This window comes from Macrosteles quadrilineatus, unplaced genomic scaffold (genome assembly GCF_028750875.1).
Source record: "Macrosteles quadrilineatus isolate MER2022 unplaced genomic scaffold, UCM_ALF_1.0 Scaffold_2__2_contigs__length_208266976, whole genome shotgun sequence".
NCBI lineage: Eukaryota > Metazoa > Arthropoda > Insecta > Hemiptera > Cicadellidae > Macrosteles > Macrosteles quadrilineatus.
Window position 1 is genome coordinate 76,783,795 of NW_026542595.1, and position 144,179 is coordinate 76,927,973.

Genomic DNA, 144,179 nt, shown 5'->3' on the forward strand with positions numbered 1-144,179 from the left:
TAATTCCGTTTTGCAGTCTTGGAACTAGACTGTACTCTACCCTTCTTGATGACATGGAGTCTAAGGACTAATTTAACCCAAGATGGGCATCGTCTTAAGTTTGACTTAGTTCAAGTTATCTTTAGTGTCCCACCCCCAACCCCCTCAACCAAGACTACTTACAGTAGTTGCCTTGGTTGGGTCGTAGTGTGTTTCTTTATGTCCTTGCTGGTTGATTTCTTGGAACGCATACGTCAAACTTACGTGTCAATACCCTTTGTGTTGGTATAGTAAATTGTTGGCATGTTGTAAAATTGTTGTATTGAAAACTTAGCCTTAGCATTACACTAACTTATGACGATATCTTAAGTTAACTGTGAGTTATGCAATTCCTATTTAGCCTAAGTCAAATTTATGTATTGATACCTTTAACCTCATAATACCTTTCTAGGGTTAAGTTACTAGTTACAATTAGTTCAAATGGTCATCCAACTCCCTTGCACCTCCCTGCTTGCTGACAAGACTTAGGCCTATATATGAACTAAAGCTATATGGCTAAAGCTTTGGAATTATTTTATATGTTTTTTTTATGAGTCCTTAGTTACAGAATGGCAATAAGTCTTAGAACGGCTTTACAACTTTAAAACTAAAAAAGATCTCTCAACCAAATTCGGAATATCATTACTGGTAATAGTAAGCTTCTTTCTTGTGTACATTGTGATTGGATGCCACCTATGGGGGACGGCCTATAGGGAGTAAGATGAAAACCTTTAAAGGTATCTAAGCATAGCTTGATATGCATGTCAAATTAAGGGTCTTTAATTTTAGGATACAATGCCCCAAATTTGAGCCCAAAAGAACAGCTGAGTAAAACTGGCAGCTGTTTAAAGATTCAAAATGGCAGATTCAAGAAATCTTTAAATGGCTGCCGTTATTTGACTCAATTATCTATTTGAGGTTTGGTTTCAGGTATTGCTTTTGGTTCAAAAATACCTTTAATTTGATGCATATATCATCATTTGCTTACCTTTGAGGTTTTCAACATACTCCCTATGGGCCGTTCCCTATACGTGACATTCGACCACCATATACACAGAAAAGTAGCTTAATATTACCAGTAATGACGTGCCACATTTGGTTGTGTTATCTCTTTTCATTTTAAATTATTAAGTAGTCCTAAAACTTAATTGTCACACTGTATAAAACTTGTAGAGGAGTGTGACACCTGGTAGTGAATATTAGGAAATTTACATTATCACGTAAATGCTTGTGTACTTTGCTGTAAGATTGACACAAGTAAAAACAGTTAATATTTTTATGTCGACCCATTGAGAAAAATTGTGTAATGTTTGAACTATTTATGTCATCAAATACATCAACTGACTGTGATTTTACATCATTTGGTGTGATTTCACAGTCAATAAACGTGTGTAATTTCACTTCGTCACACAAACTAACTATTTCAATTATTTTTTTTATATTTTTCTTGTTCTAAAGATTTGGATATTAAATATAAGTTTGTAAATTTTAATCCTTCCTTTCTTACAATTAAATTGAAAATTACAACCGTCTTCCCACTTCCACTTGGACCACAAATAACACATCGAATATTGGTAGGAAATAGACCCAACTTCTTTGGTATATTTTCCTTAGTATGTACTATTTTAAATTTATGTGACTTTTTTATTTTTATCAGAGTATAAGAAATGGTCTTTACTATATCCAGAGGTATCAAAATAGTGCAAGTCACATTCTATTTCCTTATAAAAGTCCTCTGTAACTATAGAATACATTAAAAAATCTGTATCTGTCATTAGAAATCTTTTGTCCTTAGATTTTTACTTATAATTATAGTGAAAATCATACATTATTACTTTACTGATATCCAAAATGGTCATGTCTAAATATATTGGTTTATTAAAGTTTACAACTAATTTATTTAAATGTATAGCATGTAAATTGTTCTCGAACTTTTTGCTACAGTCAAACCTTGGATTAGTGACATATTTTGTTAATAGTGACTCATCTTTGAGATATATGTCACGAAACTTGCGTTGATTCATAATTGTTCGACCAAAGAGACTATTATTTAACAATTTGTAAAAGTCTTTTTCGAAATCATTTTTAGCCCATTTTCGTTTTTCAATATTAAAATCAATATAGGGCGCAAGCCATTTAGATTGTCTAAATTTTAAAATTCTGTGGTATTTTGTGGCAACCAAACCCAATTCCTCATATTTTTGTAATGCTTTATAATTTAAAATATATTTAGTTTTGTCATTTCAATTTGGTATTCATTTTCCATTCATTTTCTCTGGTGCTAATGGATAGTCATTATGTAAATCATGAAACTTTTATCATATTTTAAATCGACTTCTAAAATGTATCCAAACTCATCATTTTGATTATTTTTGTATATTTTGTAGTCTATCTCATTCGTCCAACGAAATTCATCCACAGGTAGTGGCTCGCACATTGCTGTGGAGTATAGTGAATTACAGTCTAAATATATTAAATACATACTCTCTTGATTGGGGTCATAGTGTTCGCCCGTATATCTATTGTTAGCTTTAGCATAACGTGTGGAAATCATACTGACTCCTCCTCTGATTGCACTTTCTATGAACAAATGCATGTCAATATCTTGAAATAATTATAATTTTATACCAGTCATTCTAAGACAGGCCTCTCATGTTAGTCCAGGGAGTGAATACATATGTATGGGGTCAAGTTTGTAATCCTTTAAACACAGGTCTCTAAATGCCTCAAAGACGTCAGCCAGTAGCAATACATCTGTTTTAAGATATAAATCATGATATTCTTGTAAATTCTTTATATTAAAATGGGTCCAGACATTTTTAGCATGTTCATATTCATTTGGAGAGATATGTTCTTTAGTTAGAGTACTGTAAAATGTTTCTTTTAGGGGTAGAGACTCTGCAAACTTATCTGGTCCCGTCATATATTCATAGGGAAATACACCTTTACGTTGTAGTAGTGGATTGTCTATGAATCTAAATGTGTTTAAATTAGAAGCTAATTTGTATAAGGAAGGAACAGAAAGTTGTAGGAATCTAAAAATACTAAATCATCAACAGAAAATGAAATGACCTTTTCCATATCCTTGGCTATGCAATTTAATTTACGATTAAACTTTCCCAAGTGTTGCATTATTAAATGACCATCGTAATTTTTTAAGTTATGGAAGAATAGTGGGATTTTCTTTGTTACTTTATATATTAAATTACAATCATTGTGGGCAGCTTTACGGTAGTGGCCATTTGAATGACAATGATCTCTCACCCTATCAGAATATAGGGGCTTTTCACAAATGTGACAATTCGTTGAGTTTTGGAAAGATGCCTCTTGCTCTGCAGTCATTACAAGAGGAATATATATCGACATTTGACGTTTAATGAAGTCATAAGTCTCAAATAACCTTTTGAAAAACACATCTGTGACATTTGCACCACTGTATAACTCTTCAGAAATAATTGTAGAATCTTTTACTACAACGAATGCAAATCCAGATGGAGTATGGTTGTTAGAGTTTATGAAACATTTCAAATCTGCATAAATTACAAATGGAGCTTTTAGTTGATATTTATGATTTTTAAATTGTAGTGTATCTTGTTTAGACATTTCCACTCGTTGGGCATCAAAGTTTTTACAATATGTTTTATGACCTTCTAATTTATCATTAGTGTAAAAATGTTGTAAACACAACTTGCAAAAATGCTTCTTATGGTCGTGTTTTGTAGAGTGGAACATAAACATTTTAAAATCACGAATTAAACAGTAATGTGATTTACGACCTTCTTGTAATAATAATAAATCTATGTGAGTATTTCTATTTAGTTTGGTTGTTCTTAATGGATATATACATTTCTGATCTTCAACTCCAAATACATTAACACTTATATTATTTTGTTTTTCAAATTTATCTATATCAGATATTTTCACAGGATACTTTATATTTGTCATACTCAATTGACTTTCATGTAGTAAACAATTAGAGACTCTATAAGCATGTTCTTTAGAGTTCCTTGGATATAAAGCTGCTAATACCGACCAAAGGAAACATTTATTGTCTAAATTTTTTATATTTAGAACTGCCTTTGTCAATTTAATACTTTCTGGTGTGGGAATATATGACTTTGGAGTTAAGGGCTTATACTTGTAAACATGCAGCTGCCAATATTTAGTATGGTCATATATCCATCCACTGCCTTGGGCTTGATATTTGTGTATAGATGCGTCAATCTTTAAAAGAGCATTGTCAATTTGAGGCTTTAAATCTCTCTTCTCAATAGTTAAGGTAGTAAGGCTTCTAAAATCTGCAATACATTCTTTTCCATTGACTAATTGTCCATTTTGATCCATTGAATATTTTATAAATTTAATTCTCCTTACTTAAGTCCATTTTATTGGCAGAGGACAAGACTGAAGACTATTTTTAAGTTCAGTTCTAATCGATTCGCTAACAAATACAATCATGGTATATGGACAATTATTACAAGAATTGACGTGTCTTTTAAAATGACCAACAACATTTTTCTTACAAAAATTACAATTCTTATGACTTTGTAATATATGCGATTTTAGAGCCACATTATTATCACAGATTAAATCACAAGCCTTGCACAGTTTCACCTTCATTTGATGTATTAACTGTTAATGGCGGATCAAGTGGCTCCTCTTAGAGAGCGACGCAGAGCAGTGTTGACAGGTGGGCCTCATGCTCCAGAATGAAATATCACCCGAATGTCACTTCTATATACAGGGTGATTGATATAAGTGCGCCAGCCGTTTTATTCAAATTCATAAGAGAAATCAAAAAAAGTTAAATGGTAAGTGCCTTGGATTTTTTATTTAAAAAATTGTAGTAAAGTGAAAAAAATATTTTAGCCGCCATTTTTCCAATATGGCCGCCAACTTTGATTTTTCTTATGGAACACCCTGTATTTAATGATGTGTTCTGGTATAAAACGTAATTTTAAGACGATTTTATTCTTGTGATTTTTTTCATAAACCTTCAAAGATAATAATGGTTAAAGTTTTGAAATTTTCTGCATGAGAAAAAGTTTCGATAAAGCCCTAAGCAAGCATGCCAGCTGTTTTATTCGAAAACCATTCAAAATTTCACAAATTAAACCATTATTATCTTTGAAACAGTTAGATTTATGAAAAAGATCACAAGAATAAAATCGTCTTAAAATTACATTTTCTACCAGAATACATCATAAAATACAGAGTGTTCCATAAGAAAAATAAAAGTTTGGGGCCATATTGGAAAAATGGCGGCTAAAATAATTTTTTCGGCTTTACTACAATTTTTTAAATAAAAAGTCCAAGGCACTTACAATTTAACTTTTTTTGATATCTCTTATGGATTTCGAATAAAACGGCTGGCACACTTATATCAATCACCCTGTATATACTCGTACCCGGTGACGTCACCACCTGGGGATTCCCCAGTCTCGTGACCGCGAACTTGGCTCTTGGGGCAGTGTCCGCGGCCAGGAGCGCGCCCGAGTTCACGTGCAAACCTCGCTCGATTTTGAGAAAATACATGTGAATAGATGTGGATTTTAAATGTTAATGGTGTTGTACAATGTTATTGAACATATATACAGGGTGATCAACTCAAGGAGGCCACCATTGGGATATCGGAAACGGTAAGAATTAGAGAAAACTTTAAATGGGGACATTAATATTGAACTTTTCCATTTATGTTTGCTGCTTTAAAAAAAAAAGGTGCTCAAAGCTTCCAAGACATTCGCACTTTCAATGGAACTGTTTATGAAACATATCGGGAAGCAACAATTGCAAGAGGTATAGCTGAAAGCTCACAACTGAGTAGAGACAATCTTCAAGAAGCTGTTCTCCATGCAACTCCAAATGAAACACGAAATCTGTTTGGATGGCTACTCGGAATAAATGTACCAATTGAGAGTGCTAATCTTTGGAATGAGTTCATGATAGACGACTTCCAACATCAAGGTCTGACGGAAGAAGAGGCATATAATCGAACGCTCATTCAAGATGAAGACATTCTACTCACTCACAACACATGTTGCCGAGACCTTGGTTTACCCGTTCCAAATCGCATGAATAGAGTAATAAACCCAGAAGATGGCCATAATAAACGTATCGAGTTCGAAGAATTATACGCTAAGGCAAACGGGGATAAAAAAGTGATTATCGATTTAATCATCAAAAATTCAGGAGATTTTCGGCAATCGTTACCTGTTTATCCACATGCAGGACGCAAAGGTATGATAGACAATTGTCTATAATACAACACATTGTGGCCTAAAATAAGAAAACTGAGATTGGAAAAGAATATGCGTTTGAAAGAAGGAGAGGGAGAGTTCGCACGGTTTCTGTGTCAGGTTGGAAATGGCTCATCACATGATGATATGCCAATTTTGCCTAATAAACTGCTTGGAGTTGGTTCACCAATATATTTTGATACAGAATGAAGATATAGGAAAAGGGATATTAGCCATCAAAAATAGTGACTGCGACCTCATCTATAACGAGGTATTATCCAAACTGCCCGGAGATCTGAAGACATATGACAGTATCGATACTATACTGAGTGATAACACCAACGATGACCTAGAATATCATACAGAGTTCCTAAACATTGATGAAGTAAGTGGGCTACCTAAACACAAGATCATTGTAAAATCCGGAGCAGTAGTTTTATTAATGAAAAATTAAAATACTGAAAAGGATTAATAAATGGCACAAGGCTACAAGCAACAAATAAATAAATGTATTTATGATCATGTCAAAATTAACTGTGTGTTTATAACTGCCCTATGCGCTTCTCATCATCATTCAAAAGCTCCCTAAAAACTTCTTACTTATAATTCATTTTCATCTCAAGGGTAATAGGCACAAGTAACCAGTATCCAACCAGGCATAGTAGCGATATTGTATGTACTATAAATCTTGTCTTTCTGGCAGATGAATTGTTTTGTGGTTCTGGAATAGAGTCTCTTAAATGGGGCAAATAGCTGCACAATGCAGTGCTTTCCATCGAGAATGACTTGTCTGCACAACACAAGCAATGACGGATTTCTAAAGGATACGGTTTTTTTCATTTGAGAGTTTTACGAGCAGTCTCATCAGGTATATTACACAGATCTTGACAAATAAAGGGCGGTGTAATAATCCATGCCTGCCTTCTTTCTTATTTAATTGAACTAACATAAAAAATGTATTATTATGATTTTGTAAACATTATCCAATTTAAATACACATCTTTTTTGTCAAGTCTACTAATTTTTGTCTTTTTAAAGTCTTGTCTGTCTTAATATTTTTAACAACTGACTCTTTTAATATTCAGCCTGTTAAACCTATACTTAGTAAAAAAACAAACAATAAAACGTCATTTTCAGCTTAGAAATGCACGGGTTTATACAAAATGCAAAGGACAAATTTTGTTTAGGGTTTCCAGCATTAAAATACTCTGATAAAAAATGTAGTATTATTTTGAATATAAATAATCGAATTTCATTGGGTTAAATCACTTGACAGGATAAACGTTATCACAAGGCTGTTTATCAACGAATCATATAACAAATGAAGACAAAGGTTGGGGTTGCGGGAATGGATCTGATGGTTGTTAAATCCTGAAGTACTCTTGAAACAAAATAGCTTTATTTGAATCTACAGCATGATATTTTGTAACTAAACATAGGCTTGTATGTACAAGTTAAAGTACCCCTCTGCTTAGGAAACTGGTCGACATTTTTTACAAGAAATACACACAACACTTGTTGGATCGTCCTAAGACTGAAAACATCTCAATGCTAAAAAAATAAGATAATTGGTAAATAAATGAGACTTGTTAAAAAATTATGAACATTGATGTAAGCGTGTATTTTCAAATGATTTACAGAGGGGTTGTAGCCAGCGCCGTACACTACTCTGCCTACACTCGCTCTGCATGGAGATGCTTGTTACTGTCGTAGTCTTCGGAGAAGTCTTCGTTGGACTCTCGGCCGAGCCTTGGTGTGAAGGCAGACGGCGAGTCTGGAAAGATATATAACTTTACTATGAACTATAATGTCAACGTATTTAGTCTTTTTATCAGCCTCGTGGACTCTCAAGCTGTAACTGTAAGCAAATATTTCAATGCAATGCAATGCAGTGCAATAATTTTTTGGTCGTGAATTACTCGTTTCAAATTATCAAAACAGCACAATTGTGTCTGTGGATGGTCAGTTAACAAACAATACTATTATATAGGCATCACTGTTGCAGCTTATTTGTTAACAGGTAAGGTTCGGTTTCCCAGACTAGGACTTAACTTTGGATAATAAACAATTTGAGTTTTTTTTTACAGGATTCAGTACCTCTAAAAGTAAATTGGGAAACTTGGACATTAAAATATAGTTAATATAACAATAAATGGAGTGTAAATGTTATTGTTGACTTACACTTACTTTCTAAACCATTGTGCGAATCTTTGAAGTGCTTCAAGTGTGAGTCAAGGAGTATTGAAATAAGATATTGAAAAAATGAATATATAGTCCAGTGCAATTAGGTTTTGACCCGGACAAAATTGATAACACGCTGAAAATTTGTGGAAATGTTCAAAACAATGTCCTGAGTGGCCCACTCAAAGTCCCAAGAAATCCGAGTTGGGGAACGGCCGCCATCTTGGAAATTTAGATTTGTTACTGTATCTTTTGAATTAATTGTCCGAAATGCCTTATTTATGTCTCAAATTAAATGTTTTGGACTCATGGATAAGGGTAATATATAATTAAAGAGTTTAATATGTTCTAAGCATACATTTTATTTATATTTTAAAAATCTATAATAATGATATAAGTAATTTACAAAATATTTACAAAAACTAAGCTTTATCTCTTTTTAGCAAATTTCCCATGTAGGGAAGCTATTATAAGCTATAACCGTAGTACTCATGGTAAGACCTTGACCCGGGACCGATTTACTTTTTCGTTTTGACGTCCCTATAGGCCAAAAGCACCACCCGTTCAAATTCATTATATTTATGTATGTGTCTGTTAGCACGATAACTCGAGCAAAAATGATCGGATTTTGATGGAATTTGGTATAAACGTGTAAACCTAAATTTATTTGAACGAGTTCGCGAATCAGCATATGATCGGACAACGGGAACGGGTGTTTTCTCATTTTTGACCCTAACACCATCAATTAGCAATTTCTTTCCAAAATATTTTGTAGAGCTTAATTATTTAGTACTTTGAAGTGGTACTATGTGCCTAATGTTTACGGAGAAAATTCAAAAAATTTTAAATTCCTATGCTATTCTTATGGAGAATAAGTTAACTGTTGCATTTTGATTTTTTATGAGCATATTTTGATGAAATTTATAAAATCCGTTTATTTCATACTGAACTATTAATTTGAACAAAAAACCCCTTTTTACCCTCCCTGTTGCAGCAAACCTAGGTACTCGTTAAACTTACGCTATTTAAATAATGTATAAATATGATATTTTCAACGATACATTTAAATGTAAATCCAATCATGCAAATGGAAATACGCTTAGTATGCAGGTTTGCTGTGGCGGGGGTATTTTAATGGTCTTGTTAAAGCCATTAACCCTATTGAATTTTTTTGCAACCCACAATGCTTAGTCTTTGGATTTGGTTAAATATAAAAAATATAATATCCATTTAAAGATGATAACGCTTTAAAGAGGAAGGCAACTAATATCGCTCAAGCAATTATTGCTGGAGCTCTACCACGATCTTTCATATCGCCCCTGCTGCTCGACCTCCTTTACAGACGGTATGGCTCGAAGTTGCTGTTAGACATTCCATCGCAGCCACGAGTTTATTTGACATACAAGAAGGAAGAAGGTCGTCAATTTTGAGACTTCGATAGCTGATGACATCTCACCTTCAATAGATGACGGCGCTTACGTTCAGTTTGCCTTCGACAACGTGGATTACAACATTAAAACATGGATTACAAGATGGGAATGGAACTTTTCACGCCATGGGAAACATTCAGTGCATAACACCAGCAAAATGTGTCAATGCAAGTGCTCCTGTGCCACGATCTACAATCCCAAAAGCAGAATGTGTACTTCTTTTTAGCCAGTGACACCTTACCAACGTCCACCTAAGCCTGGGACATCTTTAATAGTGTGAGAAGATGTCAGTACAGCCCTTCCTGAACCAAAAATAGTTGTAGATGCTTGTCTTACTGACACCATATGGCTCGTTAACTACCAACTAAATGACAAACTAAGTCCAGGTTGGAATGGATTCATGGATGCTACTTGTGTACAACGACCATCATCGTCTTAATTGCACCACGATGCATGAATACTGCACTGGTCACGGATGTGCCAACCGTGCTAGTTGCAACGAAGCGGACATCACAAACAATAACATTTAACAGCAGGTAGTTGCATTATAATTTTCAATGCAATATTAAAATATAATGGTAAAAAATTAGAGCAACAATTTATAGATTATTCTATTTTTCAGATCGGAACGAACAAATTACAGCATTATATTTAACCAATTCCGAAACTAAGAATACTGGGTTGCAAGAAATGTCCAAATGGTTCATAGCTTTACCAAGTCCATTAAGAACAAAAGAGAAAAAGCTTCATTTTGTAAATAGCCTATTTTATAAATTTATATCATTATTATAGATATTATTTTTTAGATAATATAAATAAAATGTATGCTTAGAATGTATTAAACTCTTTAATCATATATCACACTCATACATTCCCTACATGAGAAATTCGCCAAAAAGAGATAAAGCTTAGTTTTTGTAAATATTTTGTAAATTACTTATATCATTATTATAGATTTTTTAAATATAAATAAAATGTATGCTTAGAACATATTAAACTCTTTAATCATATATTACCCTTATCCATGAGTCTAAAACATTTAATTTGAGACATAAATAAGGCCTTTCAGACAATTACGTCAAAAGATACAGCAAATAATCTAAATTTCCAAGATGGCGGCAGTTTTTTCAAGATGGCGGCCGTTCCCCAACTGGGATTTCTTGGGACTTTGTGTGGGCCACTCAGGACATTGTTGTGAACGTTTCCACCAATTTTCAGCCTGTTATCAATTTTGTCCGGGTCAAGGCCATGTTTTGTCTAACTGCACTGGACTAATAATTGTCCCAGGAAAAGTGAAATAAACATGAAAACTGTCAATAACTATTAAATGTTTATACATTTAACCTACAATCATCGAAAAGGTGGATAAAACGGCAAGTATAAAACAAACAAGGAAGGGGCATTCATAGTCCCCTTAAGTACCAAATGAAACAAGCAACACAATATATATGCGAGAACCAACTAAACACTTAGATCTTTGATGGCACCCATTAAATAGATAAAGAGAAACTGAATGTAATCTTTTTCTTAAAATTAACTTCACAAACATCAACGATTCTAAAACATCATTCGTACATGTACAATAATGTAAAATATCACATCGTACATGATTCGTAAATGCATCTGAATCCGGTCTTGATGAATGATGACATCTTGATGATGTTGATGAATAAATATTTATTTGCGTAAAATATTACTTTTCCCCACTGTTATTATGCTAAATAACGTATAAATTTAAAAATGATTGTCATTGTCCCCGGTAAAGTGAAATAAATAAACAAAAAGTGAACAAGTGAAAGTGAAAGTGAAGTGAAGTGGTTAGTGAAGTGATAAAGTGAACAAAAAAGTCGGAAAACTATGAAAAATGTTCATAAATTTAACGCAATATCATCGAAATAGTGGATAAAACGGCTGTTATAATAAACGTCAAAATTACGTCACTAGCTCAAAAATAAACAAAGTTTATTATTACTAAAATAAAAATATCATTTGAGAATAAAAATATTAACAGCAGCATCATGATCATATGTTTAGATTGTCTATTTTTATTAAGGGTAATTACGTCATTTTTGCAGCACCTGTAGTTAAGATTGTTTATTTATATTCGAGCCAATTACGTAATATTGTTTTCATTCATGATCCATACTCATTCTGTTTTAATGTCAGCGGAATACCCACATGATATTAATTGTTGGCCAATATTTTGGCGGATTGTTTATTCAAATACAACAATACGTTCACATATTGTTTTATAGTAAGAAAGCTGTTTTCAGTTTACATTTGAACTTGCTAATTTATTTGGTGATGTTAGTGATGTAATGGAAATAATTTAGCTTGCGTTATATGTGAGAAAACACTTTTGGGACGTTGCCGCGTTTAGCAGAGATAATGTTAAGGACTTTCTTTTTCAAATCACAAAGTCTTACAAGGAGAGACAGAGTGCGGGGGGTGAGAAGAAATAATAAACTGACACCAAACAAAACTAAGGAGTTTCGGTTCAGAAACAGAAAAATACTCAGTGCAAAAGTCGGCAAATCTTTGACTGGATCAAAGCTCGATTTGGTAATGTTGCGGCGGATGGACCTTTTACATCACAACCCACCTCGTTAAAGATTTTGGCAAAACTGTTTAAAACTGGGAAAAAATGAAGAGGTAGATTGGTGTAGTTTTTACAGGGTGGTATGGGTTTATCCTGTCATTTGTTTGTTATTCTTTATTATTGCTTTTGTAATTATTAAGATAGTCTGGAGATTGTTGTCGTTTTGTATTTACAATTAATTCAGTTTGTAACATTTATTCCTAAAATAAAAGTTGTAAATACGTTATAATACTTAATTATTTGACATGGTGGCAGCGGTTTAGTTTTTTAGCGAATTTCCCATATATGGAATAAGCTATTACCGTAGTACTCATGGTAAGACCTGGACGCGAGACCGATTTTTTTTTCGTTTTGAGGTCCCTAGAGACCAAAAACACCATCCGTTCAAATTCATATATATATGTGTGTGTGTCCGTAAGCGCGATAACTCGAGCAAAAATGATCCGATTTTGATGAAATTTGGCACAAACATGTAAACCTACATTTATTCGAACGAGTTCGCGATCCAGCATAATCGGACCATGGGAACAGGGGTTTATGGGGGGTTTTATGGGGTAAAAATGGGGTTTTCCCATTTTTGACCCTAAAAACATAAAATTTTAGAATTTCTTTCCCAACCATTTTGTAGAGCTTAAAAAAATAAATAATTTAGTATATTGAAGCATTGTTGTATGCCAAACGGTCACGGAGAAAATTCCAAAAATGCAAATTTAAAATTCCCATGTTATTCTTATGGAAAAAATGAAAACTGTTGTAGTTTACTTGTTTATGGATATATGTTGATCAAATTTGGCAAACTTATTTATTTCATCCTATACTATTGTTGTTTGGTTAAAAACACTGTTTACCTTCCCCGCAGCAGCAAACCTAAGCACTCGTTATATCTAATGTTATTTAAATTGGGAATAAATATGTCTTATTTATGAAAGTATTTTAGTAAATATGTAATCAGACAAGTTGAAATTCGCTTAGTCTGCAGGTTTGCTGCGGCGGGGGTATTTTTTATATGCCAAGAAACAATAGATTATCCAACAGAGGAAACAGTAAAATCAATCATCAGAAACACTAAATGTTCTAGAACCAAGACTGCAGCAAAATAGAAATACATCAGTCATGTTTTAACCTCCTGAACCTTTTGATTATAAATATCCAGAGTTATGGGAAAAGTGGTTTAAGCGGTTTGAAAGGTAAAGAATTGCATCAGGACTGGACAATGAACCTAAAGTAAAACAAGTAAGCTGCTTGATTTACTGTATGGGGCCTGATTCTGAGGATATCTTATCAACAGCACACCTCTCAGAAGGTGACAAAGCCTCATATGAATCTATAACAGAAGCCTTTGATTTACTGACAGAAAAATGTCATATACGAACGATCAAAGTTTAATTCAAGATCACATTTTCTTCGGGCATGTCTCCTCCAGGCACCAACTTAGCGATATTGTTGCAATTGAGATATATCTGGTCAAGCTTGGTATTGCGCCTTCCGTCAGGCGTGACTTCATATTCTGCTACATTTTCTATGTTGACAAAGTCGTCAAACCCAAAAATACATATTTACTAAAAATTTCATTGTGCCAAAAATCTCTTTGTCGATGTTATATGTTTGTTATTCTTTATAATTGATTTGGTAATTATTGAGATCGTCTGGAGATTATTGTTGTTTTGTATTTACAAATAATTCAGTTTGTAACATTTATTCCTAAAATAAAAGTTGTTAATACGTTATAAAACTTCATTTCTTGACAGTTCCATCACAATAAAAAAAGAGCAAAGATCGGTGGCCCAGATTGAGTAGTCGAGATCGGCCAGGCCAAGTTCGGCAATCGTTAAGTATAACCGTGGCAGGATCGTGAAAGCACAGTGGGATGCTCGGTGGAGTTACGAGAGGTATCAAAGTTGGATACTGTATCCCTGTACCTGACTGTACCAGGGCAATTTTAGTAAGACTAGTGTTGGTCCAACCAGGTTCAATTATCGGTGACCCCGATTATGTAGTCGAGATCGGCCAGGCCAAGTTCGGCAATCGTAAGTATAACCGTGGCAGGATCGTGAAAGGACAGTGGGATGCTCGGTGGAGTTACGAGAGGTATCAAGGTTTGATACTGTATCCCAGTACCTGACCGTACCAGGACAATTTTAGTAAGACTAGTGTTGGTCCAACCCGGTTCAATTGTAATCACACATTGCTGGCGCACATATCATTAGCTTAAAAGCCGGTTTAAGTACTTAACAGTCAACCATAGCAAAACTTTTTTGACCCGAATACCTGTTGCATTCAACCAACATTGAGCGTCGTTGGCGTAACATCCTGGGAACAGTTCCAAAATACTCCGGATAATCCAAGCAATTTCGGGGATATTTGGCTGAATACATTTTCAAGAACCTGAATTCTCCGGCCTACCACACTTAGTTTTTTGCCACTGCCAGTGACTTTTACAACCCGTTTAAATAATGCAAGTAACGGCATACATTACCGCTATCTGTTAAGGGCTAGTGAAATGTATATAAGGGCTAATTTACTAATATATCTATACTATTATATAAAAATCTAATGGTATCTGTATGTGTATTACTAATAGGTGCAAAAACTCCTAAACCAACTGGGCTTAAATTTTACAAAAATATACCTACCATACCAAGGACCATTATAGGATCATTCACATTTCGATACTGACCGTAGGCTTTGCCCCTTTGGCTTTAAAAGCTCTGAGGTGAACATTTTAAAAGTAAATATTGATAGGTCTCCATGGCTGCGATGAGAACACTTACAATGTTTGTTTACATTTGCTTTGACATTTAAATGTAAACAAGAAGAACTGCTTAACTGCATATTTCACAATTTCAGACAGCTGATACAAAGAAATGAAATGTAATATTTTCCATAACTATGAGGTAGGTTTATTTTAATCTAACCTTTTATCATGGATTATTTATTCTAAAACTATGTCAATGATTATAGAAAAAAAGATTCTATAACCGTTGCTGTATCAACTCCAGCTCTGCTTTGGATTTTTTAAAGCGTCTAAGTTATGAAAATAATGTTATTGATATGTTTTCATGGAAATAGTATGAAAAAAACAATACAGTATATAGATGTTTTGTATGAATTTGGAGGCTACTTTAAATAAATTCTAACTGCTTAACATGTGTTAGATTAACTTACCATAACTTGCACATCACATTGTTTTTTATATGCATATTTAGGTAAATTAAGTTATTGTGTTTTGCTAAACCTATGCTTAAATTAAACTAAAGAATATCATGAATAACTAATTGTACGTCGTTGATTTTTGTTTTCTAAAATCTGTTGTATATGTGTAACTATATTAAATTATCAAATGGTAATACAAAATACTCTTATTTTATCTTAACATAGCTTTCAGTTCACATTAATTTAATTGATAAATTTATTATTTGTGATTTGCCACGTCACTGATAAAATTAAACCAAGGAAAATAAAAAAACTAAGCAGTACACAGTGTTCTTTTGTTTCTAAAATCAATGCAATATCTGTTACTATGTTTGCTTAATGGTAAGTGTGAAAATGTAAAGACAATGGACATGGAACTGATTAAAAGAACTGGTTTGTATATTAAGTTGTTTGTTGATATTTTTGTAGAGTGAATCAGAGATGCAATGAAACATATACTGTACTTGCTACTACATTTTTTAGTCCTTGATGCTTTTATAATCATATTAGTTTTATCTGCTGTCTTTAATGCTAAATTATTTGTTTGACATTTTTTATAGTACCTATAGATATAGTTTCTTTAATATTTCATAAGACTGTATTGATAAGGCACAGCAATATTTCTAATGTTTATAACAGCTGACTTAATTTTGCTAATGATTTATTGTGAGTGAAGAAACTGAAGATGGAAGGATTTGTGATTTAATAACTATAAAGAAGAGTGAAATTAAAAAAATGTTCATTTAAATTTAATAAATAGTATTTTCGCAACTTCAAATTGGAATTTAAGATGTCAATAATAAATTAAAAGATATGTAATTGAGGGAGATGAAGGTAAATCATGTATGTCATTTATTCGAAGATTTGGTCAGTTTTTTCTCATATTTTTTTATTTATTTTCAGTTTTTTCTACACAAGATTTAAAATTAATCAAAACCAAAATGGTGGTATCCACTACTTACCAGATTTAAAAGTCATAACTTAAACGTTTCTATTAAGGCTATAAAAGTTGAATTTTGTTTCTGAAAGCGTTGGCGAATGTGTAACTATTATATGCAACAGATGTAAAAATTGAAATGTTTCTATTTTGTGTCCTCTTCCCGTTGCAAAGCACGGGTACAACAGCTAGTATAAAATATAGGTAGGCGTAATAGAAGTCAAGGGAGACAACAATATCAACAGCAATACCTAAAAAAGCTTATATTTTAGTTCAATCATCGTTCTATCACTAAAATGTAAAGTTTCGTACAGTTAAAATTCACGAGTAAAAATTTAAATGTTGGGGGCAGATAGCGGATTGTGGCCCTGGCCTTATTCAGGGATGTGGGGAAGACAGGACGGACTTTATGCAGGTTCGCGCCTGCCTTAAGAGTTTTGAAGTTAGGTTGGATAAGGAAGGCAAAGTGTAGGTTGTAGTGAAGCTAGTAATTGTCACTAGAATCCAGAAAATGAATGTCCTATTTCAACAGTAGGTTAAACAATGAAATAACGATTTAAAACATGCTTGTACAGTATTTTTAAAATCGTTCTTAAAGGAGGAACACATCAGCGATCCTCTCCCAAAACGTTAACAAGTCTACGGTTAAATAACAATTACAAGATAACTTCAATTGATTTTCAACAGGTCCTAGGAATGCGGAAACCACACACAGTGTTGTGTAAATGTTTGGAAAAAATCTTACAAGAGCACCGATTTTATGCAAGTGCAGTTCTGCTTTGAATATGTAGAAGTTAGGCCACGTTTCAAAGAATTGTACAGCACGACATAATACATATGTAGCCATTTTTCCTGTAATAGCCACAACTATACAAAAGTATCATTTATTTAGAGTTGTGGAATTCTAACTAGGAGCTTGATGGCTGTAATACGTTAAAAACTTACCAAAGTAAGAGAGAAGTCTAAAGGTAAATTCCATGTGAGATCATAGTAAAATTAAACTGTTAATGACGATAATAAATTAATATAAAATTATAACACTTAGTATTTGAAATTAAAGGTCGCATCCAACCCAAAAATTGCGGATATATAAAATCCCACGTTACATGTTGAATTTTATTAAAGAAGTTTTATCTGAATACAAAAATTACAATGACGTAAGTAGGATTTTGAAGCGGGGAAAACTAAGACGTTATTTATGAAACCCAATTACGTTTCTAATGTTCCGTTCAGTCTGTTTAAGTACAGTTTGAATAAGCAAATGTTTTTCAAAGACTAATTTCACTTTACTTGTATCGCAAAAGTTTTAAAAACTGTGTAACAAATTCTAAAATTGTTATTTAAAGGTTTATTGCGGACATTTTCCATCACAATGGTAAAATACCATACACAACGTTTCGGGATCTGACAATTTATCCCGTCCTCAAGTGAAACAACTTAACTTGAAAATATATCAATTAATTGTTAATGTTTCCTTTGATTTAAGTAATCCAACAGTGGTCCAGCCTTCACAAAATCACGTAACATATTTTCCCAATAGTAACCAGAACACTAATAACAAACGATGGATAGACACTGTTGTCCCTGTTGGTTAGTCTGAATGGAATTGTCCTTAATAATGTCTGACTGTAGAGTGGACTAAACACATCATCAGAGTAGCAAATTGCTTACATTCGACCACAGATTTTGAACAAATCATGCTTACCAAACGACACTGTTGAGTTACGCATACAGGGTAAATGATATAAGTGTGCCAGCTGTTTTTCTTTTCGAAAACTATTCAAAATGTCACAACTTTAACCATTATTATCTTTGAAACGGTTATGTTTATGAAGAAAAATACAAGAGTAAAATTGTCTTAAAATTACATTTTCTACCGGAATACATCGTAAAATACAAAGTGTTCCATAAGAAAAATCAAAGTTGGCGGCCATATTGGAAAAATGGTGGCTAAAATATTTTTTTAGACTTAACTACAATTTTTAAAATAAAAAATCCAAGGCACTTACCATTTAACTTTTTTTTATATCTATATGCAAACAATTTTTTCATTCTTTCTAACTACTTAAAAATTTGCGTTCACCAGATAAAGATGCAGTTTTTAAATAATAAATACAATAATTATTGTAAATCAAATGAGTGAGGGTAAAAAATATTTTTAGAGATAAAAGAGAATAGTAAAAACTGAAGAATATTTTATCTCTGTAGAGGTTCGTACCTCTGACAGCGATGACTGCCCACGGAGACTCGTGTCCGGGGTCGTTTCTCTTGCTGCTGCGGCCCAGGCGAGGACCAAACCACAGACCCGTACTGCTGTCACCGTCTCGCTTGGCTGCCATGTGGTAGCGTCCTCCCGGCAGACCGTGCGGCACTTGGGGTAGATCTGCTGTGTACAAAGAGCCAAACAAGAGTTTTTACGTGCTTATTAGCTACAAGTTCTTATACAGGGTGTTGAAAATGTCTGGAACCGACATTATATCTGGTGAGTGGTTAAAGAAAAACAACTGATATTTTGTGTACGGATATACTATAATTTTACCTATCTTTTGGTGCCTTATGAAATTTTTTATCACTTATAGGGAACGTCCTGTGGAGGATGCAGTATAAAGTTTTAATGGAAGCCTATGTCAAATGATACATCATTTTAAAGGCCACTTTTTTCCGAGTAAGGAGCCACAAGTTTCATCTCAAAAGGACCACCCTAGCAAAAATGGCGACTGTTTGAAATTTAAAAACATTGCTATCCGAACAGTCGCCATTTTTGCTAGGGTGGTCCTTTTGAGATGAAACTTGTGGCTCCTTACTCAGAAAAAAATGGCTTTTAAAATTATGTATCATTTACCATAGGCTTCCATTAAAACTTTTTACTGCATCCTCCACAGGACGTTCCCTATAAGTGGTAAAAAATTTCATAAGGCACCAAAAGATAGGTAAAACCATAGTATATCCGTACACAAAATATCAGTTGTTTTTCTTTAACCACTCACCTAGCTGGATATAATGTTGGTTCCAGACATTTTCAACACCCTGTATTAGGTAATGTGTAACGTGTTTATAAACAAGAGAATATACAGGGTAAATCACTGTTAAACACCCACTATTAATTTCAGTCAAACTGTTAGTCCTACAGAGGTGAAATGAAAGATTTTCCCAATAAACCAATCCCAAGGAATTACTTTAAAATATTTTCATTGCCATTTAAATGCAGGATGAACCAAAACCAGAGGTTCAAATATCACAATTTTGACAAATCCAAATATAAGTCACATTGTAAATAATGTTAAAGCTCTTGTTAATACAAACATGTTGGTGAAATCAGGATTTAAATCATTACATTGATTTCAAATTTGCGGCATTTTCTGTGAAAGTTTGATGCTGTTTTGAATACCCTATATATATATTTTTTTTATTCAGATATGTATACCCTACTATTTTCTCTTTACTCGAAACGCAATTTAAATCAACAAGAAGACGAGTTGTTAAGATAGGAAACCATACGAAAGATTAATACCTTAATTGTTGATGATAATAGTTAAACAATGCTGTCATCGTAGGTTAGCTTAAATGACGTTGCCCTTAACAGCCACATGTGGAGTAGTTCATACAATCAGAGGTGTAAATGGACTAGCTAGGTCACATTCATATATTGAACTTCGGAAAAACAACAAGGTTCTTAAACGCTATCAATAAACTTCAATATACATTAAAAAATATATTCCATAAATGTTATTAATTTTATATCAGCCTTGACACCTTTAATATTTTTTACTATAGGTAAGATTCACTTACTTTTGCCTGAAGGTGTCAGATGTTAACATATGCTGTACATGTTTCGAGCTACTTACAGCTCATCTTCAGCAGTATTCTTGAATTAAAAAAATCACATCAAACGATGTTTGTCGACTATTTACAGTTTATATATACACACACGAACACACGGAAATATATACAAAGAACATACACGCGTTTTGCAGTTGTAGGTACCGTAAACATGTTTGCGTACGCACGGTTAAATGAAGATAACCTCGACCGGGCGACATTTGTAGGCCTACTGAGGAACTTGAACTTGAACACGGGAGAGTGACGTCACGGTATCAGCTGACTGGCGGTTCTTATTTCCAGTTTTGTTATCTACATCACAGAACAGCTGATAGGTGATTTTGTCTGAATATTCCTCTCTTTTATTTAACATAGTTTCATTGCCGTGTCCTCTCATATGTTGGAAAATAAATAATTCCTCCCATACTTTTGCTTTGTTTTTTTGGCCACAACTTTTTAAAACACTTAATGATTTTTCAAAATCAATTTTGTGATCCTTATTACTCTGAAGATGTTGAGCAACAATCGACGTTGGATTAACTTGCTTGGTGGCATTGTGTTCCTTGAACCTTTGATAAAATGACCTATTGGTGTATCCAACATATTTTTTGTCACATTTGTCGCCATTGTTGCATTGAATCAGATATACCCCTTTATCCTGTTTTTTATCTATTGATTGTTTCTGCCCTTGTATAGGTTTTCTGTTGAGTTTGTAACCAGGCTGGAAACCATTATTTTTAAAAATATTGCCGATTGTTTCAGAAAATTTGTTTACATAACAGAGAGGGATATATTTTTTATTTACGGAATGATCTTGTGGTTTATGCAGGTTGTGCTTTGCTTTCCTAATTAAATTGTCAATTAATTGAATATCGTAGCCATTGTTGAAAGCAATTTGCTTGATTATATTCTTTTCTTTTTCAAATTCACGGGAACAAAGGTTATATGTGAGAAGTCGGTAGACCATAGATCGGAATGATGATAACTTATACTGATATGGATGATTGGAGTTTTTAGGTATCACTAGGTCAGTTTGTGTTGGTTTTCTGTGGACATACTGCAACCCCAAAGGACTGCCTATGGGTGGCCCCTTGTCGGCTCTCCTAGCTGAAATCTATTTACAACAGTTTGAGAAAACTAACATTTTAACGCCAACTAACCCCCGCCACCGTAAAATTCAATTCTACAGGAGGTATGTTGATGATTCGTTTATTGTGTTTAAAGGAACTAAACGACAGGCAAATGTTTTCTTAAAGTATCTGAACAACATTCATAACTCCATCAAATTTAAAATGGAATTGGAAGACAACAACTATTTAAACTTCCTAGACGTCAAAATAACCAAAGTAAACAATAGTAACTATGAATTTGGCATCTACAGAAAACCAACACAAACTGACCTAGTGATACCTAAAAACTCCAATCATCCATATCAGTATAAGTTATCAGCATTCCGATCTATGGTCTACCGACTTCTCACATATAACCTTTGTTCCCGTGAATTCGAAAAAGAAAAGAATATAATCAAGCAAATTGCTTTCAACAATGGCTACGATATTCAATTAATTGACAATTTAATTAGGAAAGCAAAGCACAACCTGCTTAAACCACAAGATCATTCCGTAAATAAAAAATATATCCCTCTCTGTTATGTAAACAAATTTTCTGAAACAATCGGCAATATTTTTAAAAATAATGGTTTCCAGCCTGGTTACAAACTCAACAGAAAACCTATACAAGGGCAGAAACAATCAATAGATAAAAAACAGGATAAAGGGGTATATCTGATTCAATGCAACAATGGCGACAAATGTGACAAAAAATATGTTGGATACACCAATAGGTCATTTTATCAAAGGTTCAAGGAACACAATGCCACCAAGCAAGTTAATCCAACGTCGATTGTTGCTCAACATCTTCAGAGTAATAAGGATCACAAAATTGATTTTGAAAAATCATTAAGTGTTTTAAAAAGTTGTGGCCAAAAAAACAAAGCAAAAGTATGGGAGGAATTATTTATTTTCCAACATATGAGAGGACACGGCAATGAAACTATGTTAAATAAAAGAGAGGAATATTCAGACAAAATCGCCTATCAGCTGTTCTGTGATGTAGATAACAAAACTGGAAATAAGAACCGCCAGTCAGCTGATACCGTGACGTCACTCTCCTGTGTTCAAGTTCAAGTTCCTCAGTAGGCCTACAAATGTCGCCCGGTCGAGGTTATCTTCATTTAACCGTGCGTACGCAAACATGTTTACGGTACCTACAACTGCAAAACGCGTGTATGTTCTTTGTATATATTTCCGTGTGTTCGTGTGTGTATATATAAACTGTAAATAGTCGACAAACATCGTTTGATGTGATTTTTTTAATTCAAGAATGCTGCTGAAGATGAGCTGTAAGTAGCTCGAAACATGTACAGCATATGTTAACATCTGACACCTTCAGGCAAAAGTAAGTGAATCTTACCTATAGTAAAAAATAAATGTTATAGTTTTTATATTCAAAACAGTGTTTGTCAGCTGGGTTGATCACAAATCATGCTGGAAATTAGTTTGGTTAGAACTGGTAGCACAACTTTAAGTTTTAGGACAGTTAAATCGATGATTTGAAGGTAGGAGTTTTAAATTTATGGCTACACTAGCAGAGTACCCATCCTTCGTACGGGGTTGGAATATAAGTATAAAATGCTTATTGCAGTTATACTCAAGCTTTGCGTTTGCAATAAGGGAGGACACAGTTTGATAAAATTTGCTTTTTTAAATTTACAGTATTCTATAGTATTACACATCTACCATAGCCATAATGTTCTCTAAACAATAGAGAAAAATAAATTGTCAACAATTCGCAAAATATCACAAATTATTCATGAAATGAAAAACATAAACGTAACTGTAAACAATCCTACTTTGACAGTTCTCATTGCGAATCACAGTTTTTTGTTGCTGCTTAGTTCAAATAAGCTGTTTTCATAAATGCAAAAAAATATAGTACTGCACCCTGTTGGTAAATCTAATAACTTTTTAATGCTTTTCCATATCATAGAACCAACTTTTTTAGTTGAAACAGCTGACTAAATTCTTTAATTCCTTTTAAATATGAATACTCATAAGGTTAACATGGGGCATTACAGAGCCACTGGGGCGGTGCCCGAAAGGATTTTTGAGATAAGAATATGCCTATATGTTAATCGGGAATGTAAGCTATCATCATGCCAAATTTCAGCCCAATCCGTCCAGTGGTTTATGCGTGATTGAACTATAGAGAGTCCTTTAACGATGGAAAATAATTTTCCTACCATATCATGCATGTTGAGATAGTCCTGAACAGAGAACTCGTAGTCCCGGGCTTTTTCAATGTGGCCGGTACAGTCCTTACACAACCACTTGCTAGCTTCATGAAATTTATTTATAGCGTTATAGTTTTCTTTGCTGATTTTCACACAGTTTATATGGAACCATCCACCACAGAAACCGTCACAACACACTGCATCATCAACCTCCTAATTTACTTTTCCACACTCCTTACATTCGGAATCATTATCCAGCGCCATCTTGCAGACGACCTTAGTCAAGTTACAATATTACAAAATTACAAAAGTTAAAATACAACTTGCGTAACAACTGTGTGGCAGTGTGGCATAGTAACTTAGTCATGTCTTATATTTTGAGATACCTCACTACTGCTGGGAATATGCTACAAAGATTATTTTGTACTCCGAATAAAACTCCATCAAATGAAGTTTTGCAAGTTTCGCTTAATGAGTATAGCAACAGAACTGTAATAACCGAGGATTACCAAATTGTGATTTATAGACCGACAAAAAATGAAAATAACTATGAAATTGTTTTAAGACCACACTGTGACCTAGCCTACAGGTACCCATTCTTCGCAAAGGAGAGGACACTGAAGCGAAAAAAATTGATCTTGAATTCTGTTGTATAAAATAGTTACACATTCCCCCTTTGTTTTCAGGAACATTACTCAATTGAAACTCTCTGTTTCAAAAATATCTTTCTTTAAGGCTAGGCTAACTTATAAGGCTACCTAGTACGAAATGTACCCATACGATTCAATTTTCAAATGATAAGCTTACTTATTTTTTTAATAAACATTTATTTCGTTACATACAAAAGTGAATTGCCCACAGTTTAGTTTTGTGATATTCTCCATAGTCAAATTAAAGCAGTGTTGTAAATATACAACTACTAAGGAGATTTATGTAAATTTTATAAAAAGCGAATATGAAGTAGATGATAGAAGAAAATATAATTAGTAGTTACCTCTGGACAGAATAAAAGTAGGTATAGTTGAAATTTAGTTTGTAAATTGAATTAAAACACAAATAAAATTGTAAACATTGAGTCAAATAAATTTTTTAAACTGCACCAGTTCATATTTCTTAGTTTTTAAAATCTATTAAAATCCCGATCTAAACATTTGTTTATCAGTTCAAATTTGTAAACATAAAGCAACCAAATCAAAATCATTCGAAAATATCATACATTGTAATGATCCTTCTGTTTCCATAAAAATAAGTATATTTTCATAAATATATTAATCAAACTATTCTCATAATCATAAAACTTATGAATCTTGGGAGCAAGAGCTGTACCTCTTAACCTCTGCTGTTTGAACTGCCAAAATATAGTATTTACAGCTGACTTCAATTAATACTAACAATTTACTATTAGCACTATTTAACATTTTACTAATATTTTATTTTTTTCTATTTAACATTCTTTCAAAATGTAAACATTGAAACTTTGGAAGCCCATGGGGCGTAGCCCAAGGGGAATATAATAACAGGAATAGGCCTATATGTTAAACATGTATATAAGCTACCTTCATTCAAAATTTTATTTCAATCGGTTCAGTAGTTCTTAAGTTATAAAGTAACAGACAGACACACACACACACACACACACACACAAACACACACCATCTCATTTTTATACGGGGTGTTTTTTTTTAAACTTGCATCTTTATTTATGTAAAAACCGCAATAGATAGAAATATGCAGTTTGCGGGAATCATCTATTGACGTAGGGGGCCCAATTGTTTTGAATTCAACGTTACATTCACATTCCCCCCTTTCCCCCCCTGCCACCAACTTATTTTTTTTAAATAGCAAGGTACCCCTTGTGACATATCAAATGAAAGAGCATAAAAAAAGAAAATGTTTGATGAAAAAAAAAATAAAAATCGGTTCATAAATTTGCGAGATATTCCCCCCCCCTTCCCCGGAACTTGATTTTTTTTTATAGCAAAGTACCCCTTGTGACATATCAAATGAAAGAGCATGAAAAAAGAAAATTTTTGGTGAAATTTATTTTTCATTTGATATGTCACAGGGGCGGGTACCTTGCTATTAAAAAACAAGTTATGGGTAGGGGAAAATGGGGGGGAATTATCTCACAAATTCATAAGCCGATTTTAAATTTTTTTTCACCAAAAATTTTCTTTTTTCATGCTCTTTCATTTGATATGTCACAAGGGGTACTTTGCTATTTAAAAAAATCAAGTTCCGTGGAAGGGGGGGGGAAATATCTCGCAAATTTATGAACCGATTTTTAATTTTTTTTCATCAAACATTTTCTTTTTTCATGCTCTTTCATTTGATATGTCACAAGGGGTACCTTGCTATTTAAAAAAATAAGTTGGGGGCAGGGGGGAAAGGGGGGGTATGTGAATGTAACGTTGAATTCAAAAAAATTGGGCCCCCTACGTCAATAGATGATTCCCGCAAACTGCATATTTCTATCTATTGCGGTTTTTACATAAATAAAGATGCAAGTTAAAAAAAAAACACCCTGTATATTAGTATAGATTGTTTTTATATTCACACTTGTGTTTGTCAAATAGTTTATTTTGGTCTGTAATGGCAACAAAACAAAAAGTTATTAAAAGAACTATTATATTACTGAAGTGATACATTATTCTCTAAGTTTTAGGATAGCTACATCAATGAAAATTCGAAGGAAGGGGCTCTATTCATGACGGAGAACACGTATATTGCCACAGCATGAGCTGCGATCTGGTTCCACTAATAACGTTTTCCCAAGTTATTTAATCACGGACATCCTTTGTGAGCTTGAAACTACACAGGACTGATATGTTTTTCCAACAAAGATAACTTTGTTGATCCTGTTTGATTGTTTCATATTGTTAAATCACGACTGTATCGCACACACCAGTTACGCAATATTCAATAATGTATTATTTAAATATTTGCATCTAAAGAAGTCCATCTTTAGATTTAAAGCATATTAAACAGGGGTTCGATATTTTTCATCTTAAAACAGCGTGATAGAAATCTAGAAAAACGAGTGGAATGGGACCATGGGACGCAATAGTATTGCAACTAAAACTGCTTACATCTGCTATGATGTATTTGTAACAAGGTGGAAAATTTAATTTTTTTTTTTAACCTTATAAACTAAGTTGTATTATTTGAGATAACCAGTTTTTGTTTGTATTTAAAAAATAAAATAAAAAATAAGTTATTTAAAGATTATTTACAAAATTTATAATAATTTTAGGGATGAATGTTCCTTGTTTTATGTACAATGTGATGCCAACCTGGCCGACGGCTCTTCCGACCAAAGCCTTTAGTGTTTGTATATACCGATACCCTTTAAGTGACGGAGTATGTACACAGAAACTTATCAATTTATTCATTTATTATTATTTATTTATTACTTAAGCAATTTATCTTATTGTTCTTCACTTCACTAAATCAATTTTTTTCTTTATTATCTTGAGACAAGTATAATCCTCAATCATTAGCCGGATTACCATGTGATTCTCCAACAAGTACAAGCCTGCAAACCTCATGAAACAACCAGCTGTTTCGTTAGCCAGGACCATTTTTACCAAAATCCAGATTATCAAGGACAGATAAGTCCAGCCAACGAGCCATTAAAAGTTTATGACTCGACACAGCATTGAACTGGTAACCTGATTGTAAGGAGAGCACTATAACCATTTAGCTACGCAGATGATGTGCTTTAAGTTGAGATATAAATTAGAGTATTGCCTTGATTCTCGTGTCTAATTATTGTATCTCTACAACAAAAACTACAGAAATCGCAAGAGTCGGTGGTTAGTTACCTGTTTGTATTAGAGAGTCCGGCCCACTGCGCCCCACCCTCGGGTAGGCGAACAGGCCGGAAATCTCCCCTCTTTTGGGCTTCCCATCATTTTCACCCAAGTCTGAAACAGCGAGTAAAACATATAGTGATAAAAACCTAAAAATCAGTAAGCCAGTGCAACTGAAATATAGGATACCTTGCGACCATATGAACAACTTTGTCACGTTATTCAGCATGCCAAAAGAAACAAAAAATGTAACATAACATGTGTCCTACCTAATTTCGTTTACAATCTGTACGTGATTTATACAAAAACATTCACAACTCCTTCACTGCTTGAGCTACATTGTTGAAATTCTGTGAAAATGTTTATCATAATGACCACTAATTTTGTGCAAAATATGAATAAAAACTCTTAAGCCTTTTAAAAATGAATGGTATTAAAAATATTTGCAGTATATGTATAATTTAAAACATGTTATGATTTTATGCAGATTACAGCTATATCTTATGAGCTTAATTTCGACAAAGAATAAATTAATATTTTTTTTTATAAGGAATAAAAAAAGAAAATAAGATTCAGGTTGCCAAACGAATTGGAAAAAGAGAATAGAAGAGGAGACTGTGAGAAAATAGTTTAAGGATAGGTATAGCGACCTTTGGGTTTGCATTGACATTCGCAGGCCTAAATCATCAAAAGTGTGTTATTTTTATAAGGAATAAAAAAATAAAAAAAGATTCAAGTTGCCAAACAAATTGGAAAAAGAGAATAGAAGAGGAGACTGTGAGAAAATAGTTTAAGGATAGGTATAACGACCTTTGGGTTTGCATCGACATTCGTAGGCCTAAATCATCAAAAGTGTGTTAAGGAGAGCAAAACCATTTTTACGCTAATCATTTGCATCGTGTAACAGTCTCCGTGACATTTTAATTATTGCTTTACTCCGTTCGTAGAAGATTGAGGTATAAATTTAAACAAATCTAAAGCTTAAACAAATGAAAAACAAATCACCCGACTTAAGCGCTGCGCTGAGGGCGAGGTTCCCCTCAATTACTAGAGATCATCCTCTGTCGCGATAAACGTAAAGATTTCCAATATTAGAAAGGTTTACTGATGTACTAATATTAGGTTTTGTGCTATTCAAGTTTTAACCCCAAAGTTTCTTTATAGTACCTACAAATTACAGCAATAAATGTTTTTAATTTATTTTCATATCTCGCTAAACCCCTATGATAGGTATCCCACGTATCCCTAGAGAAAACCCCCTAAAAAGGCAAAAGTAAAGAATGAGGTACACCTGCAACTTTTCAAGTAACAGTAAATATTATGAAAGGTTTTAATGCAGTGTCTTACTCTTTATTAATGGGAAAGTATTATTTGTCATGCCGTAGCATTAAGTCACGTTTATCTACCTGATAGGTCAACCAGCCATGTCGCGGAAGGATTGCTTCTGCCAACGAAAGGTCGAGGAAACAACCCTGGGATCCTCCTGGACTTGGCTCCTCCATCTTGAAATCCTGCATAAACATAGTAACAATGAGTAAAAGCTTAATTGAAATGAATCACAACTAACTATGTTGTGATGTCTTCGCTAAAATTATATTTTTATAAAATGTTTAAATATTGGTGAGTAGATGGCTAAGTTAGTATCACCACCAACGCCGTTCCCATGGTAGCGATGTCGTGGGTTCGGGTTCTGTCACAAATTTTATCAGTAAAGTTCATCCCACTTTACCGGCTTACCCCATACTATGCTGGCTACGATCCACGCACTTGCCTGGACAAACGCAACGTAACCTATTAATAAATTGTACTGAAAAATGGAACAATCATGGTTATTTCAGTTGCATTGGACGAGGTTTCCCAATGTTGTCTTCCTTGATTTGAATAGTATCATCTTAAAGTTGGCTCTATTGTGGAACTGAAATATCTCCCTTTATGGCCATCTAAGGTGAACCCTTTGCTAATGGATCTTATCATACAGGGTGTTATACAGGGTGTTTTTAAAAGAATGCCGGGATTTCAAACGGTCATTGCTCAGGGGCTATTCAAGATAATTAAACGATTTAAACGTCAAATTGAAGGGAAAAGGATAAAGTTTTTTTCTCATTCGTTCATACAATTCGGAATGATATAATAACATTCAGATTGCATCAATCTTAAATGAGCGTAAAACTGGCAAAGTCTGTACGCTTAGGGCGATTGGAATGTTTATCTGATGTCTTAACTGATTTTTTTTTCGATACAAAGACTCTATCTTTTATAGATAACAACATAAAGTGACCAATTTAGGTTTTTTAAACTGAAGACTTCGTCGGGCAATCGATTGTTCGGGCTTATGATGCAGAAATGTCGGATTTCTTCGACTATGTCATCGTTTGTTTTTAGCCGGCCGGGTGAATGTCTTTTCAAAACACTTCGGTGCCACAAAACTCATTAAACCAGCTTCATGTTTCTTTATCATCAAGTATATTTAAATTTATTAAATTTTGCAATGGATATAACCTCTGAGAACTACAGATTACAATCTGTGCCTACTGTTGCGCCGCAAACGTCGTACTGGCGACTGGCGTCAGGCATATGAGTCACAATAGCGGCCTATCACGCCGAAACTGTTTTACAAGTACCAAGGTCAAAGTTTCCTCCCTTGCTGCACGGGAAACAAAACTTAGTTATTTTAGCTTCAATTTGACGTATAAAACGTTTAGTTACCTTGAATAGTATCCAAGCAATTACCATTTAAAATCCCGGCATTCTTTTAACAACACCCTGTACTATGATGTGTTTATTCATGTTACTAAAGATATGTTTTGATCTTTATGCAGAACTAGTGTTCGCCTGGGAAACACGGTGTCAGGCGCAGTGGATTTCTTCTTCGACGGCTTCAAACTAGCTCGAAGAAAGTTCCTCACTGTCCTTGGCGAGCAACGAAATGCAATTCCTTAATCGAACTTTTGTCGATGCATTGTCTCACCATCATCCATTTTTTTTAGTATTCAGCCTTACGCTATTTTTAACTTTTTGTGATTCATTATATTCATTTACATATTTATTGTTATGGGTATTGTTATGTATCTATATTGTTATTTATTTTTATTGTTATTTATTGTTGATTTTTCTATTGTTCATCGATTGTCACATTGATTTTCTGCTATAAGTTGGAAACTGTTTGTTACTTATTTTTAAATGGCTCTGCCGTTGGCATGTATAATAAAAACTCAATTAATGGGTCAGTACAAAAATCTCGTCTATTTAAAGTACATTAGGTTTAATTGATAGTTCAATTTATAGGACCAAGTTTGTTATTTAGTTATTTGTTTATTATTTATTGTACATATATATATGCTGTACTGTGTTTATTTATTTACCAACTTTAGCATTACCTTGTACTATAAGCATTACTACAGGCATTCGACTTGAAAAACTGGTTGTATTTTTGAAATTTGAATACAGGTTATCAGTGTAGGCGAAATGCTCAAAAGGTTGGAAGGAATTAAGGGCAAATCGAAATAAATGAGGAATGAAACAAGGATTAAGTGACAAACCGTGAACAGAACGTCAAACTAAGAAATGTACGGAGTTTCAACTAGTTGTGGTTGATAAAACAATTTTGTTTACTGGAGGATAGCATTACTAAGTGTACAGTAGAGTAAACGTATAAATACATTTGAATATAGACAAGTCACATATGCATTTTGGAAAATGGTCTCTGTTTCCGTTACGATTTATCATTCATTCAATTAAGACAACAAAATACCAAACAAAGAGATAGTTTTTTTTTAATTAAACTGTATCGTCACCAAAAGTATAATAATTTGCAGTGGTGTACATCAACACAACAAAATATAAAGTCACACATTTATATAAAGGCTTGCCTAAAATACAGGGTTATTCTAAATGATGGACCCATTTTTAATGCTTTATAATTTTTATACTATTAAACTTACCGCTATAAAATACACATCAAACGAAAAAGCAACTCAAAGAGTTTATGTCTTCGAAAGACACATCATTTAACAAAATCGATCCAACAGAACTGTAGATTTAATTGTACAAAGTTAAAAAGTAATCACCATTTTTTTTACCACTAGAAATTTGGAGGTTACTTGACGTTTTTGCAAATAACTTTTAAATGGTGAGGAAATCGACCAAAGTGGAAGGTAATATTCCGAAAGAGAATACAATTTCCTACAATCTAATATTACGCATATCTTGAAAATACTCAATAAATGTAGCCTAAATTTGGCTTAAAATAAAAAGTGTGAAATTTAATGTTTGCTATGTTTATTGTCTACATTGAAGAGGGGGATTTTAATTTTTTTTTTTTTTTTTCATTTTGAGGCAATTTTTGGTTGGGATTTTTCTTGAGTATTTTCAAAAAATGCACAATGGTAGATTGTAGGAAATTGTATTCTCTTTCGGAATAATACCTTCCACTTGGTCGATTTCCTCACCATTTAAAAGTTATTTGCAAAAACGTCAAGTAACCTCCAAATTTCTAGTGGTAAAAAAAGTTGGAGATAACTTTTTAACTTTGTACAATTAAATCTACAGTTCTGTTGGATCGATTTTGTTAAATGATGTGTCTTTGGAAGGCGTAAACTCTGAGTTGCTTTTTCGTTTGATGTGTGTTTTATAGCGGTAAGTTTAATAGTTTTAAAGTTATAAACCGTTATAACTGGGTCATTCATTTTGAATAACCCTGTATATTTTAGTTATAAGTAGTAGTGTTCATTCGAAAAGAACGTGGAAAGAAAAATCTATCTTGTTTCTCAGATGATAAGTATAAGTTTTCCCTCTTACAAAGTCGTAGCATTTGTTCGAAACAAAATTATTCTATTGCAAGTTCAATATGATCAGAAATCTAAACTTGTTTATAAACTGTCTTTGCCAGTGGTGAATATAGAAGTTCAAAACAAATTTACACACATAAAACACCCGTTCCGATAAAATAAGTTTTTATATTGTCTTCCCAATGTTTCAAAAAAGATGGTCTCCCAAGAATTCGGAATGAGTACATACAAACTTTGCATTGAAAGTTCGTTGTTTAAAAAATATATATATTTTCTACTCGCAAGCTTTTTCAGTATTTTAAAACGTTTTTATTAGCTCGCTTTCTTGTCCGGTACAAATTTTGCAATCAATTTTATACCCACTTCCCGATGAGCTAGAGACTTGAAACTTGAAACATAGCTCACAAATGGAAGACAATGCAATATTAGATCATTTAATTTTCATATTTCCCTTGGGCTACGCCCCATGGGCTTGTTTTTATTAGTTCGCTTTCTTGCAAATTTTCATACTTCCCGATGAGCTATAGACTTGAAACTTGAACCATAGCTCACAAATGGATGACAATGCAATATTATATCATTTAATTTTCATATTTCCCTTGGGCTACGCCCCATGGGCTTCCAAATTTTCCATGTTTACATTTTGAAAGAATGTAAATATATCAATTGATTTAAGTCAGCTGTCAATACTTAAACTTGACAGTTCGAAGAGCAGAGGTTAAGAGGGACAGGTTAAGCTCCCATGAGATTTTTTATACAAACAAACATTTTAAAATAAAGATAAACAATCTGATTGAAGATATAAAGGTGTTTGTTAATAATGTCAATTGTTATTTATTTACTATTCTATTAAGTAAACAATAAAGTAAATACATTGATATATTTATAGTTAGTATGTAGGCCATACATTCAATCTAATACATAAGTAATGAAAAGAAACTCAAATAAACCTTAGATTTCCCACATGCCTCTGTCTTAATCTGATATAGATGCTTGAAATAGATTTAACATCCACACACATTAAAAACTAAAAAGGTTTTTTATTTATAAATTATTTTTAAGTGTTTTCATGTTTCTAACACTGTAGAAATTTTTTACATTTTCAAGGGAATGGACTAAACATTAACCCATTAGTGCATAACGTCCCATAAAAAGGACGCTGAAAAAAAAAAGTCTAGGAGGGATATTTTATGTTTGGTGTGGTATACGTTGGCATCACTTGTTCCTGTAGGTGCTAGTGGTGGGAGACAGCACATTGTTCTTCACTGCTAACATAACCTCACTTCTGCACATGTGAAAATGTCAAGCTCTAATTTTCGTGTTACGCATGAGGGGTAAGTACATTTTATTGTGTTTTATGTGCGGTAATAAAATAGTTATAAACTATGCTTTTACATTCTAAACAAGTTGTTGATTACTTTTGTACTTTGGTTTAGTAGTTTCAGCAACTTCAACAGTTTCTATAGTCATGTTTTCTTAAGCGTCCCATATTTGGGACGCTATGCGCCTAGACAACAATGTGTTGCTAATAGACCTTAGTTTTTAAGTTTATTTCTTACGAAAAAACAAACAAATAAATGCCTTTCCGGGGGACAGTATAGTATGCGGCCTAGAGTGGAAATGGATTGTGTTTAAAAATACTTAATAATACCTAACCTAACGTAATCTATCCGTTAGAATTTCGGCTACAGTATGGTATGCGGCCTACATCAGGTACGTGTCTGATCTTTGACAGATAGGTTAGGGTAGGGTATGTTAGGGTAGGGTAGGGTAGGTTTGGTTAGTTTGGGTTAGGTTACATCCCCAACACTTAATCCGTTCGTGAGTTATAATCAAAAAACTTATTTTTTTACTAAGAATATCATGGGAGAAAGTTTGTGCCATATGTTGGTACCATTTATTTTATACCCTTACTACAGCAAAACTTTGTTTACAGGTACTCAGTCAACGAAATCTTAGAAGAGTTGGAGGCTTACAATGATGGTTTGCAGCGTCTCATCTACGTCGTTCCACCAAATGATGGGGCCGACACCGACGCTGATAGTGACAAGTCCGATGATGAATACGAAGGAAACCTTAACCATCTTGGGCGAAACCTGTTGAACAGTGTTTGCGAGGTACAGACTGCCATTAAAGATGACAACGATACAGGTTTGCAGGATGCGAAAGGACCACAATACGAAGTTCAGACTGTCCCTACGGATAGTAATGTCGTAGGTTTGGATGAAGCCGAGGAACCACAACCAAGTACGTCTACTTTAATTACTAGTTCAGACAATAAAATCTCACTGAGACCTCTTCGAAGGAAAGTCAATAGGAAAACCCCCCCTATTGTGTTTAGTGACACAGATGATGACCCTGATGACCCTGCACCGCCCCCCAAAAATAAAAATAAAAAGGTAGGCCTAAGTGATACTGATTATGTCCCTGAACCGCCCTCCAAAAAAAAAAATAAAAAGGTCCCTGCATCAACCACCAACACGATCAAAAATAATGAAAACCAACAGAATGGTAAAAAAAAGACAAAGAAACAATTGGCTGAAGAACTAAAGCAGGCTCGTGTAAACCAATGGAAAATAGATGAGCCTGCTTTTATGCAAAACATAACATGTGAACCACTGCCATGCTCAGATGAGGCAATGGAATGCGAAAGTCCTTTGGAATTTTTTTCGTTGTTTTTTTCTGATGAAGTGATTGAATTTATATGTGAGCAAAGCAACTTGTATGCATCACAAAAAAATGTTAACCTAAATCTAACAAAAGAGGAACTATTAGTAGTTTTTGGTGGAATGCTTATGTCAGGATATGCAAAATATCCTAACAAAAGGATGTTTTGGTCAAGAGAAGATGATGTTCCAAAACTACTGTCTGAGAGCATGCGCTGTAACAGATTTGAACAAATACTCCGCTTTATTCACTTAAATGACAATACCACTTTGAATCCAGATGATAAGCTTTATAAGTTGAGGCCCATAATTGATGCACTAAACACATCCTTTGCGAATCACGGAGGATTAGATGAGAAGCTATCTGTCGATGAAAGTATGATCCCATACTATGGGAAACACTATGCCAAACAGTTTATTAGGGGCAAACCAATACGCTTTGGGTTTAAAAACTGGGCAATATGCTCTTCGAGTGGTTACCTCATCTCTTTCGACATATACTGTGGAAAGAACCCTGACCGTGAAAATTTGTTTGGGCTTGGAGGTGATGTTGTTGTACAGCTACTCAAACAGGCTGAAATCCCGAGTAACAATGGTTACAAAATTTTCATTGACAACTTTTTCACTTCGGTACCTCTAATAAGACACCTGGCTGAACAAGGTTATTGTGCCACGGGAACATTGAGATCAGACCGGGTGCAGTATTGCCCCTTAAAAAACCAAAAGGAATTGCAGGAAGAAGGTAGAGGATCATTTGATTTTCGTACGGCTGAAAATGTCATGTTAGTTAGGTGGGCTGACAACAGTGTAGTAACAGCTGCTACACATTTTGAAAACATGTCTGTTGGAACAGTTAAAAGATGGTCGAGGGAAAAAAAAGCTAGAGTCCAAGTACCCCAACCCACTTTGTTCGCATCGTACAACAAAGGGATGGGAGGAGTTGACATTATGGATCAAAATGTAGCAGCGTACAGAACTAGAATGCGCCAAAGAAAATGGTGGTGGCCAATCTTTGTCTACCTTTTTGACGTAAGTGTGTCAAACGCTTGGATTTTGAATAAAAAACTTCTTCCCCCTGACACTGCTATTGGCCAACTTTTAAGGTTCAGGAGAAATTTGGCTTTGACGCTTCTAAGGAAGTATGGAACACCATCAAGCCAGGGAAGATCATACCCAAAGCCACTTCAAGATGTGCGTAGAGATAACCTGAACCACTGGCCTGTTGAGATTGCCACCCAAAGAAGATGTGCTAACTGTAAAAAGAAGGCAAAATGTGTCTGTTCAAAGTGCAACGTGGGGCTTCACCCGAAGTGTTTCATGGAGTACCACTCAAACAATCAGGGATAAACATAAGCCAGAAGAACTCAGGTTTCAACAATAAAGGACTTTTTGGTTAACTATATAGACTTCACTATTTTCAAAAATTTGAAATAAATTAAATGTTATAAAGACATTTTATGCTGCTTTCAAAGGCAAATAACTACTTTGTAAAATAGTTTTTGTATTTTTATAACACAAAATAAACAAAACATATTGATAAAAAATTTACTACATGTTTCTTTTTACCTTAACTGTCATAAAGATGTAAACAGCACTGTAGAGATACAAAATGCAAAGAGACATCAGGATAGCCTCTGGGCATAGCGTCCCATATATGGGACGGCCTTTATTTTGCAAATTTTACATGGGATATTTTTTTGAATATTTTTTACATGTTATTTAGCATCTAATAAACAACATTCATGAAAATAAAAGTTGTTTTTCAAAAGTTGAAACTTTATGCACTAATGGGTTAAAGAAGAAAACGGAAGATACGAGTATGTAAGAACTTCACACCATTATGATACGAGATCGATGCTGACGATGCATGCATGCAATCGAGTACAACCTGTACAATCGCAATACTTAAGTCAATTTTTTTTTACTAAATTAGCCTCGTGCGTTCGTGAAATCGACTTCAAGTGGGAGTTTCTCACTCAACCCTTCTCAATTGTAGAATAGTATTTAACGCCAAAGCAAAAGCCGAAAAAGTATCTTATTAATGAAAAGCTGGTTCCGTTCAATAGAAGAATGTCTTTATGGACGTTTTGTAGTAGTTTTTTTATTGTAATATATTCTTATTTTTATGGGTTTAATACATGGCGCAGTCTTTATTTGCGTAGTTTGGGGTGACCAAAGACTTTGATTGATTCAGCTTTTTATGTATTATACAGACAATATTTTTGTTTACCTGTACAAACAAACTAACAACTTTTATGGCATCTACCATTATCAACGTCTATCATGGCTCATACACAAGTAAGAATGCCTGAACCTTTTTCCTTCAAACCAGCGGAATGGCCATTTTGGAAAAAAACATTTTTAAATCAATCGTCTGAAGAAAAACAATCGAGAAAAATGTAAAACTATAAATAAGCTGATTAATGAACAAGTAAATTTCGACTCCAGTTCTACTTATAAAAATGTAATGGCCGGTGCTTCCGGTATAAAATAGGATATAAGTAGGGACGTGTTATATATTGTAAGTTTATATATATTGAAATAAATAGTTAAATAAATGTAAGTTGAAAAATGAGACTTATTTTGTCACTAGTTTATTTACATTAATTGAATCACATTTTCAACCAACAGATGATTAAAATATTAAATGCATAGCATTTGAAACATAGAGATACAACAGTTTCTTCCCCCCTAAATTTGATTCATAAGTCCAGTCTTTTTCATTGCTTTCTTGTTCTGGCTAATTTGCGAGGAACATCTGTTGAAGCATTGTCATCTGTTTGAGGATCATTATGTTCACTCCTGATTTATGCATTTTTAAGTTGATCATTATTATCTTCTCTGCGTTGAAACCTGATTTCTGTACTTTCCAGATCATGTTTTTTTTTTTTTTTTTTTTTTTTTTTTTTAAGGTTGGCGGCCTCTTTTAACCTTGCATTTGCCCGTCCACATAGACTAAGCGCCCGTGCGTGGATCTTTAACAGCAAAGCAAGGAGTGAGCCGGTACAGTACAAAGGTGAACTGTACTGATAAAATGTTATCGGCAGTGACCAGGATCCGAACCCACGACATCGCTGCCTTGGGCCCGAAGTCCGCGACGCTACCGACTGAGCCACAGACTCACTAATTCTCTTTCACTCATTGTCCTTGAATGTCACGTTCTGTTGTAGCGAACTGGTATTTTCTTTAGGAGATGAGCTGGAGGGTGTTTTGTCTGTTGTTTCTGGCACTGATGTTCTCTTCAACTGATCGATGTGTCTCTTGCCAATGTAACTGTTGTCCAGTTTGACTTTAGTGCAGAGCTCCAAGTTGAACAATAACTTTTCCGAACTTCCAGCCGTCTAAGGAACGTACTGATATTCTCTCTCCCACTTCAAATGAGCGGCTTACTTGTTGAAAGCCTGGATGTAATGTGTTTTTCTTAGTGGGTTTGAGAGCATCTAGTTTTGATCTGATCTTTCGATTCAATACAGTTCAGCCGGTGATTGTCCGCATTGTAGAGGTACAGCTCGGTAGCGGAACAGTATGTCTTGAATTTGTGGTTTAATATTCTTTCGAGGATCTTCAGCACAATTTTCAAAGATGTCTTTGACGTTTGCACATAGCGTTCCGCTAACCCATTGGTTGCTGGGTGTCCTGGGGCGATATTTTAGAAATACATCTCTTTGTCGGCAAAAATCTGTAAATTCTTGACTAGTGAACATTGTGGCATTATTAGAAACTAGTACAGCAGGATATCCATGTGAAGAGAATATACCATTTAGAAATTCTATTGTCGTAGCCGTGGATGGTGCGTTTTTGGTTATTCAAACTTCAGGTCATTTAGATTTTACATCAATAACTACTTGAAATGGTGTCCATTAAATGGTCCTGCGTAGTCCATGTGAACTCTTTCCTAAGTTTTCCTTAGGGATTTCCCAAGGGTGAAAAACTTTGGTTGGCTGTTTTGAATGTAAAGCGCAAGCTGCACATAATCGAACTTTATTATCAATGTCTTTGTCGATTCCGGGCCCATAACAGTGGAGTCTTGCGAGTCGTTTCATTCTTACCATTCCTATGTGTGTTGCATGAAGCTCTTCTAAAACATGAGAGCGTAGTGATCTTGGAATGTAGACGTTCTCCTCTTAATACAATTCCTTGATTGGTTAAGTAGATTGGATCATTTGCACCTTCTTTTATTTGTTTCATAAGATCTTTCATTCCTGGATCGTACGCAGTTTCTTTTGAAAATGAATCACTCGTGATGTTGATTGATGAGATTTTAAGGATTGAATTCATCTTGTTCTTTATTCAGTGCTGTGTCGATACCACGATATTCCGTTGTTTGAAAAGTCCTGGATAGAAAGTCTACATTTTGGTGTTGTTTTGCTTTCCGATGTTTGATGTTGTATTCAAATCCTCCGAGGAAAACTGCATAGCGTAAAAGTCGACCAGCTGTCATTGGAGGAACATTCTTTGGGTGAAATATCCGTGTGAGTGGTTGATTATCTGTTATCAATTCAAACTTTCTTCCATAGAGGTAGTTGAAAAATTTTCCTATAGAAAATACAATAGCTAATGCTTCGCGATCATGTTGACTTTGATTTTGAAAGTGAGCGGGAGACGAATGCAATGGGCCTTTCTTCTCCGTTGATAATGTGTGATAGTACTCCTGAGATCCCATGTGGGCTTACATCGCAGGCAACGGATACTGGAAGGTCTGAGTCAAAATGAACTACCACTCTATCTGAGGCTTTTTCCTTCATGATGTTGATGAACGCTTTCTCACAATCTTTTGTCCAGTTGAATGGTTTATAACCCAGTAAACTTGTTATAAAAATCAGGGTATACCTTGCATGAAATGGGGTAGTAGGTTTCTTTTTTATGTTGTTTGTAATAGTACCGAGATGCTAAATCCAAATTTTCGACCTCGGCGACCTTCCGGATCACCTCCGTTACACCCGGATCGCTACCAATCATTTAAGACAAAAATAGTTATTAAAGGTCTAAAAGCTTTTAAGATATGACTTCGCAAACACGGCTAAAACTACACAATTTTTTTAAGATCGGCAAACGTTAACCGTTGCGTTAGCCCTAAAGCATAACGGTTTCATTATTTTTCATTAAAACAACCATAATTACTTTAAATTTACATTAAATTACTCACAATTTAAGACCAAAATGGTGATTATAGGCCTAACACATTGAGAGATATGCCTCTTCAAGGTTCATAAAATCTTCGTTAAATGTTTGTATTTTAAGATTCAAGTTATTCAATTTAGTAAAATTTTATAACAAATTTATTTCATTTCAACAACATATTATAATTTTTTTATGGAAGCTATCTATTGTAGGTCTAGTTAAAATATTTATACTATCAAGAGGAATTGATATAAAGTATGAAGAGCCAACAGTGAAAACAATTTTTAACTTGGCTGTCATTCTGCCATGCTATGTATTTCTTTTTTGCCAAGTTTTCGCATCTTTACCTGCAGGATATGTTGAAATTAGGAAACAAGATGGATTTCAATAAACACCAGCTATTTACCACCAACGGGTTCTTCACCATTGTGAGTTCTGAAAAGTTCTAGAAGGGTGTTTGGACGGACATGACTATAGAGCAGGTGCTCATTTGCTTAATGAAAAGCTATATAGGTTTTACTCGGGTCCGTGGTAAGCTGACACTGTGCTCACCCGATGGACAGTAGGAATAATATAATTTATCTGTATAATTTAAGTGCTGAGGTTGAGGAGTAGGCCTACTGCAATGTTAAGGCACATACAACTGAGCATGTAAAAATGAGACCCTCACGAGTCACTCGAGTTGAAGCGAATACAGAGAAGCTGTGTGACTATGGTTACTTCGTCACCCTCCATTCCCGCATACTGATGTTATAATGTTCTTAAGCAGTGGACTTGTGGGAAGGAAACTGTCAACTGTCATATGGCTAGAGATATTGGTAATGAAGCGATGTTGAGAGTTTTATGAGAAAAATATGAATAAGTCAGATACAAAAGGAAGAATAAAGTAGTATATCTTTCTTCTGATGATAAAATACTATGACTGTTGGCATTATAAAGGTGACTATTGTCGCGGATTTATAAGTTTTGTTCTAATTTAAGTAGATATATAAATGTGGAAGCGTGAAATAAGTTTTATTTTTGACAATTAAAGTAGTTTAAGTTTCAGTTAACATCATCTTCTTGCTATTTGTTTAACTAGTACCACTCAATGTTTTCTTTTTATATTCACAACATCTGGTATTAATTACATATGTTACAAACAGTCTTTTTGGAAATGTTATGGCTTTGCCACACTCCGGCCACTTGAGAAATTTCTTCAACACACCTGGTTAGTCTCATCACGGTTAATTTCAAAAGGGTAGAGATTTAAAAAGGTCGAATTATTTTCTTTTTGTTGCTTGTAGTGACTGTTACGCTTCTGATATTTCCATCTCTGCTTGAGTGTAGTTTATTAATTCGACCAAGTCTCCAACATCCTCTGGGTAAATTATCGTGAATAAGGACAATATCTCCAATACTGGGGAATTGTGAAGACCGGCAACGTTTCTGCTTGATTTCAGATTGAGTCCTTTCTCTCAAACTAGTTAAGTAGTCTTTCTTCCAAAGAACCCAAAATGTGTTTATGAGGTTCTGTCCTTTTTTCCAAGTTTGAAGTAAATGTTCAGTGTTGGATAGCTTGTGGTAAAAAAATTCAGCTTCGTAAAAATTCAGGAAATGACCGGGAGTTAAGATACAATCTGATAAACTGGCTTCACTAGAAGAGACGTACACTAAAGGTCTTGAATTCAATACCGCTTCAATTTCAGTTAAAGTAGTTTCCAACTGAGTAAATGTAATTACTGTCGGACCAATTGTCTTTCTTAAACACCTCTTTACTAGGGATTTAACTCGCTCATAGAAACCGCCCATCCAAGGTGATAGTTCAGGAATAAAACAGAACTCACATCCCTCATTATTTATGTATGATAAAACACTAGAGTCGTTGAAGTTTTTCCTCCAAATATATTCAGTAAATGAAGCGGCGAGTTTGAATTGAGGAGCATTGTCTAGAAATATTTTTTTTTTTTTGTTTACCTCTTCTGCTTATGAACCGTTTGAGACATAGAAGAAATTCTTCAGTTGTTAAATCGTTAACTAGCTCTAGATGAATGGCTCTTGTTGTAAGACAAGTAAATAGGCAGCCATAAACTTTCCTTAAATCTCCAGAGTCATTGTTGTGATAGTCTTTAACGTATAATGGGCCGAAGTAATCGAGTCCAGTGTTGCTAAATGGGATCTGCTCTGTAACCCACTCTTTTGGAAGTGGAGGCATGGGTGGCAATTTGTATGGACCACCCTCCCAACGAATACAAGTTAAACATTTCTTGATAGTTTTGTAGACTTGAGATCTTCCACACAAAATCCAGTATTCTTTTCTTATTTCTGCCAGAGTATGTTGAACTCCAATATGAAATAAAGCATTATGGTAGTGTTGTATCACTAGAGTTGAGAAGTATTCATTTTTTGGTAGAAGTTTAGGGTGTTTCTGGAGTATTGAAAGTTCAGCATATGAAAGCCTTCCAGAACATTTAAGCAGGCCGTCATAGTCAAGAAACAGTTTCAATTGTTTTTGAAGTGGATCTCCTTTATTGGTTTCGATGTTACTTATAGTTTCGGAAAAGTGTTTCCTTTGAACATATTTTTCCCATCTTAGTTTAGCCAACTGGATTTCTTCAGCAGTCACGTTAGTTTTGGTATGAACAATGGATTGTCTTCTACACTTAGAAATAAATCATTCGCAGAACGCTGTCACTCGTAGTAGTTTATTCAGAGTCGAAAATCGTTTGACTTCAATTCCATATGGAGGTTTTAGAGATCCTGATACCAGACTCAAAAGCGGCATCATCATGCAACGCAATAATGAAACTTACCATGACGAAGTTGGCTCCCCTAGTGCTAACTGGACACAGGGACCATCTGCTCTCCGATACTCAAGAGGAGCGTCATCTCTCCGAGGTCGTCCATCCTACAATCGTGGTGGAAGAGGCCAAAACGACTCTCGGGCGAAGTACCAAAAGAGAAGGGTAGAGAAAATGCGCGTGGAGAAAGGTTCCATTCTTATGGATCACTTATCTCGAGAATTCCGTGACAAACTCATGCCTGGATTGAAAAACGAAGAGGAGGCCATGAAATCCAACCTCAATGCTCCAGTTGAGAAAGCTATAGTAGTACCAATCACTACTAGACAAGCGGGGCTATCACATTCAACCTTTATGAGAACTCTAGCACGTGACCCAAAATCCGAGCCGCTGTTTCAGATTAATCAGCACATTGGCAAGAAACTCTATAGAGTGACACTAGCATGCATCGAAACGAAGTTAGTACTGACAAGACGCAAAATAGCTATGTGTGTAAAGAACGAATGGAAATGGGCCGAGTTGAATGAAGAGGCAGAGAGAATAAACTTGTGTACAAGCGTCACAATCCTGCCAGTTCCCCTAGCTAGCATTGTAAACGAGATAGTAGTACAGGTAAAATAGGGTTTTATAAACAACAAAATGTGTACATTCATGAAATTTCACCTGTGAGTTACTAATAATATGAGAAATGAAGATCCGATGAGTCCCCAAAATTTTGGGTGTCCTAAGGCCCTTTTTGTTCCGAAGGGCCCTTGTTCCTAAATAATTTTGATTTTACGTTTAAGGTCGAGTGAGGTGTGGTTTTCGATGGTTTTAGTTATTTTAAATCGATTGGGAGTAGTTTTAAGTGTGTTAAACCACATCATACAGGGTGTTTCAAAATATTATTACTTTTTACGATATTTAAACATTTATTCATAAAGTAATAAAATTAGTTACCTCCATGATCTATATAAAAGCACAGAAAACGTACTTAGTAGTACGTTTTCTGTGATAAAAGGGGAATATTGAAAATAATTGTAATTCTTTACAACGTAAGGGGAAAGGATCACAAGGAGTAAGAGAAAATATTAAATACCCCCGTCACAGCAAACCTGCAGACCTAGCGAATTTCCGTTTTACTTACTTGATTTTCAATTAAATCTAAAATAGCATTGCGTTTAACGATTACCTAGGTTTGCAGCTGCAAGGAGGCTAATAAAGTGTGTTTATAGTAAAATATTACCAGCCTAGTATAAAACAAATAAATTTGACAAGTTTGATCAAAATATATCTATTAACAAACAAACAAAATCATTTTACACTATTCTACATAAGAATAACATGGGAATTTTAAATTTACAATTTTAGTATTTATATCTGTAACTAATAACCATACAAAAATACGTTAATATACTAAATTATTTGTTTTTAAGCTATTTAAAATGTTCTAGAGAAAAATTGGGAAACTTTTGTGTTTTGAGGGTAAAGTAAATGAGAAAACCCAATTTTTACCCCCAAAAACTTCGTTCCCATTGTTCAGGACAAAAATGCTTGTACCGACAATGCTGCTCTGATGTCTTAGTGCTGTCCTGGTCGTCACAACCACGAAAGATAACCGTACTTGTATTGATTGAAAATAAGTTTGAGGAACTTAAGATACAAGTTGTAAACGTCAGTATGTATGAAAAGTGTTTTTGCACCACATTGTTCGTGCTTTAAGATTGGTGTTGCCTGTTCTGCAATATGCAAGGTTTTGTAGGTTTGTAAAGGGGAATCCTGCTTGAACACCAACTTGGACAAAATCAGTAAAGATGGACAAGCTGCTAAGAATAATAAAATTGTTAATGAGTCGTCTGAGAATAATTATTGTGATGATGAAATAGTAAAGAGAGATACTACGGAAATTGTAGAAAAATAGCTTTAGTTTAAGTACTTCATTTTAATATGTAATGTAAGGTTTTATACAAATACAATAGTTTTAATTTGTAATAAATGTAAAAAAATAACTTATATAACTAACTAAGAAAAATACATATCAATTTGAAATTGGTCTTAATAGATTTGCATAAAAAACACGTTGAAATATTATTCACACCACCTTAAAAGTTGAAATTTTTGCTTAGTAACCTATGTAATTATGTTATAGTGTAAAACTTAATGCATCCCCTTTTAGCGAACATCCCATATAGGAGATAAGCTATTACCGAAGGTCTTATGGTAAAACATAGACCCAAAACCGATTTACGTTTTCATTTCGATGCCCCCAGAAGCCTAAAGCACCATCCACTCAAAATATTATATATGTGTTTATATACATATATATAATATAATATATCCACGTTATATACGTGTCCGTAAACATGATAACTCGAGTAATTTTAGTTCAATTTTAACGAAACCGGCATAATCTGTCCATGGAACAGGGTTTTATGTGGTAATTTTTTTTAATTTTTGACCCTCAAAAGACAAAGTTTCCCAATTTTTCTCTAGATAATTTTAAAAAGCTTAAAGAAAACAAATAATTTAGTATATTAACGTGTTTTGTAAGTGTATTAGTTATGAATAAAATTCAAAAATTGTAAATTTAAAATTCCATGTTATTCTTAAGGAGAATAGTGTAAAATTATTTTGTTTGTTTATTGATATGTCTTAATAGAACTTGTCAATTTTATTTGTTTTATACTAGGCTACTAATATTTTACTATAAACACACTTTATTAGCCTCTTTGTAGCAGCAAACCTAAGTATTCATTAAACTCAATGCTATTTTAGATTTAATTGAAAATCGGGCAAATGAAAATTCCCTTAGTCTGCAGGTTTGCTGTGCCGGTTGTATTTAATATTTCCTCTTACTCCTTGTGATCCTTCCCTCTTATATAGTAAAGAATTACAGTTATTTTCAAAAATCCCCTTTTATATAGAGCATGAAGGTAACTAGTTTTATTACTTTATGAATAAATGTTTAAATATTGTAAAAAGTAATAATATTTCGAAACACCCTGTATGGAGTGATTTAATACACTAAAACTAGTCCCAATCGATTTAAAATAACTAAAACCATCGAAAACCACACCTCACTCGACCTTAAACGTAAAAACAAAATTATTCAGGAACAAGGGCCCTTCAGAACAAAAAGGGCCCCAAAAAGGGCCTTAGGACGCCCAAAATTTTGGGGACTCATCGGATCTTCATTTCTCATATTATTAGTAACTCACAGGTGAGATTTCATGAATGTACAAATTTTGTTGTTTATATTGAGTGTTTTTGTATTATTTTACCTGTACTATAGGGTATATGAAAACTCAAGAAGGCACTTACTTCCATGCGATCGAAAAGAACGCTAGAAGAGGTGTTCAATTGATATCCACCCCAGAAAACCTCACGTTATCCAACCTCCGCGAGACGGTTGTACGCTTAGGCAATGAGAACACTGATCCACAGATCAGGCAAGAATTCCACGAGCGAAATCCCATCCCAGGTGCAATATGGAACGAGGACCATGTGCTCATGGATGGAAATGAAATAATTCCCAACAATTACACTAACGCGCAACTCAAGAACGACATCCGTGATGTCAAGGAGCTAATTCATTTAATGGGAAAACGAATACCAAAATACGTTAACACCGGAAAAATCGACTGGCAGAAATTTGAATGCGACAAGAGTTTCTCTGTCTGCACGCCAGTTTCGAACCTACAAATGTCTGACTGTCAGGCGGGCACCGCGCCACGCGAATATTATCAACAAGTCGAAGTTACTGGGGACACAGACTTGTTTTACTTCGCAGAGAAAATGAACGAAGCTGAACAACTCAAAGGAATCATCAATTTACTTGGTGAAAGACCTGACGCTCACGGTCGGTTGAAGTACTATATATACCGACATGAAGACACAAAACCGCTAGAAACCTGTCTCACCTATGGTGAAGCGGTGAACATGATGTTCGGCTAGTCAGAGTAAACCCGAGAAAACGTGATAATCCGTCCGGCGTAAAATAGACGTTAAACTAAAATGGGAGCGAATAATTATCCGGCAAGTTTGGGGGGTATTCTTTCCATGGCCAATAAACCGAATACCTATTCTCGACTAATTGGATACTATTATTAAACTGCTTTAGAGCAATATCATCATCAATTTCAAATGGATTATCATGTATACCTAAAGTTTCAAGACTCCAGAGGTCTTTGACGTTAAGTTGTTCTACAAGTTGAGAATCTGCAGAATGAAAGTAAGCTTTAGGAACAAACAAGTTAGATGGCTGGACCGTAGTTAAGAATGAAGTTGAGTAAGAGTCAGTTTCAATAGAGTTTATTAAGCTCCTTCCGCTGATGACCCAGCCTAATTTAGTGTTTAAGAGGAAAAGTCCATTGCTTACCTCAATTTTGTCGTCATTTATAAAGTCCAAGTAATAGTCATTTCCAATAAGAAGGTCAATTTCGGAGTTCAGGTGTTGACCTTGAGCCAAAGTTAAGTTCGGATATATTGATTTTATTTGATCAATAATATCTATCATCCCGCTTGAGTGGACTTGTCCAGTTATGTGAGGCACAACATTTGCTTGTACGTTGATTGTGTCTTTATTTAAAAGCGATATACCAACACAAACAACAGGTGTCTCAAGAGTTCTACAACTTTTGTTTCCGAAAGTGAACACATTTAAAATCTGATGTTGTTCGGATTTTAATTGTAACTTAGAAGCTAATGTCTTTGACATGTATGACCTTTGACTACCTGATTTGAATAAAAATCTAGCAGTGTGAGTTAGTTTGTTAACTTCATTTGTAACATTTACAATTGCAGTTTGTAAAATTACCTGTTAGTTAACTGCAAGAAGAGACGATAACTTAGTTGATTTTAGTTGAGTTGTGGTAAAGTGTGACGAGCCTCCAATTAGTTTTGGTACTTGTAACTCTCGTCCCGTAGGAACAGTCGGGAAATTCATAGCATCTTTGGTGATACCTGGTGGAAACTGTTTAGGGCAAAGGCTCCTGTGGTGATTTTTGCTTTGCTTACAAAAAACACAAGCCTTGAAAGTTTTAAAATTTTTAAGGCTATGTCCCCTTTTTAAACAAATAAAACATAACCCCTTTATTTTGTCCTTACGCTCACTTACTTTCAGCACAGTAAGTGAGCGTAAGGACAAAATAAATGCCGTGCATTGATCACTCCAATGGTCTTTCTCACAAAATATACATCGTCTTAGATTGCAGGACCTATCACCAGTTAACAGGGTCTCGGCAGTTGAGGTAGGTTTTGTGAGTTAGTTTGTTAACTTCATTTGTAACATTTACAATTGCAGTTTGTAAAATTACCTGTTAGTTAACTGCAAGAAGAGACGATAACTTAGTTGATTTTAGTTGAGTTGTGGTAAAGTGTGACGAGCCTCCAATTAGTTTTGGTACTTGTAACTCTCGTCCCGTAGGAACAGTCGGGAAATTCATAGCATCTTTGGTGATACCTGGTGGAAACTGTTTAGGGCAAAGGCTCCTGTGGTGATTTTTGCTTTGCTTACAGAAAACACAAGCCTTGAAAGTTTTAAAATTTTTAAGGCTATGTCCCCTTTTTAAACAAATAAAACATAACCCCTTTATTTTGTCCTTACGCTCACTTACTTTCAGCACAGTAAGTGAGCGTAAGGACAAAATAAATGCCGTGCATTGATCACTCCAATGGTCTTTCTCACAAAATATACATCGTCTTAGATTGCAGGACCTATCACCAGTTAACAGGGTCTCGGCAGTTGAGGTAGGTTTATGAATGATATGCTCCACAGTCACATCCCTAGACTTAGTAGAAATTCCCAAAAGCATCTCTGATTTCTCTCTAACGATTAGAATGTGTTGAATTGTATTACAAAGTCGATTTACGTTTAATTCTTCGCCTAAGTTTAGTTCTTCAACCTTCAGTAGAACATTGAGAGGTAACTTACTAGTAATAAGTGAATTTGTATCCTCCCCTAAGGCTTGTAAGCATCTCATATGTTTTTCAATTAGGTCGAAGGTACGACGCAAGAATTTTGTGTCATTAGACTTAACAGGAGGAATTTCTATTAGTGACTTGTAGTGTGAGTTTACAATTATCGGTTTGTTAGCAAACCTACTCTTCAGTAAAGAAATTGCTGTATCATAGTTTAATGATGTTAGTGGGAGTCCGGATATACAACGTTTAGCTTCCCCCTCAAGTAATGAATTCAAATAGTTAAATTTGTCATTCACAGTAAGAGCATCATTGCTATGAATGGAGGAGGAAAAGGAATCCCAAAACTCCTGCCATTTGAGGACGTCGCCATTAAAGATTGGGATGACAAGTTTCGGTAGTTTTACCAAACAACGTTTAGGTTCTGACACTACAGTTTGATCATGGGAGTTACATAGTTTGTCTGCATAATAGGATGTGAAGGAATCTAGTCTTACCTGTAGTTTAGCAACTACTTCTTCACAATTGAGAACAAGTTCAAATGGATCACCCCCTGACGTACTCGGCTCTTTATTCGTTGAGTCATCGATTACAATGTGGGGGGTAAACTTGCCTAAAAATGTTCAAATGGACTGTATAGTGAAAGAGCAATATTAAAAAATTGTCACTAATTATTTAACAGACAATAATGAGATTGATGAGGTACCTTCCTTTTAACTGAAGTGTTGAGAAGACGAAGCCGGTAGACGTACACGAGTTTCTTCTGCTGGCCAGCTATTGCGTATTGCTCGTACACAGACCCGGACCGGCAGTAGTAGTGTTTCACTTCACAAATGTTCAATAGTTCACTTTTAATATGTGTCACTAATAATAATTAAATATACTTTGGGGTTGAGAGATGAGAGCAGCAATTGGGAGTTAATTGTGCCGGGGACATGTTAGTAGTTGCATGAATGCAAGAGAACTGGGGCGAGATTGGGGTTTCCAGACATCACGTGACAGGACAAAGGTTGTATGATATGAAACGTCTGGAAATATCTAGGTAGCGCTTGAATACGGAACATGCCGCCCGCCTTGAACCGTACATGGTTCAAAACATTGAGAAAGTTACAAAGTGACACATAATGAATAAAGATTGACATTGAAATATAAGAAACATAGATTAAATATATATACATAACATTGAAATAGAAATATGTTTGAAAATAGAATAAACATTTTGTTTGGTCTGATAATGAGATCAGGGGAGCGGGTACACCTTGGTAGCAGGACGACAGAAGGTTCCCCGCTGAGTCTTGATGGTGACAACTCGGACGATGCCGTCTGATCCAGGCGAAGTCTTCACTATGCGTCCAAGAGGCCAAAGTAGTGGTGGTGTTCTAGGGTCCTGAATTATAACGAGATCACCCACTTCTAGATTCTTGTTGGGCTTTTCCCATTTCTTTCTTTGTTGTAGCTGATGTAAATATTCTTGATGCCAACGTCGCCAGAAGCGTTGATGTAGGGCTTGTACAGTTTGCCAATGGTTGAGACGATTTTCGGGAACCTCTTCAAGATTTGGTTCCGGTACTGCCACAAGAGAAGTGCCGATAAGAAAATGACCCGGAGTAAGGGCTGAGATGTCATCCTTAAATGATGTATTTTGTATGAGTTTGAAAATTCTTAATTTCGCTGAAGAAGTTTCTTGGCAAGTAAGTCGTCCAATGCGGGGATCATTGGCTTGCAGATTATGAATGAATCGCAATATATATGCCATGACATTTACAAGTTTCCTGAAACATGAATATTTTTCTAGTATATCAAAATCAGTGAGTTTAATCTTCTCTGTGGTTGCTAGAACGTTTAGAGGATTTCGCCTTATTTCAAGAGTGTCATCATCAATAACAGGTGTGAATTTTGGCTTAGGCCAAGAATCTGACGATGACTGTAACCATTCCGGTCCATTCCACCATAAATGATGAGTCACAAGTTGAGAGGGTGAAAGACCACGAGTGGCGCAATCGGCCGGGTTGTCTTGAGATTTGACATAATTCCATGAGTGAGGAGAGACCAATTCTTGGAGTTCTGAAATACGATTGGCAATGAAGACTTTCAAGCGGTATGGAAGAGTACGTATCCAGGTTAGGACAATTGTGGAGTCACACCAAGCATAGATTGATTCAATCTTCATATGAGCAGAGAGTATGTTTGAAGAATATTGAAGAAGTTTTCCCAGTAAGTGAGCGCCACAAAGTTCAAGCCGTGGCAGAGAAATTCTTTTCAAAGGAGCGACTTTTGATTTAGAGACGATGAGATAGAGCCTTGTATTCTCTTGAGAGTCAGTGACACGAAGGTAGACAACAGCAGCGTAGCCTTTCTCTGAAGCATCGCTGAAGCCGTGGAGTTGCACAGCCGTATGCAGAGAAGTAGAAATGTAGCGTGGAATTCTTAATTCTTGAATTATTGGGAGTTCTTCTAAGAATGAATGCCACTTGGTTCTAACATCATTTGGAACAGGTTCATCCCAAGTTAGCCCTGTTGTCCAGAGATACTGAATAAGTGTTTTTGCCCAGAAAATTACGGGTGTAAGAAATCCTGGTAAATCGTACAGTTTAGCGATTGTAGATAATATTCTTCTCTTTGTAAGTATAGCACTTATTTCAACATCCTTAACCTTGTAAGAAAGCATGTCGGACTCTGGAGTCCATTTTAGACCTAGGACACTGAAGAAGACTTCACTATTTTCAGTTAACTCCACTGGAGTCTCTTTGTGTTCAATTGGGACTTGGTCCAATAGTTGGGGTGCGTTGCTAATCCATTTTCGGAGTTCAAAACCTCCTCTAGAGAGCAAGTTCTTGAGTTCATTCTGTGCAGACAAAGCTTCATCAAGACTTTCTGCTCCAGCGATGATGTCGTCATAAAATATTGATTTAGTTAGAATCTCAGACGCCTTGGGGTATGAGTGACCCTCATCTTTGACCAATTGTTGTAATGTTCTGATCGCAATGAACGGGGAACAGTTGAGACCGTAGGTGACGGTATTTAGCTTTAAGACTTGAAGGGATTCATCAGGGTTGGATCGCCAAAAGATTAACTGATATTTCTTGTCATCTTCAGCCACCAGAATCTGGCGATACATCTGTCGTATATCACAAGTGAACACAAACTTGTGACACCTAAAGTACAGCAAGACATCACTAATATCATTCTGCAACTTAGGGCCAGGCATGAGGATATCGTTTAGGGAGACGCCATTATTTGTTTTGGAACTACCATCAAATACGACTCGTATTTTGGAATTAGGGGGATTCTCCTTAAATACTCCATGATGGGGTAAATAGTAACATTCACCAGGAAGGGGTTGCTCACGTGCACTCATGTGACCTGATTTGATGTAGTCATCCATAAATTCGGAGTATAAATCTTTGAATTCGGGCTGAGCAGCAAATTTTCTTTCCATCGCTTTAAGTCTAAGTTGAGCTGTACTACAAGATTCACCTAATAGTGGATGATTTGGTCTTTTCGGTAACTTAACAACATATCGACCAGAGTTATCACGTGTATGGGTTCTTTCAAAATGCTGTAAGCAGAGAACATCTTCTTCTGACTGAGTCTTGACACATGTCGGGGGTTCTTCGATTGACCAAAACCTTTGAATTGAACTGTGAAGGTCTCCATCATGTGTAGTGAGAAAAGAAACAGTTTTTGGGATTGATAACTCAGATGTAGCAACAGGAGCTATGCCCGTTACAACAAATCCGAATATAGTTCCTAAAACTTGGGGCAGGTTATGGCCTAAGAAGTGCTGCTCACCAGTCAGTGAGAGAGCGAATAAATCAGCTCCGATCAATAGATCAATTTCTCCAGGTTTGTCAAAACAGGGGTCTGCAAGAACAAAATCATTTAAGGATCCCTTCACTTGAGGTGAGACTGGGATCTGAGGCAGTGGTGAAGTGATACGATTCAAAACCAAGCATGGATGATGGTAGGCTAAGCGTTGACCATTAACTGCAGATATATCAATGTGCACTATTCCTCTAGAATGAATTAGTGAGCCAGAAATTCCTTGGATTTCATCATGTGCTCGAGTACGGGAGGCACTGATGAGCTGAACAGCTCTTTCAGATATCAATGTAAGTTGAGATGCAGAGTCGAGCACAGCACGGAGTACAGTTTGCTGACCATCTTTGGAAAACACCTGAACTAAACATGTTCCAAGTAAAATTGTTGTTTTAGTTGGATTTAACTGGCTAGACAATCCTACAAGAGCACTTTTATTCACTGGTGCGGTGACATGGCTTTGGGGTGCGTTATTTGTAGGCGGCTCTCTATCACCTCTACTTTTAGCCTGAAAGGCTTGACACTTGTATATATTGTGATCGGATGCTTGACAAAACTTACAAGTGTTAGTCACTGTGACGAAAGCTGTTTTAGCTTGAGAGGAGTAAGGTTTACTATCTCGAAGAGGTTTAGGCCTATAACTATTAGATTGAGTCTTTTGCACTGAAGGGTATCTTGCGTTAGCTGAGGGACCAAGACCGATACTAGCTCCTTCTAATCGTTTAAATTCTCTTTCAAGGAATTGAATTAGATCATTTACTGCAGGTATGTCATTGTTTGTGATGCGAGAATCCTCAAAAGATTTTCTTAAATCAGTAGGTAACTTTTTCAAAAGCGTTATATTAGGACAAGCAGAGTATTTTCAGCTGTTATGTCATGGTTGAGATTTTTCAAAACTTGAGTGTTCTCTTTATAAACTGTGAGAAAATGATGGAGACTTTTGAGAGAACCACTACTTATGCATGGCAAATCAATGATTTTTGTAACAAGCTGAGTTACAACACGCCTTTTGTTATCATAGCGATCCTTAAGCAGCCTAAGTGCAACATCAAAGTTTTCTGCAGTTATGCTTAAGCTCTTTACTAAATCTAAGGGTTCACCACTTAAAGAACTAAGCAGATATTGGAACTTACTCACAGGGGCCAAAGTTTCATTCCTATTAATAGAAGCCTCAAAAATATTGTAGTAGCTAACCCATTCTTCGTAGTTACCGCTGAATTTGGGCAACTCAAATTTGGGCAGTCGCAGAGATGGTTGGGTGGGAGGTGTTACTTCTTTAGTTTTAGCAGGTAACACTATTTTCAAGTCACTGATCAGAGAAATGTACAAGTCCGAAATTTCATCTTGCATAGAGCATGCTTCAGTTTCGTCATAATCAGAACCAGGATCATCATAAACCACTTTATCGAATAAAGCTTTAAAATCAGAGAATAAACCTCTAACTTCATCATCATAGTTGTGTAAGCGCTGAATGGAAACAACATTTAATGATTGAGTTTCTGAGAGAGTAATTTGGGCTGACACAAACTTGCTTATTTTCTGAAGCCTATTTTTGACAAGTTTTGCCTTTTTCTCTAGTGTAGAGAATCTCATTTTAACAGACCATTTATGTAATCAAAAGAGTAAGCTATAGGCCTAAGTCTATCATAAGTTTAGGCCTATGTAAATATTCCCAACAACTAAATATCAAAATAACTCCAAGTCTTAGACCTAACAATAATGCAAATTAATAGCTCAGAATAAATCAATTCATTTACATTCACTCTATAAGAAATAATGAATGTAAAATTATATTTCACTTTACCATCAGACCCAGGATAGACATAGTAAATAAAGGTTAAGTCTATTTAACACAAGTCATTTAATTTGAATCAGTATTTTCGTAGAATAAATTGAGTAGGGAAGTATTTATTATGAGCAATATCCTTAATGTAGACAAGAATCGATTCAACCACTAATATTTCGTTTAATATTCACACAAAACAATATTTTCCAAGATGTAAATAAATAAACTTGAAGGTTACGTTTATATTTTGATTCAATTCACACAGCTGTATGTAGCTGGAGTGTGTTTTATATTCAGTCAGCTGATTTCCTGTGCTTGAAACTGAGTTTTACATATGATCAATTTGAAGAAGCAATATCATTGGGCGATTTATTCTGTTTTACGAATCTCGACGCTCATTGGTTCTTGCGACGTGCAGACTGTAGGCAGAGCACTCTAGTGGAGAAGTTCGCTACCAAGGTGCATCGCAAGGACAGAAAATATAAAATGGCTGACTTTCTGATAAGTGAAAATATGTTAGAAAATTAAGGACGAAACAAAGTGCAGACAAAAATTATTGTTAATGACAATAATTGATATGGTGAATTGATTGAGAAACTTAGAGAAAATATTAAATATCCTAACTAATTCCTGATTTCAAATACTAGTTGAAAGGAAATATGACGTGATTCATGTAGCAGTGGGAGGGCATGAACATGAAACTAACATGAAATATTCACGTCTGAGATGGCACAGGGGAATGGAATAAAATATTATTTATTCACCAAAACTAGTAATGGGGAATACAAATGCTGCTCTAATTATTTAGAGAAGTGACACTTTTTAGAGTTTAGTTGTACAATTTTAACAGTTACAGTAGCTAGGCTAATAAAAGCACAATATATTATTAATGATATGATTTTCGTCCGACTCGACAGGACCAGCGGATGGGGGGTAAACTTGCCTAAAAATGTTCAAATGGACTGTATAGTAAAAGAGCAATATTAAAAAATTGTCACTAATTATTTAACAGACAATAATGAGATTGATGAGGTACCTTCCTTTTAACTGAAGTGTTGAGAAGACGAAGCCGGTAGACGTACACGAGTTTCTTCTGCTGGCCAGCTATTGCGTATTGCTCGTACACAGACCCGGACCGGCAGTAGTAGTGTTTCACTTCACAAATGTTCAATAGTTCACTTTTAATATGTGTCACTAATAATAATTAAATATACTTTGGGGTTGAGAGATGAGAGCAGCAATTGGGAGTTAATTGTGCCGGGGACATGTTAGTAGTTGCATGAATGCAAGAGAACTGGGGCGAGATTGGGGTTTCCAGACATCACGTGACAGGACAAAGGTTATTGTATGATATGAAACGTCTGGAAATATCTAGGTAGCGCTTGAATACGGAACACAATGTTATCAAGTTGATCAAGTAAGGCTTCCAGACGCCTACGATATCCGTCTTAAGTCGTCAGTGTCCCTAGGAGGTCAGGTTTGGAAGAGTCCTCCCCTTGTAGAAGTAAATTGGCCTCGGTAATGGTATTGCCCAATCTCTTGCTTAAGGTATCAATCTTCTTCAGTAGTCTTGAGGTCATATTTTCCAGCTCTGCTACCAATTGTCGCGGATTTATAAGTTTTGTCCTAATTTAAGTAGATATATAAATGTGGAAGCGTGAAATAAGTTTTATCACAGTATAGTATATAACCTATTAGTTTCTTTTATTTACAAACATTATTAGATATTTCTTATTAAAGAACAGGTGATAATTTTTATATTAAGGGAAGGAGGTGTTTTCTTTAAGATGTATAATTAATGTCCGAAACATGTAAGTAATATAAAATAAAATGTTTCTAGGGTACTGTGGTATTTTGATTTGCTTAATAACATTTAAAGTAGCCCTCATTGATGTATACAATAACAAAATATATATATATATATATATATATATATATATATATATGTACGTCCGTGACCGCGATAACTTGAGTAAAAACAAATAATTTAGTATATAAAAGTATTTTTGTTCGATTATTAGTAACGGAAACAATTAAAAAAATTGTAAATTTAAAATTCCCATGTTATTCTTATGGAGAATATTGTCAAATGTTGTAGTTAGTTTGTTTATGGATATATTTTGATCAAACTTTGGCAAATTTATTTATCTTGTACTTGTACTAAGCTATCAACATTTTACTCAAAAACACACTTTATTAGTTTCCTTGTAGCAGCAAACCTAGGTACTCGTTAAACCTAATGTTATTAAAATATATTTAACTGAAAATCAATTCAGATAAATGGAAATTCGCTTAGTCGGCAGGTTTGCTGCGGCGGGGGTATTTTTGCATATTTACCGTCTTGTTAGTAACAGTATAAGCGTAAATATATCTTTTAAGTGTTATAATCACTTCAAATTCCCATTGTCAAAGAAAGATATTGAAAGTAATATTGAACAAAGATGACTGCAAGACTTCCGAATTTGGGATAACAAGTAAATATCACATATTTTGCGAAGGCTTGTCTTTCCCTCCTGAAGTGAGGTCATTTATGGCGCAGTCGCTGGGAGCCATAACTTCAATAATCATCCTTGTCAAAGAAAACAAGGGCTCTGATTATACAGGGTGTCCCGTAACTCTCTGGACACTTGTATATAGCGTTATTCCTTAGGTCAAGACAAACACATTTCACCATAGGAACATGGGTCTGTGGTGTCTAGTTTACCGACTGTCGGTATTTATGTGTTTTTTACAAAAAAAACTAATAACTCCTAAACGGTTTGAGATACAGCTTTGATATTTTGCAAAAATGTTAATCTTATTAAGACCTATTATCGTTAGAAATTATACTAAAAAATCATTAACCGTTTCAAAATGGCAGCCATTTAAAATATTTGATGCCAAATTTCACGAAAACCGTTAACTTTACAAAAAAATTGCAAGAGACAAAAAAGTTTGTAAATTTTATGTAATTTTCAATGATACCTGATTTGTTAAGATTGGATAAATAGCCCAGTCAAATTAGCTTTAAAATTCATAAAGAAAAACAAAAAATGGTATAGTTTTGGAAATTGGGTTAAAATGTCAGTTAAGGCTTCTACTTTATCATACTAAAAGTCCCCTAACGTGAGCTTTCGCCGCCATCTTGGATTTTAGGTACAATTTTCTGTTTTTTCTAAATTTTCTCATAAAGTATTAATATTTTATATACCACATGCAATTACAAAATTAAAGTACACAAAATTTGCTACAAAAGTTGTATTTACAGTTTTCTTGTAATCCCAACTGTTTTAGAGAAATATGTACTTAAATATGTAATTTTATTAATTTTTAGGTACAATCTTTTAGTTTTTCTAAATGATCTCAACAACTAATAATATTTGACATAGCATATATAATTGCAAAGTTGAAGTACACAAATTTTACTACAAAACGTGTGTTTAATACTGTTCAGTAACTGTGTTCCGTTTGAGAAATATATGCACATTAATATGATAATTATTTAATTTGTTTGTCATTTAGCCCTGCATGTGGGCTATCAAAGAGTATATTATATAAACTTTATGTTATGATATAAATCACCCTCTGGTGCCAATTTTTTACAATAGTTATACACATTATTGTATATTAATAGTTTTAGGGGTGGTTGACCATTATTATTATTATTTATAGAGTACTATTTCTTTTTGCTATATGAAGTTAACAACCCTGTTGACGACAATTAATTACACATTAGTTGGTTTTTACATTTTTACATTTAATCATCTGTTAGTTATCATCTGTCAGTTAGTCTCTTGTGTTGTTTAGGATGTATATTTACACTGAAATTATATGCAAATAAGAGGTTCTACCCTCGAATTCCACGGGTATACAATTCAGAAGCCTCCATCTAATTAATTTTGCCTTTATATTTCATATAAATGGTCCAAGTTCGAGAAATTCTCATCATAATGTTAAAAGCACCGGGACCGTCATACCTTGCGTCCTGAGGTTGCTTGAGGTGGGTACGGTTGTACCGGTCTCTTTTACAACGACCTGTTTAAAATCCGTGCAACCTCTTGGATGACTCTTTATTTGGTTAATGTTGTTAACCATTTGCATACAATTGTAATTGTATCCCATTAATAATCTTGAAAATCGGCCTGTGGGGCAGAGCCCTAAGAGAGTTCGTACATACCGTACCAATATTTTTTGGCAAATCTACACACTCTGAGCTTCATTTTGATGGGTCATAACCTTATACTTTTAATTGATTAATGGTCTCAACCATTTATAATAAAATTAGATTGCATCACTTAAATAATATAACATATTGGAAATCGGCCTGTGGGGCAGAGCCCTAAGAGAGTTCGTACATACCGTACCAATATTTTTTGGCAAATCTACACACTCTGAGCTTCATTTTGATGGGTCATAACCTTATACTTTTAATTGATTAATGGTCTCAACCATTTATAATAAAATTAGATTGCATCACTTAAATAATATAACATATTGGAAATCGGCCTGTGGGGCAGAGCCCTAAGAGAATTCGTTCATACCAATACTTTTTGGCAAATTTACACACTCTGACCTTCATTGTGATGTGCCATATGCCTATATTTTTATTTGGTTTATGGCCTTAACCATTTACATAAAATTTGATTGTATAACTTTAATAATATAATAGATTATTTTCAAAAAAATGGAAATAAGTGAATCATTGAAATGTGATATTTGTGATCAATGTACAGTGGGCGGCGAGAGTTGTATTAAAGTTGGTGCGAAAGGTTTGGCAGGATTAGTAAAAGCAAGCGAAGTAAAGAAAGATTATAATATGTCCATACATACTGCCTTAAAACATATATCAGCCCATCATCTATTGCTGCAGCCAAAACCAAGGATAGTACACTTCCTCATAAAGAAACCTCGAGCACAACACTGCGATCATCACAGGTATAATTTGATTTTCAAACAAAGTACTTATATTGTTGTCACACTTTGAGGATGAAAAATAAGCTTTTGGAGAAGAGACGCAAAGTTTATATGGTGCGGAACTTGGATATGAAATATAAAGTGCAGGAAACAGCTAAGAATAGGCATAAAAGTTGGGGGACGAAGTAAATCTACGTATCAAATGTGTCGGACGTAATCATCAGGATTGCTATTCGTCCTTTCTTTAAGCTCGAATATCAAAATCGCGAAAAAGATCCGTCCAAACGGCTCCACACCAGTGGCTCTGGAGTTTCCCATGTTAACCTTATGACTACTCATATTTAAATGGAATGAAACAATCTGAACAGATTTTTAAACTAAACAATTTGATTCTGTGATGCTCAATAACATTACAAAGTTAGAAGGTTTACCAATAGGTTTCAACACTATTAATTGTTTAAATTTATGACAACAGCTCATTTAGACCGAGCAACAACAAAAAGCTGTGACACAAAATGAAAACGTAGAATTCAAAGTTGGATATTTTACAGCTATATAGCCTACCTATGTATATATTTTTTTATTTAATAAATAATTTTTGATAGTGTGCGAATAAGACATTTTGTGCGAATAAGGCGTTTTATTAGTTAAGTGCATAATTCATTGACTTATTGACTTTAATAATCTATTGTGATTGTATGGTTTATTTACCCAAAAATAATGTTTAGGAAACGGATTAGCAAGTTAATACTTTTAGTGAATTACTAAACGTTTAAAATCTACATACAGCAGATCTATGGAACTTAATAGTTATTCTCTTTAGCGTTCTCTTCCCGTTGCGAAGCACGGGTATGACGGATAGTAAAATTAAAAAGAAAAGTTGACAAACGTTAAATCTAAAATTGTTTTGAACCAACAAATGGCATTAGAGGGTAAATTATGATTTAATTAAGGGATACCGTATAAGTGTGCAATGATTATAATTTTTAACTTATAACAGAAAGTTTCTATATACTATTTAATAGCCCAGATACAGGGTAAAATAATAAACAAATTAAATTATCATATTAATGTGCATATATTTCTAAAACGGACGCAGTTACTAAACAGTAGTAAACACAATTTTTGTAGTAAAATTTGTGTACTTCAACTTTGCAATTATATATGCTATGTCAAATATTATTAGTTTTTGAGATATTTTAGAAAAACTAAAAAGTTGTACCTAAAAATAATTAAAATTACATATTTAAGTACATATTTCTCTAAAACAGTTGGGATTACAAGAAAACTGTAAATACAACTTTTGTAGCAAATTTTGTGTACTTTAATTTTGTAATTGCATGCGGTATATAAAATATTAATACTTTATGAGAAAATTTAGAAAAAACAGAAAATTGTACCTAAAATCCAAGATGGCGGCGAAAGCTCAAGTCTCACGTTAGGGGACTTTTAGTATGATAAAGTAGAAGCCTTAACTGACATTTTAAGCCAATTTGCAAAACTATACCATTTTTTGTTTTTTGATTACATTAACTTAATTTGACTGGGCTAAAATAATAACAGAGAAACGTGTTGTTTTCTAAATGTATGACCTTTTTTCTCCATTTAAACAATGCTAATACTCCTTTTACGTTGTTTAGCATTGTTTAAATGGAGAAAAGTGGTCATGCGTTTAGAAAAGAAGACATTTCTCTGTTATTATTTATCCAATCTTAACAAATCAGGTATCATTGAAAACTACATAAAATTTACAAACTTTTTTGTCTTCTGCAATTTCTTTGTAAAGTTAACGGTTTTCGTGAAATTTGGCATCAAATATTTTAAATGGCCGCCATTTTGAATCGGTTAATGATTTTTTAGTATAATTTAAAACGATAATAGGTTTTAATAAGATTAACATTTTTGCAAAATATCAAAGCTGTATCTCAAACCGTTTAGGAGTTATTAGTTTTTTTGTAAAAAACATATAAATACCGACAGTCGGTAAACTAGACACCACAGACCCATGTTCCTATGGTGAAATGTGTTTGTCTTGACCTAAGGAATAACGCTATATACAAGTGTCCAGAGAGTTACGGGACACCCTGTATAAAAAAAAAACACCATGACGCATTGGCAAGAACGCTGAATTTTTATTTCAGGATTAGTGTTGCCTACAGTATTATTTTGAGGCTTCTGATTGGCTGAGGGGACATAATTACCGCAACGATACGATTGATGCCACCGGCCTGGGTGGTGTAGTGGATAGAGTGCTGGGCTGAAGATCCGAAGGACCCGGGTTCGAATCCCACCCGAAACACTATTTTTTTGTATTGGATTTTTTTCATTATCAACAAGTTTGGTTGGTTTGGTTAGGTTATGACGGTTTAATTTTACAATTAAAACATCATGAAAAAGAATTTGACCCATTTATAGTTTTATTTTAAAAACAGAAATATTTTTTTAGGTTAAACCTTCATTTGAAACTAATTCTCATTAAACCCTTTCTCATTTCTATTCCGATTTTTCAATCATTCGCTATAATTTTAATAACCATTCCCTACAAAATCATACAAGGGTATTTTGGTGAAAATCTTCAAACCTACAGGGGGGATCACATCCAGCTCTAAGTATCAAAACCTATTTCCCAAGATCTAGTTAGTGAAAATTTGTTGAAGCGTTGTTTGCGTGGCAAGACGAAGAACCCAAATGAAAGTTGTAACCAAATTATCTGGTAAAGACTTCCAAAGACAGAATTTGTAGGCCTTCCCATATTGAAATTGGGAGTAACTGATGGGGACCGCGCCGAACTTGGACAACGACACACGCGGACAACGTTAAAGTTGGACAGATTAAGTTTTCAGGGTTGTCGTTTGCGTGCAACGTTACCCTTGGACACATTTGAATGTGTCCAGATTCGTCGTGTCGTGCAACGCCACCCCTGGACAACTTAAAAACTTGTCCAGGTTCGTCGTTTGCATGCAACGTTAAACTTGGACACATTTGAATGTGTCCAGTTTCGTCGTGTCGTGCAGCGCCACCCATGGACAACTTAAAAACTTGTCCAGGTTCGTCGTTTGCATGCAACGTTAAACTTGGACACATTTGAATGTGTCCAGATTCGTCGTGTCGTGCAACGCCACCCCTGGACAACTTATAAATGTGTCCAGGTTCGTCGTTTGCGTGCAACGTTAAGCTTGGACACATTTAAAAGTGTCCAGTTTCGTCGTGTCGTGCAACGACGAATGTGGAGATTTGTCTTAATCTTGTTTTGGGACCTGACTGTACATTCTACCTGTCAAAGTCCATTGTTTGGGATTTCGAAGGCCCCACTAGAAAAACACGCCATGCTGAAGGTTCATGACGTCACACTAGTGGATAGATTTACTGCAATATCCCATATGTTTTAGGTAATAAAGCTGGCTGTTTTCAGATTTTACGGTTACATTTTCGTACAACTATCCACCACTGTGACGTAGTGTTGCACATAGTCGGTATTTTTGCATACATAAAAGTAAACGAATATTTTCTATTCCCTACGGACGGAAAAACTAACACTTGCTCGGAAAACAACACATGTGTGTAGTATAAGTCTACTTTTTAATCGGTGAATAGCAAGACAACTAAATCGCTGAACGTTAATATTTCGTGCTTGGTGACTGGCGCATGTCTGGAACCGCCTTTAGGATAAAGAAAATGTATCCCTCAGGCTTTTTAGCCCAAAAGCCCATGACTGCCAGACCTTCGACATTTTATAAAAGCTGAAAGTTTCTCAGCAAATGCTCCCAGTTCAGTTAAGAAAGATCTGCAACTATGACATTTGGATTTTGGTTACTTTGGCAACAAAAAGGTAACAATAAAGGTCTGAAATTTGCAAATAATCATCGTTATACTATAAAGCTTGGTTCTTTCATATTTTCTTTAGAGGAATGTTAGAAATCATTTCCCCCATTGCCAGACACTTTGTGCGGTTTAAACCCTCTGCCAGACACCCTTAAAAACTAGGTATGACGAAGATTAATTTTCGTCATTTTATAAAAGCTGAAATTGATATATGTATTTGGGGAGCCATCAAAAGACGTTTTCTCAAAAGCCAGACACTTTCGTTGGTAACTTCATCTAGCCAGACACTTTAAAGTCTGCCGTAATAAGCTTAACTGTTACCTGCAAACAGTGAATTCAGTTCCAGTTTGGAACAGGTTTCTGTGCCAAATGTAAACGGTTAAATTACTTACTTTCTTCCTCACAGTCTGTTTTTATAATAAACCATATGTTTGATGTAGGTAATTATAATGTTATATTTGCATTTAATTGTTTGTTTAATCCTGCAGTGTTTTGAAAATATGTAATTATGTTCTAAAACCATTGGGCACAGAAAACTATTCCAAACTGTAACAGAAGTCACTGTTCGTATGTAGCAGTTAAGCCCACAACTACCTATTATATTACAACAGACTTTAAAAGAGTCTGGCCGGATGAAATAACCAACGAAAGTGTCTGGCTCTTGATGAAATGTCTCTTCATAGCTTCCCAAGTAACATATATCAAATTCAGCTTTTATACTATTATGTAAATTAACGCAATTACGATTTGAAATAAAGTGTGATTTCACCCTGTTACATTTGGCGAAGAAACCAGTTAGTTCTATACTGGAACTGAAGTCACTGCTTGTAACTACTGTACCTATTATACTACTACAGTCTTATAAAGTGTCTGGCAAGATAAAATAACCAACGAAAGTGTCTGGCTCTTGAGGAAATGTCTCTTCATAGCTTCCCAAGTAACGTATATCAAATTCAGCTTTTATACTATGATATAAATTAACGCAATTACGATTATAAATAAGTTGTGATTTCACCGTTTACATTTGGCACAGAAACCTGTTCCAAACTGGAACTGAATTCACTGTTTGCAGGTAACAGTTAAGCTTATTACGGCAGACTTTAAAGTGTCTGGCTAGATGAAGTTACCAACGAAAGTGTCTGGCTTTTGAGAAAACGTCTTTTGATAGCTCCCCAAATAACATATATCAATTTCAGCTTTTATAAAATGACGAAAATTAATCTTCGTCATACCTAGTTTTTAAGGGTGTCTGGCAGAGGGTTTAAACCGCACAAAGTGTCTGGCAATGGGGGAAATGATTTCTAACATTCCTCTGAAGAAAATATGAAAGAACCAAGCTTTATAGTATAACGATGATTATTTGTAAATTTCAGACCTTTATTGTTACCTTTTTGTTGCCAAAGTAACCAAAATCCAAATGTCATAGTTGCAGATCTTTCTTAACTGAACTGGGAGCATTTGCTGAGAAACTTTCAGCTTTTATAAAATGACGAAGGTCTGGCAGTCATGGGCTCTTGCTCTATTTGTTTTGCGTTGTCCATGTTCGTCGCCAATCTTTCAGATCAGTTGAACTATACTTTTTCTGTTTTCATAGCTAAGTATTATTTTTAATTTTCCGGATATTATGGATTAAATATGAATGAAATAATCATGACAGTATTAATAAGATTACATATACGTCTAACGTTGCCAATCGTAATATAGTTTCGGGCGACTATTTCAAAATGTTTGTTTGGTTTTCAAGCCTCTTCATTTCACATAAAATTATTTTTGATTGGAATGTGTGTATTAAGACCAGACTTTCTATTTATTAGCATGTAAATATTGCATATGTTGTCCATACATAACTAATATGAAACGTAGCTTCTATCTTCAAAGGTGACTTAATAAAAAATAAATAGTAGTTCAGGTTTATTTAAAAAGTATCGGTGCTATTTGCACATTTTCACACATTTTGTGTGACTGCACAAAAACGAGTCATTCGTATTTCGTTCATCTCAAGTAATTGAAAACCATTGTAGGCCTAAATAAACTCGCATTATTGACACAGTAAAAATTACCAACATAAAAATTCTGCATTTTAAAATGGTATCATTACATTATTATCATTTTTAAAGCTGCACCATATTATAGGCCTAAGACTTGATGTTATAACGGTTAATCACATATTATATAGTTTATTGGCCTATATTTAACATCGGATTTCCTCTACCAATTAGACGCATCATACAGTTTTGTGTTAGGCCAAAAAAGGTTACGTTCATTCAAAATTAATGAATTCCACTCACTGATAATAAATCTACTGTTAGAAATAAGTATTTTTGTATACATAAAACTGCAAATAAACACTCCGAAGACTCTAAGATGTGATTTTCTGCTGTATAATGTATTTTCTAATTCTGATTTTAAGGACTTGCAAAAAAAAATGTCATGGTCTTTACTTTATGCTCTTGAGTCTGGAGCATATTTATACAAGTGTTAAGAGGTTAGTTTTCTTACTGAATCAAATTAAAAATATGTCTAACGAAAATAAAACAATCATGTTTAAGGTAAACTAAACTATTAATCTGGAAACATGTAAATCATGTTTATTTAAAACTAGCTAAGTACCCGTTCTACGCATGGCGATGTGTAGTCCTCACCATTGAACACTTTATCCAATATTTGACATTTTTATTAACAAAAGTGCTCTTGACTTTTACGTGAAACACTGAGTAATAAAGACATTAATGCGTCACAAACAGACATACACACGAAAATGCAGAATTTAATTAGTTAGGGAATTTTCTACGGTTTAACCATAGCAACGTACATATAAAATCAGTAAGCGCCGTCAATGAGTGGAAACCTAATTTGTGTAAGCTAGTGACGACAATGATTTAAAAAAATGTAAGTTTCCCAGCCCTAAACAACACTGATTCAAGGTTTTTCCCGGTTATCACTAATCAGGAACGTAAACAACATAATGTAAACATATCAGTGACAGCTATATTTACAAAGTAGTGAGGCCATATTTAAATGGCTAAAGACACTCACGCCAACCCCCTGAATACATAAAAATGATTTAAAGTAGTGAGGCCATATTTTAGTGGTTAAAGACACTCACGCCAATCCTGTGAATACATTTAAATGATTTGAATCTTGATTTTATGTACTCTCGTTTTTCCGGAGATGGCCGCGTAAAATGCCTTCTGGGCCGTGACAGACAGACAGAAATTGAGATAAGACTTGTTTCGGCTACATTAATGTATAACACGTAAAAGTAACCAAAAATATATATAATTCAGAGAAAACTATAATTTTATTTATATAGATTTGTCAGTATTATTTGATCTGTGATCATCAGACGAATGTCTGTCCTCTCTACTATGTTTATTTAGTATATTGGCTCGATTGTAAAGGTATGGTACGATTAATAATTTTATTTACTTTTACGTCATTTTGTAACCATCATGGCTACCCACAAGGTCAATGTTACAATTTAAAAACTTTGAGTTACTTTTACATTATATAGGCATTATTAGAAATTGAGATTGTTTCGTTCAAAACTTTCCAAACATTTGTCGGAAAAGCTTGGTAAGTTTGGCAAAAATATCTTTAGCCGTTATTGAGTGTGGTAGTGTTACAAAGTTTTACATTGAAGCCGATCCCAAAGAGCTTTGCTTCGTCCGCTCAGTTATTAGAATCGAACTAGTAAACCTCTGGTTTACATGAATCCTGTATACAAAATAATAATTTCATCCTAATATTATCGGTTCACTTTATATAGATTATCAGGTTATTGTTTATTGACCAGAATCATCAAAATATATTACATTGTTAAGACTGACTGACTAATAATGCACTCTGATTCGGATTCTTTGACCCTTAACGAGTTATTTTTACCCACGAGTCTGTGACATGAGTTAGATATGTACCGATTGTACTGGTACCTTTAGATGAGACTACTATAGTTCGGCCGCGTAGAAAGCGACCTCCTCCAGCATTGGTTTAGCATTAGCGCGCAGGTCGTTTTCTAAGCGGCCGAACTATAGCATAGATGAAGTACTAGTATGTTTCAGAAATCTGTACTAACTAATATGTAAAATTGGCAACTAAATGAAGAAAAGAAACAACGAATAAATAAACACAATTTCGATAGATCAGCAGCCTGATCATTTTCAAATTACTTTTCGTATAAATTTATACGATATAATGAAATAAATTACATTATACATTTGAAAATTCCAATATTAAGCGTATTTATAAGAATAACGTAGAAACGTTAAAGGCAAGCAGGGCAGAGCCCTAGGAGAGTACTCTTATGGAGAATAAGTGAACTGTTGTTGTTTGCTTGTTTATAAACAAAATTTGATCAAATTTGGAAAATGTATTTATTTATACTATACTGTCAACATTGAACTATAAAAACACCTTGAGCCTTCCCTGTAGCAGCATACATAAAAACTCGTTAAACTAATGTTATAGTAATAGGGAATAAATATTTCATTTTTAAGGAGATATTTTATTGACAACACAGTCAGACTAAAGTAAAGTAGCTTTTAGCATAGATTAAACATGTTGTGGCGGGTGTAGTTATAGTTCCGTAACGGTTTTGCAAAGTATTACCCGTAGTGGATTCACTAACGATCTCAAATACACGCCTGATATGTTTTCATTGTGTATCACCGCTATTTTGCTGCTTTGTTCAAATAATCCTCAAACGAATCAGTTTTATTATTTCAACCTATGTAGGTACGATATGTGATCGTAGGATACGATAGACTGTACATTGTGAAACAGGTTTAGTCGAGCAGGACCCATTTACACATACCGTAATTAAATAATCCATAACAATTTGACTGCTCTATTGCAGTTGTTTCGCCACGAAAACGTTAAAATCTAAGGCATCTGTTTGCTTCATTTTGTTAGTTTATCCATGTTAGAGGTTGACGACTGATACGTTCAATCATTGAAAAACCAAGGACAAACCCCCAGACAAAAACACTCCACATATTTCGTTTCTATAAACCATTAACAAATTTTGATTTCAGCCGCAGCTCCATATTGCAAATGTATGTTTTGAAGATTCAAATGTGCCAAAAACAATGGACAGCTAATTACTATTGAAGGGTACTAAAAATCACTTAAATATGGCAGTTTTAAAATGAGCCTAAATTAACTTTTATACGACACTTAGCAATACGTATATTGAACAAAAGCTGTAGATTTGAACCATCCATTTGGGACACGGTGTATCCAGGTCCCATAGGTTTTAATTTTATATTAATACCCAGCAAACATTTACAACGACCAAATAAACATGCAATTAAATTTCCGAATTTATAATGTACAATGTGTTTCGCGGACTATGAGTCACTACAACACAGTGTATTAGTAACAGTGTGATAGAAAGAAGCCTTGTAACAATAAGGCGTATTCACGGCATTTCTGTTATTAGCCCAGACAATAAAGGGAAAAAATAGTGCTTTGTCGGAATTAATTAGTGAAAGGCTGATTTTTTCATGGGTGTTAGTAGATTGTACCGTTTTACTTAAAATGTCTTTTAAACCAGTACAATTTTTTTAGTGTTCTTGGATAGTTGTATTCACACAGATATTTAACTATGCAGGTTTCGGTTCTTGTAAATAATCAATAGTCTTTTAGTTTTAATTCCCATTTATTGAATTTTTCCTCTCTATAGTTGAACCCTAAAAACAAAAGATATTTTTAATTGCCTGAAGGGCCAAAGTAAATTCTTACATGAAGCTGAAAATTATTAAATAAAAATACCACTGCCTGCCTGCACCATCCGTACTCACGACAATAAATAGAATAATATTGTAAAAAATTAAAGCTAAAACTTACCCACAAAGGGGACTATGTGCACTAAGCAATTCACATTATACATAACTACTACACTGACCAAATGAGACCGGGCCACGTGGTCCGACCCCTTTTATAAGCTCGGTTGTGACGTAGGCACTCTGACTATCTTTACATAGGATCGAACTACTGTATGAACAGCCAATCAGAGAGCTCACGGTGGTTGCAGGCTTACAACAAGTTTTGACAAAACTAATAAGTTTACTGCTTTACTAAATGACAAAATTTTAAAATATTAAATTCATAAAATTGTTACAAATTTCCTCCCAAAAAACAAAATTTTGGCATTTCTTTACAAGTTTAACATTTCAAATTCAAACTCACATACCAAGAAATTAAATTACATATCAAAATAAATCAAAAAACTTTTACATCATAAGTAATAAAATGTTAACAATAACAATGTGAACAATTGCTCATTCTTCGCCAGACTTGGTTTAGGACACGGGATCATCCTTCAGTGTGCAGTCTTTACTCTTGGCAATAACAGAGATAAGCGGTCAAGATTAGAGAGAACTGGAACGGTCCTTGCAAACCCTGACCCGGCTGTTATTGAACTGCCACGATTTTTATGGCCGTCCCGAGATACTTGAACCGCCACGATCATTAGAGCGGATTATAAGGGTCAGTTTCGTAGGGCTGTAAAACAATTGAACCGCCACGCGGGTTCTGCCAGTTAGCGAGGGAACTTCTCGAAACATCCCTCCAATTTCCCTCTTTGATATAGGATGGACTAAGAAATAAGATTCAAGGCTACTGCCAGAAAAAAACTATGTAGTTCTTAGTACACCCAATGTAAGTATGGAGGATATTCGTTTTCTCACATTACTTCCTAGATTTTTTAGAAACATACGTATATTATATTTAATTTTTGTATAAAAATTTAAAAAAAATACTTCAGATATGTTTGTTTATGACAATATATAGCTTTTGAAGCTCATTATGGTACTGGAGGGTTGACAGATCTACTCCTTCCTAAATTTTTTAAACCCTAACTTATATCCTCTATAGAAAGAAAGCTAACTACGATCAGGAACGTATGAGAAACCAACCGCATACTTGAATGAATTGTTTTGATATGAAACTTTCCCGAAAAATGTCAGTTTTTTAATAAACCCCTTCATAAGGGTAGAAACCTCTAAAGTTATGTATTTAATCGCATTTAAAATATTGAAGATACATAAGCTGTTATATTTGTTTTGGTTTTGGGTTGTTTGTTGATTTTTCCTTGAGTTAACATTTTTATTCTACCATAGATTTCTTAATTGCATCAAGAGAAATTACAGTACAATTGAAAAATTATCAAATTAATTACACATTAAGTTACAAATAAGCTACTGTAATAACTCTTAGAAATAGCAAATTTGATAAAACTACATGGAGACAGGGGAAATTATGCCCAACATGATATTAAATAGTTGGTACCAATATTGTATATTTGCCTGTCTACTCACTCTGAATGCGTACATTTTTCTATAAGAAACAAACATAAAATTAATTTGTTATTGACTTTACTCGTTCAATCGCTTATACTTAACATAATCCACCAAAAGCGTGAGCTGCGATTATACAGCTATACATACTCAACTGCAATGCATGATTGTGACATTTTGATTAGCCTATACTGCAGTATGTAGGAAAGGACGAGATTGTACTGATCAAAAACTCTGAGAAATCATAGATTTCCTCATACCCATAAAGAGAACAATTTAAACAAAAAAAACCAAACACTCACATAATTCATTCCAATCCTTGGGTTCTTCATCCATGGGTCTCCTTTTCGGGATAGAATTGCTTGACAGCCCTTAAGCGAGAAGACTCTAACCCAACCCCTCTCCCAACTATCCCATCAAGGCCTTAGAATCCTACTAAATCCCATCTATTATCTTGACACAAAAACCAAAATGAAATTAGCCACCAAACTAAAACAATATCCTCAACAATTCCTTGTCAATACTAACAAAAACTTACCAAATTCTAATGAAAACCACAGAATCGTCAAATAAATTAGTGCACAACGAGGCTGCATATAATATAAGCCTGCTTTCGAGCAAATAAAATAGAAAAAATCCATTTCTTTTGGCAGTGGCTATTCGCACGTCAGACGTGCGCCGCTACCACGCACGTCTGCTCCAAATGACGTCACATTACGTTCCTAATCTAGTAACTGTTATAGCTGTTTGGGAACAGGTTGGACACAAATATATCCTAGTATTAGGAACGGTAACAAACGGTAATACCTCATAGCCGAAATCGAAATGGATCGGATGGGATAAACTTCGTAAAGAGAAAGGCAAAAGAGTTGAACAGAGCCAAAGAGGTTATAAGCAGTCGAAAATATAGGTGCTGTCCAATAATAAAATGTGTATTAGAAATACACATTAGAAGATTCAATACCGTATAGGAATCGTAAAAAACTTAAGCCTAGGCCAGGTCTGATGTTAGCCTATACTTTTTGAGCGCCTAAAGCGCTCAATGTGTCATACAATTTTAGTTCAGATGTACCAAAATCTTTGAAGGTTAGTTATACTTATTGAAGTAAAATACCTCATGACACATGAGATTAACACCTAGATGTGAGTTGGATTATATATTTACATTAATTCATGCCACCAACATCAATATTTTAAACTAAATAGAAGCCTATATTGAGGTAAAAATATGCCTATATGTTAGTCGGGAATGTAAGCTATCATTATGCTAAATTACAGCCAAATCCATCGAGAAGTTAATGCGTGATTGAACTTCAAACAAACTTTCACATTTATAATATTAGTAAGATTTGGCAAATTAGCAGTCCAAATTTGTATACAAAACTTTTACATTATATATCTCGATATTTTAGGTAGACTATGGTCACTCCTTTTTATAGCTCACATTTTTTGCAATAAAGGGACAACATAATGTTGTAACAAACAAAAAAAAAAAAAACAAAAACTAATCAACAAGGAAAGAAAAATTGAGGCTAAGATAAATCCTACAATTAATTGGAAATATGGTGAGATAAATTGAAAATTTAAGAAATGTTGCTATCTAATATATAAAATTCTCGTGTCACAGTGTTTGTCTGCAAACTCCTCCAGAACGACTTCACCGATCGTTATGAAATTTGGTGTGTAAATTCTGTAGGTATGCGAATCGGACGTAAACTATTTCCCGTTTCGAAATTCTTAAAAGGGCTCCGCCCCAGTGGCTCTGGAGTTTCCCATGTTAACCTTATGAGAAATGGAATTAATGAATCTTAACAGCTGTTTCAATTAAACAAGTTGGTTCTGTTCTATGATGTTCAATAGCATTAAAGTTACAAGGATTACCAACAGGGTGCAGCACTATTATTTCTTTTACATTTATGACAACAGCTAATTTGCAACCAAAAGGTGAGTGAGCGTAGCGAACGAACTTCAACCTGGAGGCGAGTTAGCGTAGCGAACGAGCTAACCTGAAGGCAAGTGAGCGCAGCGAACGAGCTCCAACCTAAAGGTGAGTGAGCGTAGCGAACGAGCTCCAACCCAAAGGTGAGTGAGCGTAGCGAACGAACTTCAACCTGGAGGCGAGTTAGCGTAGCGAACGAGCTAACCTGAATGCAAGTGAGCGCAGCGAACGAGCTCCAACCCAAAGGTGAGTGAGCGTAGCGAACGAACTTCAACCAGGACGTGATTGAGCGATGCGAACGAGATCATCTTGAAAATTAAACGTAACGGTACTTAAATTATAAATAGTCAAAGGCAAGACAACGTCTGCCGGGTCGGTCTGTCTTAGGGGAAACCTATAACTTAGGCGATACGAAGTTCGCCGGGTCAGCTAGTCTATATATATAATAGGCTAAGCCGATTTTTGTAAACAGAACTCCTCCCTCATTTTTGGACCGATTTTAATGATTAAGTGTAAAAAAAAATGGCACTGATCTGTAGTTTTGCAATGTGTTTTTATTTTTGGAAATCATCATTAGTTTGGGCAGGATCTTCCATCAAAGTTGAGTTTTCTCCCATAAGATTAACATGGGGGGATCTAAACATTTAATTGGAAACTTTGTCTCCACTAATTTGACAGAACGGCTGGGCATAGAAACTTGGTAGAGGTGTCCAAAGAAAGGTCTTGGTCTGTAGATGATTTATCAAAAGAAAAACGAAGTAAATTCCCTTAGGGCTCTGCCCCAGAAGCCTTTAAAGATGCCTCCACAGATTTGTTTACATTTACTTATGCTTTTTAATGAAACAGCTGTTAATTTTTAAATTGTAAATCAAACAACACACATAATTGGTAGTTACTGAATTGTCTAAAAGAAGTATTTGCAATGTTATTTTATGATTTTAAAATTGATTTCCTACTGTATCATGTCATGTTTTGCAATATAAAATATAACGTTCCATTACGAAATCAGTGAAAAATCCTTTTATCACAGAAACTCTTGCAATTATTTCTTATAGAACTATCTTATATCTATTTTACGGGTTGGTGTCTTCCTACCACTTTTGCTTATCATATAATATGTTATAATATGTTAATATATATTATGTTATCATAATATGTTAGCTTAACTTATAATATGTTATCATATTATTTTAGACATATCATATTATTTAGAAATTATTGTCATACATGTTTTCAATCACTAGAAAAATCTTCGATAATTGATAAGGCTGAGACAACTAACTGACATCCCCCATGTCAAGGAATTCCAGCTTTAAAAGTAATCCCACAACCAATTTGTCAAACCTATGATAGAGGGTTATTCATTGGCACAGAAGTACGATATGAACTGACGCGACGTGACGAAGGAAAAATCAAACTTACACTGTAACGGATATACCTCCCTTTGAAGTTAGAACGTGTCTTCCCAACAATGCTAAATGCTCAAAATATGTATAATTTCACTCAATTTATCGCAGTTAGATGAATTAGTGTAAGCCTTGAAAGTAACCGTCGATTTTGACAGGTTTCGCCTAGTAATGTTATAAATCAAACATTACTGGGATAAATTAACCACAACTGTTTAAGTTAAAATATTTTGACCCCTCTATTCCCTTGGTTGTGGGGGGGGGGGGCACTGTTGCACAGTGGAGTTGGGATGGTGTAGTTTTACTCCATAACTAGATGAGTATGCTATACCTGACCTGAAAGAGAGGCACACTGCTCCTATCAGCTCATCAGTTGTTATCATTAAATTTAAAAACGATTTTGTGAAACTAGTTTGCATGAAAGTGTTGACTTTGACTATTGTATACTGAGTTAAGTCATCCCTTCTTTAATGGGCCTACTTTATTGTACCGTAAGTCCATTTTTTATCCAACAAAAACAAATTATTACATTAGTTCAATAATGTGCCCACTTACATGCAGAAATGTGCTAAAATCTAAAAAAATTCTCCATTAGTTTTTGTTGTTGTGATAGTCTTTGTAAGAGATTAAAGATGCTATATTACGGTATACAAAATAGTAGCCTAATTATTTCTCCTCAGTTTGGCTTGGTTGAAGATATTGAGTATTCTAATTCAACAGAAATCAGTTATCATCTCACTCTGCTGTGGAGGCTTTAATTCATCTAATCTATTTTTTCCAACTTTAACATGCAAGATTGAAAATATCTAGTCCTACTAGATCAAAGGAGAAGTGCTTATGACCATTTTAGTAGGTTTTTAGCGAATTTCCCATATAGGGAATAAGCTATTACCGTAGGTCTCATGGTAAGACCTGGACCCGGGACCGATTTAGTTTTTCGTTTTGAGGTCCCCAGAGGCCAAAACACCATCCCTTCAAATTCATATATATATATATTTATATTGCAAAATTTTATGTTTTCAGGGTGAACAATTAGAAAAACCCATTTTTACCCCATAAAACCCCCCATAAACCCCTGTTCCCATAGTCCGATCATGCTGGTTTGTGAACTCGTTTGAATAAATGTAGGTTTACACGTTTCTACCAAATTTCATCAAAGTCGGATCATTTTTGCTCGAGTTATCGCGCTAACGGACACATATATTAATTATATTTATATATGTGTCCATTAGCGCAATAACTCGAGCAAAAATGATCCCACTTTGATGAAATTTGGTATAAACGTGTAAACCTACATTTATTCGAACGAGTTCGCAAACCAGCATGATCGGACTATGAGAACAGGGGTTTATGGGGGGTTTTATGGGGTAAAAATGGGTTTTTCTAATTTTTCACCCTGAAAACATAACACTTTGCAATTTCTTTCTAAACCATTTTGTAGAGCTCAAAACAACAAATAATTTATTATATTGAAGCATTGGCTGCATACCTAACGGTTACGGAAAAATCGCAAAATAATGTAAACTAGGGGAAACCCGTCGAAATCGACGGTTACTTTCAAGGCTTACGTTAATTCATCTAACTGCGATGAATTGGGTGAAATATACATATTTTGAGCATTTAACATTGTTCAAAGAGTAAGTGTAAAAACAATAACAATATTGCGTTAGTTGCCAAATTTGGTTGTTCATTCAATGATTAAAATATTTCCTATCCTGTACGTCATCGGAGTTATTATTAGTATGTTATATGGTATCTCTTCCTTTGGTAGAACCTTTAAATAGTATTTAAATCGTATTGGTGGATCTTGTAGTTAAACACTTCCGCGACTTCATCAGTGTTTGAGAAAAAATATATGTTTGTTGAGAAGACACGTTTTAACTTCAAAGGGAGGTATATCCGTTACAGTGTAAGTTTGATTTTCCTTCGTCACGTCGCGTCAGTTCATATCGTACTTCTGTGCCAATGAATGAACCCTCTAGCATAGTTTTGAGAAATTGACTGTGGGGTTACTGATAAAGCTGGAATTCCTTGACATGGGGGATGTCAGTTAGTTGTCTCGCTCGGCCTTATCAATAACATAAAGTTGTCAATATAATCTCTCTACGGAATGTTAGGTGTAGTGGAATACATGAAGTAAAGTTGGCTTTTATTCTTGAACTGTTAGGGGCCTCCTAGTTCATATGATCTTGGCGGCTTCATTGGCAATAAATAATGCAAATGACATAGCAATTGAACATTTCCAAAAAGCAAAAATACTGTAAAACGGCTGTTACGTATATATTGACGTTTACATATTGTTAATCAACGTGTATGATAAATACTTTAATCCTTCAATACGTTTTTTTTATGGCGACCATTCATAGTAGGTAAGCCAAGTATGAATGGAGATGAGTGTAGGATGAGTGGCGCGATCTTGAAGTCTTGTTAGTTACTAAGGCCGACATTCCTTAGATACAGCTGTTAATAAATAGCCCATACAGCGAATGGCAACCAAGGAATCTACAGTTTATAGTTGAATTGGAACCAAATTTTTTTGCATTGGTATTTATGAATTGGTATATTTATCAGGATAGCACTGCTGGTAGTCGTAGTACTCACTCGTGCGAACGTTAATCCACACCAGGGAGTATCACATCCACAGTGCATTCCTATAAATATCCACAATTCATGACCTCCTAGTAGCTGGATTACAGGACGATGCCACCCGTCCCAGTCAAAGGATTATGTGATCTAGTGTAAAAGGAATATGACCTTTCTGTCATGACAGTAGCTGCTTAAATAGTATTTTCTCTTTGTACCATATTTTACAACCAAAATGTCGTGTTATTTTCAATAATGTTACTAATTCAGTGCGCCAAAGTCCGTAATATAGGCAGGTGCAAATTATTTGTCAAGATAGGTACCATTTTAGGCAATGTTTCTAAGTTTGGATTTTATTAGACACAATAAGAGCAGATATTTCTACATAAATATTTGATATTTTGTAGAATAATATGATAAAATGTAGTCAAAAGTTTCGAAAAAGGCACACACCAACCCGTGCAATAGATATAAGATAGTTCAATAAGAAATAATTTAAGAATTGCTGTGATAAAAGGATTTTCCACTGATTTCGTAATGGAACGTTATATTGCAAAACATGGCATGATAAAGAAGAAAATCAATTTTAAAATCAGAAAATAACATTGCAAATACTTATTTGGTAGAATTCAACTCCCAATAAATATGTGTTGTTTGAAATACAATTTAAAAAACAGCTGTTTCATTAAAAAGTATTATTCTCATGGCCAAAATGTAAACAACTCTGTGGAGGGATCTTTAAAGGCTTCTGGGGCAGAGTCCTAAGGGATTTTGCTTAGGTTTTCTTTTGATAACTCATCTACAGACCAAGACCTTTCTTTGGACACCTCTACCAAGTTTCTACGCCCAACCGTTCTCTCAAATTAGTGGGGACAAAGTTTCCAATCAAATATTTAGATTCCCCCATGTTAATCTTATGGGAGAAACTCCAACTTTGATGGCCTGTTGGGGCAAAGCCCGAGGATTTTTACTACATAAATTGGTGAAAGGGGGTGTCTACCCAAAAAATATTTTATTTTGACACGTCGTTTGTAAAAATCCGTCCATTATTAACAGAGGAGTAGTGTTTTCAAGAAATCGCCTTAAATATTTGTTGTCCCAAAGATTAAAAACAAATCAAGTGCGGTACAGTATCTCAATTATAGAGAACTGACACCAATTAACTTATAAGAGAGAAACTGGCAATAGATAGGCTTTATTATCTCAATTTCAGGCATAATATATTTTTTGTCACATTACATTTTATATAGTCCAGATTTAGTGTTACACACATACACAATTTTGTGATTAGTTGGTTTGTGAAGTTAAATTGTTGCTTTCATCAAATATATGTTTATCACATGTTTCCAGCACCATTAATAATATTGTTAAGAGCTCATATACTATTTTGTTTAGTCAGTATAGTATTGTTTAGTCCTTAACTAAAATTGAATCTCCAATGATGTTCTTGAATACAAAACTTCCTTGCCTGCAATTCAAAATGTTGTGTAAGTTAAATATTTACTTTAAATTAGAAAATTCGCTATCAAATGTATGTAAGCTAGAAATCACTAAAGTCATTATCATCGCTAGAAATCATCTTACCTCTGGTCAACAAAACCTTAAAGATTAAAATAGGCTAGGATGTAACGGTTGTAAATTTTGACCGGCTCTAAGTTGATATTTACAACCGTTAGCAAGCAAAAGGTCCTACGGCAAGTAGGATTTTATTTTATTTTATTAAATTGTTGTAGGTTAGAAAGACCGGCGTGTTAGCCTGGCCAGTAGGGAATTATTTTAGTTTATTTTATTAATTTTACTTTAGAAAGACCGGCGAGTTAGCCTGGCAAGTAGGATTTTATTTTATTTTATTAAATTGTTGTAGGTTAGAAAGACCGGCGTGTTAGCCTGGCCAGTAGGGAATTATTTTAGTTTATTTTATTATTTTTACTTTAGAAAGACCGGCGAGTTAGCCTGGCAAGTAGGGAATTATTCTATTTATTTGAATTGTGGTAGGTTAGAAAGACCGGCGAGTTAGCCTGGCCAGTAGGTAATTAGTTCAGTTTATTTAATCATTGCTTACTTTAGAAAGACCGGCGTGTTAGCCTGGCAGTTAGGGTGACATTTTAACATACTGCGTCGGGTGATTTGATTAAGACCGGCGAATTAGCCTGGCACGAGACACGCGAGAACACCCAGCGTTGGCAATTGTTTTAAAGGTGATCATTAAAGCGATGATGAGTGTGATGATACTGTTGACCCCCTGTGGTGAGGTGTCACTCTGAGCTTTAACAGACAATAAAGACGTTTTATTCAAAATTGAGTAGCGGAAGGACCTTGGAGGTTCCCAGCTCGACTCGAGCGATTCCGAGCATTTTATTTGTAAGGCGATACGGTAGAGGAGCGTAGTACGGGAGAGACCTCAGATAGGAAGGCCGCGACCCCGGCGCGCCGTAGCACCTTACAAGGTGAATCATTCAGATCCATCTAAAATAATATCAACCAACTCTATTTTTGTGATTATTATTCAGAGGAGTTATTTTCAAGCTAATCGTATTACTTTGTACATACTAACCTATGTTATTTCAATTTCAGGGATATTTTTGAGTGTCGTCATCCTTAAAGAAGTTGTGGCTTTTCCGCTGGGTCGAAGTAATATACATATTTACTTTATTTTTTCGTAAAACATATTTAAATTAGTACAGTTTGTATGAATTTGAATTTGAAATATCAATAAATTAGGTAGTTAAAATTTGAGATGCATCTTTGTTAAATAGAACCTAAGCAACAGGATATTTTAGCTTTATAAAATTCATAAGCGGGCATCTCCCCTAAATGGAGTAAATACCTTTCAGGTAAACATAATACTAACGAGAAACAAAATAATCTTGTTTCTAAACGTAATATTGAATACGTCACACTGTTCCGATCTGTACTGTGGCGTATAAAGCTGCAAACATGATTGCAGCAATGAACCTACTAGCACTACCCAGAGATAATAATAATAAAAATAATAATCTTTATTGCTTCAGACAATACAAAGATTGCATAGCATGCGTCAACATATGCAAAATAAAATAAAAGGGCACAATAGAACAAAATAAACCATTAAAATACAACATGACAAAAATATACAGCCAGAGTGTTATTTTTTCTGTGTTGTCATGGTAAAATCAACTTCAGCCAATGCGTGTTTATCCCCTATTGTCCATGAACTCATCCACCGAGTAGAACACGTTCGACACTAAGAAGCGTCTTAATTTTGCTTTAAATTTAGTTTCGCTGTTTTCATCTCTGATACCTTTCGGGATCCTATTCAGGAGAACGACACCAGCCTGGGACGGCATTCGTGCCATACAGGCTAACCTGTGCTGCACTGGCCTATAAACGTCCCTGGATCTAGTGTCGTAATCGTGTACATATCTGCCTTGTATTAGGCAGCCTTTGGACTTACAAAGAAATGCAGTCTCTAGGATGTACAGCCCAGCAAGCGTGAGCAAGTTATAATCCCGAAAGGAACCCCGGCACGACTCTCTACGTCCAAGGTTAGCTATGATACGGATGGTTTTTTTCTGGAGAATGAAAAGACGGTTGAAATTTCTCTGGGAGCAATTTCCCCACAAACTGATAAAATGCGCACTAAAAACAAGAAACCAAAACCTATATAATACGTAAATAGAAAAAGAGTAGCAGACGTAACCCCTAAAGATCGTGCAGTTAAATAGCCAGATTCATTGATGTATTGCACTTCCCCTCCCTTGTTATACACTTCCCTTGTATAACACAGTCCCTCGGTGTTGTAGGGACTGTGGAGACTGATGGAGCAGACAGTGAAGGAGGAACGTCTTTGTCTGATCGAATGACTGCGTCGAGCAATAGCATTGCCAAAAGCTTCTTCCCTTTCATAGTGAGATGCATTCCGGGGTGAGTGAAGTATTTCCTGACCAATTGTGTTAAAATTGAACAGGTGCAGTCCCGGATGAGGAGTGCACAGTTCTTCAATGTATCCATTTGCATGGGTTATGTGTTTGTTTACACTGTTATTTCGAGGAAGATCATGGCGATAGGGAATAGAGGAAACTTTAACTTTGGCCGTATTCAGTCGTTCAGTTAGTCGTTGTGTTTGTACAAGGTTCTCTGCTCTCCAACAGCCAGTTCGATGTTACCGGCAGTTACGATGTTACAGCTCCCAGGAGGCGGCAGAGACCCAGACATGACACCCAGCAGCTTGGCTCCAGGCTTGCAGATCCCTTCGACTTTAGTAGAGCTGACAGTTTGCTGCAACAACCCCGCAACATGGTGACAATGGCTGTCTCCTTCTAGTCGTATCAAGGGGAAGGAAGTGCGATACATCAATGAATCTGACTCTTTAACTGCACGATCTTTAGGGGATACGTCTGCTACTCTATTTCTATTTATGTATTATATAGGTTTTGGTTTCTTGTTTTTAGTGCGCATTTTATCAATTTCTTCCTTATTTGACAAAGTATTAAGTTTATTATTTATTTTCAATTTATTTTTCTTTCTTTATTTTTCCGACAGTTACCCAGCCATCTTGAGGAATTTTTTTCCTTTCCTCTAATTGTTCGTTTTTAGCGAATTTCCCATATAGGGAATAAGCTATTACCGTAGTACTCATGGTAAGACCTGGACGCGGGGCCGATTTTTTTTTCATTTTGAGGTCCCTAGAGGCCAAAAACACCATCCGTTCAAATTCATATATATATATATTTATATATTTATATATATATATATATATGTGTGTGTGTGTGTCCGTTAGCACGATAACTCGAGCAAAAATGATCCGATTTTGATGAAATTTGGTACAAACGTATTGGTACCTACGTTTATTCGAACGAGTTCGCGATCCAGCATGATCGGACCATGGGAACGGGGGTTTACGGGGGGTTTACGGGGGGTTTTATGGGGTAAAAATAGGTTTTTCCCATTTTTGACCCAAAAAACATAAAATTTAGCAATTTCTTTCCAAACCATTTTGTAGAGCTTAAAAAAACAAATAATTTAGTATATTGAAGCGTTATTATGCGCCTAATGGTTACGGAGAAAATTCCAAAAAATTTTAAATTTAAAATTCCCATGTTATTCTTATGGAGAATAAGTAAATTGTTGTAGTTTGCTTGTTTATGAACATATTTTGATCAAATTTGGAAAATGTTTTTATTTCTTACTAACTATTAACGTTTTACAAAAAAAAAAAAAAAAAAAACAGTTTTACCCTCCCTGATGCAGCAAACCTAAGTACTAGTTAAACTAATTCTATTTAAATAGAGAATAAATGTTATATTTTTAAGTAGACATTTCAGTGTAAATCCAATCAGTCAAATGGAAATTCGCTTAGTCTGCAGGTTTGCTGCGGCGGGGGTATTATTATTTATCTCCGATCGTAGAGTTGAGATTTCTGCTTCAAGAACTTCTATTGAAGTTTTGAGTCTGTCAATTAAAAAACGATTTTCTACGCAGTTTGGAGAGTCACAAACCGTCAGAGGTCCACACTGTGTACTACAGTGTTTACAGTGTGTCAATTGAGTGGTTAAGAACAACCTCCACTCTCTTTTCTAATATCTTCACTTGGTCTTGTAGTCTCGAATTTTCTTCTATTAAAAATGACACATCTGTGGATGAGGAGTTTAGTGTATCCGCTGCGTACTGAGCGGGTAGAGGTGTCGCAGGTAGAGGGTACGTGTGACCGGGAGGTGTGAGAGGTCGGTGTGGCAGCAGCAGGTCAAGGTGCGCTCTCGGCCGCGGGTGTGCTGGTCCTCGGCGACGTCTCGGCAGCCGCAACGCTCGGTGTGTTGAGTGGAGACGATAGAGACCTCATAGTGACAGGGTGCGGGCCAGAGTGTTTACTGCACTTATCTACTACTTCGGTTTTGTTGGAGTAAGTTTTAACCGATGCACTGCAAGTTCTACCTAGACATCGCCGCACTACTTCAATTGGTCTCACTTTGAACAGCCCACCCTATCTAGTGGTCATAGGGGGAACTACAAGAGTCTGTGAGACGAAAACAAAGATAAATACCCCCGCCGCAGCAAACCTGCAGACTAAGCGAATTTCCATTTGACTGATTGGATTTACACTGAAATGTCTACTTAAAAATATAACATTTATTCCCGATTTAAATAGAATTAGTTTAACAAGTACTTAGGTTTGCTGCATCAGGGAGGGTAAAATTGTTTTTTTTTTTTGTAAAATGTTAATAGTTAGTAAGAAATAAAAACATTTTCCAAATTTGATCAAAATATGTTCATAAACAAGCAAACTACAACCGTTTACTTATTCTCCATAAGAATAACATGGGAATTTTAAATTTTACAATTTTTTTGAATTTTCTCCGTAACCGTTAGGCGCATAATAACGCTTCAATATACTAAATTATTTGTTTTTTTAAGCTCTACAAAATGGTTTGGAAATAAATTGCAAAATTTTAAGTTTTTTGGGTCAAAAATGGGAAAAACCTATTTTTACCCCATAAAACCCCCCGTAAACACCCGTTCCCATGGTCCGATCATGCTGGATCGCGAACTCGTTCGAATAAACGTAGGTTTACACGTTTGTACCAAATTTCATCAAAATCGGATCATTTTTGCTTGAGTTATCGTGCTGACAGACACATATATATATATAAATATATAAATAAATATATATATATATATATATGAATTTTAACGGATGGTGTTTTTGGCCTCTAGGGACCTCAAAACGAAAAAAAAATCGGTCCCGCGCCCAGGTCTTACCATGAGTACTACGGTAATAGCTTATTCCCTATATGGGAAATTCGCTAAAATTTTAGCTTCAATCGGGGATCGAACTCTCAATGTTCAGGTTTGTAGCACGGCACGTTATCAATGTGACCACGGCGCCGGTGATGATTCGGAGATAAGACTTGACTAAAAAGACGTGGAGCAGTCAAAGGACTACAGCGTGAGCGTGAGTGCCTGTTAATGTTTGATTTCCGGTTAGGTCTTACATTAAACATAGATATATACCTAATCTGAACTAATTCTGTGCAACACTTCACACATTAACATTTATCAGTCACAAACAAATGTCAAACCTACTCACGAAAACCACTTAGGCCATTAAAAATTGTAATTTTATGTTAACAATTAGAGACGATTAAGGACACGATCTTGACAGTTTGACGCATGCGCACCATCCCCCATTACATGTTTTGTCCTCACGTTTTGGCTGGAGTAGCATCGATGTAAACTGGCGTTATCTACACGAATGTAATTATGTGAATGTATATGTGATATCAAAACACTGCTACGCAAATGAAATAAATACTGATTCAGAGGGGCAATAATTTAAAGTGAATGATAGTATCAATCACAATTGAAATGACAAATATGCTATCTTCGCAAAGGTATAGTGTAGGACATATTATTTCTCATCATCTCAGCAGAGGCCTCTTCCACCTTTTACTATACAAAGTGGGAAGAAGTCGATGATCCACATACACTATTGTGAGACTCGATCTAACTCTGAACCAAACCCTGTGACTTTGAACCCGGCAAAATTTTGAAAATTCTTTTCATTTCAATACAACATTAACTATGTGACCACAGCTGAAAGGAAGATAGTTAAAGAATACGATGCTATTTCATTTTATTTCTACAATTTACAAAGAAAGCTTAATTAATTCTGATTATATCTACAATACAGACATTTCTATAACAATTTTACATTGAAAAAAAAACACAACTCTACCAGGTTTTGTTTTTCAATGTAAAATTGACAAGCCTTCTAAAAAAAATAAGCCTTCTACGTCTTAGTGCGTTGAAGTAAAACCACACGAAAAGGCAGATTTGAAATAATCCAGCTTCTAATAACCTACAGGCGATCTTAAATTTATGAAGCAATTAAAAGATAATACTTAGGTTAAGATATTTTTACCAACATTTTGAATAAGAGCCGTCAAGTTATTTTTATGAAATGCATTTTTAAATTAATATCCTTGAACTCAGAAAAGGTTAACTCTATTGCAGGTGTTGTAATTTAGTAATGTGCATTCATACTGTTATTTTTATTTACGTGTTAGTAATGTAAAAGGACATACCATGTGATGTTATATGCCACAATTTATATATTACACAAGGAGTTTATTTAGGCCTAGTTTGTTTAGGCTAAACATTTTCATGAAACCCGAAAATAACACTTCTTGATAAAATTCACTCATTATTTCTGAGAAACTATTTTAAAATAAAATTTCGATTCCTTTTTTTACTCATTTAGTTTTTTTAATTTCTAATCAAATTTAGTCTTGCTATTGTAATTAACTTCTTTCAGCGGGCTTGAATATTGTATGTAATTGGTAAGACCCCATAGTACAGTAAGGTGAACATGAAGATAAAAACCAAAATCGAAGGCTACATATTAATAATGCTTAAGTAGGCCAGTGTCCGTTTCATAAAGAAAAATAATAGGTTCATTTTAAAATTGTTAAGGTTATTAAAAATAATGATTATCTTTATTACTACTCGATAAACAATTTGAACAAAAAAAAAACCACTAAGCCACCCCTTTAAATAATTCACAAATACGGCACATTACGATATAAGACAGAAGATTATAGCAGATGCCCGGTTTAGTATATGGCGACTAAGATGCAAATGTCTTAAATTAATTGTACCAAGTGTTTATTATGGAAGGAATATCTGCAGTCGTTAAACATAGACATGTTTTAGTCTTTATGCGCCATTTCCCAAAAGGCATTTAATCAAGGTAAACAAAATTACTGTGTATTATATTAGTAGTTTGCGAGACAACATTAACAGCCAACTCCGAACTGTCGGTGAACTTGGTTAACATACTACCATGCCAAATAAGTAGTCCCACCTTAGGTCCGTATTTTGGGGCTCGCCCCTGATCTACATGTGATTGTTACGTAATTATAGGTAATCAGAATGCTAAGCTCCACAAGTAAGGAACAATTGACAACTGAGGTTCCTGAGGTTCAGTTTACCTATTGAGTCTAACCTTTTGTATTTTTCTGAAAAGAAGCATTGTTTATTTTTTAAATTTATTTAAATTTGTTTAAGGAGATTAAATTCTTTTGATGCATGAGTATGGGATAGGCATAGAGCAGAGATTAATTGTTATTCCCCGTTGTGTGGGGATATGTAAAACTCCTACCCACTTTCATACTGACCACACTTGACTAAAATAAACAAAATCAATTTTTTTTTTTATGATTGAAGATCAGAAGAAAGGGTCAGTGAGGGTAGGGAGGAAGCTGTAAGTGGTAAGCACAAAAACTAATCAGTGTTGCCAATATCAAAGCGTAAAAATTGCCATCGGTCAGGTTGACCGATGTGTACTTCTAAGTGTACCCTCACACAACATAAAGGGAGGATATCATCTAGCGTGGCTGAGGGATATGTAGAAAACTCAATAAAAAGAAAGTTTTAAGTATAAAAACATGGTTAGCTAATGTGCAGAATCGGCCCATAACCAGCACCAGGAACATCTCTTGGTCATCAAAACACTGCTAACACAAATTAAATAAATACTGATTCAGAGGGGGAATAATTTAAAGTAAATGATATTTTTTATACGACGATGATGGGATTGGAGTGAACCGACAACACTGGAAGAAGTGCTACTTAAGTAACAAAACTATTCATTTGTTGCAAAACAAACTGCTAAACAAAGGTAAAATTGTCATGAAGAACGATAATTGCACCATAAATATCAATTTGAGTTTTGAAAATAAATCTCTTTCAAAAGATCTTTTTAAAACTAATAGGCTGGGCTTATGTTTTTTGTTTCATAAAATATGTAAATAGTAAAATAATACAGGGTGGCCCAAAAAAAGGGAGGTACTCATTTTACGGCAATTAATTAATAATGATTATTTATTAGCTGTACAAACTTGCTTTATTTTAAAACTTAGTGTTCCACAAGTTTTTCACCATTGTTTATTACACATTCCGTTAGTCTTTGCATTTGTTCAACCATTCCTGATAATTTTTATTAAATTAAAATTATAAGCAGAAGTTTGGATGAGGACTTTTGTTTGCAACCCTGTAAATAGGAGTATGTATTTTTGAGTTAAATAAGCCTTGATTCTAGGGTAAAATTTGTTTCTTAGCTTTGTGCAATAGTTATACAGGGTGAGTTTTTTAAAGTGATCCAATAGCTAACTTTTTAATTACAGGACTTAGCACCTCACTTTAAATTTGAAACTTGCTCAGTTTTAAGTTTCACTCAAGAATACGATTTCAGATTTTTTCATTGTGGCCACCATTTTCCAATATGGCTGCCAACTTTAAAATTTCTCATGGAACCCCCTGTATTTTATTTTGTTTTTAGATTTTACTCTAAAAAATAAAACATTTTTGTTCTTGAGATTTTTTCAATATCTCTAATAGTTAAGGAGCTACGAGGACAAATTGTTAAGTATTGTTTTGTCAAATTATGACTCAGAATTATTTTAGTTTCATACAGTATTTGGGTTGGCAACATTGTTTACAAGTCTAATTGTTGCATTTTGTCACTACCCAGCTGTAAATTCAAACCCAATTCTTGGTAGTTATGGCGTTCGATGAAAAGGTGGATATGTTGTTAATATTTGGCGAATGCCACAAGAACAAACGCGATGCTGCAAATGTGTATGCTGCAAGGTATCCTGATAGACCACATCCATCGTGTAGTGCGTTTTCTCGTCTTGAAAAAAAGCCCGATTTACAGGATCTTTGGCTACTCGAAAGTGTCAACGTGCAAAGCGAGTTACAAATGAAGAAGCTGAAATTGATGTTTTAGCAGCACTGTATGATCGTCCTCATATGTCAACCCGTGAAATAAGTAATGAATTAGGGGTGAGTCAAACTTCTATTATAAACATATTGAAACGGCAAAAATTTCATCCTTTTAAAATTAGTTTACATCAGGAGTTATTGGATGCAGACTTTCATCGTAGGTTGCAATTGTGCAATTGGTTGCTTCTAGAAATTGAAAAAAATCCCATGTTTTTAGGAATGATTCTCTTTTCAGATGAGGCTACATTTGTGAATACTGGTGAGATGAACAGGCATAACATGCACTATTGGTCTGCTACTAATCCCCACTGAATGCACACCGTAGACCATCAGAGGCGATGGTCCCTTAACGTTTGGTGTGGCATTCTAGGCAATAAGATTATTGGTCCCCACTTTTTTGAGGGAACCCTTAACGGTCCGCGGTATGCTGAATTTATCAGAGAAACTCTCCCTGTCCTATTGGATGAGGTTCCTATTGAAACCCTGAACACCATGTGGTTTCAGCAAGATGGCGCACCTCCGCATTACGCTCATGCTGCCCGAAACGCGGTGAGTGAGAGATTTGAAGAGCGATGGATAGGTAGAGGTGGGCCGGTAGCGTGGCCTCCTCGATCACCTGACCTCACTTCTTTGGATTTTTTTCTGTGGGGAGCCATAAAAGATAAGGTTTACCGCACGCCCCCTACAACCCCCGAAGACATGCGTGAAAGGATACGCAACGAGTGCAGCTCAATTGGCGAAGATGTTTTAATCAGAGTACGGAGAGCTCATGTTCAACGACTCACAAAGTGCATTGAGGCAGAAGGGCGGCACTTCGAACATTTGATTTGAAGTTACTAAGCTTTTAGAACTGGTCCTTTGTTTTGGTATTGCTATTACAGTAATCATTTTTTAGATAATTTAAAACTGTTTTAAATAAAATATGTATTTTTTAAATTGTGTTTGTTTATCTTTAGTCTATTTAAGTCGCATAATAATAACAAAACACATACAAAGTTCACACACAACTAAACAGTAACAACACTTAAAACTAACATTGTTTTAAAACATGCTTTAGAATTCATGCAACTTTGTATGAAAACTTTAAGTCCTCGTAGCTCCTTAACCGTTAGAGATATTGAAAAAATCTCAAGAACAAAAATGTTTTATTTTTTAGAGTAAAATCTAAAAACAAAATAAAATACAGGGTGTTCCATAAGAAATTTTAAAGTTGGCAGCCATATTGGAAAATGGCGGCCACAATGAAAACATCTGAAATCGTATTCTTGAGTGAAACTTAAAACTGAGCAAGTTTCAAATTTAAAGTGAGGTGCTAAGTCCTGTAATTAAAAAGTTAGCTATTGGATCACTTTAAAAAACTCACCCTGTATGCCATACTACAAGTATGTCAAATACTCGTCCAAAAAGCTCATTCTACAGTGCTAATCTTTCAAGCCAGTGCTTGATCTAATCCCCGATAAATTCCGTTCTAGACGTTCTCTCGCACAGGCAAAGAGCGCTTTTCCGGACTAGTAACGAAATACACTATTGCATTACAGTTTATGATAATAATTATTTTGTGGGTAATGTTCGCAGAAGATTATAGTTGTATTTAATTAACTGATATATTTTTATAACTCACGTAAAGTACCAGCTTGCGTTTCCATTCAGTTAATGCAGTTTCTTTTTTACTACAAAATATTTGTAGATGATAAATACTTTGATTTTTGATGTTCATCAACACAGCATGAGTGTTAATAAAAGATAAGTTAGTTTTATTGTTTCATCTTTTTTTTACACGTTGTAAACGTTCAAATAACGCCATATAAAACATCACATTTACTATATATATTGAATTAGTACGTGTGAATAATCCAATGCAATCACCCTTACGTGATCGAGGCGTATGCTCTAGTGTGAGTAACAAATAGGTACACTCACACACATGCAAACACAATGTAGGTGGTGCAACAATAGCATATCTGTAACCTTGTTGATGACAGTCGGGTTGGTTTGTCACGGCTTTATTCGATAGTATTGAAGTCCTCCAGGCTAACCAACATTATCAGTAAAACGCAACGCTGATAAGCTTAAATTTATTTAATCGAAATACACTGAATTCCACACTTACATAAAATTTGAGATGACGTTTAAGGTAAAGGAAATAATGTGATTATGAAGAGTAAAGCTATTTAAAGGTTATAATAATGTTAAACGAATGCTGCTTTGTCGGAACTGTGACAAAGCTATAAAAAGATTTGAAAAAAATCTGCATCTTTAAACATTTAAAGTAGATGAAATAAAAATTTAAAAAAATGGGTCCCAAATATAACAAAAATTTAAAACAATGTAAATTTTTCAGTTATTGCTATCCACATGTGATTTAAAAAAAATTATCTAAACATGAATCTACACGATTATAAATAGTAAAAAGTTTTTAACTATGGATCTTTTTATCTCAGATCAGTTTAAGTTATATTTTAAACTACGTTAGTTTACCCAAACGAGTATTTGATTTTTTCTGATTGTATATGTCTAATGACTTAACAAATAAAAGTCACAAGAGAAAAAAGAACCAGAGAAATTTTATCTTGTAACCTCATGTCAAAGTAGCCTATATTAGATTAGTTAGTTCAGGTATATGTTTTTCGGCTCAGCTTTGTCAGAATCCATCATTTAAATATTTAGATGATAAATACATGGGACTCAAAATAATATTATTGTTTAGATATTGTCATAAAATCAAAATTGCAATAATCATCCAGGTATTTCCGATTATTGTTGTCAAACCTGCTCATGTTTAACATGCAGCATTTTGAATTTACGTATACTTAAATAACAAAAGAACGGTCTGAATTTAAACTAAAAGAAGACATTTTTCAAGTCTACTTTTAATCCAATTTTTTTTTTTTTTTTTTTTTTTTTTTTACTTAAGACATAAAATTAGTTCCAGTCAACAAACAGGGTTAGGTTAATTACAATGTGGGGTTTATAATTTTTTTTATTTATACTTCTTACTCTGTTCAATTATTAAGAAGAGATTTAATTTAGAAATAATTTGAGAAAAATAAAATTAAAACAAAAAATAATATCAGAAGTTTTCAAATGTTTTCAAATAAAGATTTTAATATACCGTTTTTGAGGTACACATTTCAATTCATAGCGGCACTATCTTGGTTTATAAACTTACAGCATAAAGTTTAAAGCAACGCCTGAGATAGTAACAAGAAGACAAAATAAATATGTATATTTATGGTCAGAAGTTTTTATTATCGTAAGAAAAACATTTCTTACTTAAATTAAATTTGAAAGTACTTCACCACGTTTTACAGCTTGCAAAATATATGGACGCCTTTGCAAATTAAAATAAATAAATAAGATTATCCCATGAAAGCGCACAGATTATGACGATATAAGATTAACAAAACACAGTGTGGACAGTGAAGGTAGTTACTAGAAGAATGATTATTAATTAATAATAAAGGGCAAACTTTTAAAGCGACGTACTGGAGGTTCACAAGTAAAGAAAAGTGTATAAATCAATGTATTTTTATTGTTCTACAGTAATTAGATAAAAATATTTAATAGATAAAACAACTACAAAACATTTGCCAGAATATGTAGTACTTCCTAATATTATAAGCAGAATGCAATATCATTTCATTATTTACTCTGGTCCAAGAGTTAAATCAACATCCCAAAATTCGGTTCCCTTTTCAAAACAGTAAAAGCAAACTCTGGAACGGCAAGAAGATCGCATAATTGCGTGAGCGTGAAGGAATAAGACCACATCATTCGGGAATGAGGTAACTAAAAGTACTTTAAACAATGGATTGATTTTTATCTTTTATTCCAAAACTAAGAGTAACATGATTTGCATATTATGTAGGCCGTAGTTACTTTTTTACCTTCATTAGCTTTAAAATAAACTTGAATCGAGATTACTTATCCATCAGTAAAATAAAAATTTAAATTTTGTTTTGTAAGATTGAAAATTATAAAAAAAAACCTAAATATTTTATGGTGTCTTAAGATTTAACATAGTAAAAATAAATAAATATCCTTGCAAGTTTTATTTGAACAAACCCTTTTGTAACGATTGTTATAACCTCTTCGTTGTATCGTGTCACCCTTATCGATCTAATTTTCAACTTACAAATCAAGTTAAATAACAAACTTTTTACAAAGCAATCTTCGTACAAAGGTAAAATTCGTCCAAACATGAATACAAATTAGCCCTAGGGAAACTGTTGGCAACCCTGTGTGAATGTGCCGCTAGATGGACGATGGACGTATAATAAGTTACTTTTCCCACATTCGGGAATGTTATTGTACCAAGATATAAGAGAAAATCATTAATTTGCCCTCAATTGACCAAAATAATTACACATTAAACACTCGCGCAGCGGTTGATAAATGACTCGGTCGTTAAACAAATACGAGCGCGGGCGGCCACTCGTGAAACATTTTGTAAGGATAGTGTAAATATATGCAGTTCAAAATTAATTTTAACAGCTTGAATTAATCAAACAGTTAATTCAATATGATTTGAAGAAGGGTGTTTGTAAAATGTTTTGAGTTTTGCAATGCATTTCTCGTGAGTTGTCAATGAGTTACATTACATTCAAGTTATTTTATCGCCACTCAGTATACGAAAATTTGTATCCCGTTTCCGTACAGCTGAGCTTATAGAAAATCTTAGATTTAGTATCTATTAAAATATACGATTTAGCTTGATCAAAATATTTGAGTTCAAAATTATACCCTGTCTGTCCCAGGAGCACTAATGCCCTTATTATTCTCTAACTACGAGAAAAACATTTTGCTCACAAAAGAATGTGTCAAACACGAAGATAAAAAACATACATGTTGTTGCACTAGGACTTTTCGGTGAAAAATTTAGCTGAAAATTATAAACAAATATCTAGTAGAGAAATTGAAGTGTCATATTATTGAAAAGAACCTCTCCTGACAAGTAAAAGGTGCAGAAAAAAAACTAGAGAAAAAGTACAGTTGTAGCTATTAATTACCTACAAGCTGTGTTTTCAAAAGAAGAAATTTATACTTTTTATTATTTCTTAATACTCATCGAGGTCAATTTAACTATACATGACATGAAGTCTGGAAACTCGGAATGCTTTATGTGGCGAGAGAGTAAGGAAAAAGGGGAGCCGATGAAAAATCTTCTTATGTTCTAAAATATGTTTGAGTATCTTAGAGCAAAAGTTATAAAATCTGAGGGCAAACATCTAGATGTTATATACCAACAACTATTGTGGTCATCAAAAGAAAAGATACAGGGTGAACAACTAATTACCACCATCGGTATCTCAGAAACTATTAGATTTAGAGAGAACATTAAATGGAGAACTTCAACTACTTTTAATGACATAAAAATAATTCAAACCTTTTTTAAAGAACGGCCGCCATTTTCCAATATTATAGAACACACAACTTTTAACTTTGGAACCAGTTTAACTTTGAAAAATTATCTTGTGGTGTCATTTAACGTAAAGACAAATTAATTGTCCGATTAAACGATAACATTTAACGTCAATTAACGATTTAAATTTGGAAAAAAATCTTATTAACCGTGAGATAATTACAATCCCTGTAGATTAGTAGTTATAAAGATAAAGAAATTTTATGGAAGGCAAATATCTGACCATAGTCAAAATGAAGGCGTTAATGCACAGTCTGTCATTGAGAAGCAAGTAAAGAAGAGCATTATGTAGCTCTTATTATAACTACAAAAAGGTCACTCAATATAAAGGACATCAACTGAATTACAGGAGTTTTTTTTATGAATGTATGACCTGTTGTCTCAGTTAACTCCTAATTTCAACGTAAATTATGAAAACTTCCATTCAATGACAATAGGTTCAATGACATAAGGGTCATAAAAGTGGAAAAGTAAAAAAAATTATAACTTTTTCTACTAAGTATCTTACAGTGATAAGGCCTTTAAACTAATAAACTTGAATAAGTTATAAAAGACAGAAATGTGACACAGCAAATATCATCAAGACAGTCTTCTACTCAAAAAAACATGACTGCGGCTAAGCACAGTAGAAGTAAACGTACTTAACCAGGTATAAAAAATTTTATAAGTCTTGTGACGAACAGCATTATTCCTCATTTTATTCGGCATGTTATGCAGAATATATATTAAAATATATCAAGCAGGTACTTGTCTACTAACTTGCTTTACTTCATTAATTTTCATTACTTTTCAATCAAGATGTTAATAATTTTTAATATGGCAATTAATACGCCCACTGGAATAATTTGAGAAAAAAGTTGTATTAAAAAAATGATTAAGATATTTTAGTTTGACATAACTCACATTTAAAAAGGCAGATTCCAGTTTCAAAGCATACTTAATTGGAGAATAATTCATTAAAAATATTCTCTTTAAATAATTTGGATTTTAAAATGTGTCATTTTTCTTATTTATGAGCGTGAATATGTGTAACCATTTTATGGACGGCAAATCTTTCTTTACCAAGTTTCATATAGAAAATGACTCATAAGAGTAGAGATATTAACTTTACTCCATAACAGTATCGAATAAACTAGAACTGTCATATTTGCTGTACAGTTGAATATAAAATTAACATTTACTTTCTGTCGTGATTCCTTTTATTGAACGGTTTAATTGTTACTGGCTGCACTCATACTTTGCGATTAGTAGTTTATACTTGGATCATTAAGGGTTTTTTAAGGACTTCATATGTTAAATAACTGAGTTTAGACAGAACACGACTTTACGGCTTGATTTACGTGATTCAATTATCCATTCAAAGTTTAGATGCATTTGCATACGTCGTAAGGCGTTAACTAAGAACTCCTTTGATAATCCTCCCAAAAAGTGCTGAGATAACAGTGCTAAGATTAAAATCAAAACGCCGTTACCGGAGAATTAAAGAACCAAGAACCAAGAAGAACCTTTAAGAGTAAAAATACGCAATACGAATCATCTAATTTTTAACCGCATTCGTTAACAAAAAATCTGATTTATGATTCGTATTTACTTACAAAAATACTGTTTCTAATGTGGTCCAAACACGTTGCAAGTTACTATAACTAGTTACAATATCTTTATCGAGAACTTTGTTGCCTTAACATGTGATTAAATGCTTAAATTTTCGTCAGTAAAAAGAAGTCTTAAACATTTCGAAACTCTATTAATATTGCGAATCTTGATCTAATGAAACGACCCTTAAAAACGTAAAGGCTAGGACATAAGAAATATTTTAGTTTATTTTATACATTTAAAAAATAAAAGGATATTTTTAATTTTAGCAATAGTAAGGAATCTACAGAGTCTGGTATAAATAAAACATATTTTGATGTAAATATGAGGCTAAGGTCTACGATGTATTGGAAAGTGGCTTCTCGCTGGACAAACCTTGTGTGGAATACTTAATCGTCCACCACCTTCCACAAAATATAACCCGTATATCACCGTGCTACGTGACAAGTGTAAAAGTCTGGCTTTAGATTCTATGAAAAATGCTCTAGAGGGTGCTGTAGAAGGGAATAGGCTGATTACTGAAGAGGAAAAGCGGACCGTGTCTGAAGTTACATTAGAACCCAGGGACATTGGGTGTTTTTGACAAAACCTGGCAACGTAAAGGTCACAGGTCTCTGAATAAGAAGGGACATGAACCAGCATTGACAGTAGTAAGATTATGTTTGACGCCATGTTGTCAAAATATTGTACATTTCAGAGATCAAACTTTGGTTTTAACTACGTTTCACCAATAGAAGTGAATATCCGATGAGCCCCTTAGAGTCCCGAAGAAGGAACGTGGTTTTTAGGGGATGGGGAGGTGGGATTTATATATAATCCATGATTCACGAATTGAGGTCATTTGTGAAGTCGTTTTCAAGGAATACACGGCGTCAATCTATGTCAATAGAACCACCTTTATAAGATATTTAGCATATTAGGACATGTTTTTGTTGTCTATAGCCGGTTAAAAGCACCTTAGAACCAGCTCCTGACGACATTCTGAATCTTTTTTCGTGCTCATGTGAAGGAAGCTGTTCCACCCAGCAAAGTACATGCCTGAGAAGCGGTATTCAATGTTCTGTTATTTGCAAAGTTTGCGAGGCCATTTCATGTATGAACCATATTCAAGAATTTGAAGCTTCAAGTGCAAGTTGTAATAATTCCCAAACGGTTCACTTTGGTTAACTCAGGAGCTAAGCAGACAGTGGGATTGTCAACACAAGACAGTTATTATTTCTTATTGAAATCAAGAAAATGTATGTTTTGTTAAATGACATGACCAATTCATGTATATGTTATTTTGGTTAAAGAAAAATGAAATAATGTTATATATTTTCATAAAGTCATAGTTTAGAACATGTTTTATGATTTTAAGTTCAAGTAAATAACTAAAAATCTTTGCGTAGCCCCTACTTAATGTGTGTACATATAAAGATTTATATGTTTTGTATATATGTTTTATCCTGTTTTTATATCCTTCAGCAAGTTAAAGGTAACAATTCTAAGTAAAAAAAAATGTCTTTTTATTATAATTGGTAAAATATAATTTACTGTCAAAATTAGTAAGTTTTTTTTTTAGTTGATGGTACATTTTTCTGAAAAAAAACATAACATTATGTTCTACTAATCATTATGTTCATTAATAATTAATTAATAATCAATAGTCATTATGTTTTTCATTATGTTATAAAGAATTGCATATAATGTTTTTTTCTATTCTAAAATCTATAAATAAAAGAATGTGTGCCACCATTTCTATCGACCTGTGGACAAACAAATGATGCATCAATCATATCCGACTGTAATTGAAATTAAATAGTAGATAGGTGCATTATGCCCCCAGTGATTGAAATGTTGCCGAGTCGATGCTTCTGCGAGTGATCTGTTTATTTATTTAATTTAATCAGGAAACTATTTGTAACCAAATTAAATAGTTTCATATGGTTAAATGCGCTATTTCATGGAATAACCGTGGTTTATCGCCATTTCAGTGAACAAGTAAATAAATATAGTACATACAAATCACTGTATATTACCAATGCAATAATTAAGTAACCCATAACATAAAAAATTTGTAAACAACAGTCTTAAAAATCTTTTAATATGTTGCCGAGAATGAGTTCGGAAATAGACAACTGTAACATACGCCCCAAAGCTACACTGGTCGTCAAGAAACACCCACAAAGCCGGGAAACAAAAACATTAAGAAATTTATCGAAAACAGAGAGTTCCCTTAGCGCATTGTTGAGCAAAGTTAAGGATAAGACACGACGATGTTTCAAACATTGTATTCTTAATGCGCGTTCGATAGTGTCTGATATAATTCTAACAGAAAACCCCTAGAAGCGATCGCACCGACGATTGTACGAAAGATAAATGATCTCACACGCAAAGCATCTGACTCAAAGAGCGTCAATTCTCTAAACATACATGTACTTGTTTTGTATATTTTCACCGAAAACAAGTACAAGGGGCCGTTAGTTAGAGTTTATTTTACTTTAGTGTCCGTAATAAAAACGGGTTAACCATTACATAGAAATGTCAAGGTACGTTATGTTATTCGTTAAAACAAGTTAGTGTTCTGTTTACAGCACTTAAACTAAATTTAGATAATAACTTAGGATAATGATCAACAGCTTTCGCTTTTGTTATATACTTAAAATTGGAAAACTAGTCTCTTGCTAGATTATTTACTGTTATAATTTTTACTTCCTGATAGTTGCTTAGACCATTGTCAGTCCCGGGACCGTCTCAGTCAAGTACACTGGTGGATGTGCAAGAATATGATTGGGTTTGTATAATTTTCCAAGGTTTAGATCATAGTCTAGTGTGTCTTAGGCAAGAAATGGGTCCACAAAATATTAATTCTCCGTCACTAAAGAAGGCGTCTACCCTTGTATCAGAAAATTGTAGAGGTAGGATAAACTAGAGTAATTAGACCTAATTTTAATTAGAACTTTAGTTTTAAAGATATCTGATCTATTTAACACAATGAATCATTCATTTTATATACTTTTGAATTCCTATAAAATGTATTCCACATTTATTCCTTATATGTATATATATTATGCAAAAGTTTAAACTTCGGACTTGAAGACACGATTCTTTATTCTACAGCATGCAAGGGTTTGCAAACAAAAGCATGGAAGTTATAAAATATAATAACTCAATTGTTTTATTTTAAAAAAGTATAATGGTTATAAACAGAAATAATTTTACAATTCCCACTTTAGATTATGTCATTATCATATTGTATGTGAATGTTACAAGTACAAGATGTAATTTTTAAATTGTACATAAATGTACTCACGACTAATATATCAGTAATAAAAAGTGTACCCTCTAATTGTAAAAGATTTTTTTGTATAATAGTTGTTAAAAGTTAAGGAATTCTCATATGTAAAAAAAAATGCAAGGAAAAACATTGGCGTACAACAATAAAGTAACGACGGACCATTAGATAGACAGGGTCCTCATATTATTAGGTTCACCATTTGAAACATGCGAAATACAAATTTTACAGAAATTGTAAGTTCTATTGAGGAAATAATCTCCAGAGATATCGAAGATATATAATATCTCTTACTAACAACATTTATTTTACATAAAAGTCAGTATTACTTGGTTTTGGACATGTATGATTTAACTATCAAATTTTTTTTTATGTTGCGTTTCTTATTTTTCATATTATCTGATTTTACGATTATCGTAAAAAAAACTCTATAAATTCAAAACCATATTATTCCATTTGAAACATCTAATTTATAGTAAAAAACGCAGATTAGTAAAAAAGAGTTCTAAAAGTGCATGCATTAACCCATTCCACGTTTCCTGCAAGTAAAAGCCGTGTTTATACAGATTTTCATAGTATTTTATAAACCAAAAGAATCTTTGTATAAAAAATGTAGGGGGAAAATTGTATTTAAAAAATGTAATTAAACTTTAAGATTTGATTTATTAAATAGAGTATTAGGAAAGTAAAATATTATTTATATAAGGTTTGATGTGGATTTGAATAGACACTTGATTTTCCTTTTCACCAAACTCAATTCGTTCATAGTCTGATACAGTTAAAAACTTTCAAACAGAGCAATATAGCTCAGTAGCAATTTAAAAAAATAAATATAATAATATTGCCATGAAATCATTATATACAGGAAGTCGATAAAATCCATTCAAACATCAAGAAGGATTTATTTGTTTAAATTAAATTAATTAAAAATGCCACTTGCGTAGATACAAGAAAAAAGTGGATCAGGTTAACTGGAAGAAAAGACCATGTGGCCCTCATGTTCGTATCAATAAAGAAGTATTTTCATCCAATACTAACGTCGAGGCAAGGTTTACAAACAAAACGAAAAGGCAAAAAAGAGAAATACTAGTGATACAACTAAACCATTACCTACCAGTTGAGGCTACCTCGATGCCACAATCTCACTAAAAGTTATAGAAGAAAATGCCTTTGGACAAGATATCAAGACATCAAATTATAATGTATCACTAATTGTTTACAATTGTTATTTAATTAATAATAATTGATTTATAACGGTTTTATTCCAAACATACAAAAATTTTGTTTTGTGGAAAAATTGAGTGAAATCAGTATCATTACACTGAATAAAACTGTTAAAATAAAGCTGTTAAAACATCTTTGGAGATTATTTCCTTATTTTATATTTTCTTTGTTGATTAAGTGGGTGCCAACAATCGATGCAGATTATAACAATTAACTTTTGTTAGTCTTATAAACATGCAACAATGAATTGTGAGACAAAATTTTCTGTCTGGGTTTTGAATTTTTTTAATCGTCTTATTTAAAGCATTTTAATATTTTTGAAGCTTAAGTTTTGTAAGTTTATTACGCTAAGTGTCAAAATTATAATAATTGCAGAAAGAACCCTCTGGTTATCATGCCTCAATATTTCAATATGTATATCTTTGGTCTAATAGAGTGATCTTGCGAATATCTTCTTTCTTATAAGTCTTTTCATATTTTACGTTAGAGTTACATTCGTAAAAGTGGAATCAAAGTCAAAATGTATTGTTTTAATAGCCAAGACGATTTTATCCCATGATAATAACAACGTGTGAAAAAATTGTATTTTCAAAGGACTATGGTGTAACAGTTTTCACCATTATTGCATTTAAATCATTTTATTCAAATCTAAAAATTTACCATGGTTTCACTGAAATAAAATAAATTATAGTTCGGATATCATGAATTTAATGCACCTGTACAGTGATACTATTTTAATCGAAAATTCCCTGTAACTGATTCTAGAATTAGTGTAAAATAAAACAGCCATTTGAAAACGATTTTTTTGTAACTGTACAAAGTACACAAGGATTGAACAGTTAAAGTCTGCACAACTTCCTCAATAAATAGCAATACACAAACACATACTAAATAGATCGAACACCCTAACTCTTCAAAATTCATAAACACTTTCAAATAAATTCATTGGAGGAAAACATATCTGTAAAAGGATTTGGGATCGTTTTTTGATATCGATAAACTATAAATAATTTCTATGATAGGAAATGAAGGCCGTCTTTTGAAATCAAACGAGAAATCGGCATATGCTCTTAAAGTTGAAATTCATCTTTAAATCCCTAACCCTAAAAAGGATAAGTAATAGTTTTAAACTTTCAATAGTTAAGAGTCCAACCAATAAACAAAGAAATCGAATTGTACAAGACAGAGTTATTTAGGGAGATATAAAAAATAAGATGTGCAATAATATTTTTATTAGTTTTAGGTCTATGTATGTTTAATTTTAAATGAATGCATTTGTTTGTAACGGTCAGTATGTATAGAGTCAGCTGTACAGATTTCAAGGTAAATCTGTAAAATACTCTTAAAATTGAAATCAGAATTCAAATCTCTAGATACTACGTTTTATGTTTGAAGTCAGAACATAAAACAGAAAATTTTAACCTTTAAAAAAAATTGCATTGTGAAACTCGAAAAACTTAATTTTAAAAAATCTAATCTTTTCTAAGAATGGAAACCAAACGGAGGAAAATAATTTGTAACGATTATGTAAGGGTAATTTTCATCAAACTAGCGAAAAAGATACTGTTCCTTAAGTACGAGTCGATATATTATTAAGTTTTTTTTTTCATCCAGATAAACAAAATAAAAATCAAACGCGTTTTCAAGTAGTTTCCAAATAATATACGCCTTCGACCGTTCTTGTATGTATGAAACGTAGAACAACAGTTGACATTAATCTCGTCCTGTAGTACAATCGTCATCTTCTCTCCACCTTGTACGTACCGTCAGGGTTGGCGGCGGCGGAGACGGCGGCGGCCAGCAGGCAGATACAGGAGGCGGCAAACATGACGACTGAGTGCCGTCCCCGAGGTAGCGGCTTATAATGCCTCCCCACCTGCCGTACCCGCCTCCCCCACACAACACAGATATAACTAACGATTTAACCAAATTTCCTTACAAAAGATTTGGATTCGGAACATTATTAATGTGATAGATGGCAGCATTATTTCTACCTAAAAATGGAAAAATCAAATAATTTCAAGCCAAGTCATTTAAGGAAAACCATTTAAACAGGTTGGACTTTTAATATTGCTACACACTGAAATTGACATGCAAAATTTGAGTTATTAGGAAATAAAGTTAAATAAGTTTTCTTCCCGAAATGTTATTTTCATGTGGCTTGTATATTATTTCTTAAGGATACCACGTTTCTAAACGCACAAAAAAGTAGAAAACAATTTATAAATATGTGGAGAGAATAAATACTTGTAAGATTTAAAACGAAAAACGTAGGACGCATGATATAGCTAATTTATGATTATCTTAATCTTTTGAATTCTTATTATCTATTGCATGCGTCCCACGATTTTAGTTTAAATCTTACAAGTATTTATTCTCTCCACATATTTATAAATTATTTTATACTTTATAGTGTTAAATGTGTAAATATGTAAAAAATAAATTGTATAGCTTATACGTACATAACCAAACCTTTTTTAATGTAAACACATATTTTGCTACTATTATCATAATCATAAAACAAACAAATCTCTCGGGAGCAAAACCTGTACCTCTTAATCTCTGCTCTTTGAACAAATTGTCAAATTAAAGTACTTTACAGCTTACTTTATAATTCAAATATTTACTACATTCTTCCAAAAAGTAAACATTATTATTTGGACGCCGATGGGGCGTAGCCCAAGAGTAATATAAAAATAAAATGATTAAATATCGCATTGACATCCATTTGTGAGCTATGTTTCAAGATTCAAGTCTCTAAATCGTCGGGAGGTTGGTTTAAAATCGATCGCGAGCTAATAAACACGTTATAAAATGGCCAAAATCTTAAAAATTTTCAAATTTCTTTACACCTAATTTTTACTGGTTTATTCCTGAATACTTAAAACCACATTTCGCAGTTTTTATCAACTTTAAATGGCGTAACATAAATATTATACCTTGCTATGCAGAAAAACAAAATTCGCGGTTTTCGCATTCACCGCACAAAATGGTAGTTTTAAAAAATACTAGTGTACCTGTTGATTGAATTCGAGCAATTGCTAAGTCTTACAGGAGGTTTTTTTTTTTTATAGACGAATAACAGTCACAATTTCTGATGACTTTAAAAGGTTCGACTCAAAGATTATGGAAATACTCAATATATACATAACAGATCGATGTGATCAACATTTTTTTGTAAATATCTAATCATTTTTCTAAAGCAGATCTTGTTTTTTAATGTTTTCTACAAATTAATAACATTATTCATAGCTGCATTAGAATGTCCATAATAACGATTATAAATTCTAAAAAAAGAAAAATTGCATTATTTCTATTTCTACTCCTTGGTGGTGTTCTATTAATTTCCGATGCTTCCATTGTTTGCAAATCAACTCTTTCAATAATTACTAAAAACTGCAGCACAGTGTTAATTCAGTTTTCTTTTTAGTATATAAATTCATCCAGGCTCTCTCGCTTTTTTCCATTGTTATGTTTACGCTGACCCAAATTCAAATAGTAAATATTTCATTTTAACCAAGTTAATAATGTTTGTAGCAAACTTATTTACTGTTTACAATTGACATATGTTTTTCTTCTCACTTTAAATTTCTAACAATAGCTGGAGTTTCAAACAATGTTTGTTTCCCATGTTACTTTTATGGAGGAACACGAAAATTTAAAAGGGTCCCAGGGCCTCACTCTCTAATTATTTCCCTAAAAAGAAAATTCCCTACACAACTTACGCTCTTTCCAATAACACCAAAAACATGTCAATCGGTTCAGTAGTTTTGGAGGAGTAATTGTCACAAAAAAACCTGCTAGCGTATTAAATAGGTATAGATAGATTTTCACCCTTTTTATAGTATTTATAACAACTACACACTACTAGTACACTCTAAATAAAAAATGTCCCATCAGGCAAAAACAAAACAAACAAAAATTAAAAAATACAAAACATATAGGGAATTTTTTTTATCAGCTGAGTATTGATGTTTTCCTTGCGAAACTTACAGGGTTATGTATCAATTACAAACATTGAGTGTTTATGTCTCCAAAAAGTGAGTTTTTATTTAAGAATTGATCTTTAATTATTATTATTTTTTTTTTATGGGGAGAAAGAAAAAGAGTGTGATAAGTATGAGTATTAGGAACAAGAAAGTGGTAAGTTGCAGATGGAATAGGTATGAATTACAAAGCAAAACACAGTCTGTTGGAAGCAATGTTAGTATTAGGTCTTGCTTAAAGACAATCTTATTTCTGAAGAAAACATTGAAATAGATGTGGACCCAAGTGATTGTCTAGATCCTGATGAACTTAAGAATACTCCAACAGGGTTTGCACTACACAAGTCGTATAGGCCTAATGATTTTATTGAAGCCGTTGAGACCGCTTCCACATATGCAATTATTGATGAAGATATATTAAAATCGTTCATAACTCATTTTCCATGTCCAAGCTGGCTTCAAAGGTCTGTTTGTGTAGAAAATTTAACAACTCTGGGCTATGCCTCATCCTTGATGGTTCAGTGCATCGATTGTGGAGAAGAGTACCCTGTGAGTTTGTCGCGTCTCGTCAGTGGCTAAGCATCGGGTAAAACTCCTTTTGATGTAAACAGAAGGGTTGTTCAGGCATTATCTAGTATGGGAAAGACCACAGAGGCGTAGAAATTTCAGCATGAACTTAAATATGAAGCCTATGACAATCAATGCGTACCAGTACCACAGAAAAAAAATTGCTGGAACACGAAATAAAAACGTGGAAACTTCGCTCACTCAAGCAGGGGCTCAAGTTCGAAAGTATTATGCTGAACTGGATGAAGTTCTACCTGCTAAGCCTATGGAGGTATGTGTTAGCTTCGATGGAAGCTGGCAAAAAAGAGGATTTACCTCTAAATATGGAGTAAGATGTTGTATACAGGCAATTACTGGCTTCGTTATTGACTTTCACGTGATGTCAAAATACTGCAGACTTTGTGAGAACTAAAAAGAGAACTAAATGTTGAAGAGTTTGAAGCATGCGAAATCCAACACAATACAAACCTATGTGTCGGAGAAACTACGAAGGATATTCGCCAGCTATGGAAAAGGCAACAGCAGAGGAATTTTAGAAAAGATCGGAAGATTTTGACCTGCAGTATACGAAAATGGTATCCGATAACGATAGTCTTACGTGAATGTGTCATATATGGAAATATACCTTGGTAAATAAATAGAAAAAATTAAGTTACTGAACAATTATTATGCAAAGAGACTAGTCACTGGTTTGATAACTATTGTACGGAACAACCACGGCAAAGGCGAACCACTGGGTGGAAAAGCTTATGGCAGTCAAAGGAAACCACGATAAATGAACTAACAAACTATAACAGAAAAGCTGTTCAGAACAATCTAAACTGTGTTGTTAAAATGAGAAAGGCTATTTTTGCAACGATTTACCATTGTGTCTCTACTCTGCCCTACTAGGAAAAAAGGCCTTAAGTCCAAAAAATTTAAAAATTGAGTTAAGGTCAAAACTTAAAGTTAAAAACTGATGTGAAACTAAGCACAGCTTACGCCCCGAAGGAGCAGAATAGTGGTGTTTTACCAACTAATAAACAAATCCCAGAAAAGCACGTTGAAAAGGTAAAAACACCATTGAGCCAAAAAGTATTGAATGCAATACCTCTGTACTATGTAAAGCTGTTCCTTTAGTAAGGTTGACATCAGACAATCTGCTGAATAGGTGTGTGTTGCTAGAAAAACCCAGAATGCTAATGAAGCTCTCCATGGTGTCATTTGGTCCAAGTGCGTTAAGACTACCTTTGTTTCAATAGACACACTTGAACCAGCAGTAAGTACTGCAGTTTCTGAGTTAAACTGTGGTAGACTGAAAACCATCCTAGAAATCCAAAAGCTGCTGGAACAAGTCATGGTAAAAATACTACGAGTATAGCCAAAAATATTGATCAGAAGAAGCACAAATTGGCTGAAAAAAGAAAATCTAGCAAATATCCTAAAGAATAACGTAAAAATATGTTTAAAATTTTTACGATACAGGGTGTGCCAAACACTTAGGGTCACTAGTTCAAATCTCGGAATTTTCAAAAGTAAACATATGTCATTGTTAAAACCGTTTTAAAGGTATTTAATAGACACAAATTTTTGCGAAAACAGAAATTAATTATCTTTTTCTGTTTCAAAACGGCGGAAGTTTATTGGGAAAAATCAAATTTTTTTATACTCTGTGTTTCCTATACCAATGCACTTAGCCCTTCTCCGGTTAAATTTTCTTACTCGTTATAAAATTACCTTTAGGCTACTGTGATATGCTACAAGTAATGTTTTTTTTATTGTAAAAATAACAATAAAATGATTTTTGAAAATTAGCAAATGCCCATTTCTCAAAATTTTCATATGTCAAGTGACACATCATTTTATATATTTTTTTTATTTTTTTTTATTCTTAAACTTTGTAATTTACACTTACTTCGTATCTGTTTGAGTTTTTGTGTAAATATCAAAAAAACCTCATTTTCCTATATCGAATGGATGTTATTTGGGTTTAACCCTAAATTAAATGGGGCCTTTAGTGTTAAAATTAAATTTTCAGGATAATTCAAGTTTTGTCAAGATTCACATAAGACATTCGTTTGCACTTAAATTCATTCAACTTATATAGATATATTTTACTTGTACACCAGGCTAAAAATAAATATTATTGAACTATTCAGAAGTATTATACTCTGTGCTAAAATTTAAAGATTTTATTTTAAATAAAAATTGATATCGTCTTACATTAATCTTTGATGGGATGTGATTGAATGTCACCTAATTCCATAGTTATTTAATAAATAATAATTAATAATTAAATAATTCTTAAGTTAGAATTTCTACATTGATAAATTACAGTTGATTACATATCTTACTATAAATAATTAATAGAGCGATCAAACCCGTTTTTTTTAAACTCAGTAGGTTTAATACAAGTTTTTTTTTCTCGCACGGAGTAAAATCCTTTAAGTTTAGAATACACGGAACCCCACACAATCACAACTGGACCTTAACTACCTATTGTCCTTTTAATGTCTTTTCAGAATCCTTACTGTACTTATATAACGTTTTAAGTCGCATTTCTAAACATAAAGTTTTTATAGGTCTCTGTATTGCAATAATTGTTATAGTTATTCTAAATAGTTCTGATGGACATATGATGCTTCAGTCATCAAATCTTAAAAAAACTTAAGGTGATTGGATAAAAAATATATCCATGATTGAGCTGTGATGATATTTGATTAGGATCAGTAAAATTAACTATTCACAATTAAACATCACGAGTAAATGAATATATTGAAAATTAATTTAAGATATACGTTATTAAAACATTTGACAAACCAACTTAAATGTCTCCAACTACAACTGTAAACCAACAAAGGTCATTTCCAAGTGAATTAATACAAATCCTACTAGATGTCTTACAATATAAAAATATACAAAATAAAACATATAAAATGGAACACTAATCCGACGAATGATTTTCATGTATAATTAATATTATTATGTATTAAATCCTCGATTATCTTTAACAAAGTAATTTATCGGATATATATGTTAGTATTTTTGAGGAAGATCGTAGTTTATCTACAGTTTTATAATTGCGTTTCTTCATAGGACTAACTACTATTTAAGTTTCCTTTAATAGAAAAAGGTAGCGGACTTAAAATTCATATATGTTATAATGGCAACTTTTATCTATTTCTCGGTCACAAAAAATAGATTTTAAAATGAAAAGCATCAAAACGGTGATGGAGTTTTTTTGACATATACAGGGAGCGGCAAAATAATCCGACGGTTTTCTTTGCCGCCCTGTCGAGCGAATGAGTGGCGTAGGGTGGTGGGAATAGGGGCGTTACAAAGCCAACGTGTGAACATTTTTAGTAGCCAAGGAGCCGTGGGATAGCGGAGAAACATGTATTTGTAGTAGAAGTGTTTTTAAAAGTGGAAATTCCTGTGTAGCTGTTCAGTACACGTTTCAATGTGGGTCCAAGGGGAAAAGTCCCAACTCAAAAAACCATTTTGCAGTGAGTAGGTAACTTCAGAGCTACTAGTTCAGTATTGAAAAAAGCCAACAGGCTGTCCAAGTCCAAGGTCAGCCCGGACGCTAGAGAACGCTGAGAGAGTAACCTGTGGAAGTTAGTCCTCAGTGGTCTAAACGTTAATAATCTGCAGCTCTGAACTTGTCTGGCCGCTCGATAGAAGAGTATTACAATACAACCTGCATTTCCATTCATACAAAATGGCAATTGTGCAACAGTTGAAACCCAGAGATGCAAAGCGCATCTCTTTTTCAGAACAAGTCGTGATTGATTTTCTTACATGTAACAACATTTTCATTACGAGCGACGAATCACACTTTCAACCACAACATACAGTCTTCCTCACTCTCTTTAGTTTCACACCACATAGTCAGATTTTAGTTTCAATGCAGAACTAGTAGCTCTAAAGTTACCCACCCACAGCAAAATGGGGTTTCGAGTTGGGACTTTTCCCCTTGGACCCACATTGAAACGTGTACTGAACAGCTACACAGGAATTTCCACTTTTAAAAACACTTCTACTACAAATACATGTTTCTCAGTTATCCCACAGCTCCATGGCTACTAAAAATGTTCACACGTTGGCTTTGTAACGCCCCTATTCCCACCACCCTACGCCACTCATTCGCTCGACAGGGCGGCAAAGAAAACCGTCAGATTATTTTGCCGCTCCCTGTATTTGAAATACTTTAAGGTTTTTCTAAGAGTATAATTTAAAATTAAGTACAACAGACAGACTTTGCGACCGTATTTTCGTACTATCATGCGTATTAAAAGCTATAAACACTAAAAACAGAATTAGGTCATCAAAATAACTAATATGACGATTAAAAGTCACAGTGTGGGCCTTGCTAATAACTCAATATCTGAAGATATTTAGCCAATTGACAGCCAAAGGACAATTTTAGTACGAAGGGAATTCGTGGAATTACATATGTTCCTACAGTACTAGTTTTCAGTGGATTCAATTAATTTATCCCACGAATGTTTTGTGTACTGTATCTAACAGCACCTTATCTGTACTCTGCGAGCCTGTGTAGTTAACTTACAAATTGCGACGGAGCTTAACAGCCATTACGCCACGGAAGTAGTCAACGCCCGTTTAGCTCAAGTTAATGAAACTTTGTGACGTCAGTAGTTGTCTCAACTTGAGACTAATAAAAATCCTGATTCAAAATTATCTAACCATCTGAAGCGAAAAAAATCTAACCAATATAATGCAAAACTGTAAAGGAGTATTTTGATATTTCAGAGTTTATTTTTATTTATTTATTCAGGCAAACGGACCAATGAAAAACCCCGTGAATGTCAATATGAATTTGTCAAAGAATGATACAACAATACTATTAAATGTACGAGATAGTAGACCAGGGAAAGTTGTTGGAATTAAGTGTTCAAAAATTGGGCAACGTCAGAAAAAAATGGAAACAATTTCAGTTGTGAGTTAAACATCTAGCATGTGTTTAGCCACCTCGTTCATTTGGTAAAATGTAGCCCAAAATATGTTCGACAATGAACTATATTTCTTGACTATAAGAGCAGTAGTTTTTAACTATCTCCACAAATATAATATCACCACCAGCAGTTTTTTTCATGTACAGGGAATGTAACCAAATTTAATAATGTAACAAAATGAAGACTTGTAAAAGTGAGTCATTTCTAAAATACAGTGAGTGTAAGGCAACGAAAATATTAAATTAAAGTCATTCATTTCTTTTTTAGGAAAATGCTTATAAAAAGTGGTATTTAAAGCTTTACTCTAGGTTAATAATCCTTGCATGAGAAACAATGGTATATTATTCCAGCCAATCGTTGTCGTCTTAATTAGTGTATCGGGGATAAAAATTTCCTGCGTAAAATTACAAAGTTTAAGCCATCTCTAAGAAGTAAAAAACCGTCATGAAAACAACCCCTCAACAATGGTGTCAGTCTCTAGGGTGGTCGTCATTCTTTGTAAAACGTTCTTCTTGTGCCAGTAACCACGATCTGAATCTCAGTAAATGGGATGTCACTTTTATTGTAATGTATTACTTTGTCTGAATGTTGCCAGTTAACATTTTTTCTTGTGACCGAATAAATCAGAGTTAGATGTTCTTTTAAATTTGGTTTAATAATTAGCATATTGAGTGGTAAAAAAGGTTTTATTTCGACAATAAATAGATAATAGATGTACAGCTATTTCCCACGAAAGATCTAACATCATTCTCTTTCGCGCCCTCTCCCAGGAGCGAAGCGTGAGCAAATCATCTATTAAAAATATCAAATCGATACATAACTTATGTTCACACTTCCCGTGATCTGGGCGACAAATTTTAGGGGATTTATTACTACAGTCAAGAGTGACGACAAAATTCGTAGACATATAGAAAGCCTAAATGAATTAAAAGCTAAAAGCATTAAATGCATTAAATGGATAGGATGGAGTCCGGTAATGATTAATTAACATCTGCCTTGTTTTACGTTGAGGCTATACAAGTTGTGTATTGACGAATTTGCAATTGACAACTGTCTGTTACACGCTTACGATGAACACAAACCATGATGTTTAATCAGATCACACTACATTCAGAGAATTTCAAGGTTTTTAGTACGAAACCCAAACCGTACAATCGTGTATCGCACGCGTTTCGTTAATCGCATACCAGCCTTACATTTTCCCCATTTCCTCATTTCTTGCATTTCTTACATTTATCTTGCATTTCTACATTTCCCCACTAAAACTTCAAATTTCCCAGCTCTTTAGGGAAATGTATTTGGTTTGATTATGCTACCAATGCTTCAAAGGGGCATTAGGGGGTTTCATGATGATATAGGTATTGACTTTTTTCAGATATTCAGCCATTTACCCTCCTAGAGTACAATGTTGCTATAAAAAAAGAAAATGCGGATAAATGTACGTTTCTCTCTCTGATAGATAAGTTTCATTCTGTATTTTATTCATCTAAGAATACTTCATTCTCAAACACACTCGGTCAGACTCAAAGAAAAGACAAAGACTCCCAGATAACACTAGATTTTTTTTTTATTAAGTAATATTTGTGTTGTGGTGGGTCTGTCAGTTAAAATTTTTTCCATTTACAATAATAATTAAAGTGACTTTTATTTATTGATTAGCAAATTATAATCATTATTTGGCTAATTATAGTTCTTGGCTAAATTACTTGTCAAAACTAAGGTAATTGTTTGTTAGCTTAATGACTTTTATTTACTAAAGATTGCTACACTACAGATAACGATTACTTTACTTAGACAGGTTAAGTGAAACATTTGATTGGTTATTAATAATAATTGCACATAACTAATATTGATGATTGGCAACATAACAAAGACTGATAGTTACGTTAACTCACCAGCCTAGGCTATCTATGCGCTTTGAACAAATAATGCAATTGTCTGTTCACAACCCTTAGTAATCACAAGTTAATAGGCAATACCGATGAAAACCATTCTCCTTGTGACCTAACTGAACACTTACTATAGCTACAAGAGTGAAGTTCTTATACCAAAGAGGCGTTTATTTAAAAGTTCTTCATCTCATACATCGAAGTCCAGTTTATCTGTTAGTGTAAGTTAGGTAGTCTGCTTGAAGAGAAACATTTCAGGAGTAAAGTACATTAAGGGCAGTTTTGGTTTCTGTTTGATTATGATAATATTTAAAAAATATATATATAATCTACTTGTGTAGTTTAGACATATGTTTCCTAGTTTTTGAGAACCTTTACTACTACTTTTCCAATTCTTCAAACCCGACGCTTAAATATTGGAGGTTTTACCAGACTGTTTTGAATAAAGGTACCTACATATTATTAATAAATTTCTTTTTTTACGAACCTCAGTATAAGTTGAGTTCAGTGTCAGAATAGTGTAATCTTATCATGTATTGAAACGTGGGAGATTTTTTGTTTATATTCGACGATTCTAAATTATAATTTTACAGATTTCGAAGATTCTGGAGCTAAACGAAAGGTGATTTTGAAAGAAAAAGAATGTTTAAGCAGTAAATTATTTTTTGCTTCAGCTTTATGGTTAATTTTTTTTATAGAAGCCGACGCTAACAATAATAGTTCATTTCAGCAATATCATTTCTGGTTTAACAGGTGGTTTCAAACTGACACTGAAATGTTTACGTTACAAGTTTGTTGTTTACAAAAATATTGATCGTGAGTATCAGCCTATACAGACTGTTCCAAAAGTCCCGGACCGGTTTAATAACTCCTGAACTAAATTAGCTACAGTAATAATATTTTAGACATGACTCCTGGCTACAACAACTATTTTTTTTAAGTGTTAGTCTCTATTGCCCTTGCCCACAAGAACCAAATTTGGGGGGGTGGCCCCAAAGTTTTAAATGTAAACCCCTATCGAGTATTCCATAATTTTAAAGATCTCATTGAGTTTAACACAACAGCGCAAATCCGAGGTCGATATCTTGCTCCTGTCCAACATGGCTGACCTTTTAGTGTTTCTTATGGTCATGTAATTCAAAATTGGACATTTTGTATCGTATACAAAGTAAACATATTTACAGGTTTAAGATATTAATTTTTTTCAGGTGTAATAAACACCGGTGGTCCTTTAACAATTTAAAAAAGATACTATTTTGGGACTTTCCTACTTTAAGTTCTTCGTTATGACATTCCTTAATCCTTATCATTGCTGAAAACCCCCGCATCAACAAAATAATTACCTTCAGCATTGGATATTATGGCTCAGTTCTGAAACTGTGTTAAAATAATGTTGTCAATTTTTACAGCGTTAATTTTTACATTTAATAATAATAATTTGGCAAACTAACAATAGTTTTTTGCTTTTTTTAAGTGTATGACTATTTACTTTTTAAATATAATTCATTAAGTCACTAAATGAATCAGAAAGAATAACAATATTGATGATGAGAGGCGATGGTAACCTGACTAGGTCGTTTCAAGAAGTTACAGATCTTTAGAATGAAGAAAATTACCCTCGCCCACCTATTTCGAAACCCACAGTTGTAAGAACCGTTTATCGTTTTCAAGTAACGGGAAGTGTTAAGGATTTTCCTCGATCAGGCAGGCCGAAATCAGTTTCAGGCGATGACAAAGCTATTGAGGTGTTACAAGCTTTCATAGAAGATCCACATATAACTCTACTAGAAAAGCTGCCCAACAACTGGATCACTGGATGACATCAGTAAATCTTCAATACACCGTATATTGAGCAACAACAAATGCCATCCATATAAAGTAAGGTTAGTAAACGAACTAGTAGAGGATGACTTTGACAGGAGAGTAGAATATTGTGAATTGATGACAAATTTAAAACGATGAAAACTTCATCAAGAATGTAGTTTTTTTTCAAACGAAGCTAGTTTTATTTTGAATGGGACTGTAAATCGCCACAACTGTCGATACTGGCATATGATAACGCACACTGGATTCGTGAAGCTCATACCCAGTACCAGGTAAAATAAATGTATGGGCATGAATTTTCAGAGACCAAATAATAGGGCCGTTTGTTAGTGATGAAAAGTTAAATCGCAACAATTACCACCAATTGTTTCTCAATGGTTCGTATAAATTCAAATGGTTTCAAAGGAGCATATAATGTAATAATAAATTGTGCTTAGTTATTCCTGCAATTGAAGCAGCAAGAGATGAAAATCCTGAAACTTGGTTTCAACAAGACGGAGCCCAACCGTACATTTCCACGCTGCTGGAAAGGCCGGTGGTGGGGGGGGGGCAATGGAAAGGCCTGTTAGGTCTCCCGACTTAACCCCCCTAGACTATTTTCTTAGGGGCTATCTTAAGTTTATACTACAAAGCCCCAGAACTTGATAGAACTTCGACAACGAATAACACACGAAGCTCAGCAAATACCGGGGGAAATTATACATAATGTAGTACAGCATCACTATTACAGACTAGCACACTGTGGGACTGTAGAAGGAAAGCAGATCGCAACTCTGTTTTTAAGTGTTAAGAAAAACATTTTGTTATTATTACCAAGTGTGAACACATAGGGGTTTACATTTAAAAATTTAGAGCAATCCCCCGAATTTGGTTTTTGGGGGCAGGGGCAATAGTGGTGGTGATCTTTTAGCAACATCCATATTTATATAGTGATCTTCATCTATGGGCGTATCTCACTGAGTGCCACGTCAATTAATTAATCATTTATTTAATTGTGATAAATTAGTTATAGTATAGAACTAATGGATTTTGTTTGTTTCAGATTAAATTTTGGTAGTACAACAGACTTATGCAAACTGGAAAAATGGATGTGTTAGTGCTTTGGGACGATGGTACAAAATTTTGTATCGAGCAAAGAGTTAGTTTTAGTTGGTGATTTGTGAAAGACGTTTAAGCAAAATCAACGAGTGAAAATGTGGTATAAAAATAAATACTACTTTTTAGTGCTATAATTGAAACTGAAAACATATCATAGGGTGAAGACAGCGAAGAAGACGACCGACTTCTAACTGAACTGAAGAGAGATGCTGAAGAAGATCTCTGACTGAACTAAAAAGGCAAAAGGGTGATGGAAGTAGTAAGGAAGATGTAGTTAAATAATTGAACAGAACAGAAAATGAAAAAAAAAAAAAACAACAACAAAGAAACCGTAGTAAATGAAGAACAAAAAAACATGGAAACAGAAGTAGTTAAGGAAAAAGAAGACTATGTACAAGCATCAGTTACAGATAAGAATGTAAAACTTCCTACGCAAAGATTCCCTCGAAAAAGCCAAACCCAGAAAGTAACAAAGCTATTTTCTAGCACTGAAAGTGACATATCCACTGATTGGAGTGGTTTTGATAGTGACCTAGAACCAGAGTTTCAAATTATATGTTCTGCAAAGAAATGTTCCAAATACGCTAAAAACACCTGCATTTAAGGTATGCTATAAACATATCATGTGTAAAATGCATTTTGAAACCAACGCCAAAAAAGCTGAGATAAGAAAGAAAAGAGAAGAAATTATCGATAAACAACTACTTTCTGAGGATATCGTCACTGAAAAAACAACCGGTACAAGTTATGAGGAAGACGGTGCGAGATAAATAGAGAAATATTTAGCGCATGCTTATGTCTCGAAAAGTTAATGTGTTATGACCATTTCATTACTGATTGTGTCAGTGACATAATATGCCTAATTGATGAACGAACGATATTATAAACTATTTAAATACACGAGGAACAGTAAATTTCTTTAATATTCAAACAATCATTTTTACCATCGGATTCAGCTTAAAAACTCACAACTAGGTATTTTGATAATTTCTTTACGTCAATTATTTACCATCTGTTTACCATTGAAAGAGATATTAAACACAGTACGTTGTCTAATGTTATCCTTATGAATGAATAAAAAAATAAACATCTCGCTAATTTAAACCCGTATACTGACAAAACTAGGTATATGGCTTCATCTCCTTGTGGTCTATTGCTATTTGTTCAAAAAAAGTTTTTAAAAAAATCCCCTGTGTAGATAGTGGATATTAATTCAAATGATTCTATATCGCTTATCTTATCTTACTAATCCGCAACATATCCTTTAACTTAAACCCAAATTAACTCTATGGCGTTGAAGTGGCAGTGGTAGGGAGGGACGCTTATGACTGTATGGCCATGACTTTTGGCCAACTCGTCCACTATACATTTAGGATAACTTGGCTTGTGGAGGTTTATTAATTCCATGAGTTCGGCCTTTTTAAAATTTTACTCGAAAGGTATGTTGAACTTCCTCACTATTCAACCATGTCACACTTTTTTTTTTAAGACATAATGGGGGTTTTGTCCAAAATCGTTGAATGATATGTAGCATTATCCATCAAAATGGTGGAGTTTTCCTTCAAATTAGGCAAGAGACTATTTTTAAACCAGTTTAGAAATGTGTCATGGTTCATTTCCTCATGATAGCCACTCTCTTTTTTTTTAAGAAAATAAAAGCATGCAGTTAATAAATAAATAATAAATCCTTCGTCATTGCCTGCATGAAGAAGTATTAGCCTCCCTCCCTTCACCAGTGGCACTGCCATTGTTCCATTCACAGAATCATCTGTCCATGACGACGTTCTCGAATGGTTGGAATTCACCCATGTTTCGTCTAGCCAGACAACATCATCTATATTTATGTTCTTCATCTGGCGTAGAAACCTGCAACGCCACGCTACAATGTCCGATCTTTCCATTAGAACTCTTCTATTTCTGGTGACCTTGTAACTAAATCCGATCTTTTTTAAGATTTCAGCTAAAGAATAACTGCTACCTGGGAATAAATCAGCATCTCTGAGAGATCGAGATAATTTCTTCAGTGTTGGGTACTCCCTCCTCCTGTAGTAACCATAAACATGTTGGCGCATGGCATCCTTGCGGAAGTTGTCCAGTCCGGTGACAGTTTTCTGACGAGGAGTCTTCTTCCGACTGAGTGCGTGGCACAACTTGGCAACAGTGGTCAGTTTCCTAAGATTCGAACTGGTTTCGGTCCTATCCTATTCGGTTCTGTAATCTATTCCACTTATAGTTTGTAAATATATTTAATGAAACTTGGTATGCGGCATTATGTGTTCTTATAGAAATCCGCTGAGTACGTAGGTTTACTGCGACGGTGGTATGTTTTAACATGCCTATTCCATTACCTACACAGCGTAAAAATAAAAAGTGCAAGGTGTAAATAGAGATAAAGTGAGTTAATATTAATTACCGTACATGTTATATGTTGTTAATTATTTTTTTCCAACAGGCAGCGATTGTTGGTCATCCGACAAAAAGATCCTGTACGTGGCAGTGAAAAACAAGTACTATACACCTTGTTCTCGTGCGAGTACACTTGGACTGACGCCGAAACCACACAACTGCTACAAAAATTGGGGCAACAATCAGAACTCTTCCAGCATGGAACCGGCTATTATTGCTGACGGAATTCTCAGAAGCGATGATATGTATGGAATTAGATATGCTTGTTTGATAGCTGATGGCGACAGCAGTGTGTATAAAAAAATCGTGAAACCAGGCCATACAAATCAATAACTGTTGAAAAGATTGAATGCAAAAATCACCTGCTGCGAAATTTTTGTACGATGATACGTCAAATTGCTACTACATCTTCGCGCAGCAAGAACACGGTGTACCTCAGGAAGAAGATTGGCGGAAACGTCATTCGATGCAGAGTAGCTGTCTCCAAAGCGACCGGGTACCGACTTAGTTAAGACGTCACCGATTCCGTGCGAATGAAACAATTGAGATTGGACATATTAAACATACCGAGTCATGTTTTCGGTGAACATAAAGATTGTTTATCGAGGGGATACTTTTGTGAGCTTCAACCAGAAACATCAACATCCTAATCTAACTTGGTTCCTGCCCTCGTCGACTCCAGCTTGTACATGAACATGAAAGGTTTTTAAAATAATACCTCATTTATGAAGATTTTAGAAAGTTAAGCTGCTATAAAAGAAAACTTACAGTTACGTTACCTATAGGAAGGAACATAGCATTTCATTTATTCCCGTACGAATTAGATTATACAACACAGTATGAATGATATTGATGATGAATAAGTCTTTTTATTTCGGTTGGTCGCCTACGTTTATTTCCCTTTAAAGACTAATAACTGGAAACATAAGATAGCAAATGAGAGACACCATAACATAATACCTAATCAAACGTCAAAATAAATATTACAATTACACAGGGTGCTAGGTCGATCGTATTTTTTTCCAACCAGAGCTTGGAACTGTTGAGCAACTGTGAGCATATTCACATGGATGCCACATATAAAAAATTGCCCATGGGAGTCGGTGGCTGCCAGATCTTTTCGCTACATGGGACACGTTTGAACTATGTAAGGAATAATCAGTAGTACAATAACTACATGTTACATTTTACAACTAAACTAATTAACAGCCTGCAAGACCATTCAAATACACACCTATCAATCAAAATATCTATTTGATTAGATTTGAACATACACAAGTTTTAGTGTACAGTTAAAAATAGATTTTATAACCGTTGCTGTATGAACCCAGAGATAGTTTTGGGAAGAAGAGTGTCTGGACCCAAGACAGTAGGATTCTCTGGATCGACGGTGACGGGAAGATGGGAGTGGCTACGCGGTTGGCAGATCTGCCTCCTCAGCCGCCTGACAACTCATCCAGATAAGAACATGTATTTTAAACAAAAAAAATAATTCCATAAACATTTTTATTTAAATATTTTATGATGCTAAATTATTATTTTTAGTGATTTTTGTTAAAGTACCATTTTTTTATTTTTTCTATCTAAATTACCAATCATAATGCAACATTTTTAGTGTCAAGTTTTGTTTTTGGTTTTATTAATTTAGTTTCTAATTAATGCAGATTTTATCAGATTTTCATAACAAGAGTTGTCCTTACAGAAAAAAAGTACAGTTGCAGTTGTCTCTGGTACATATAGCTTAAAAGTTAGCTTATCATGTTTATTTAAATTTATTTAAAGATTCTTGTTTCAAAATTAGGCTTAATTGGCTTTAATTGGTTTAATTAGAATCGTTAAGACATATCACATCAACAAGACATATTTAATACTATTAAACAACTATTAATGGAATTGTTCAAATACAAAAATTTGTTTGTTTTGTAAAATATCTTAAATTTCTGTTTTAAAAGTCTTATCAAGTCAAGTTGTTATTTTATTATTTTTTACATTTTAACTTATGCAAGGAGCTGAATGTTAATTGTGTTTATTCCTCAGTAGTGATAGAGAAATTGTTTTATTTTATTAGCTTAGTTATTTTAATTACGATGTATTACGTCCCAAGTATGTGTGTGTGTGTGAATGTGTCTGTTGCAGCTACGCCGGTGCGCGTCGTCGGCGCCTCGCCGCGGGTCCGAGCTGTAGGTCCAGGATAGCGGACCTGCACAGCGTCGCCTCAGTCACCCCTCCCCCGCCCACTCCTCTCCCTACTGATAACGCCCAGATCCTTATCAACAACCTCGCTCCCTTTGCCAAACAATCAAAGCTGCTCACATCAATGCTCAATCCCTCACAAAACCTATTGACGAAGTCAGAGCAATATTTCGGACTCAAAATTTTGAAATCATTGCAGTTTCAGAGACTTGGTTGAAGCCGAGTATTTCACCTGGGTTGATCGCACTGCCTGGTTATTCAGTTTTCAGAAACGATCGTTTAGGAAAAACAGGTGGTGGCGTTGCCGTTTATGTGAAAGACGGTTTGCAAGCCAGGCAGTTGTACGAGTCCCCGGGTGAGTACTCTGCTAAACCTGAATTTATTTTTTTGGAAATTCGTTTGTCTGGTTCGGATGCTCTTCTCCTGGGGACATGTTACCGTCCTCCAGGAGTTGGCCGACTTTGAAAATACTCTCTTGCGCCTCATGCCAGGCTACAGTCGTAACTGTCATGGCGGACTACGAGGCTGCCATGAGAAATGCTGCAGGTGCTGTGTGGCCACAGGCAACAATAGTTGGCTGCTGGTTTCACTACAGTCAAGTAAGTTGATATTACATTAATAACAAAAAAATCCCCATGCTACAGTAATCGTGTAGTCAAAGCGAGTAATAAGTCATAAGTCGTTTATTCAGCAAAATTAACATAAAATGCATTAGCTACGTCAAAAACAAAATAAAATCATCGTCTGTTAGGATTTTTACTGAATTATTTCTAGAAACTGACATGCATAGTTATATTCCCTACTCGTGGGGACCTGAGCGAACGGAGTCGTGCCCTACCCTAGCAGACTGAAAAATCAAAGGGTGATCTCAGAACCTTTACATGCCTTCCTCAACTATTGATTTACCATTTTCTGACAATATGCTAACAGAATCAATGTGCCAACCAGAATCCTCATGGGGGAACAGCAGTGGATAATCCATTAGGTCAAGCAATGGCTCCAAAACGGAAATTCTTCGAACACCATGAGACTTGTGTCATATGATGAGGTTGCGCTCGCCACGGCTATGTTTTGAACAATTTGTTTTAATTTTAGTTTATTAAGGTATGGCAAATAAATTGTTTTTATATGGGCAATAACTTCAATTTTTATTACAGGCAGTATGGAAAAACACGTTGCGCTGGGAATGCTCAGGACCACAGAAGAAAATCATAATGCAGCCAGGGCTCTGAAGAAGGTTTTGTGCCTGCCTTTGCTGCCTTCAGCCAATATTCCTGAAGGTTATCAAGCAGTTGTTCGATTTGTGAGGGACAGTGATCTGTTTCACACATTCGAACTGCTTTGCTACATCCAGGACACAGCATGTATGCTACACTGGCTGGACACAGTTGGCTCCTCTGCCATCTCTGTAGCAGGCCTACCTCATCGGACCAACCATTGTTGGACTACTCATTGGGTGGAGTCATTCTACAGAAGACTCAATGACACCATCGGCCGCCATCCATCTTTCTGGAACTTCCTTGGTTAGTCTAATGACTTGTGTCTTCTGAGTAAGGCCACGTTACATGATGAAGCTTGTACCGTAACTAAATGCTGACATTTCAGCTTTGTTATTTACAGAGAAACATCGTCAAACCAGTTCACTGGAACAGTTGCCGGAAGAATCCTTGGTAAAAAATTGATATTGCACATGTCGATAATATCATATACAAAGAGATATAAATATAGACTGTTAGCCGCTGGGAGCGCCGTGTAGTTACGTAGTGCATAGGCGGTGTGCACCAGAACCTATGGTAGGCGCAGCACAGCTGACGGTCTATACTTAATTATTTTTGTCTGTTATGATAATATTCATGTCATAACTTAAAATTTAATCAGCATTCAACTCAACAGCATTCTTATTTACATTCAATTTCCCAATGCAGAAAGACTCCGAGAGACGGATCAAATGGAAAGAGACCAGATGGTACGACTCCATGGGGGCGTTCATATGTGCGTCCTCGACGGCGTGAACTGCTGGTTCAAGACAGGTTGACCATCCAGCACAGGTTGACCATCCAGCACAAGACGATCAACCCGCTGAGCCTCAGCAACCTGCGGAGGTAGCTGAACCATCACATGATGAGTTACAAAATGTTCAGGAATTTATTTATCTTGTACCTTTTAGTTTTAAACTTTTTTTCATTATCAATTACAAAAGGAAATATCACCTACGCAGCAAACCTGCTGACTAAGAATATAAAAATTAACCTGATTATATTTTCACTTTCCTTAAAACATGTCAACTTTATTCCCTAACAACCTTTGATTCAACGAGCATGGTATTTTTATGTTTTGTGCTGCAAGAAGAGTACTATGTGTTTTAGTAAAATATTCATAGAATAACATATGAATTTTGATTGTAGAATTTATAATTATTCTCTCCCTAACCAATGACCGGAAATCAACTTAAAAATGGACTAAATTATTATTTATTTTTATTTTTAGCTGTAACACATGAGTTTAGAGAGAAATTTGGAAAATTTGTTTAAAAACTTAGGTTTACAGATTCATTTAAAATTTCATCAAATTTTAAAAACCTTTGCTTAATTTATCGTGCCATTAGACACAAATATGCACAGGACATATATGTAGGGATGTGAAATTAAACGAATGGTGTATTGGGCCAATGACAGCATAAAACATAAAAATGAAATCGATTCTCGGTGTACAGTAACTTATTACTTATTAAAATTACAACTTATTACCAACCAACATTAGCAACATTGTTAAGGAAAATGTATATCCTGGGAAGTATCCCCGATGTCAACTGCCCCTGGTCCTGGTCCTGGTGGTAACGTAGAGTGATTGAGTGAAGTGAGAAGTGACTAACCGACACTGTCGTCACCGCGCCAAAAAGGTAGGGGGGACGGGAGACTGCTCCCACTCCACACCTGTATAGCTCCGCCCATTCGCTGCGAGGGGAACCACGTTTCGAAGCAGTGTTTCGAAGTGTGCCTGACCACGCACATTCTTTCGGACCAGTGCCTGACCGTTGCATTCTTTTCTGACTAGTGACTTTCGGTGTTATAACTTTCGGAGCAGTGCCTGGATGCACAAAATATTTCTGACTAGTGACTTTCGGAGTTGTGACTTTCGGAGTTGTGACTTTCGGAGTTGTGACTTTCAAACCAGTGTCTTTCAAACTTATGCCGTTCGAAGCAGTGCCTGACCATGTAATCTCTTACGGACCAGTGCCTTTCGGAGTACTGACTTTCGGACCACTGCCGCGCTCCCCATTTGAGTAGGTCTAAATTGAAACTGTTTAATGAAATGCATATTATTAAAATTTGTTCCTATAGTAATAACAAAAAAACCGTTGTTTTACTATTCACTGAAAATAGTTACTGGGATTGAAGAATTATTTATGCTGGAAACACAAACACACATTTACGCTTTTGTTGATTACATCTTCTTCTTAGCAAAACAAAATTATATTGATCTACCTACATAAATGGGGATTGTAACAGGCGCTTTGAATCAGCCCATGGTTTATTTTAACCCAAAGTAAATTTATCTTAAAAACAAAATACAGTCCAACATTTATTTAAAGAGCCTTCGAGACATACGAGAATTCAGATTCATTCAATTCCATGACGGACTTTTGCTTTAGCATTTCATCTGTTTATATACTTAAAAAAAATGTTTAAAGGACTCTAATAAAACATTTCGTCATGTTTTTACTACTAACAAAAATTCAGAATTGTGCTCATATCATTGAGCTTATTATCGTGTGCTATATTATTTAAGTTGTTGTGTAGTTTTAAAATGTTTTACTGAAATAGTGATTCGCATTAATACATACCATATTTTATGGTGTGTATAAAATAAGCACATTGTAAACCGGTGCACCGAAACTCACCCGCGAGGGTGGCAGGTACCTGAGCCCACCTGAGGTTTGTCATACACCACGTAATGACTCAGGAATATCGGCCCAATTAATAATCCAGGTTTGAGACCGCGAGCGTCGACCACAACTGTATCATAAGTCAAAACAATCGCAAAATTTTGACTTTCTTTAATTCTCTTATGATTTATTTTGAAGACTAGTTACAACGTTTAATTCTATGTAAAATTTTTCTTGTGAGAAAAATCTTTTTAGTTTATAATTTTTTTTTCCAGCTTCTCAATGAGGCACTAAGGTTATTTGGTCTTAATTAATCACAAAACAATTTACAAATGGCACATTATATCTTGACTCTTGGCATACTCCGGAGCCGCGAAGTGAGAAAGATGAACTATTGGGGACAACAAATAAAGTGTAAAACAATTAGAACAAACAACAACAGCATTTGTTTACAAACAATAATAACGATTAAAATTTACAGCTGGTAAAAAGTGTTAACATGCTAGGCTAGTACTTGATTTGTTTAGTTTTAAGTTACACGATTTAATAATGATTATATTAAATAACTCTGCCACAGCTAACCTGCTGACTAAGTGAATTTCCATTTGTCTGAATTGATTTTCAATTAAATCTATTTAAATAACATTAGGGTTAAGAAGTACCTAGGTTTGCTGCTACAAGGAAACTAATTAAGTGTGTTTTTTAGTAAAATATCATCAGCTTAGTATAAAAAAATAAATTTGCCAATTTTGATTAAAATGTATCTATTAACAAGCAAACTACAACATTTTACAATATTCTCCATAAGATTAATATGGGAATTTAAAATTTAAAATTTTTTAAATTTTCTCCTTTATCAATATCCGTACAAAACTCTTCGATATACTAAATTATTTGTTGTTTGAGCTCTTTTAGAGATACATTGGAAAATTTTGCGTTTTGAAGGTCAAAAATGAGAAAACCAATTTACCCCATAGGCTAAAACCCCGTTCCCATGGTCCGATAATGCTGGTGCGCTAACTCATCCAAATTTTTACCGCCTTACATCTTTAAACCAAATTTAATCTAAATCGGACAAAAATTACTCAAGTTATCGCGTTCACGGACACACACACATATATAGAGGGTTAGTAAAAAGTGTGGAGACCCCCTGTTATTTTTTTAACGGCCCATACTAGAAAACCTAAACTCGGCACACCATTATGGCATGTTATGAAGTACTATTTGGGCATAACCGCCACTTGGTGTACATCCCCAAAGTGGGGGATTTTGGGGGAAACTCAATAATTTCAAATACAAAGACCCATCGAGTGATCCCTCATTTTGAAGGTCCTAGTAAAATAAAGCCTATAACGCAAACTAGAGGTCTCTATCTCAATCCAGTAAAAAATGGCAGCCAATTGAAATTATCAGAAGTTAAATGTAACTCACAGCTTTCCAAGTCTGGAGACCCCTGTAAATTTTGTAACGGTTCACACTAGGAAAACTAAACTCTACACACCTTTTTGGCATGTTATGAAGTACTTTTTAAGCCTAATAGCCACTTGGTTCCCAAACCCAAAATGGGGGGAAACTCAAAAACGTTTAAAGTTAAGCCCCATCGAGTGACCCCTCATTTTGAAGGACCTGGTAAAAAAAAAAAAAACTAACAACGCAAACTAGATGTTTCTATCTCAATCAAGTAAAAAATGGAAGCTGATTGAAATCTTTAGAAATCAGAAATAACTTGCAATTTTATATTTAATTGGCTGTCATATTTTACTGTGTTAATATAGAGACCTCTAGTTTACGTTATAAGTTTTCTTTTATTATGACCTTCAAAATGAAGGGCCACTCAATGGGGTTTTTCATTAGACATTTTTGAGTTTCCCCCAAAATCCCCCATTTTGGGGATGTACACCAAGAGAGAATTTCAATTGGCTGCCATTTTTTACTGGATTCAGATATATACCTCTAATTTGCGTTGTTGGTTTTCTTTTACAAGGACCTTCAAAATGAGGGGTCACTCTGTGGGTTTTTGTATTTAAAACTTTTGAGTTTCCCCCAAAATCCCCCATTTTGGGGATGTACACCAAGTGTCGGTTATGTCCAAAAAGTACTTCATAACATAATATAAAGGTGTGCCGAGTTTCGATTTTCTAGTATGGGCCGTTAAAAAAATAACAGGGGGTCTCCACACTTTTTACTAACCCATATTTCAAAACGGTATGAATTGACGTAGCGCATCTTTAGGATACCAGAAATCCTTCGGTGACTCAGGCTCGCGTGTAGGTAGACAGTGAGTATATTTGAACGAATAATAATTATAATGAATTAACAATACGCATATTTGTTTTGTATGTTCGACTTGCACAAACCTTTGAAGTATACAAATTAAGGTTTCACTGATTTCATTTTTAGAAGTTTTAGAAATTTTTTTTTTGTTATTTTTTATTTTTATTTTAGAGCAAAACAAAATACACCGGAACGTAGTCAGCAACTCAATAAAAAGAAAAGCCTGCGAGATATTGCGATATCAAAACTCATTCATTGTGAGCTGGTTAAAAATGAACTGGCACTAGAAAATATATCAAATGTATAAGGGACAACATAACAAATGCAAGGTTAAAACATCTTCCAAAGCTACCAAAATCAGCTCTTGAAGTTCAGCAGGCATTGACCACAATGGAAATAAAAACCGCAAAAGGAGAAGATTTTTTGATGATTAACGATATCCAACACAACATTGCAATATTTTCGTGTGACAGCAACCTTTCCTTTCTATTTGGCAGAGATATAATATTAATGGATGGAACGTTTGAATATGCACCCAAACATTTCACTCAACTTTTCACCATCCATGGTTACTGTGACGGGGCGTATGTCCCATTGGTATATTGCATGCTTCCCAACAAGAAAACTCAGACGTACATAAACGCTCTTCAGTTTGTGAGAGAAGAATATCAAAAGCGAGATCTGGATTTTCAGCCCTCCAAAGTAGTGGTGGATTACGAAGAAGCGATTCACCAATCCATCGTCGAGGTCCTTCCAGATGCCAGAATCGTGGGGTGTCGTTTTCATCTGGGACAGGCATGGTACGTGTACATATTAATTTGCTTACCCAGTCATTTTTTCCCCTTGAGAAAAAAAAAACGATATTACAGTATGTTCCATTATTTGTATAATTTGTAAATAACTCAGTAACTTTAATTTGGCAAAATTTAACGATTGAAGTGTTTGATCCACCCCACACGAAAGTCAGCCTTACCAGGTCAAAATAACAGATTAAAGATGCGAGTTTACTGCGCTGCAACGGTTTACAAGGTTGTTATAACCATTACATGTTAATAATTATGATAATACAGGCAGTATTTTATTTCTTTGTATAATCACCTAACAAATCATCATGCAACTCTTTTAATTTTTTTTTCATTTGGAGTTGAAATCTTACTATTTTAAATGTCCCAACTTTATTTTAAGTTTTTTTTCAATTTTTTAAGGTGGAGAAAAATTCAACAGCTGGGGCTAGCTTCTACATATAAAAACAAAGAGTCAGAAGCAGGAAAATGGCTTCATTATTGCTTTGGGCTGACGTATCAGTCCCAATTTTTACGACGCCCAGCTCAAGGCCTATCTTAACGAGTAGGCCATTACAGCAAAAAGTTGTCACGGGAATGTGGCAGGAAAAATTGCAAGGAAAGGATATGGGTCTTTTTAATCACTCATAATGATTAGATGTTGCCGCTTTCTGGTGTATTATGATGTATTTTTGGAGGTGCTGTAGATAACGCTCACAGTAGTTTCAAGTTGAAGACGTTCGAGAAGAAAGTAACGGGCACCGGAATTTATGCTAGGAACAAGAACCAACGTTCAAACTTTGATGAAAATACTTCAAATAACAACTTTTTATTCATTGTATTATTAATTAAATAATAATTTACTACATCTTACAACAAACAGCCTATGGGTCATTTGCCCACTCCCTTTCAAACAATTGAAAATTCAATAGGAGTGTAACATTACAAAAGAATACTTGAATCGTATCTAAAAAAAATATTAGTTGGGCCTAATGTGTTTCATATCTTGGATAAGTATTTTATTTCTAATAATTTATTTGGATAAAAAATGCATTCATACCATAAATGAAAAACTAAATACAGTTGTCAAAACCTGAAATTAACCAACCCACCGCAACAAAGAGAGATGTTAGAAAGCTGCAGCTTTACTGTTTCTTCTGGATATATCATGTCACCACCACACTATTATAGAAACGTCTTCAAGAGAATGAAACCGGAAAGGATAAACCGTCGAGCTCAGCTTACCTTAAAAGTTAGAATTAGAACTTCTTTAAAAACTTGAAAACTAAGCAGAAGATTGCGAAAAATAAAAATAAAACTAAAGAAGTATATTAACCGACAGTGTTTGTAACGGTGGGGTAATAAGAGAATAGGCTGACGAACTCATTTTATATTTTTTTTTATTATTCAGGTATTTTATCTGCTCAGTTGATTTTTCATACATAAAAGTTATAAAAGTACGTAATGAAGGACATTTATTCAGTGAAAGTTGCTACAAATGTTCATAAAATTGCGAAGAACTTACGAACCAAAAGGAAACCCGAGGGTAACATACAGTAGTGAAGCTATGCCAAAAGCCCTAACAACAGTGAAAAATCAAGGACTAACACTTAAACTTACTTCACAAACGTATGAAGTTCCACTTTCCACTATGGGAAAACATTATAAAGAGGAGAGAATAATAAAAATAAAAGGAAGTAGGAAAAGTGCCCTATCCGCTGAGGATAAAGCAGCCATAGCTACTTACCTGCAGACATTTAGCTCCTGTGGCGAAGGCCTTACACGATCTGAAGTACTAAAACTTGTCAGTGAGTATGTAAAGACAAATAACGTTGGACAGTGTTACTGGAAGAATAGCAGTCCAGGAAAACATTGGTTCAACTATTTTCTAAAAAGACATCACCATCTATCAATGAGAAAAGGCGAAATATTACCTGCCCATCGCAAAAAAGAGCAGATCCATTTACAGTTCACAAGTTTTATGAAGTTTGGGAAAACGTCCTAAAAGAAGCTGATATTGACCAAGAGAAAGTTATAAAAAATCAACAAATAATAAAAAAAATTACACTTAATTTATGATTGGCATGAAACTAGATTTAACCATGACTTCAAAGAAAAAAAGAGTGGTTGCAAAAAGGGCACAAAAGGAATTTCAAAAAAACATACCAGGATCAGGACAAAAAAAACAATGTTCTTGCTTGTGGCTCTGCTGGTGGACAAAAACTACTACCTCTTATAGTTTTTACAGGAAAATATGTCTGGAGCTCCTGGATCCACAAAACAACATTCTCTGTCAAAAAATCTTTTTGAAGGATAAAGTAGCCTACACCCTAAGGATTTTGAGACTTTCGCTGTACACGCAAGTGCAATAAAAAGGTAACATTACATGAAAGAAAAAAAAAATGTTCAATGCATTTTGGAAATTGGCAGATTATGACAAGCAGAACTTATTTATTTCTTCACTAGTTTCTGAAAAACTTGTTAAACGGAGAAGATCTTTGCAAGAAACCAAAATAAACGTTATCATCATTCTGACACATACTTTCTCCCATTAGCTTGCCAACAACCTTTATCATGTGTAAGCGGTGAGAGTAAATATACGGAAATGGGATTTGTACAATTTCGTTCAGAATTTAAAGACTATAACATACAAAACTATAAAAATCAAAATCGTTCGGGCTATTTTTGGGAAAATCCGATTTTTCCGTTATTTTATGGTGTTTTATGGGAAAATAACATAATTTACAATAACTTTTGACCCTTAATAAAAAATGGGATTTGAACTATTTTGTTCAGAATATAAAAAACAATAACATGCTAAATTTTTATCAAAATCGTTCGGGCCATTTTAGGGAAAATCCTATTTTTCCGTTATTTTATGGGGTTTTATGGGAAAATCCCCATTAACCAAAAAATGAAAAACTGTCAAAATTGTAAGGACCATAACATACTATGTTAAATCAAAACAGGATTTGTTATAAATTATTTTATAAGTTATTTTATGGGGTTTTTGTGGGAAATAACATAATTTACAATAACTTTTGAACCGTAATTTTTACAGAAATGGGTTCAGAATATAAAGGACTATTAACATACTAAATTTTTATCAAAATCGTTCGGGTCATTTTTGAGCAAATCCGATTTTTCCGGTTTTTTATGGGTTTTATGGGAAAATCCCCATTAAAAAACAAAATTAAAAAAAAAATTAAAAAAAAACACCTGGAGATACCATGGATTAGAACCTACATACCGAATTTCATCGAAATCGGACCACAGGTGTAGTCCCTAGATCTGTACACATCCAGACACACAGACACACACACACACACACACACAGATATCACTTCGAAAATCACTTTTTTGGGTCCAGGGGGACCCAAAACGAATATATCCACTAAAAACTCAAACTCGAAAATTTTTACGAAAACAATACTTTCTCCATATACTATGGTATAGGGGGAGAAAGTAAAAATGGCAATTTACAAGAACATATTCCTTAAACAATAAAGTTGTATGTCGCAGTTTCTTTGTGTTCTCTTTGCGTTTATCTACTAAGAGAGTCAACCATCGAATTATATACCGTAACACAACTGGAATGCTAGGTACATGTTCACGAAAGCGCACCGTTGTAGCAGACTGGGAAGTCTGCTATGGGAGCACCAGGGGGACCCAGCGGATTTTAGCTAATTCATCGAATAGTGCGCGAAGTTGTTAACTCGCTCCTAGCCTTCAATAACAAAGATTATAAGTGATTATATATTTATATATTTATAAAGATTATAAGTACAATGATGTTTATATATTTGTAATCTGCATCAAATGCAGAATGCAATGGTATAAATAATTTTTACTTTTAATTTTAAATATAATTTCCATAGTTAAAAAGAGTAAAAAATTTCTTCATTGTGACATGAAAAAGTTAGTATGCGAGGAAATATTTTATTTTTGGGCCAGAAGAAAACTTTAAGCGACAAAGTTGTAGTTGAAGAGATGATGTTTAACATGTGATCGAGCAATTTACAATTAAGTGTGCAGTTTGTTTGTAGTATAGTGATTAATAGCACGACGAGGTTGATTTTCTTTCGCACCAACCGCCTCACTCCAGCAAATCTTTATGTTTTTGCTACTCGATCATTGTAAAGCTAAATAAATTTTAACCGTATTAATATTTGATACAAGTTAAAGAATTTAAATATTCAATGGATGTGATCATATATTTTATTTATTTGTAGATGATAAATATTAATACCGGTATATTGATCGGCTGCCGCTGAGTTGAAGAAACCCTATGAAACCGGGTTTTCCGCTCCGTTGAATGAAATACTCAATGTAATACAATTTACAATTGTGTACTAATTCCTATATTTTATAATAATTGCTAAAGTACATAAAAAGTCACTTCATTGACGTGCAGAGCAGTTACAGGCAATTATCTTCAATTTGACGAAAATCAACAGAATTCTATTTTAAGTTTTACTGTACCAAGTAACGTTAATGTTAATGACGACAGCGATGAAGATGATGAATTGCAGTTTTTTGGTGACATTATTAGTAATGACTCTTTGGAACTAACAGACTTAAAAAAAATGTATTGTATTACATTTGTGGCTTTGTTGTGCGAAAGGTAGATATAGCAGTTAACTGTGAAGAATATTATAACTTACTCTATGGCAGTTCTGCGATTAATTCAAGTTTTTCAAAGTTCACTTCTTTTGTGTCAAATGGTAAATTGATTTATGTTACCAAGGAATTTTTTAGGTTTGTTAAGTATTTGTATATTTTGTTCTTGCAAAATAAAGATTCGCCTCAGTTTTCATCTCATAGATGCATTATGTCAGCATGCATGAAATTTCATGGAAATTTGTTTACAAACCATGTTTCAAGCAATGACATTTCTGATGAAAGTCACGCTTTGAAACTAATGAAAATGATAGGGACATCTTACTAATATTATAAATGTGAAAGTTTGTGTGTTTGTTTGTTTGTTTGAAGTTCAATCACGCATAAACCACTGGACGGATTGGGCTGAAATTTGGCATGATGATAGCTTACATTCCCGATTAACATATAGGCATATTCAAATCTCAAAAATCCTTTCGGGCTCCGCCCCAGTGGCTCTGTAATTCCCCATGTTAACCTTATGAGTATTCATATTTAAAGGGAATTAAAGAATTTAGTCAGCTGTTTCAACTAAAAAAGTTGGTTCTATGATATGGAAAAGCATTAAAAAGTTATAAGATTTACCAACAGGGTGCAGCACTATATTTTTTTTTCATTTATTTATGAAAACAGCTAATTTGAACTAAGCAGCAACAAAAAACTGTGATTCGCAATGAGAACTGTCAAAGTAGGATTGTTTACAGTTATGTATGTGTTTTTCATTTCATGAATAATTTGTGATATTTTGTGAATTGATAATTTATTTTTCTCTATTGTTTAGGTAAAATGGTAGAACATTATGGCTATGGTAGATGTGTAATACTATAGAATACTGTAAATTTAAAAAAGCAAATTTAATCAAACTGTGTCCTCCACCCATTGCAATCGCAAAGCTTGAGTACTGCAATAAGCATTTTATACTTATATTCCAACCCCGTACGAAGGACGGGTACTCTGCTAGTTATTTTATAAAACCGTTTGTTTCGCCAATGCGAGAAACATTATGTATGAATGCAATAAAAACAAATTAGGTGTAAGACAGAAATTTAAGAAATTGGTTTTGTTTAACAACATGTAATGTATTTAAGCACTGTTGTGGACATTTATACATATTCTTAGAAATTCTGTTTAGTATTATTAACCAACCCCTTTTCTCTTATGTGTGATTATATGGATTTCAAAACATATACAGAATAGTAATAACGCTCAAAAGCTTTTTTTTACTAATCGTGTCTTTGCAATATTATACAAATACTACTAATGTCAAAGGAACTAGGCCAACAAATCGATTTGTAAATTTACTATTCAATTGTTGTTATTGCCTTTACGTTAAATACTTTCAAGGTTTAATATTTATGACCTTATTTATTACTTGCTCTGAACCTTAATATTTGAAATATCTCATTAATCACCCAACAAAGCAGATATTAAAATATCACTTGTTACAACTAAACAAAGGGGGTTAGTTGTAAAAAAGTTTAGTTTTAACTCAGTTTAGTTGTAACACAGTTCACAGATGTAACACATATGTACTTATGTGTTAGCTGTAATAAAAATGTATTTAGTATAACTAGTGATTGTACTCAAAACGTTTCTGGGAGTACCGTAAACATAAAGATCAGCGGAACCAGGGAGAACGGCCCGCGGCGCGATTTATAAAGAACCTCTTTGCGTTACTAATTACTCCATTACACACGACTAGAAAATTTTATATGAAATTGCTTGGTTACATGCTGAAGATCATCTCATTAGCTACAATTTTGTCGCTTGAAGTTTGCTTCTGACAAAAAAATAAAAAAATCCTCGCTTAGTAACTCGAGGTGTGATATTTGTTTGACATTTTCAGTTGTTAAAATTCGAATTACAATTTAAATAAGATTATATTTATACTGTCAGATTCTGCAGTTAATGCAGATTCCGAATATATAACTTTCATTGCAGTCAACCTATTGTATGCACGGCCAGGAGCGTATTAACAACCGCGTGCACGGCTTAAGGAACTGACATATCTGCGTCGAGTCCACCTTTGTGGTGGGGGAAGGTTGCTGAAACGGCGCGATTTTTATCCCAAATCTCCTATCTACCCGGTGTTCCAGTTGTGTTATATAATTCGATAGAGTCAACACAGCAATTCTAAAACTTAAAAGTCAAACCACCGTAAAACCAACGTGGAAAGGTGGTCATCATAATAAGTGCAGTAACGAAAAGTTGAAAAGGCCAAAGATCACATAATGATGATCACGAAATACAAATTGCATTATTGTCAGTCTATCACAGATTCGCACTTTATTCAAGCTGAGTATACACTAACAACGAGTTGTATAAAGTAAAACTAATAGTCTAGTTTCACAATTAAAATATAATAAAATCTTTTACACTCACTTCAATCTAAGAAGAAAACCGCTCTAACAGGAGACTTGTTCAACTTGTGATTCCCTTGAAGATCGACTGAAATCTGCTGCGAATGAAGAAATTAAATAAAACTTAAGGGATGAGCATGAAGAACACTTAATTTTGATAAAAAAAGTTAGAGAAGACTTTGACAAAGGTTTAAGGTGTGCTAAAAAAGAGGCAGATAAGGAAACCCTTTCATTCGATCTCCAAAAAACGCTCCCAAGGGTCCCTTCAGACATTGTGTATCATAAGCGTCAAATTATGATGTACAACTGTGGAGTTCATTCTGGAAAAACTAACAAGGTCACTTTCACGTGTGGGTTAATGGTACAGCTGAAAGAGTTCAGGAAGTAGGGGTCCTGATTGAAGAAACATATAATGGAAAATTGCCGAGGTACAATTGGTTATGTGGTCCGATTCGTGTCTCGGTCAGAACCACAACATCAAAATTACATTGATGTTAAAACGCATACTAGCCAACCATCCTACCCTGATGAAAATCGCATTAAAATTTATGATATCTCAGGTGGTTTTTTAGGGTGTGAAAAGAGCTTTTTTGAAGCTATAAGGAAATACGAGTTCAATAATTTACGGTGTTACGTTGATCACAACGTTTACAGCCGTTGCGGCAACCCCTTGTGGTGCACGAGCTAGTACATAACTTGGGTGGGAATTTTAAATTGGGATGTGGAAAGTAGTACGTTCCAAGATTGAATGTAAAAAAAGTAAAGAGTAGGTGCGCGAGTGCTGAGAAATATACCTTTTTTGAAAACGCCAGACTTTCGGTGCCTGGAATTTTTGTATTATAGTAGCAGCCGTCCTTTGTGTTCTACCACCATGGTAGGCCTTTCTGCGCCATAATTTCGGCGTGGGTTCACATGGTATTGTAGATTGGTATAGTTTTTGCAGGGAAGTGTTTATCAATCACGTGGCCAACAGTGAAATTAGACTAGGCGGTGTTGGTCACGTGGTTGGGATGGATGAAGCTAAATTCGGAAAGCACAAATATAATAGAGGACGATTGGTAGAGAGGCAATAGTTGTTTGGGGGAATTGACAGAGAGACAAGAGGAACATTTTTGTACGTGTTGATAGAAGAGACAAGGACACATTATGATAAGGCCACACTAGGCGACTTTGTCGCGGCGACTTTTTTTGCGCTGGGGGTGGCCACACTAGGGTGGTAGACAAATTTGCAGTTGTCAGGATGTCTCCAATGAGTGAGGATGATCTGTCCCTTGCTTTTGCAGTGCGATCTTGTTTAAATAAGAAAAGGAAACGTAGATTCGGTGTGCATCCACTAAATGTCGTTTGTTTACAGCATGGACAATATCACACTATTATAGGTCTACTAAGAGCGATGAAGAAAAATTATTTTCATATTTTAGAATGAGCGTAAAAACATTTGACGAGCTCCTAACGTACGTTAAAGATGAAATAGTGAAGGAAAACACGAGGTTAAAATTCGCCATCGCACTAGAAGAACGCCTTGCTGTCACCTTAAGGTAAGTTCATATTCTTACGTAATTTCCAAACATTTTTGAAGAAGTTAAACATTTATTTCGGTAATGTAAACACACAAAAATAAATACATTAAGGCCATTCAATTCTGAAACCTCGTTCATCATTAGTTTATCAAGGTAACTCTATTAGTACAAATAAATCTATGCTAGTGTTCTTGCCTTATTTCAGTTTAAAAGTGTGTTGTTGGAAGGTATTCGTGAAACGCAATAATAAACAATGCAAAGAGGCTGTTAAGTATTTATTTGTTAATATTTAATCAAAACTATTTAGCCCACATTATCTTTTCAATATTAAATGGGGAGGAAGGAAAGCAAAAAGTTTTTATCAGCTTCCTCATCTTCGTCCACTGTCTTCTATCAAACCAAATGTCTTAACATTTCTGTTTCGAATGGTGACAAAGTACTTTATTTGTAAAAATGTATACTTTAGGTTTCGGGTGGAAATATCCATTTTGGTTTTCCCTGAGGTAATATGTTATTTTATAACTTAAATTGAACTACATGTTTCAAATAATGATTACTTAAACCTCTCTAAAACAGTCAATCCCAACTCAAACCGTTAGGATACACTAATAATCGTATTACAATGTATTTAATATACAGTATTTCATTAAGTGGCCTATTCTTTTTATACAATATCTTTTTATGGAGCCAGTACTTTTGGGTTTGTAATACTACTTACCCTCCATCATCAAAGGTGCCAACTAAGAAAAGCAGTTAGTCAGAGTAGTAATACTTCTTCTTCTTTTTTCCTCCGATGCCACTTTTTGGAATTTTTTTGGCTTCTCAATTCTCTTTAAAATGCATCCGAAGAGATTTCCACTTCTTTTGAAGATACTTATAAACATATGGAAATTAAAAATTAAAAATTTAATTAAATATTTACGAACTTATGAACAATAGAAAACGTTCGCTGACCCCCCATAAGAATAAAAAGTAAAGATGATCGCAAGATCTCAGGTTCAAGTCACGTTCTCATGGGCAAAGACCTGGCTGAGAACAAGCCAGGCATAGATTGAACTTCGATCTGGAATGCATCGTAGAAGAAATTGTAACCGATGGGAACAATCGACGAGAAACAATATTGTTCCCACCGATTCCAACAAATAATACATGCATAAAGAAATAAATTTACTTACGGTCAGCACCACGCCCTCTGGAGGCTGGTCATGAGGGGAGAAGCCAATGAGGACGATGATCGGAGATATTCCACCGATGATTGGAGGGTAGACGTTTCCCGAAGACATCGGGTGAAGAACCAAACATCGAAGGGGGGAAAAGAGGTCTTGGACACCAAAAGTTTTAATCAGTCTTGGAGAGGTCTCAAAAAGTAGCACTTCAAAGAAGCAACCGTCGGGAGTCCCGGATCGAGTAGGGACAGTGACTTAACAGGATAGTCTGAAGCACCTGTTAAGATCCCGACCAGCTCAAGATCACGAGGACACAACAACCCGACGGCTATTTTCAAGACCAAAGGCCACCAACACGCTACCAAGGACCAAAGCAACCCGAAGAGGACGGCCCATAGGACGAGCGACCGACGACGAGAGGAAGACGCTTGGATCGACCCTTGTGTCTCGAGCGAGCAACCCCGGAGTCTACGCCCGCACCAAAGAACCTTTCAAATCGTTGCCCAACTGCCTCATCTTGTGGTATGTCGAAATATCTTCACTCATTTGGTCATATTGTGCACAACATAAATGTGAGGGAGAAACTCCATAAAATATAACAAAATCTATATATAAATGAAATAAATAAACAATAAGAAAGATAAAGTAAATTAAAGTAAATATATATAAATAGAGTAATTGAAGTAGAATTACTTTAAAATTCATATAAATACCAACCCTCAATTAAACTAAAAGGGGTCAACCTAAACAAGAGCAATTTGAAGTTTGAATAAAACAGGATTCAAATCGAATCCAAAAAAATAAACCTGTTAGTTGGGACTACAAATATGGACGTGTATATAATAATAGAGACAATTTCAAATATGTGTAAATAGTAGAAAATTAGGGTGTTAACCACGTAAACACGTATTTTAAATGTTTGTTTAGTTAGTATATATTATCAGAGGGATGAACTAACTTGTATGTAAATATCGGTTTTGATTTAGGATAGGACATTGCAAGTGTTTACAACTTATATTTTAAATACATTTAAGTGTCAAGGGAAATATTTCATTTCATATCATTATACAGATTATAAAATCATAATATAGGGTGTAAATATTCAATTATATATCATTTCAATTTTATTTGTAATTTTGCTATTCTCAATTATTATTATATCACTGTGTAACAATTATTTACTCTTTATTAACTCTTTATTTTATGTACTTATTTTATGTGTGCACATTTAATTAGACTTGCTTTACATACTGTAAAAACGATTATACTGTATAAAAAAAATATACACAGGCAAATCTGCTTAAACATTTAGTTTATATTCATGTTACAGGCGACGGGGAACAACTTCCGCTCATTATCATTTGAGTATCAAATTGGCCAATCAACCATCAGCAAGATCGTACGAGAAACTTTTCAAGTCATATGGCATAGTTTGAAAGGAAAGGTAATGAAAAAGCCCACAATAGAAGAGTGGGGTGAAATCTCCAAGGAGTTTGAAATTAGGGCAAATTTCCCTAACTGCATAGGGGCACAGGATGGAAAACACATTTGTGTAAAACCTAAGAAAAGTGGGTCGTTGTTTTATAATTAAAAAAACCTATTGTTTTGATGGATTTAGTGAATGAAAACTATTGTTTTACTGTAGTGGATGTTGGTCACTACGGGAAGTCAGCTGATTCGAATATATTCCGCCAGTCCACCTTGCACAAACTGTTAGTCAGTGGCGAGTATCATGTATCATGTATCAGATGGCAACACCGTTTCCCTACCGTACGTTATTTTTGCCGGGGGACGAAGTGTTTCCCATGAGCAAACATGATTGTCCTATACAATTTTTTTTCCGACGTCAAATTAGCGAGATTTTCACGAAAATCTGCGATGCTATTTTGAGTTATTGCTCCAACTTTTGTCTGTCTTAAAATAACAGCTGATCAGCTGGTCATTATTTTATTATAATTGTTTATGTTTTAATTTAATCATCAAAGTGATTCAATATAAGCTTGTAGAAGGTAAGAATTATAAATTGATTGAAAAATGGTTTACAGTTTGTTCCTATTAGCCTGATAGCTCTTTTTAGAGAAATTTATTTTGCTTGGCAGCTGATCTTAATACTAATTTTTATAGGTGAAAGAAATTGTCAGCGTTAGAATAAGAGGAAGAAGGAAAGAATACAAAATTCGATGGAAAGGATTTAAAAGTGTAATTTTCTGACTGTTTCCATTGTAACTTGTTCAAATTTAAAAGTCTATTATCTTTTCTTTTTTTAATAAACGAAATTTGTGCGGGCTGTGAGTAGAAGTACTTTGACTTTTGGGGTTTCCAGCATAGTGATATGGCTCGTTTAATTTTATTTTATTTTTATCACGGGTTAATAGAAACTAGAGGTCGTCCAGCGGTCGAAAACTCGACCAAAAATATGTAAATTAAATTAAATGAAAAAATTAAAATTATATGAAATGAAAAATTATATATTTATTCAGACAATGTTAGGGCCACATGGCCATTTCTTACACTATGTAATGTACAGTGTAAACCCCACACTGTAAATAAAACATGTGATAGGAATTTGTTTTGATTTTCTGTTTATATTTTGTTGTTATTTCGTCACCAACATGGCAACCCATAACTCCCATGTTATTTTTTTTAAGTTTTCAAATTCATTTTTTGTGCTTATTTTTGAGCCTATTTTAATTTATAAAGGGATTCTGCACATCTACAGGAAAATATCTTTCCAACAGTATGCGTAGATTTTCCCTGCGATGCACACGAGCTGAGAAAAAAGGTTTTAAAGAAACATGCTTGCCTAATATATAGATTCAGTGTTCAAATTGCAAAAACATAGTGCACACTGACCAAGATTTTAGTTTTTATTAACAGACAAGAGTTTCCTTCAGAAAACAAAAGAAAGCCCCTGGTGGCTGGAAGGGGTCCGGCAGAGTTGGAAGTTTTTTTGCAAAGACTCATTTAAAAACATTTATCATTTTTCCAATTGATTGTCCACTTTCTATTTTTCGATCCAACTAGACAACCATTTTTGATAAGAAACCTAGGAGTCCAGCACCACACTGTTGTAGATTGGTACAGTTTTATGAGAAAAAAGTACGTAAACCACGTCTCCAGAATAAGTACACAGTTGGTCTCTCAACGTCTCTCAAACTGAGAACTTGTTCTGTATATGAGAACTGAGAGAACAATTATTAATCTACCTTTGGGCATACTTTTGTCATAATTATTGTTTTGGCGCGGCCTTGCTACAGATCACCATGTCCAAGGTGTCGTTAGAAAGGTCTTAGCATGTAGTTTTGCCATCAAACAAAAACACTTTGGAATTCTATCAGGGCTCTGCCCCAGTGGCTTTCAAAGTTCCCACGTTATTCTTAGGGAGAAAATGTTGGCTTACATTTGAACAGATGAATACTTTGAAATTCACACTAATATTTTAAACAACTGGTTATACAAAAAATGGACACTGATGCTATAAGGATTTATTAGATTAGTTGAATATTTGCACAAAATCAAAACATAACAAAAAAACTTTCGACATTATGGAGACCATCAGACGTCAACCAGGACGGCCAATAGGAGGAGGCCTACGAACTTTAACTGGTAGACGAGACGCGAACGAAATACAAATAATACTATTGTCGTTGATAGCCGAGTACAGCAAGCACACTTCAGTGTTGGGTTGAAGATCAGGCAGTTGTTAATCCCAGGCAAACTAAAATACAAGCATATTTCAGATTGAACCAGATTGATCACGAGGCATGTATTCATCTCTACAATGAAATACCTCAGCATTATACCTGGAATGAAAGCAACAAGTCTTGGAAAAAGCGACAACGTGGTTCTGAAAAAGTTATAAGTCGGCTTTATTCAGTAAACCCGAAAAACGTCGGGGTTTTCCAAATTCGGCTGTTGCCTCTACACATGAGAGTAGAGTATTATTTAGTTAAATTAATTTTAATTAATTATTTAATTTAACTAGTATTATTTAATTTTAAAATACAGCTTTACATTAACAATGGTAACGATTTCGTCTCGAAATGGCTCGGCTCTCACCGTTTAGAGTTTACCTTACGTAACAGGTGCAGATGTTAGTCTGATTGGCAGATTCGTCCACTGTCACTGTATACACATGTCTTCCCTGTTGTCCCTCAACAAGCACGCCTGACATATCGGGGCCATCATTCAATTATATTTCTAATTTAAGTCTCAAAGTGGTTTTCATGACACAAATTGGTCGTTAAGCTATTTTGAAAAGCTAAAATAGTAGATCTCATGATTGTGTAATTCAACAGACATGTATAAGTAATTTTAAAAATTTCATTATGGACGATACAGATTCTTGGTTTTTGAAGAAGTCATGGAAAATTTTAGAGAAAATAAAGTTTAACATGAATAAAAACTGAGTTACACGTTAATACGGTGAGTTTAAATAATACTGAATGCGCTTCCAATAATGTTGCCCAAAAAACAGAATCAGAGACTTGAATCGATTTTCGTAAATTATTATTAATGATATTCTGTTTGGAACCCTGCAAAGCAGATCGCATAGCCCAATTCGTGTGTATTTGCAAATAACTATTAATGTGTGATTTTATTTCGTATTTGCGATGGAAAAAAATACATAAACAAGGTTTTTTTAAAGTATATTCAAGTAGCCAACTTTAAGCTGCCTTTAATGAGTATTTTCAGGAAATAAATACAGTAGTGGTAATTCGTAGGAAGTTGTATTCTTTTTCAGAATGTCACCTTCCACTTTGGTCAATTTAGCAAATAAGCTATGCATCCTCCAGATTTATAGTTGTAAAAATTTAAAATCTGAGATATTTTTATTCAACTTTGCACAGCTAAATCCATAGTGGGTACTAGACCGATTTTATTGATTAATTAGTCAAAGGAGATCTTTTTCCATGTGCACTTAAAAATAATTAAGAAAATTTGATTTTTTTTTTTAGATATGATCATCGAACATGTGAGTTTAACAGCTGATTGTTTTACATGTTGTTGACCACATTGTTCATTTGTGGTAAAAGTTTGTTTTTTATTTTATGTGTGTTTCTAAAGTAACGTGCTTAATCTGTACTAATAATTAAGAGTGAATAAACTAAAGTATCCGAATTTCATAACCATTATTTTCCTAGAGACCGTTGTATTTAACTACAACGGGCTCTGTTCCTAGTTAAAGATAAATATATTTACAATATTGTAATAGCCCAATAGTCAACGATAATAATAAGGAACCAGCTGCTATCATTGGTAAATATTACATTTTATAAAAAAATGTATTTAACTAAGTAAATTGATTGAACAATTATAAGTTGTGTAATGGTAAATATTTCTTTGAAGGATTTATAAGGATGGTTGTACTCGTAATAACTTTGTCTCGTTAGTAGAATGGACAATTTTGTTAACGTCTCGTCTGGTGCCTTTTTAAGTTTGATATCAGGCGTGTTTAGATAAAGTGGAATCTTTAACCAAGCTTCCCTTAGAGGCCCTATGAAATCATTATTATTGATTTGAAATGGCTTTTACCATGGGCACTTATTTAAATCCTATGACACTCCATATAACTGTAATTGATTTCGAGAAATACATCATGAATATATGTATTCATATTTCTTCCATACACATGCTGTGTCCACAAGACAAGACAATTTTAATCTCGTTATTTAACTGGACTGAGAGGTTCTTTGTGAGGGATTTCAATTTACCGAGCGTCATACACCTGATGAAATACGGTGGAGACATTTCACCCGAGTACAATGGAGAAGTGACAGTTGATGTTAAGATGATATGTGTCATCGCTATAAACACAATATTGTGATTGGATTTTCAATGTACGACTTGTGGCAGTAGCGACTGAGATGTATCGGCTGTTACTTGTACTGATTGTGGCTGGGGCCCGAGGTCTTCAGATCCCCAAGAGAGTGATCAACCACAACATGGTCAAGTGCGTGATTGAGATCGTCGACGTCTACGTGGAGCGGAGGACGGTAGTGCTGTACACAGAGGAGGAGAGAGAGAGTAACCTGTGGGTAGAAGTCATCAGGAACATCAAGAAGCCCTTTATGGTGGTGTCTCAGCAGCGTAAACTACGAGACACGGACAAGCTGGTGGTGGTGTTGTTCCCGCGACCTGACACCAACTACACAGCGCTACTACAGAGGTCTCGCAAGGACACATACTACATACTGGTCGGCACGGACGAGTTTGACGAGGAAATCATGTCGTCCTTGCTCAGTCAATTCCACAACACGAAGATGATAAATGATATATTATTGATTCCGACCGATCAAAATATCGACATTTACACGTCGTTCCCTTTCAGTGCAAACCACTGTGCCCAGACCGGGCCGCCAGTCAAAATAGATTCTTACATAGACGGACAGTTCGAGGAAAAAATCAACTTGTTCCATAGGAGAAAGTACTGGAACATGCATGGGTGCACCTTGACTTGTCTCGCGAACAGACAACCACCGGAGGCCACACTGGCTCGCGGAAAGGACGGAGAGATAGTTTTTGAAGGGCTTATGAAAGACTTAGTGAACATTCTGCAAGAAAAGTTGAATTTCAAATTGAAGATTATATTGCCAGAAAGTCAAAATTCGTCGTTGGATCGAAGCTGGTTTTTCTACAACGATACAGTAGAACAGATAACGGAGTATCTTAGCAGCGGGAAGGTTGATTTTGCAATGGGAGTCTTTTCTAGGTTAGCTTTTACTAACGATTCGGCAATAACGTTTGGAAAAGAGATTCGTTTCGAATGTTACACATGGGCTGTTCCTATACGAGCTGGGAAGAAACGATCGATCATAATGAATTACATCGATGAATTTTCGTTCAGCTTTTGGATGCTATTCATAATTTCTATAATCATAGCTGTGTTCATCGTCGTGGGCATCACCACTATCTTGGCCGAGAACACGTCCCTTCAATCGCCACTGAATGCGTTCCAGTACATCTTTGCCACGATCCTGAATCAGCCTTACCCGGTGAGGCCGAAGCCTTGGTCTCTGAGAGTGTTCATCGGACACTGGCTGGTGTACGTCCTCGTCATTACCACAGCTTACCAGGCTTCCCTGTGGAGCTTCATGACAATCCCTTGGCAAGTCCACAACATCCAGAACCTGCAGGACCTACTAGAGTCCAACCTGGAAATAGGCGGTGCCCAGCAAATGCTTAACATTCTAAAATCTATGAAAAGCAACAACGAGAACGTCAAAAAAATGATAAAAAAATTCAAGGTTCTCCCACCGTCAGACTTTAGAGATATCATTGACAGAATTCAAAATAAGCGAGACTTTGCAGTGTTTGGAGAAAAGAAACATCTAAGTTCATATTCTAAAGACATGACCAAATTCTTTGACAAGGATAAAGTATTTTTCGTTGACGGTTGTTTATTAGAGTCTCTAGCAACACCTTTGCTATTTTCGAGTGGTTCTCCTTTATACAAGCCAATCAACACAATGTTAATTCGTATGCTACAAAGTGGACTTCTACAGAAATTTGGAACACTAAATGGGGAAGAAAACCACGAAGTGTCATCAAATCAGCAATCAGACTTCAAACAACACAGTGCTGTAATGACCTTGACACAGCTTAAAGGAATATTTATAATCTTACTATTCGGCTATGGAATATCATTTGTTGTTTTTTGTCTGGAGATAATAATCTCAAACATGTCATCAGGTCGACGTAGAGTCAAAGTCATCATAGGACCAAAGTTGTACCATAGAGATACTTAATCAGCTCGTGCGTAAACACTTTTGTTTGCCTCTGTGTACAAGCTCTTTTGTTCTCAAAACAGGAGTACTTCTTACACGTACTATTAATTGATTACTTATTAGAATATAAGCCAAACACAATTTTGTTATAAAGCACTAGTTCGCACAGACAGTTCAGTTAGAAATATGAAGAATGCTGTGCGAGGTAGTTGAATTTACAAGGGCTTCACGAGAAAGTTTCTAGACGAATTTATTTATTATTAATTTATTTATTTATTGTTCACACAAAACCAAACTAGTTAATAAGAAGTAAAAACACACCAATGAAGAATAAATACGCACCTAATTGTACGATTTCAATTTTTTGAGCCAATATTTGGCAATTAAACATTCTATTATAAAAATAAAATATTGATGGTAAAATCGATCTAGGAGCTTATTAACCTGATATCAAAGATAATAAAAAATAAAAATAAATAAATAACAATGTATTTATTTAGCGAGCGTTTTTCGGATACAATATTCTGCTTTTAAAAACATGACAACTAACTATAAAATAATATATTATAAAGAATCCATGAAAACAATAAACAATGTAAAACAATCCATACCAACAATCTACAAGGACTAGACCAAACAATTGACAATAAAAACATACATTTACTTTAGATGCAACTACTTTTACCAAACAAATATTTCTTAACCTTTTTTTAATAAGAAGGTCTACTCACAACCTATAGTTTACCTTTAAAAGACTAATTATTATTTGTGCACAAAAAGCTCAAACAATACCCTTCTTGCACAATTACTTTTTTCCGTTACCTCAAGATTCTATAAAACCCACTCAAAACCGTTAGCAAAAGAATAAGAAAGTTACAGACATGTAAATAAATGGAGTAAACACTCTCATAAACAAAAAATAATATTACATCAGCTCGGAAGTTCTTATTTTAATGTAGGCCCTAAGGGATTGAAATACTTACAACATAACAAATAAATATTTGTCTTAACAAGTTTAAAAAAAGCTATTTTCACAAAATAACAAAATATTATCTTTAAATTAAAAAAGAATAATAGTGTTAGATAAAAGAGAAATAATATTATTAACCCTGTTTTTATTCTTTAGTTCATTGCCTTCAAATATACAGAGTGTTTCACCTAAAGTGAACCAATAGCTAACTTGTTTATGATAGTAGGACAGTTCGCTTCTTATGGAGTACTCCCCTTTATTTTGTTTGAAGTAGTGTTGACTTCTAAAAATATGACGACCATTTTCCAATAACCTACAACTAATAATTTGTGACACCCTGTGAAATATGTTGATTTAGATAGAACAAATTATTTTAATATGTTTTCATTCTTAATAATCTTTATCTTCATGGAACGATTAATGATCTGTAGCTAATAATTGTCATGAAAACGATTTAGTACAGGACAGATAATAATTAACCTAGAACAAACTAGCTCAAAAGTAAATGTATATAAGTGTATACAGTGTATATAAGGGTGAATACGGGGTGAATAAAAAGTCAAAACCCCACATCGAACATTTCTCTATTTACGTATACAAAGATATCCTTTTGGTGGTCGTGCAAATTTATCAGGAAGTTTTATTTTATGTTTTGAAAATTTTGAATGTCTTCCACGACTGGGGAATTTTGGGGGCAACTCACATAAAACAAAGAAATAATTTATAAATAAAAAGCATTTTTAAAATAACACGTTATTAAACGCACTAAAAGTAGAGAATAATGTATAAATATGTGGAGAAAATAACACTGGTAAGATATCACACGAACTTTAAAATTAAGTGTCACTTATGTTTAAAATTTTAAGTTCCAGAAAAAATCTAATTTTTTGGGGGGACACTCAACATTCTCAAAATCAGATAAAGAAAATGAAGCTTCCACAAAGGCGGCATGACCACCCACAGGATAACTCTCCAATGTTTGCTTAAGAACAAATTTGAGAGGAGGGAAAATTACTTTTTTACACACGAAAATTAATTTTAGTGTACAAGTCATTATGTTTTGACGGGTTATCATTTTGGATGGAGAAGAGATAGCGAACTCTGTTTTTTACCAGTCGTTAAGTTCTTGTAAGCAATTCAAAATGAGGTATCAAATGAGGGTTTAAGTTGAAAAATTTTGAGTTGCCTCCAAAATCCGCCAATTTGTGAGACAATCAAAATGTTAAATTTATTCATTTTGTTTATTAAATTAAAGAATCATTCCCTATTTTCGAAAACTCAAGATTGAAAAAAAATCTAAAATAAAGATCATTGTGAGGATAGAAGGCA

The 144,179-nt window shown here is 34.4% G+C and overlaps 1 protein-coding gene across 1 annotated transcript; it reads right to left on the reverse strand.

Annotated features, from left to right (window-relative positions):
- Nucleotides 1-7,634: 7,634 nt before the first annotated feature.
- Nucleotides 7,635-100,416, reverse strand: LOC128984447 (uncharacterized). The gene is made up of 5 exons (XM_054403767.1): nt 100,353-100,416; nt 28,923-29,027; nt 27,529-27,630; nt 18,812-18,979; nt 7,635-8,028 (listed from the first exon to the last, which is right to left on the reverse strand). Exons 1-5 carry the CDS (start codon nt 100,414-100,416, stop codon nt 7,928-7,930), a joined length of 540 nt encoding a protein of 179 aa, XP_054259742.1. The 3' UTR covers nt 7,635-7,927.
- Between the last annotated feature and the right edge of the window lie 43,763 nt (nt 100,417-144,179).

Excerpts from the sequence above, each read along its gene's own strand:
- LOC128984447 (XM_054403767.1), bottom strand. The coding sequence starts at position 100,416 with ATGTTTGCCGCCTCCTGTATCTGCCTGCTGGCCGCCGCCGTCTCCGCC. Across the intron at positions 27,631-28,922 it reads ATGGCTGGTTGACCTATCAG|ACTTGGGTGAAAATGATGGG; the intron begins GTAGATAAACGT and ends TCGCTGTTTCAG. Across the intron at positions 8,029-18,811 it reads GGCAGTCATCGCTGTCAGAG|ACTCGCCGTCTGCCTTCACA; the intron begins GTACGAACCTCT and ends ATATCTTTCCAG.